Raw genomic sequence first — 144,179 nt, 5'->3', positions numbered from 1 at the left:
GCACGAGCCTGGCAGTGGTTGACTTAAAAACGTAGGATGACTCACGCAGTGAAGTTCAACACATATCCGAATGCGTCTGCGGCTGCGCCCGCAATAGTGTCGGCTCAAGGGTACCTCACTAGTGGACATGAAGGTGACCCGCTGCTCTTGTGATCCGAAACCTAGAAAGGAGGCCAGACGTGGCCTCGCTGTGCCGACCCAGACATTGCACACGTGCGACCTGTCTCGAGCGCGCTGTTTCTTGGAGAGCTCGCACCTGTGCCGGCAACATCAAGTAGCAATCCAAGAGGTCTCTGTTTGGATTATGGTAGGCGAAACTTGAGGACCACAATCCATGCGTCGGACGCAGAGGGTCGGCAGGAAGGACCGTCTCAACAGCGATGCCACCGTATCGTTTTTTCAACCCTAACAGAAAATGAGACATATGTACCAGGATTCTTAAGGTGGTCCACTATTCTCGAAAATTGTAAATGGCACAGCCTGCACGATCTTAAACGAGGTTACCTACAACAAAACTACGTATTGCCCTCTCATACAGCAGCGTGGGTAAAGGTTCATGTTAAAGGCCATACCTACAGATAGAAAATACTAGTTCATTCCATCGTGACGTCATGTGATCGTTGACAGGAGCATCCCTATTGAAGAAGGGCGTGGTGACGTTTTGATCAAATTTAGGGTGACATTTAATTTATTTAGAAGTCGAAGTCCTTAAGCATCACTCGTCAGACAGGCAGGATGTCAGGGAAGGGACCGCTGTCAATTTTTGGTGGAACGTTTTTTGATCCAATTGAAGACTCCTCTTGTGCCAAGCCTACGGTAAAGTAATTTCAGGATCGAAAACTTTCACTTCAAACTTCAAGCCTTATCTCAGTTGGCGTCTTAAAAAATTTGAAAAACAATTTATTGCAGTATCAGTATTTCTGTATTTGTATTTCTGCCCTTCCTAAAATGTATTCCAGTATTTGTATTTCCAAAGACTTTTGCCTGTATTTAAGATGTATTTCCGATAAGTATCGCGAAACATTTTTACAGATATATTTTAGTATCAGTATTTTAGCTACTATATTAATGTGTCAAAGTATTTGTGTTTCCAAATACATTTTTGAGTATTTCTTCCCAACCCTGATATAAGGTCCCCAGTCCTATAGAGCGTAGTACGGCTTCAGGCGCACGACGTGGACATTAGGTCAAGCTTGGCGGCGTGACGAAGTTCTTTTTCCGTCGGGCATCCCCTCGCAGTTCAGATCTACAAGTCGACGAAGTACCTTTTAGCGTCCGAAATATCGTTTTAGGAGTTTCTCGCTGAGACCACGGCGGCGAATCAGTGCCCAGACCGACAGCCTGTCTCCGGGCTGGAAGTGGATGTACCGACGACGAAGGTTGTAGCGGCCAGTATCGACACGTTATTGGGCTTTAATCTGGAGTCTGAGGAGCTCACGTACTTCATCTGCCCGTTGGGCACCCACCTGGATGTGGTCGCTTAGGTCGACAGCCGGTTTGTTGGGTAAATCGCGTCCAGCATTGTCGTTGCTTTACTATCATGAAACAGTTGAAAGGGTGTCACCCCGCTTGTCTCTTGCACGGCCGAGTTGTAGTTGGGTGGTACGCCGTTGTCAGGCGGGCCATTAACGATGATCCACGGTCTGATATCACAACTTCTGGAGCGCTGTGCCGTAGAACGATGGACTGGATGAAAAACTTGGCGTCTTCAACAGCAATCTCTGAAGGATGGGGTTTTGTTTCGGCGTACTACGTGAGATAATGTGTGGCGACAATTATGCAGCGGTTTCTCGACGTTGACGGTGGAAAGGGGCCAAGTAGATCCATTTTGATCTACTGAAAGGGTGCAGTTGGTGAAAGAATCGGCTACAGGAGGCCGGCCGGCCTCGTTTGAGATTTCTTGCGTCGTTGGCACTGGTGGTATGATCATGTGTATAGGTGTGCGATTTTTGGAGCTTGGGCCAGTGACACCTTTCCCAAGTACAGGACAGCGTCCGGCTGTAACCAAGGAGTCCGGACGTCGGACCGTCGTGGCAGGCTTGAAAGATCTCCTCTCGAAAGTCGGCCGGGATTACCAACAGCCACGGCGAGTTGTTGTCCCCAAAGTTCTCTTTGTAGAGTACACCTTGTCGAAAGGCGAAGGTAGGCAGGGCCGATAAGAAAACACGTGGCATGGTACTCCCGCGCCCTTCCAGGTACTCTATTAGTTCGCGCAACTCAAGATCCACGATCATCTTTTTGATGTCGTCAATGTTCACTGCGGCTAGAAATCACTCGTCGTCTTCGTCGTCGTTGCTGCCGGAAGGTGTTTTGACGATGGCTCTGGACAGGCAGTCGGCGTAGCTGTGTTTGCGGACTGACTTGTAAACCACAGTCGTGTTGAACTCTTGTAGTCGGAGACTTCATCGACCGAGGCGTTCTGACGCATCCTTAAGGTTCGCTAGCCAGCAGAGCGAGTGAGAGTCTGAGACTGCACAAAACAGGCTCCACTAGAAGTACGGACAAAACTTCGTGGTTACCCAGACGACCGCAAGACATGCTCTTTCAGCCGTGGAGTAATTTCTCTCCGCCTTGGATCCCGTCCGACTTGAGTAGGCGATAACTCGCTCGGTGTCTTCTTGCACTTGAACTTGTACCACGCCAAGTCCAGCGCTACTTGCGTCCGTGTGAAGCTATGTTTCCGCATCCTGATCAAAATGTCCAAGAACAGGAGGAGTCTGGAGACGTCGCTTCAGCTCATGAAATGCCTGCTGCTGCTCCTCTGACCATTCAAACTTCTCGGCCTCCTCCGTGAAGTTTGTGAGCGGTTCGGAAATCCTCGCGAAATCCCGAACAAAGCGCCGATAGTAGGCACATAGACCAATGAAGCTTCTCGCGGCCTTCTTGTCTGTCGGTCCTGCAAATTCTGCCGCGGCGCGAGTCTTCTTTGGGTCTGGGCGAACGCCATCCTTACTAACCCCGTGAGCTAGGAACTTCAGTTCGTCATAGGGAAGCCGACACTTTGACGGCTCGAGGGTGAGTACGACGTGCGTATGGCTTGGAGAACAGTTCGAAGTCGTCGCAAGTGCTCGTCGAAGTCACCGGAAAATACTACGATGTCGTCGAGGCAGACGGGACAGCTCTGCCATTTCACTTTTTCTTGTACGTTGTCCATGACACACTGGAAGATTGCTGGCGCCGTGCATAGTCCAAAGGGCATCCCCTTAAACTCGAAGAGCGCATCCGGGGTGACGAAAATTGTCTTCTCTTCAACATTGGAATACTTGTACTCTTGAATATTGGAAGCCCATCGTGCCTAGTAATAAGCACTTGCCGAGCAGAGTTTCCCGTTTTGATACAACGAGCGTTTGCGTGTCTTCGGTCACACGCTTGTTGGCTATCGGAATTTTTTTTTCTTTATTTGTTTTATGGGTTTGCCGCGTAGGGGACAAAATTAAAGGCGTGCTGACTGACAAAGCCTCTGCCCCCTAAAGTCCAGCAGCTCAAAGTAGTTACATAATAACAGATTCTATAAAACATTATACGGTTAAAATAAAACAAAAGAAACAAGTCAAAGAAACAAGCAAAATATACACTACATTCATTTGCTAAAAAACACTATAACGAGTGTTGGTCATGAGAAACCGAAAACAGTAACAACAAACAATAACAAAAAAAAAACTAGAATGCAATATTTTGTTCCTCCGACATATCAGCATCACAAGCAAGTTCACATGAAGGAATACAATGAAAACATAATTTTTAAAAATTAGCTATGCCTAGTGATTGTATTCTTTGAGAAATACACTATCCAAATAAGATTACGATTTCACTGCCAACCAGGAAACTTCTGCCATCCCTTTTAAAACCGGGAAACGTGTTGTTAAAGTTAATGTAGAAGTCTGTTCTATTTAGAGTTTTAGTTGTTTGAAAAATTAAGGTTTGTTGACCATAGTTGGTTCTTATGGCCGGCATCCTTCGCTCTGGATTTCTGATCGGATATGCACTTAGGCTGTTCGCTGATGTGGTGTAAAGTCTATTTTTATGTATCCATAGTAAAAGTTTGAAGTAATATATTTGATCTGCCTTAAGCATATTATATTTGACAAAGAGTGGTTGTGTTCTTAAATTTCTGGGCATCCCCTTTATAATTTCACACATTCGTAAGATTTTTTTTTTTTTTTCAAAAAGAATAATTTTATTATAATTCGCCGCCGTTGTCGTTCCCCAGACCAGAATACCATAACACATTTTAGAGTAGAATAAGTGATAATACAATGTGTGTTTTAACCAGGTCGGTATCAAATTTTGTAGTCGATAAATGCATCCTGTTACCCGGGATAAATCAGCCTTTGGTTTGTTTACATGGTAATCCTATGATAGATCATCAGCAAACCAGACGCCCAAAAATTTTTGTTCTGCTATCTGCTCTAATTTTGTGCCGCCGTATTTTACGTTAATGGAACTATAGTCTTGCTTATTTGCTGGATTAAAAGTAATATACTTAGTTTTTTATTTAATTGTAGACGATATATTTGCAACCATATTGATAATTTCGAAATATATTCATTAGCCAACTTCTCGACGAACTTTTTCGTCGCACCAGCGAAGAATATATTTGTGTCGTCTGCATACATCATTAGTTCAGGGGAACCTGGTATTGCCGTAATGTCAATAATGTACACGAGGAAATAATAGAGGGCCTAAAATGGAGCCTTGATTAACACCATGTCGTATTTTCAATTTATTAGATGAATGATCATTTATAGATATATATTGATAACGACCTGAAGGATACATTTTATTAGACTTAGCGGAACTCCTCGTACACCGTAGATTTCAAGTTTTTCAAAAGAATATTGTGCTGCACAGTATCAAACGCATTTGCTGTAGGTAATCAATCTTGGCAAGTAAGTTTCAGCAGACCTGTAATGAGGAAATAAAAAGGCACCTTCATCATTAAGTTTTTTAAAGCACTTAAAACCAAGCTAAGGCGATTCGCGAAGTCTCCCTTCTCTCTGTGCCTCGGTATTGCATAATACCTGAAAACGGTCACAAGTCGCCTCGAGGAACCTTGTTAAAACATCTACCAATGCGAGTCAAAAAACAACGTTGTGAGGCACCACGCCTTTACATTTCCATAGTTGAGTAGTTATACGTATAATTACACGAATTCAGTCGTGAATGTATCTAGGGATATTTTTTTATGATTTTAGAGGCGATTATGTAGCCAGCTCCGCGCGTCTCGTGATGATTACGCTGATTCGACAATAGGTACAGTGACATTGTCCTGATAAGTCTAGTTATCTGTAAGATTGAGGCATTGGAGTGTTAATAACGCAGGTGTGAAGTATCGTAACGAAAAGGTTAGCTCAAAAACAGGCACCTTGAGACCAAAGCGTTGCCAGCCCAGATAATAAGGTCAGCGCTGCAGCCTATTTAACCCCGTCACTTAATAAGAAAAACAAAAAATGAAAAGTTTCCGAAATCGTCGTAGCTAATAATTCGTTTTGATTTTCATAAATCGTTGTCACATCTCATAGGCACGAGCTGTAAGCAAATCAGTTATCGCTTGTCATGAACAGCAATTTTGTCCCTAAGAAAGTATTAAGCGAACTCTCACTGTCAGCACACACTCAATCACAGAGCACACACTCATTGACGTGGGGGGAATGCTTTTTATATCTAACTGATTTCCATATAAATATTAAACTGTCAATGAGCCAGGACCACCATCGCCACCACTGCTACAAAATGCAAAGGAGCCTCCGACTGGCGTTCCCATTTTTGGCAGAGACGGAAGCAATAGCTTACAAGACTGGTGAAAAAAGTTCTACAGAAGCAAGTGTTTCAATATATCCGCGGTGCTTTTTAAAACCAAGAAGAGAAGAGGTAGACATAAAACATAATCTAGCATATTTCATTAAACATTTTGAGCAAATAAGGGCTAAGATCTCCAGACTATAAGTGGCCATTATTAGCATAGAAAACGTTGCATGTTAGGGAAAAAAATGCTTTAATCTCAATAAGGCAAGCCGAGCACAAGAAACATTTGGTGTTTGAGCTATTCAAGCAATACTCCAGAAACATTAATATTTCCGCGTGCATGACAGAAGGAGAACGACCTCTCCGCACATCTAAAAGATTCGCGTTTACTCCTACATTGAGTGTAAAAGATAACGAGGCGAGAATTGACTGATGGGTCTCGCCATTGCTCAAATCCAAATATACTCGGCCAAATATTTCAGGTACCGAGTGTAGCGGATGAAAAGATGACCATGGCCGTGCAGACTGACTCTCTCGACGATGACACAGCCTTCCGCCAGTGCTCAAGTCTGCGTTTCCACCGACCCCGGCGCCCGAGATGCTCTGCGGTTTTCTTTATCTATCCCTCTTGGTTGTTCGTTTATTTTTTTTTTCACTATTTCACACCATTAATCGTTCCTTTTAGTTATATCTTCATTGTTTCGTCGCCTTCATTCGTGATATTTCTGGTAGATGTGCGGAGTACCTCCTTCCAATAACAAGAAGGGTAATACATTGACGCCGCCGGCTTCGACCCCCCCCCCCCCCCCCCCCCCCCCCCCCGTCGTTGATATGCCCGTCACACGCAAGACGCCTGCTTCCTTCCATAAATACGTCTACGAAGATATAGAGGATTGAATCAACCAGTATGAGCGAGTGGCCAGACAGAATGGTTGGACGCCTGCAAAGAACCTTCAGAACTCCTACGTGGCCCTCGAGGGCACCGCGCGACACTGGTTAGAGGATAGTTAAATCTTGATTACGTCATGTGACGAGCTGTGAAAAGAGCTCCGAGAGACGTTTTCCAGTCAGCACCGTCGGTAAGGATTCGAGATGTTCTTTCGAAAGAGGACGCAAGGCCCCAATTAGTCCTTCACCAGCTACATTGAAAGCGTAATAATGTACAGGGGGAACAGCACACCCGCAGAACAGTCACTCAAGCCCACACACACAAAAGGAAGAGAGACTCACGCAGCGCTGACTAACAACTCTCTGGTATTATTACACTTTTTTCTTCGTCTTCTTTTCGTATTATGAACTAGGGCCAGGGACGAAGCAAAAGTATAATAATACTAGAGAGAGGTTAGTCAGCGTTGCTTAAGTGGAAACCCCACCCTTGGTTACTGTGATTCTGAACCAACAGGTGGCGGTGGGATCGCCTTCGAGGCCTGTACATCAAGGCGAGAAATCGGGTGTGGTGGCGCTTCGATACAGTGGGATATTTTTCTATATCCTGAATTTGACATCCCTCGTCTCTTGCTTGTTTTTCTCTGCACGAGCTTTCTTTGGAACGCGCACGGCTGTGCCAGTTCTCGTGCAAGGGGGCCAGTTGCCTACGCTCCGAGCTCACGTCTCCAGCAAATGTGGGCAGAACAAAACGCGAAAATAGTTATGAGCCAAATGGCGAGACACACGCACAACAAAACCCCCGACGCGTTAAAATATATAAAATTGCATGTGCGCTGATATCGGAGATTTCAGAGGTCAGTTACAAATATTTCAATGTGGTTAGATCTATATTGACACGAATGAAGGTGACGGAGGACGAACAGTGAACTGAAAAATAAAGATTTAATCGGCCAACTTGTGCCCAACAAAAAAAAAAGTAGAGAAAGAGCGTCGAGGAAGCAGAAGAGCAGGCGGCGATTCGGCAACGTAACAGAGAGTGAGAACGAGACTGACTCCATAAGGTCGCTGGCAGCTGCTTATCATTGTACAGTGCGTCACCATCTCGAAAGTTCGCTAAAGAAGGTTCGAGCGTCACGCGCTCGGAGCGAGGATGAACTGACACTTTCGAGAACAAGAAAGCAGGGCGACAGTTACGTCTGGTAGAAGAATGAACGCGAATCATTTAGAATTCCGTGACCGAGCGTTGCTTTTTTGGCTCTGCTGGCGGCAATATGACGGGCCGGCCCTTTTGTCGTGCATGTGTTTGACTCTTTGTGGATTTGCAGGAAGGCGTGATAGACTTGGGTTTCCAAAATTCTAGCTTGAAAAATTAACTACCTAAAAAAATAAAGAAATATATATCTTTTTTCGGGGGGGGGGGGGGAGGGGGGTGGTCAGGTGTCCTATTTAGCTGGCTGGGTGTTTATTTTGACCGAAACCACGAGACTGAAAAACACAAAAAATGTCACTCAGGTTTAGATGTTGAGTTTGGTAAACCCAAAGTAGGACTGGAGCGGGAGTCATAATAAAGAAATGCCGAGGTTAAAAATTAACTCACAGTAATATCCCAGGCAGCACATTACGACCGGCTCAAGCTTGAGCCAGACTGGGTAGCCGGGGAAGTTTCACTGGGCCTAGATTGTTTTGCCCCATGGCGCTAGGCAGCCCCATCCTGGTATGCCAGTCTGGCGACCACCGGCAGTTCCCTGTGTAGCCATGGACTGGCTCACCGCTGGAATTACGGCATGGGCCAGGCGGGAAGCTCAGTGGTACCCCAAGCTTGGCTCTTTATTGTATATACAGCATGGGCCAGGTTAGTGGCCGGGTGGCCAGCCAAGCTTGGCTAAACAATAGAAATTCACCATGCAGTTAAACCAGCTTAACTGGTCATATTGACAACACACGTCGCAAATCAATAAAATAAAATTTATTTCCACAAAAGAAAGTACATACTGCAGGCCACGAAAATAAGCATAAAGACATATGTACAATGCAAAAAAAATTGTCATGATATTATTGATGTGTCCCAGGCGGTTGGCGAGATTCTCCACATCTTCTGGAGTGTCGGGGTTCCGGTGGTGGCTAACGTAGTACCCCAAGGCATCTGAAATAATAATAAACATCAGTAATTAGAACAGTGGCAGATTTATTTTCAGCCGTCTGTTCTAAAACGGTATGTAACTAATGCCACGAACAAGAAATATGCACTACCATAAACAGTATGAGAGAGAATACGGAAGCGTGTGCTAATTGCACATGTGGTGCCAGTCTCGCGGCAATTAAGTGTAAACCGCATCTAAGCGCTTTGACGAGCGATGACGATCCGCTTCGTTGTCGTTCGGTCACTCGTGCGACGCGGCCAACCGCATGAAAGCAACGGGAGCAAGCGACCAAGGCGATGAGCGACGATTTCTAGAAATCCAAAAACCGAGCAACGCGACGAGCGATTGCGGGGAATCTCTGCCGCTCGTCGCTCGCTTGATCGCTTACATGCGGTTCAGCCTTTACGCAAAACAACGCCTAGGAATGAAAAGATGCTGCTGTTGTTACCCCCCTCCTGCCTACCCAGTCCGTCGTCCGCCATGCAACTCGCAATCGCAAGTTGCTTAGCGGACGAAAGACTGGGAAGGCAGGAAGGGGGTAACAACAGCCGGATGCTCTACCACAGTGGTTAACCACTGTGGTACAAGGATCTCTGAAGCTGAATGTATACACTGGAGGTTGCATTACTAGCATACTTGTTTCAAATTGGGTTACAAACAGCTTCAGTTTCACATGCACCTGATTACAAAAATGAATCCAAATGGTCGAGCCTGCTTACCTGGCTCGCTGGCGCGGAGACAAGAGACAGCCATTGCCCGCGCTGCAATCAGGACGGAGCGAATTCCGAACACGCCGTTCTGGGATGCAGCCATTGCGCCCACGAGCGAGTGGAACTCAGGCGGAGGACGTCATCAGCCACAGGAATCATCGGCAGAGGGTGCACTCAAGGCACCGGCAAACTATCACAAACACAGCAGCTTCTAACCTCCCCAAGCAGAACAGCAGCGGGCACTGGCGGAACAAAGACCCAAATTCGCGCCACGCAGATCCGTTTTCTTTTTTTTTTTTCTTTCTTTCTTTCTTGTTTTTTTTTTTTTGGTACTGCGCCGCCGCCGACTCAAACGGGCGCTTCGAGCGGACGCGAAGGCCGCGCTGATTGGCCCGCGCGCTCCCTGTCCTGGCACGTGAGCAGCTCTCCAAGTTTCAGGCATCCGCGCTGCGCGTGGGGACACAGCATGATCTCCGGTCCCGGGGCACTGGCACATTCCAGGCGCGTGATTCACTTGGGGGTGCGGGAGTTTTCCCGCGCTTTTCCAACATCACGTGGGAGGCTCCCCGCCTCGGGCACTTGCGCTGGAAGCGGCTTGTCCGTGCAAGCCAGGATAAATAAAGGCCGCGGTAATAAGCGCGAAAGTTATAAAGTTCGAGTCCGACCAATTTAGACAGTTTGATTTTTGGTTTGTCTGGTACAATTCCACTACAACCAGTTCATTTCGGGTTTGGCCTCTTCATATCCAAAATGTTTTCAAATATTTTTTTTTCTTTTTCAATGGGGAAAACGTGTTATTTTTTACGTCTCCAACTAAAACAGACATCTCGCACCTAAACGTCGCTTTCTACTGCGAGGGCTCGTGCCACAAAGCACCAAAAATATGTTAAGAGAACGCTCATACGAATTAAAAAAAGAAAGGGGAAAAAGTTAAACCAACTATAAAGTAACAGTGGCTTTCAGCGGGCATTCTGGGTCCAATAAAATACGAGCTTGAGCCACGGAACAGTGCATAGCGGCAATTCCCTGCTATTCCTTGGCTCACCCTATCTCCGATCTGGCAACATGCCCGAATACTGGCTGTTGCTTTTATTGAGTGGACCAGGGAATTCCTACAAAACACCATGGAACCTCAAAGCTTGGCAGAGGCATTGCTACCTTGGCCATCTCTGACCGAGGAAAATCAATAGACAGCCAGGGTACATAAATAATGGCAGCGGCCTGTTTACACTGGCCATCAATGACCAAGGAAATTGACTGGTCAACCAGGAAAGACGTTCCTTGGCAGTTCCGTGGCTTTCTGGTGCAAGGAAAGACTGTGAAACGCCAGGCTGGCATACAGACGTAAATGGCTGGGCAGTCGTGGCCAAGCTATGACAACTAAATGCCAATTCTGGCCCCAGCTAAACCAGGCAAGTGTGCTACCTGGGATACGATACGAATTAATTTTAATACGAATTCAGTGATAAATGCAACGACTGGCCAGGCAAAGATTCTGGGTCTGTGGATAGCCTTTGCACATAGCTTAAGTCATGTACTGGGTGTCACAAAACAACAAATTACAGGGTTTTTTTTTCCCGCAAGATAAATTTGGTATCGCCGAACGCTCATTCCCCGCCCACTGTAGTGCTAGACGTCACAACCAGATGTCAAAGTTTCAGCCCGATCCGATACCTTATTCAAAAGTTATGAGTGATTTTCTGAAAAGTTCAATGGGAAAATGGCGGCTGACTGAGTTTTCGAATACATGGAATTCTATGGCGCCAGAAACCGAAAACGCGCAAAAATGGGCTCTATTTTCCCAATGAAATTTTCAGGAAATCACATAACTTTTGAATAATGTGTCCGTTCGGGATGAAACTTTTGCATCTGGTTGCGACCTAGTGCTACCTTTGGGCGGAGAATGAGCGTTAGGCGATACGCAGTTTATTTTTGCGGTAAAAACAAACAAACAAAAAAAAAACATGTGCTTTTTTTTGCGGCACCCTGTACCAGTCTTAATTTGGTGATTTATGCGCGCAAGTAGTAGTGTGCAAAAATGAAAAAAAAATGCAAGCAAGTAGAGTTTGACGTTGTATAAAATATAGTGTAAGCACGCACATGGTACGCTGATTAAGAATAAAACAGCTCTACATTTCACACTAGCGGTGAGGGTGTCGAAAGTTAAGGGTGCACCAAAAGCTAAAGCATGTACACATATATACTCCTCAGTCCATTATGTTTCAATGCTCATAGCACTTTATTACCCTCAGATTTGGTCTAAGTTGTCTCCTGACTGCTTACAACAGAAAGAAGGAAGCATTCTAACTCTGGGCTGATAGAAAATCTCCACCTGCTGGCAGCTACCAATCATCTTGGCACGGATTATGAGTATTCACTGCATGCCAACGGTCGCGTGCTTAGAACGAGTTTTTCCCACGTGATTTCATACAATCACAATTGTTCTTGACAAACAACAGTGTTTACTCAGACAAGCGGTCAGATGTGAAGCTTAGAATATTTTTTATTGATTGTGGCACACATGGCAAGTTGCATAGGTTTTGTTTACAATCCGCGAAGTAGAATGCTCCTGAATTACCTTGGTCTCTAGTGCATGTAGCACACAGAAGAGCACGAACTCAATCGCAGTGGGAAACGAAAACAATAATGATAAACAAGCATTTAATCACGCAAAAAATGAGGGCACTGCTTATAAACAGAAGGTAAGCTTTGTTTCACTAAATACATTACCAGTAAAGCATCTCGTTCTATCCTGCGAGTGAAGCGGAACATACAAGTACGAGCGTAGTGCCCTGAACTACACTTCCAGTGAACAAGCGCATCATCCAAAGCATCGAGCTCGCTTTTATAGACGCTTTGCAGCAACTGTGCATGGACGCCGCCTTAACTGACCTTCAATTTTTGTTTCCTCTTATTCCGTTTATTTCACTTCATCAGTGTAGGAAGCATTACGCATCAGCCAGCATGGAGATTCGAACGAATGATCTTTTATTCCACGCGCTCCGCGCTCGTGCTCAAAACGCGGCACCGCTGGGAGACGTGGCGCCATCTATCGCTAGTTACTACATCTCTTTTCTCTGGAAAAGTCAGCGTAGAGCGTCACCATCAACATGGTTGGGGTATCGTTGTTGTGGCCTTCTTTTCCTTGTTCCACTTCGCGGCCGCGGTCTCGGGTGAGGCTGACTCTGGTTAAAGTCACTGGGACTCTCTTCCGTGCAGGCTGTGTCTTTCCCCGTGGAGGTCAGCTCTCGTCTAGAATCCGTCGCCGTTCGTAAGTGTTCACGGGTTCTTCGGTGGACCCGACCCCCTGGGGTTAAAATGTCGTAGGACCTCGGCACTGAATGTCCCACGACTATGGCAGGTGACCATGTGCGCCGCAGGGTGTTGTAGACGGTGACTGTAGAACCCGTGTCAATGTCTGGCAGTGTTCTTGAGCTTCTATCGTAGTTCGCCTTTTGTTGCCGCCTTATTTCTGTGAGACGACGTGTGACAGCCTTGGGTGGCACAACAGTCGGCAGGTAATGTTCCGATCGCGCAGGTAACAGTGTTCTTGTGTGTCGGCTCATCAGTCTCTGTACTGGCGATTGGAGGACATCGTCTCGTGGAGTGTTGCGCCACTCAAGGAGGGAGCAGTAAAACTCTTCAGTGTTGGCACTCTTTCGCAAGAGTTGTTTGGCCTGTCTCACGGCTCGTTCAGCCATGCCATTTGATCGAGCGTGGTAAGGGCTTGATGTAACTTGTTCTATCTTCAGGTTTTCCAAGAACTGCTTGAACTCCTGGCTGCCAAATGGTGGGCCATTGTCGCTTATAAGTTTCAACGGCAGTCCATGTGTTGCGAATACTTTAAGGCAGAACTCTTTGACTTTGGAAGCTGTGGTACTTTTCATTTCTTTACCTCAAAATAAAATGAGTAAAAATCCACCAGGATTATGTAGTCTTTTCCTTCATGAGTGAAGAAATCGGTCCCGACCAACTGCCAAGGAAGCGTTGGCAGTGAGTGGCTGAGGAGTGGCATCTTGGTGTTTCTTGATTTGTACTTCTCGCATTTGCTGCATTTGCCATGTTCGCGGTCAATGTCAGCGTTGATTCCGGGCCAGAACAAAATTTCTCGGGCTCTTCTCTTCATTTTGTCTTTGCCCGCGTGTGCCGTGTGGAGCAAGTTGAGAATCTTGGATCTGATGGCCGTTGGAATTATTATCTTGTTTGACCGCAGCACAAGGCCGTCTTCCTCGTGGATCTCCTCTCTGTAGGACCAGAATGGCCTTCTGAGCTGAGGAACTTGCTCTTTCTGCTCGGGCCATGACGTCTGTGCATACTCGCGCAGTAGACGCACCTGGACATCGGCTGCAGTTGCGTCTCTTATTTCATTTAGCCGATCTTGTGTGACAGATATGTGCTCCAGTGAATTGACTTGAAATTTCTCTTCTTCTTCTTGCATTGTTTCCTTCGTGGGAAACCGTGACAGTGCGTCCGCTAACTGCAAGTCTTTTCCAGGTATGAATTTTACTTCCAATGAGTATCTTTGGAGAGCCATCTTCATCCGCTGCAGTCTCATCGGGCACTGATGCAACGGTTTCATGAAAACAGCCTGTAACGGCCTGTGGTCGGATTCTACTGTTACGTTTGGTTGGCCGAATATGTAATGGTGGAACTTGCTGCAACCATGAACAATGGCCAGCATCTCTTTCTCGATCTGCGCATATTTCATTTGTGCGGCTGTCAAAGATCTCGATGAGTACGCTATTGGTCTTCCGTCTTGGGTGATAACGGCCCCTACTCCGTATTGGCTTGCGTCGACTGACAGCGTAATCGGCTTTTCTGCAGTGTAGTAAGCCAGCACTGGTGCCTTCGTCAAAGCGTCTCGCAGGTCTTCGAAACTTCTTTGTTGATCTACCGTCCATACCCATGCAATCTCTTTTTTCAGCAGTTCTCGTAGTGGTGCCGCACGCTCGGAAAGTCGTGGTATGAAGCTCGACAAGTAGGTGATCATTCCGAGAAATGTTCGAAGTTCCTTGCGATCTTTTGGTTCATTGACCTCCAGTATGGCTTTGATTCTCTCTTGGTCAACAGCAACTCCATCTCCAGTCAGCACTTGTCCGAGGTAGCGCACTTCTGTCTTCGCGAGTTGGATCTTCTTTGGGTTAAGTCGTAGATTCACTTCACGGCAGCGTTGGAGCAAGTGTCGCAGATTCTCGCCATGTTCCTGGCGAGTCTTTCCCCACACCAATATGTCGTCCATCACGACTGCTGTTCCGGTGAGTCCATCTAGTACTTCGTTCATGACACGCTGAAAAACTTCAGGTGCTGTGCTTATTCCATTCTCTTAAACCTGTACCTTCCATACGGAGTACTCATGGTGCACAACTTTGAACTCTCTTCATCAAGTTCGATCTGCCAGAATCCCGAGGATGCGTCTAGCGCAGAGAACACTTTCGCTCCCGCGATTCGAACGGCAATGTCGTCCATTGTCGTCATCAGGTAGTGTTCTCTCCTCAGGGCTCGATTCAAGTCAACTGGGTCCATGCAGATGCGCACTTTGTCCTTCTTTGCGACAACTACCATGAAACTGGCCCATTCTGTCGGTTCTTTCACTTTTGTCAGAACTCCCTGGTTTTCCATTCTTTGAAGTTCGCACTTGACCTTTTCTTGCAGTGCCACAGGCACCTTCCTGGCTGGGCGAACGACGCCTTGTGAACCTGGCTTCACCTTCATGTTGTACACAAATCCCTTGACCTTTCCCAGTCCGCTGAAAACGTCTGCGTATGGTCCGGCAGGGTCACAAAGATTTGTATCTGCTGCATTTGTGTCTTCGTGTTCTCTTGACACAGAAGCCAGACGCTTGATCATTCCAAGGTTTTCACTCAGTTCTCCTCCCAACGTCACCGGTACCTCTTCCTTGACCACAAAGAACTCCTCCTGGACAGCTCTGGCTCCATTCGACACTGTCAGTGTTGTTCTTCCACATGCTTTTTTCTTGTGGCCAAAGAACGATGATAGTGTGGTATCGCACTTCCGGACTTTTTTGTTTGATATTAGACGGACCAGTCTTTCTGGGATGACTGAGCAATTAGCCCCGGTGTCGAGCTTGCAGCGTACGCTATCTTTTTCTATTGTGACTGTCTCGCTCCATCGGTCTTCTTTCTCTATCTTATCTACGGTTAAATGGCACAGCAGATAACCTTCATCGCTGTTGTCCGTATCCTCGCGCTCTACTTGTCGTACTTTGGGATCAAATTTTCGTCCTTTTTTCGACTGGTGTCGGTGACGGCTGTCTGGTGTGTGGGTCTCGCTCTTGCAGCATTTTGCAAAGTGGCCTAGCTCGCCACAACTAAGGCACTGTTTTCCAGTAGCTGGGCACGTGCTCGCGCGATGAACAAAGCCGCAACGGTGGCAGGTGACTTGGTCTGATCTTCTAAGCACCTTTACTGTCAGTGGGTCCTCGTGTCGCTCGTCCTTTCCGTGGATTTCGTTGAACCGTTCTTCAGTTCGTTCCCTTGTTCGGCATATCTCCAGGACTTTGTCAAAGGTAGGATTGTCGTTAATCAGTTTCTGCTGCAACTGTCGGTCTTTAGTTCCGAGTATTATTCGGCTTCTTAGCATACGTTCTTCGACGTCGCCGTACTCGCAGTTGCGTACAAGCACCCTCAGTTCCGTCAACCACTCATCAAACTTCTCACCTTCCTTTTGGTCTCTTTTCCCAAAGATGAATTCGTGGTACGTGAGGTTGATCGCTGGCTTCATGTGCGCCGCGAACTTATTCTTCAGGACCTCGAGTTTCTCTCTGTCTTCCTCGTTATCGAATGTGAAGGTAGTGTAAATTCGCCTACCTTCTTCTCCGATGCAGACGAGAAGTGTTGCTGCTTGCACTTTGTCAGGTTGGTCCATCAGGTGCGTTGCTACCGCAAACAGCTCGAATTCCATTAGCCACTTCTTCCATGCGTTCCAGGGTTCGCTTGCCATGTCTAGCGGTTTCGGCGGCGGTAGTAGGCTTGTCATGGTGGTCGCCGTTCGCTCACTTTGGCGTTCTTCGCGGTCGCCACCTTCTCCGGGCCTACTGTCCAGCGTTGTTTCGTTTCTTTGAACCGCTACGAACTAATTTGGCTTAAATCGCTGCCACCATGTAGGAAGCATTACGCATCAGCCAGCATGGAGATTCGAACGAATGATCTTTTATTCCACGCGCTCCGCGCTCGTGCTCAAAACGCGGCACCGCTGGGAGACGTGGCGCCATCTATCGCTAGTTACTACAATCAGTACCACAGCAGGCCTGGTTTTTGCCATATTAGATTAAACTGTGTCATTTTCTAAAGCATCGGCCTTTGTAGAGGATCGTCAACTACCGTTTCAGTTGCTCGGCATCTCGGTAAGACAAGAGAAGGTCAGCAATGGCGGCTGTAATTTGGCGCGTGTGTAAAGCGTCTATAGCTTTTGGTGCGCTCAAACCTTTCAAGACACAATTATGATCAATTCTATTATTTCAATTATTTTATTAGGTGCGCCTGTGTGTGTGTGTGTGTGTGTGTGTGCGTGTGTGTTTTGCGTCCACATGCACTTTCTTAGTTATATAATATTTTTTCAGAAGTCCGACAACTATAGTCTGTTTCATCATAAGTAAGAACCGCATAATCAAAGATGCAGACAAAAAAAAAAAAAAACGCGAACACGCGAACCTACATTAAAAATGCAATGTAACGGCGCATTCAAAATTAGTCGTTAGTTTCTTAGAGAGCAGCAGTTTCGTTGGGCGACATTGTTACCCGTTAAAGGTTATAAAAAGCGCAGTACAACTGTTAGCTTGAGGTCTTCAACGTCCATTACGCAGTATGTGTGGTACACGATCCCAGGACGGTAGGATGCAGAAGGCCTACTGAACCCTGGGTCCTTGCTAAAGCCCCTTGATAAAGGCGTTTTTTATGAGTACCGCCAACCATTGTTGTGGAAACGCGCGAGACACGTGCCGCGAGCGGGTACTCCGCCGCCATTGACTTTTAAGGACCAGTCATTTTAGTGCTGCGCCGCCATTTGCCTCCAAGGGCCGCTCGAGATATGGGACTGGCACCGTTGAGGTTATTTGAAAAACCAACGCAAACACATCGAGGGGATTTAGTCCCTACAGGTTCTGCAGCGTGAGCTCCGTGCTTTGAACGGAGCTCGCGCTCGAGCATTTCTCCACGTGCTCTGATCTGTGGTGCCACAACACACTCGGCCAACGATCCCTCACCGCACTTGGTTTAGCCTATGAGCTAAACTAAATGAGCTACGCTTAGAGTCTCGGCGTTTTCCTCCCGATATTGTTGTGGGCGCCGCCATCTTGCTGGTTAGTAACAAATCAAACGCAACTGCCGATCGTCATGATTGAAATGTGCGACTTCCTCAGCAATAGTTTCCGTGTCAGGAAACTCACGTAATATTGCTTTGCTTTGTCGCGAACTGTTTAAACATTTGTGGAGGACGGAAAAGCGTTTCATGTGATTTCAGATAAAGCTTCAGATAACTGACAACCATCATTTTAAGCACCGAGATGTGTATGAAGCGTAGCTTATTAAGTGGCTCTAGTTTAGCCCGACCGCATAGGCACAGAAAGAGATACGAACAGCTTGACTTCGCGCTCTTGGCGCTGCTTCAGTGGTTTCATCAGCCCGTAGCGTTGGCTGTGTTCCCAACTAAGGTAAAGCGAAGCAAATACTCAGATCTTAGGGTTTCGCAAGCCAACCCAACAAAAATCACTTAACGCGCCCCTCCCCCCCCCCCCCCCCAAAAAAAAAAAATAAATAAAATTTGCGGGTTTATTTTTACTAATTGGAGATCTTTTAACGTGCAACCGAAATCTCAGATTGGCCTCCGTCGGATTGCGGGCATCTCGGCGGATAAGCCCGACAAATATGAATTCAAGGGCCAGCGCGTTGGCTCAGAGACACTGAGACGATTTAATGTTTTGTGTTTGGTTTTAATATTATTGCCACTTAAAAAGCCACTTTGGTGGTTTTTAAACAGAATATAGTCGAACCATTCTGACAAGCATAGTTTGATTGCGGGAATGATTTTCGGAAGTGATAAAAAAATTAAAATGTTTTCGCATACGTGGCGGAATCTGAAATTGCAGAATGCATTTCATGGCGCCCATTTCATTTGGATCGCGTCGGGTGTGTGTACCGGCGCACAGCAGAACGCGCGCAAAAGTAGCTGGGGTGCACCCGCAGCCTCGCGCTTGTTGTTGTGACATCTCTGGCTCGCTCACTCCGGGCATCCAGGCATCTGACACCCCGACATCTGGCGCTTTTTCTGTGTTTCACGTGGCGTTCCAAGCGGCACATGACGGAAAATGCACATCAAGCTGTTCTTGAACTCGTGTCGCCATCTGTACTTTATGTTAAGAAACTACAATTTGTCGTAACTGAATGGGAAAAGTTTGAGGTCTTATAACATTCTTAACGTGTAATATATCAATATGGAAGTTCTGGAAAATGTAATATCGAAGCATGCTTCATAATTTAATGTCTCGTTATTTTAATTAGTTGACGTGATTCCGTGTTTATAGCGCCATAAAATAATACCATTTTAGGCTTTATTTTTTATTTTAAAATATACATTATCAGTACAGTTTGTTGCTTATTTTTTAGTTTATTACATTCAACCAAACACTCACCTAAAATATCGTGGACGATGGGACGTTATAACTTGAGAAATAATTTTTTCAGTATTAGAGACTGTGGTCTATTAAAAGGTGAATAATTAACTAACAACTAAAAATAATTGTGGTATCGAGACATTAATGTATTGTTGAAAAACACCTCTTTAATTTGACATTAACTTTATAATTGTAAGATATATGGAAACAATGTTATAAGCCGTCAAAAAAGCACCAAAACGTCATGCACGGTGGGGTTGCACCTTAAGTGTATTTTTTTTGTGTCTGTACAACTGAGTGACTGTTTTGCGGGTGCGCTGTTACCCTGAACATCATGAGGAATCAACTTGCCCGAACCTCCGTATTAACAATTTGAAGGTGTCCTACGCCTGAGAGCACGCGCCGACCCTCACGGGACAGAGGAAAAGGAATGCAAGGTTCTCATGCGCGACGTAAAGGAGGACATCTGATCAAACGCGCCCTCCATGCGGGAGCCTGTTACTACCAGCGACTTTCCAGCGTCACTGGCCGCACGCCGTCCGTCTGCGACATCGGCCCCAGCACCCCATAATTCGTGAGATTATCTGCGACCTCTTGCGGGACAAGCACAAGAAGCTGCTCCCTACAACTGAACGTCCGGCCTCGGTCTCGATCGCCGAGGTCATCCGAGACAAACTGCATCGAGCCTTCCAGTCGTAGCTCCCGTCGACGTGCCAGTGCCCAACAAACGCTGTCCCACAATGTAATAGCCCCCGACCACCTACATCTGCACGCCTTTATGTGACGCCTCCACGCCATGAGCCTCTAGCACCGCAGCACTCCCGACGTCGTGAAGAACGGGCCCAGTGCGTCCGCCCGAAAAAACCTGCACCCAAAAAGACCGACGTAAGGAGAACAGCCGACTGACGCCGCTGTGCTACCGCTGCTGTGAAGCCGACCATACCTACCGCCGATGCCTTTTTCGCAAACGCGGACTGCGCGGATTCCCCCCCAACGACCCCCACCCACGCTACGCCCAGGCAGGACACTTGCTTGGGCTAGCTGGGGCCAGGATTGGGCCTTGACTGTAGTAGAGTGGACCGGGACCGCCCAGGGAATTCGGTGAACTGCCAGCATGGCGTCTCAACGTATTTCCCGGGCACCGGTATGCCACGGAACTGCCAGGGAAGTGATTTCTGTACCGTATGTAAGTCTGGACACCATGGGCACCGGCTATATATATAGTGACGTGGACCAATAAAAGTCAGTCCTGCTGCTGGAGCCAGACTGAGCGATCATGTCTTGTCTCGTCTGATGCATGGCGCACTCGACATCGAACGCCGAGGGTTCGCGCAGACCAGACTCCAGCGAAACCGGCTCTTGCTCTGCGTGGAAGATGAACAGCCTCAAGCCGCCAGCGGAGCTGCGTCTCACTGGGAATCTCGAAGAGAATTGGCGCAGATTCAAGCAAAGGCTGGACATTTACTTGAAGGCCACGGGATACGCACTGAAGCCCGATGACGAAAAGGCAGCTCTGTTTCTGCACGTCGCGGGAGAGGAAGCGCTGGAGATCTACAACACCTTTGAATTTGCTGAAGACGAAGAAAGGGAAGCGTACGACACGCTGGTGCAGAAATTTGAACAATACTGCATCCCAAGAAAGAACGAGACGTTCGAAAGATATGTCTTCCGGACGCGACAACAAACCGAAGGTGAGCCGTTTGAGCAATTTCTGCGCGACGTGAAAACTAAGGCTCAATCCTGCAATTTCGGAGCGGTCATGGACTCAATGATCAGAGACCAGATTGTCTATGGAATCCTTGACAAGAAACTTCGTGCAAGACTGCTACGGGAAGTCGACTTGACGCTAGAGAAGGCAGGTCAGATCTGCAAGGCAGCAGAAGTGGCTCAGCATCAAAACAGGACCTGGGAAGGGAATCAAAAAAGCGCAACCGTGGACGCAATGGAAAAAACGAAGTTGCGCGAGTCGACATCATCGTCAAAATGCGCGCGCTGCAATCTGAAGCACGCGACCCGATCGTGTCCTGCGTATGGTAAGGTATGCCTGCGATGTGGAAGAAAGAACCACTTTGCCGTCCGCTGCCCTTTGAAAGCCACTTCGCAGGATCAGCGCAATTGTTGCGTTCACCAGCAACAAGAACGAAGTAAAGAACAAGATACAAATTCCCCTCACCAGGGCAGGAAGCAGTCTGGAGCCGCGTTGCGAGCTCTTCGAAACGAAGAACAGCAAAACGTCGCCCCGCTGAACCTTGGTAGCGACTCCTCTGACGACTTCGACATCCTGGATATAAGCGTCTGTTCAGCAGACACCCGCCGAGACTGGATAATCACCACATCCGTGGTTCAAGGCACTGGACCTCGCACCACGATCGAGCTCAAGGTGGACACCGGCTCGCAAGCAAACCTGATCCCGTTCTCGGTCTTCCGAAAGGTGGGCCAAACGTCTAGCCTTCGCCCCAGTGGCTCAACACTCAGGAACTACGATGGAGGTGTGATGAAGCACTTGGGCATTGCGACGTTGCGACTGAGGCTTCATGGCATGGAAAGATCAGAAATTTTCTTTGTTGTAAAAAATGGACGCCAAGCAATCCTAGGGCTACAAGCATCGGAGATGTTCGGTCTTGTCACGCGCGTTGGATCTGTAGGCATTGAGAGGAGCGTGCCTCAGGAGTTTGCAAGCGTCTTTTCGGGAACGGGTTGCGTCAGTCGTCGTTACCACATGGTTCTCCAAGAACACGCCCAGCCAAGTGTTCAGCCGGCCCGGCGCGTGCCTCTAGCTCTACGCGAACCTCTGAAGAACGAGCTGCAACGGATGGTAAAGCATGGCATCATCGAGAAAGTCGACGCACCCACAGACTGGGTAAGTCCGTTGGTAATTGTAAAAAAGAAAGACGGGACTCTAAGGGTGTGCCTAGACCCTAGACGCATTAATTCACAATTGAAAAGAGAGCATTACCAGTTGCCTCGGCGGGAGGATATTGAAGCCGAGCTGTCAGGAGCTCAATTTTTTACAACGCTGGATGCAAAAGCTGGTTTTCACCAGATTCCGTTGGATGAGGATACATCGAAAATATGTACGTTTGGAACGCCCTTTGGAAGATACAAATTTCTTAGACTTCCCTTTGGCATTTCTTCTGCGCCAGAGGTTTTTCAGAAGACTCTAAATGAAATTTTTGAAGGAGTACCGGGTGTGCGAATCTACATAGACGATATTCTCATTTGGGGACGTACTAGACAGGAGCACGATGAGCGTTTGCGAATAACCTTGCAGAAAGCTGCAAGTGCGGGTTTAACATTCAACGCGGAGAAGTGCAAATTTGCCTTGCGAGAAATTACATTTCTAGGAGACATTATTAGCAGCAATGGTATCAAGCCCAATCCCAGTTTGATCAGCGGTCTGTCATCGATGACTGTGCCTGAAAACAAAAAAGCATTAAACGTTTGCTGGGAGTAATCAACTACTTCGGCAAATACCTTCCTCACCTAGCGCACAAGACAATGTGTCTCAGAAGCCTAATAAGGAAAGATGTAATTTTCGAATGGTTACCAGCCCATCAAAAAGAGTTCGATGATTTGAAGACGCTGCTTGCAAAACCACCACTCTTGGCAATATTTGACCCGCAGAAACCCACAAAACTCTCGTCAGACACATCCTCTACAGGACACATCCTCTACAGGACTGGGAGCAGTACTCTTGCAGCAGAATCAGAATAATTGGCGACCCGTGGCCTATGTGTCAAGGGTATTAACAGATGTTGAATCGCGCTATTCTCAAATAGAGAAGGAGGCACTAGGGATAGTAATGGGCTGTGAAAATTTTCACCAGTTTGTCTACGGAATGCACATAACAATTGAAACTGATCATCAGCCACTTATCTCCATTTGCAAGAAATCCATAGGTGACATGCCCCCGCGTCTTCAGAGATTCTTTATTCGTTTGCTCAAGTACGATTACACGATGCACTTCGTTCCCGGAAAGAACCTGCTAGTGGCTGACATTCTCTCAAGAGCACCAGTCAATGACGGCTCCCAAGAGTCAACTGCCGACGTTGAGATTCACGCAACTGGTGTCCTGTGGGACTTGGTGTCTGCAGCTACCCTGACACGGTTGACAGCAGAAACTGCAAAAGATCTAGTACTACAACAGGTAATCAACGCAATTACCTCTAGCACACCTGTCGAAGGGGTCTTCAAGTCTTTTGAGTCGGACTTAACGGTAATAGAAGGAATTCTCTTCAAAGGAAGCAGGGTTGTACTGCCTCAAAGTATGCGTAAAGAAATGTTATTGCGTCTGCATGACGGACATCAAGGAATGAACAAATGTAAGGCTAAAGCACGCAGGCTTATTTTTTGGCCCGGTTTAAACGAAGAAATAACATCGATGATAAACAGCTGCTCCGTCTGCAAGCGCTATGCCTACGCACTGCCATCTGAACCTTTTCTAATGCGTGAAACACCGAAACTTCCATGGAGTCGGGTAGGAACGGATATATTTGAGTTTGCCGGGAAATAGTATTTAGTTGTCTTCGATGCATTCTCTAATTACCCTGAAGTTGAAAAGCTAGACGACCTGACAACCACGACAGTGATCGAGAAACTGAAAGCCATATTCGCAAGGCACGGTGTACCGATGGTTGTCACTTCGGACAATGGCCCACAGTTTTCGTCTCACGAATTCAAAGCGTTTGCTACGTCGTATGACTTCGAACATCTAACGTCCAGTCCCAGGTTCCCACGCTCGAACGGCCTAGCGGAAAAAGGAGTTCAGATTGTAAAACGAATTTTTAAGAAAACCAATGCGGTTGGTGAAGACAAATGGTTGGGACTCCTAAATTATAGATCGACTCCGCTTGAAGGGGGCCTTTCGCCGAGCGAGTTGCTCATGAAAAGAATTTTAAGGTGTAGGTTGCCCAACTTTACAAGCAGAGAAAAAAACAGCGTAAAGAAACACCAGCAGCAACACAAAGGAACTAATCTCGACGAACTTCACCCTGGCGATGTTGTAAGAATCAGGAATGCTGGGTCATGGGAACCAAAAGCGAAAGTAATTCGCAAGGTTGCACCGCGGTCTTTCCAGGTATTAACGGAGGACCATCGTTCCTTTCGCAGGAATAGGCAGCACCTACAAAAGACACAAGAACAGTTCCATCTGGAGGAGGCCGACGGTACTGGCAGTGAATCGGAAGAATCTTTGTACTCGAACGACAATGAAGAACCACCAACAGTGTGCCAGCCCGCCGTAGCCACAGCTCCAAGTACGCCTGAAAACCGCCTCGACGCAACTAGAGCTGGGAGCACAACAGCTGGGGGTACCTCCCTTCAACAAGGGACCCAGCCTCGAAGATCAACCAGGCAGCGCAAGCCTCGGGCTGCACTAACATATGACGAAAACTTTCATCAAATAGTCTGATTCGTTTTTTTTTTCTGGGTTTTTTTTGTTTAGTTTGTCATGAAGTTTTTTTTTGTCCATATTTTACTTCGTTCATTTTTATATATGACTTCTTCTTAGTGTTTATATTGTTTGTTTGTTTTTTTAAAGAAAGGAAGATGTACCGTATGTAAGTCTGGACACCATGGGCACCGGCTATATATATAGTGACGTGGACCAATAAAAGTCAGTCCTGCTGCTGGAGCCAGACTGAGCGATCATGTCTTGTCTCGTCTGATACAATTTCCTTGGCGTTCCTTGTCTTTTCTTGGTCCGAGCAGACCAGTGTAGACAGGCGGCCGCCAACATTGGCGCTTCAGTGTGTTGATTGGCCCCGGGATTCCATGTAACTGCCAGGGAAGTGATTTCCTTGGCGTTCCTTGTATTGTCTTGGTCCGAGCCGACCAGGGTAGACAGGCGGCTACCAACATTTAAGGGTTTTGTGGCGCTTCATTGTATTCACTGGCCCCAAGATTCTACGGAACTGCCGGGGAGTGGTTTCGGGTGTCGTTTATCTTTGCAAGATTCAGCGCTCCAAGGAACGACGATCAATTAACGCCGTTCATTATTTTTTGGCTGGAGCTTGCTTTTCATCGGACCCTGAGGTACTCGATACGGCCACTTTTACTTACATAAACTTAAAATGTGCTTTTAGCTTGCGATTAAGGCTGCGGTCCCATGGCAGCCATCTTGAACAAGGCGTTAGTTCAACCAATAGATGGCGACACGCACCCGTGGGGTGGCCGAAACATTGCTTCACAGTGGGATGGCTCGAGCACCATCACGTTCCCCTCGTGGCCTTGCTCGCGCCGCTGCCAGCTGTGCTCAGCTAGCTCAAGTAGCCTGACCCAGCAAACGGATGTATGCGAGAATGTCAGGCTGGGTATAAATTGTTGTCTGATATAGGGAGATGCGGTCGGCGGTTGTAACGTGCTTTCGCAATAAATCTTACCAAGAAGGAATCAAATGTTGATTGACGTGTCAATATTCTATCAATGAAAATTTCCTCTGCAGGAATGCACGCTCAGTAGACTCAACCAGTGGAAGCGGACGTCGAGTAAACTGCTTCGCGATTTACGGTACTTACCTCATCACTTTAATGACGACTAAAATAACGTCACGAAATATTGTGTTTCACGGGGTCCGGAAGATGTTGTAAAGGTTGTTACATTATAGTTGCCGGAAAACAAACGCCGTTGCAATATTTTCGGAGGTACCGACACACATTATGTTGTAAGTACAGCTTAGGGAAACCATCAGAAGAAATAGGAAGACGTTTATTTGCAATGAAGACGCTATGAATGAACGGCGTTTAGCGACGGCAAGTTATGAGCGTTCGGGAATTTATAAGTTGACGTGATTGCTAACCATGGACATGCGGACAGTGAAGACCAGTTTTGTCGGGAGATGGTGTTGTGGTGATGACCGGATATCGGACGACTCATGGCAGACGAACAAGCAAGTTTCTTCTCAGCGATTGGTAAGTGTCCCGTTTCAAGCACAACACGTGGCTACCGACGTTGTCGACGTTTCGAACACTTACCGCTTTCGACAAAAGTCCTGGCACCTGGGCTAACTTTGTGGAAAGACTCGAACAGTAACTGAAAACGATCCACTATTCAGTCGGTGGGTGGCGAAACGTATCCACATCTGCGGAGTCATGTACGATGCGTACTCTAAGTGGTTGGAAGTTTACACGATGTCTGCCACGACGTCCAAACACGTCATTGACGTTCTACGGTCTCTTTTACCTACTTTTGCCCTACCGAAAATACTTTTCTCTGATAACGCGCCAAATCTTGCTTCAAATAAAATAAACAAGTTTTTGAAGAAAAAAAAACAAAAAAAAAACGGCTTCAGGCATCACATTAGTGCACCATACCATCCTGCAACTAACGGACAAGCAGAACAGATGGTGTGCGAAACGAAAAAAAAAATCCCTTTTGAAGCTTACGGAAGAAGCAGTTCAGTGAAGAATCGCCAGGTTCTTGTTCCGGCAGCACGCGTCGGTCTCATCTTACACGGAAAAAAACCCGCCGAAGCAATATTCGGCGGAAGAATAGCCACACCCCTCGATCTCATGATACTATCGCTTACGAACAAAGATCGAGAGATACCCACATCGGGAGTAATGGCAGTTTATTCGGTCGGACAACTCGTCTACGTGAGGAATTTCAGCGGAAGTCTGGCCTTCCACGTAAAACTTGAGTAGAAAAGGCTCTATGTTGGTTGACCAGGAGGTGTCATCTCTATGAATAGGTTGGATATCAATGCCCTTAAGTGTAAATATAACTAAATCACAAACCTTTCTTTGTGTATTGTATAACTGCCCTTGTATTTGATAGTAGAAGCTACGGTGGTGATCTGGACCTTTCACACCAGACTCCTTTTTCTTATTTATCGCCTCATACTCCTTTGCGGTTTAAGTGTGCTTCAAGAATCTTTTGGAGCGGGGACACTTTACGTCAACGAGGCCATTTGTTCCAAGTAGTCAATCAGGGAATGCTGCTAGAAATCCGTCCCTCATATTAACGAATAAGCCGCGCTTCTGCACAGTGCAGTTTTCCTGTTCCACGTACAGTTGTAAAGCAACATCCTCATTGATTCTACCATATACTGTTGCGGGTGAAGAAAGTCTTTGGGTACACGATACTTGAAACAAGTCTGACACTGTACGTTGTGGTTCAACACCCATTAATGTCGTCGTCCTTATAGAGCCTCATCATTTAATCATTACCTCGTCACCTCATATTGCTCTTCATCAACAGTAAGTACAATAGGCTACCGCCACATTACAATCCAAGAATTTAAAAATTAAGTCGTTCAGTCCTTCAACCAGTTTATAATTTATATAATGTTATTACGTTACATTACCTCGAGACGATCGACGTCCATCGTCGATCTTCAAATACTTATACCTGTATATAAATTAGACGCACAAGGGGGGGTTGGTTGCCAAGTGCATGGTCTAGCGCACACCAGCTCGGAGCACTGGAAGCGAAAGCTCGCGCTGCAGAACCCACCCCGCCCCTGCCCGTTTCGATCTGGAAGAGCATCGTACCGGCGTGCGGTCGTGCATCACTACTGCGTGGCGCACGTTGAAGACCCCAGGTTTTCGGTTGTACCGCACTGGCTAAATTGCTCATCTACAGCTGAGACACCAGACGCCCACTAAGGCAGACTAACTTCCGGCTGAATAAACATACACACAACAATTTGCAATTAGACGCATAATAACAAAGAACGCAGTGTGCCGCCTCTTTTCTTTGGATGCCTTTTTTTCTAAACCAGCGCAAGCTCGTGCGTTCTCTCTTTTGAGACGGTTAGAACGGTCGCGTATAAAACCCGCGTTTCTCCTACCCGCCCGCTTCCTCCTCTCATTATGTGTATTTGGTTATGACTAAATAAGCTATAATAATGGTGTATTATTCATATTTACTATCAGTTTCAGTCAGGGAAAAGGAGTTTTGCGGCAACTAGAGCCAATAAATGAGCTGCGCTTAGAGTATCGGCACTCTCTTCCCCGACAGTGTTGTGAACGCCGCCATTTTGGTGCTTGTGCAGAGCAGGCGCAACTGCCGATCGTCATGATTCAAAAGTGCGACATCGTCAGCATTAGATTCGGTGTTAGGAAGCTCATGTAATGTTGCTTTGCTTTGTCGCAAACTGTTTAAAGTGGGGGACGGAAAAGCGTTTCTTGTGATTTCAGATAAAGCTTCAAATAACTGGCAACCATAATTTTAAGCCATACTAAGGCCAAGCGTGGCTACTCTGAAGCGTAGCTTATTTAATAACACTATTCATGCTCTTGTTCAAGAGGCTTGTAATACCTAGGGTGCCTCAATGTCCTTCTGTTTAGGGTGATGCCACCCTCTGTAGTACCCGATGCCGACAGCACGCGCTCACGGGGAAAATATAAAGAAATCGACGAAAACAAAATGTCGCCATAGCACAATCAGCGCCACGAGCGCGTGCAGGGACACGCTCTTTCACGCGCTTCTGAACAAAAAATAAAAATAAAAGAGGGGAACAAAATGGCCAGATGTCGTGCTCTACCCTAAGCAAAGGGCACATGAAGTGCTCCACCCAGTAATACCTGGAGGGGCCATATCGTAAGCCCCGTGGATTTCACAAGCCACTACCTTTTGACACCTGCCTCTTCTTCATTGTTCCCGCTTGTGCCAGTAAATTAGCTACGGTTCAGAGTAACGACACTTGGCCATATTGTGGCTTAAAATCATGGTTGCCAGTTATCTGAAGCTTTATCTAAAATCACAGGAAACGCTTTTCCCTCCCTCACAAATGTTTAAACAACCCGCGACAGAGCATTGCAATATTGCATCAGCTTCCTAGCACCGCATCTAATGCTGAGGAAGTCGTACTTTTAGATCACGATGATCGGCAGTTGCGTTTGCTCTGAGCAAGACCCAAAATGGCGGCGCCCAAAACAATTTTGGGGAACGGAGTGCCGATACTTTAAAGCCCATTTAGTGACTCTAGGCATAAAGTGAACTCGGGTGTATTCTTTTCCTCTTCGTCTTCATTGGTTATTGATTTCAATCATATCGAATAATGAACACATTATATCACGCTACGCGTGTGTAAATATTGGTCTTAGATTTATTAGCCTGACCCAGTACTTAAACCATTCAGTTATCGATAGTAAATCTTGCAATATATTTTTTAAATGTGAAGGTAAAAAGACACGGAGATTGATGATGATACAGACGCCAACGCCGCCCTCGGAAATTTTTTGAACATTAGAAATCAGCAGTTTGTCTGCCATCCGCCAGGTAGCGCAACAAAACACCCAAACAGTTTTTAATTGTTTTTAAAATTAGCTAAGCTCTACACCTATTAAGAAACCAAAGCAATATCACTGTGAAAATTTAATACATCGCAATGTATATCTATTCCAAACTATAAATGTTATTAAATGCCAATAAATCTGTTTGATGTCAAAAACAGATATGCGTCAAAAACAGGTAAGTTTGAAGGGCTCCTGGAGCGTTATGACTTTGAAAATGAAAAAAAGCCATCGTCCACCTCTTGGGCAACCATTGTAGCTCTAAATGTTATAAAAGATTTTATTATAGTTTGATTATTTCTTCAGCGGCATTTGAACTACCATGACACGAAGCACAAAAAAGTGCTACGTTTGATATAAAATATCTAAACAAAAAAAATTTACACAACATTAAATTTTTTTCTGCATATTACCAATTATAAGCAGTACATCTGTAGCTAATTTCATTGCCCTAGCTCTTGTCATTAAAAACATATTTGTGCGGAAAAATGTCAATTTTAGGGCAATATTTGGAGGGATGAAAAAAACAAAGTAGTGCAAATATAAAAAAAGTAGATCGTTAGATTCTGCTCCGACATCATCTTAACAAAACTGCTATATTGGAGCCGTGCTATCTTTAATGGATCGTTCATAAAACATGAACTAGCGGAGCAAGTGAGGGTCCGCGCCATCATATTCGCAACGCTACAAATGCGCATGAACAGTAAAAACCAATACATACATAATATCAAATGAAAGAAGATTGCATTGCCTTTCAAATGACATCAATCCCACAAAACAGTATTTAAAAGGAGATGAGTAATGGCCTGCCGAAAAGTACCTAAACTGCCACATTCAGTGGGACCGTGGCCTAAAATTCATTTAATTTAATTTCATTCATTATCACATAGACCCTGACATAGCTTCGTCTACGAGTTCTGCGCTTAGACCTTTGGCCAGGACCTGTTTCCTCCTTTTCTTTTTAAGAATATCGCGCTTGTCGGCGTGACGCGATCGTCGGGCTTTATTGACACGGCCGTGCCGACAGTACATCGCAACCGCAAGCAGGGTCCGCAAAACAGCACCATGTCTGATTTCACAAAAACGCCAGAAACAAGAAACTGTTGCACTGCATGTGTAAATTAGAAAAGACAATACCACACATTTAATCAGATTCCAGAGGCCGGTGTTTATCCCAGAACGAAGTAACTAATCGCAAATCAGTCGGCGCTCCAAGAAAAATAACGTAAAAAAATGTTGCTCAATAAATCTGCATACCTTGCAGGGGTGTTCAATTATGCGTTCGCTCAGACACCGCGTTTTTTTTTTCAGACTAAAAAAAAAAATGACCGGGTGCTTGAGTCAATCTCACCGTTCCAACTTTAAATAAATAACAAAAATCAGTTTTACATGCTATGTAATTGCAGCCTGGTGGTGCGTTTTATTCGCAAAAGCGAACTTGCCTCAAAAGCTTGAAGCAAAAAATGCTTTCTAAAACCGACATGTGCTAAGCCTTGCGACACGCAAAACTTCGACACGAGAAAGGCTTGGATGTTGGCTGGTATTTCTAAGTTCAAGAAAAGGCAAGACTGCTCTTGCTGCACCTACGTCAAAACTTAGTGTCGCAGTATGAGAAACTGATTTTTAGATTTATTTAAAGTGGGAACGATCCATCTGCCTCACCTGACACCACCGACACACGTGGAATGCGGTCCGCACGAACCGCACCACAAAGTTACGAAAGCCTTGGCCACGCGTGGCGTAAAGCAAAACCTTTCTATGTGCGGGTGGCGCTAGTGATGAAGTACAGAAAAAAAGAAGTTTATTCCATGGAAAATCGCATTCACTGATCAGTGATCGCATTAAAAAGGGGTCATGAAACGCGTTTCCAACTTTTTCTTGTTTAGCTTTCCTCCTCAACTCATAAATTGCGCATTCCACCAAACAGTTCAAAAAGACGAAAAGAGGGGAGGGCTCTGTTGCTCGGAATTTGGTTCGTGTACCCGGGCAGAGCCATTCTCCCCCTAGAAGATTAGCCCGTCGCTCAAAATTCAGACAAAAGTTGCTTTTCCCAACCAGTTCACCCCGAAGCTGACAGTGCTATGGAAGCTACATGCTCGTTGGGCCGGCCACACTTTTGTCACGTGATCACGCTCCTTCGCACACACCCACGCGCAGAGAATGAGGTCAGGTGATGAGAGGGAGGCAACTGATTGGTCCGGTAAGCGCGTAGCTTCCACCACTCTGTCAGCTTAGGGGTGAAGGGAATAAGTGAGGTCCGGTTTCGTGTGACGTGCGTTTGGACCCGATGACGCTTTTCTTTTTTTTTTGACCGCGGATGTATCACAGTGAAAAGGATGAGAGCTTACGAAGGGGAGGAGGTACGCAATAGTCCGCTGTGTTTTCAAATTTTCGCACTGAAAGTCAGGCTTTTGACTTTCTACCTTTTTTCTTTCGGCCCACTGAACGATGTCCTGTTAGTAAAATCCCAATCTAAAATGATTTATTCCAACCCAAAATACGTTTCATGGGCCCTTTAATGTCACTGATGCGTACAAGGCAAGGAATCGAAACAAAATAATGAATACCCCGAATGTAAATATTTATTTACATTTTTATTTTCATCTCAAAATTAAGCAAGCCGTACTTTAATTCGCGTTTGGATAAGTTCCACGATAGGCTTAGCTTAGGCAGTCAAAACATAGATTTACCCTGCCATCTAATACACAACAGAAAATATGTGGCAATCATGTCTTTGTTCTATGACTCTTTATTCTCTCTTTCACCACAAATGCGAGCGAAGGAGAGCTCGTGACGGTGTCAACATCGATCTCACATTGCTTTCGCTCGCACTGAGCGTGAAACGAAGTGCAGGACATGTGGGACACGTTTCGGCCGTGCACGCGTCGACGTGTTTTGAACTAATTTGTTCTACGTCGTCAAGGTTAGCGTAACTTCTGCAGAGCTCCAATTTTGTCAAAGCTGGGGTGAGCACGTGCAAATTAGAGGCAACACAAAGCCTCGTGAGCGTCTCTTGTTAGTTGTCTGAATGCGGTGATCGCGTGCGCCGAAAACAGCCTATAGTAATGGCTCCAGAGAAGAAATGGGGTGTGTGTATGTTTATACAGCCTAGACCTTGGTCTGCCTCAACGGCCGACGAGTCCCGCAGCTGTAGATGAAAAATTTAGCCAATGCAGTTCAACCGATAGCGCGGGGTCTTTAACGTGCATCACGCAGTAATGATACACGACGGGTCCATATCATATGAGCGAATGACATTTTAGCGAACAGCGACACTTGAGCGAATCGACGTTTTAGCGAATAACGGGGGCGCGCGTTAACCCATCCGCCGCGCTGCGCTTTACACCGCTTCGCCGGCGACAGTCTGCGGCGGCTTATTACAAAAATGTGAACCCATTTGGCCCACCCAAAAACGCCGCTCGGCGTCCGACTATTCGCTAAAGTGTCATTCGATGAAACGTGGGCGTTCGTTAAAACGTCATTCGATCCAGTGAGTGCCTCCCATACACGACAGCGCGCCGGTAGGATGTTCATCCAGATCAAAATGGGCAGAGGTGCGGATTGAACCCACGATCCCTGGGTTCTGTAGCGTGAGCTTTCGCTCCACGTGCTACGAGCTAGTGTGTTCTATAGAAGCTATTCACTGGACGCCATATTTGAGGGCGATGTTTAAAGCGCATGCTCAGAACCAGCTCACATTAATAGCCCGCTAATACCGGCAACCTTGACGGTGCTAAATGCACGCTCCAAAAGGACTGCGGAAGCTCGCCGTCAGCACGCGCTCAGCAGCAGCGCACATGGATATGGCCGCCAGTGAATACTATGTACCGCAGGAAAGGCTAGAAGCACGAGCTCCTTGCTCTAGAGCACATCTCGGTGGCACAAGCTCTCGTGCGTTAAGAGTAGCTCCCGAGTCCCGACGCTATGAGCTCACGCTTCTAGCCTTGTCTGCGGTGCAACATAAGGTGAAACACTCTGCCGCCGACCCCGCTCCTGAGGGAAGCATGTCTTCTGTTTAGACAAGCACAGAACGTTAGCAACTGGATTAAACCGCTGTACGCAGGCACGTAGCCAGGATTTTGTATTGAAGGGGGGGGGGGGGGACAGGCCCCATGTCCCCCCTCCCCCCCCCCCCCCCTGGCTACGTGCCTGGCTGTATGCACTGCGAGCTGTAGCGATTCGGAAAATCCACGAAAATCCACTGAAAGAGATGGGAGGAGCTGCTTCATCTCAAAACTGAAAGTCATGCTCAGCAAATTCCATGTGAAGCACAAAATGCACGTCTCCTTCGATTTGTGTGTATGTTTATGAGGCAAAAAACGCGGTGCCTCTTCTCTTATGCCCATTTAGCGACGCAGCCAGGAATATTTTCCAGGAGGGGGGAGGGGGGGAGGGGGCGTCTCTGAAAGCTTCTCCCGCCTCCCCTCTACTTACATCACTGGTATAATGTCGGCTGAACGTGATCTTGAATTTCTCAAAACAACCTGATTTACTGAGCCACAAAACAGGGCATGTAAATCAGACCAAAAAAAAAAAACATAAAAAATATGTATATTTTTTAGCAAAAAATAAAAACTTAAAATAAATATCCAGTGAATGATTAAGCAGTTACATGTCTTCACAAATAAGAAATCAAGATGAATTAAGATATTGAACACCGTATGTATGAAGGACGAGATGGACATTAGTTGATCTAGATTTCAATCAGCAAAGGTTATCAAGCAACGTATAACATTAGAAGAAGCTGCGAAATTATGTCTGCTCGCCTTTGATTGACTTCAAAGTTCGTACAGAGCACGATAACTGCGGTAATGTCCACAGTAGTTACACCGGCCCCCGAAAATATGAACTGTGATAGAGTAGGGTTGAAACCGAAACTATTGAGTCGTATTTCAATCCTTGGCTTCCTTGGCTTCGTGCCAATCCAAAGCCACAAGAAGCTTCCGGATCCTTGTTCGCCGGAGAGGAGGCGGAGACAAAGGGGCCTGTTTCTGTGAGTGCGTCGGTCGATCCGAGTTTAGGTAAGTTTTGCCGATTTCATATTCATAATGCATGCTAGAAGAATATCCAGTTACGCTAGATTATCCTCTGAGCAACGTAGCTCACGTTGCCACGGTAGTTCGGATGATTTTTCACTTGTTTCGACGATTTGAGTCGAAAAAAGTGAAATCGTCTTAGCACTGACCGGCGGCGGCGGCGCCGCTATTTTGAGAGTCCCGTGAATGCTTTGCGACACCGGAGCACTGGAGAGACGCTTATTAGATAGTTTCTAAAGTACGCGTTGCTATCGGTGAACTGTTCTGTGTTGTCAAACGCCTGAATACGGATGTTGGAACGAACGCCATGTGCGTGCTCGGGAGGGCGACACTCGTGAAGGATTGGGTGGTTTTTACTTTCGAGTGTCGTCTCGTCCTTTCTCACGCTAGCGACAGCGTTGAGTTGTGCCCAGTATTTTGAAACTCCCGACCTGCGCGCTCTGGCTTTTCGCGCCGCGTCCAGCGGGATGGCGCGGTTCGAGTACTGGTGTGGCGCTCGCATTCGCGGGTTGTTAGGTCACGCTCCTAGCTGGGCGTCGTCGTTAACGCTCGTGTACGGCGTGTGCCCCGCGCCAGCCTGCGGTGCGTGGCGTTGGGTTTGAGGTGCGCGGGCCCAGAGTTTCTTAAAAGTGTGGACCGAACCCTGTTATCTCATCTTTCTTGTTGTTTTCTCCCTTGTTGCCTGTTCGTTATTTTAGTCATCGTGCTCTGGTTGATTGGCTAGCAGACGATCGTGCGCACGCGCCCCTGCATATATGTCTAGCCTTGCGAGCCAACCAGAGTTCTACTGTCGCTAATAAAGATTATTATTGCTTGCCTCAGCAACGTGTTAATTTACCCCGGCTACATTCGTGACTTGTAGAACTCGTGGGTGCGCAAATAGTTTACATGGATGAGGAACGAGATTGAAGGATTTGATTAAATTGCTCTGATCAGGTATAGAACGTTTAGTGGTACAGAGGTTGCAATCGAAACTCACACATCTGGCAGGCGCTCTAACATATACTGCGGAGACGCGTACAAATCAAGGAGATCCAGTTTTCAATGTGATGGCTTCCTACTTCCTACAACTTTTAAATACCTTAGGCTCTGGTAAAGTTGAAGGGAGTCTCTTAAAACATTTGTGGAAAGACCTAAAGCTGTATACAATTTTAGTCTAAAAGCTGGTCCACACTGTTGCAACCGACTAGGACTGACTCCGACAAAACCAGTCTTTAAGCCTCTTGTGACGGCTTATTACCACGCCGTCCAGCAGTAATGACAGTCGTAAGCGGCTTAAAACCCGGTTTTGTTCAACTCGGTCATAGTCAGTTGCATCAGTGTGAACCAGATTTAACGCCTCTTGGGTGCATGCACAAACAGTAGCTTCAGAATAAACTTGCACATTGCACTGCCCCAAGGGATTTCGATCACATCCCCAGTGTTTTTGATCTGTATCCCTGCACCGCAGAACACGTCAAGAGGGCTGTTGATTGCTGTGCATGTGTCTATCAAGCGAGCTGTGCTATTTCTAAGTGGTGTTTAATTTGTTTATAGCTTCCCGGGATTTCTTAAGGCGTATCTAAGCTCTACATGCACACTGTTCTTAACAGGCACTTAGCCAGGATTTTGTTTCGGAGGGAGGGGCACCTATGACAAAGTGTTGTATTAGGGGGAGGGGAAGAGGAGGGCCCAGTAAAATGGAAGATTTCAAAAAGGGGAAGGGGGCATGCCCCCCCCCCCCCCCCGGCTACGTGCCTGGTTCTTAATGCAATTACGTCATGAAGCTCATTTTCCTTATTTGGTTCAGTTTAATGGTGGTGCCAACATGGTCTTTGCACTGTTGACAACAAGAGAAGCCTAATGTTGGCACTTGTTATTTTGTTGATCTGTGAAGCAAGTTTTGGTGTTTTTTTTTTGTTCCAGAATGTCAGTCTTGTTTGTATTCATGGTATTGAGGAAGTCTGTATCATCAAGAAAAAACTGCAGGTGGCTGGAAGCTGCCGATCAGCTGCCAGTCTGTATAGTAGCCATCAACTCAGCAAAGGCCTACAGGCGAATCAGCCCCATCCGTTTCTCTGCTGCCATTTGAGACAGGATACTTTGTAAAAGGTGAAACGGGGCCCATGCACTGCTTCTGCAGAGCCCTACTGGTATTTATCAGACATTTTGTTTTTCTAAACAAAAAGCACCATTACAAACTATAATATACTGAGCAAGCACCCACTCTAAATTGGGGATGATCATGGAGAGCTGGGGGATAGGGTAGGTAATAACGCAAAGTTGTACATGGTCGGGTGGTCTCTTGGTCTGACCACGGAATTAGGAATAGCTGCCATTTGCAAAGCTAGTTGACTGTGCAAACACGTACAAACAACGTGTCTGTTTTTTTTTCTTTTTTGATTACAAAGTAACATTCTAAAAAATGGTTGCTTACGCATTTGCTTGTTTTTGTTATAAAGCCTTAAAATTAATTTTCCCAGTTATAATAAAGATGCAACCCATCTTTTTTTGGGCACAACTTTCTTTGGCAATGACGGACAAGCTAGGGAGGGAGGAGGCAGGCAGTGCTAATGGCTCTGTGTTTGCGCACCAAATAGTTTTTTTTTTTGGCGCGCAACTAACATTTATTAAAAACAAAATTTCTTATATAGCTGTGAAAAACGTCAGTCATGACTACAACTGATGTAACCTTCTATCAAGAAACTCATCCTTTTGCCGATAAGGTTATGGATATGCCACATGTACACCTGGTGTCTTTGGCTTTAATCTCAAATGCCTGGTGTAGCTCTTTAGATTCTCTATCTGGGTATCTGACCACAATTTGGTGTCATTAAATGACTGGGAGCAAAAGCAGCGTCTGCAGTGTGTGGCCAGATGTCCTGATGGAGGTTGCTCGTGTTGCCACCTCGTGTTCGCGGGCGCAATCATTAATACATAGGCCTGTCTGACCTGTGTACACAGAACCATATGCCATTGGGATTTCGTACACAACTTTGGTTGTGCATTCTGTGACTTTTTTACAGTGTTTAATTTTGCATTTGTCTTTTCCAAGGGCTGCAGGTGCAGCGACCACGCACATCAGCTGCTGCCCTTGCTTCCCGTCATTTAATGACACCAAATTTTTGGCCAGATACCCAGATAAAGTATCTAGAAAGCTACACGAGTTGTTTGAGATTATAGCCAAAGGCGCGAGTTGTACAAGTGACACATCCATAACCTTTTCAGCAAAAGAATATGAATTTTATGATACACGTCTACACCGGTTGTAAACATGGCTGACATTTTTCACGGCAATGTCAGAGATTATTTTTTCCAATAAATGTTAGTTGCGGGTGCGCCAATGTTTATGTCAACTTCTTGACCTTCTTCATTTTTTCGGCGCTTGTTTATGATCATGAACTAACTGAGCCCGATTGCCACATGAACGAATTTCATGAGTGCTGCGGCGTTTTAAGGTCAGTTATCTGTAAACTCATTTGGTGCTGAAAAGTTATTTTGCGGGCGGAATATACTAAAATAGAAGCACGCACACACTTCGACGCAAAGTCGCATTCCATTTGAATCTCATTCAGTTATGGCTGGCCCTAGGGGGTCGCTGGCACACCACATTTCAGAAAATGTGTAGCGAGGATTGCGCTGCAGAACGCAGGGGTCCTGAGCTCGATCCCCACCCCTGCTCACTCACACCAGTGAGCTTGCTAGCCAACCGGTATACGGAAACAACTAGGAGTCCCGGTTCCAACTGTCCCACTTGTCATACACGTTGCACACCACTTGCTTGCTTCGTTTGTTGTAAGATTTCTTGATTGCCAAACTTCGTAAAACTCTTGCACGTCAAACAAAGGGTTTAGCTCTCAGAGTGTACCAACAATACACCGCACTGATGATGCCCAAAGATGCACATGATAAAGATGCCATCTTAATTTTGCAGGGAGCTAGAAAACCTAGGGTGAACTTAAACCAAGAAGACACAAAATAGCTAAAAAGGAAATGCTATAGGTTTGGCACATCCTGGCTAATGTTATGCTAACATTCTAAAGTCAAACAATTTTACATATTTTTTTAATTGGTTAAGTTCCACCCAGCAAATTATTATGGTTGAACTATATTCAGTTATGCAGTGAAACGGTGTACTTTGGCTCTCTCGCTTTAGCTCCATTGCCACGGAACGTTGTCCCCAAGTATATCACTTTCTAACTCTCTTCGACTCTGTACCCCTCGTACTCCTCCCCTGCTTTGCCGTTCTACTCGCTCTATCCCCATGCTGGCAGGGTGCTTGATGTCTCTTTCATATATTTTTTCTAACTTGCTTAAAATAGGGAAATAGGCTTTAATATGTCCTTAGATGAGTTGATATGTTTCAAAAGTAGGGGTTGAGTGCTTACTCCGCCATGGGTGCATGCTCAGTGTTTTACGGTAGTATTATGGTGTTGTGTGTTACTAGAATAAATTGGGCTTTAGCATAGTTACCGCATATGTGTACAGGTAATTCATGCAGTTGTTAATGACCGATAGTACCCAACTCAACCCTGTGCGGGGTGTCTATGAACTGAATAATTGGTATTGTTGAGGAATTTGGCAATTGGAAAAGTCTGAAGATTTCCACCCTAATCAGCATCGATCAGGGAAATTCAGCCTTTTTTTCTCTGAATGTAAACAAAAGACTCGTGTGGTGTGACACATGCACCTTTTTACTGAGCAACTCGGCCGGCCTGCTAACGTAAATCTTTGCTGGAAACTAGAGTCTTGGTAGAATCCAGAGATACAACCTCATTTCGAAGTGTATTTACAAGGCAAGCTTCTATACTCTCATTGAACTGCTGCTGCTTATGGCAGATTTGTGGAATGGCTTCATAGTGCAAGAGCTTGTCTCTATAGCTACCCCAGTTGCTCCTGAATAGACTTCTAGGGGATCTTTTCTGGGCTGTGAACATCATGGCAGTTGAGGTAGTTTCTGCTGGAAAAAGGAGGGGAAGGGGAACGTTATCCCTCAGCTTGACAGTTCATGGAAGCTTTGTCAGCCAGGAGTTTGAATGTTGCGAGGACAATGACGGTTGTGTTAGCTTATATATGTTTTGCCGGAAGTTTTACGACCAACTGCCAGGATTGCAACATCCGACAGCATGACATGCCGGCTCCTGTGGTGTCATTTAATTTTGTCGCTTAGAGACCACTTTTGGTACATGGGTGGTATAGAACGCTAAACGCACCAGTAGGAGGCGCATTCTAGGCACCATACCGTAGCATCTGCTGCTGAGATGTTCTTATTGCAGTTATAATTTCCGATTCTGTTTTTGTTTTTCAGTGGGAGCTCATGAAGGTGGCACGGTGCGTGGAGGGACAGACTGGCTGACAGTGAGCTGCCCAAGCAAGCTGCTGGCTCTTGTGACTGTCACGAAAGCCTCTGGATGGGCTAAATCACAGACGTGCCTGGACATTTATAAATGGTAAATGCAAATTAGACTACCTTTGAATTATGGCTTGGTCTAACAGATGTAGCTTGGATGTTAAGTTTGGCTGCTAGAATTGAACTGCATAGTATTAAGCGGTACATGTCACCAAGTAGGCACACGCTGGGACACTTATTTACAAACTCGGCTTCCCAGTCCACGAGCCACCAAAGACCCAGCCAAAGAGATCCCGAGTCATCCATGATTTCGTGTTTCATACGTATGTGATGGTTTTACTGCAAAAGTTCTTCATACTATTTGGCATTCTAAACTTTCCCACCAATAAGGATACAGTTTTTTGGTTCCGTCCGTGTTGGTTTTCAAAACCAGTGTAATCTGGGCCTTGTTCTCTTAGCTGCCATGAGAACTGTGAATCGCTTGCCAAGGATGCTTTCGCCACTGCAGGCACATTTCCGAGGCAAGGCATTGAACTATTTCTGGCTTCATACTTGGTTTCACTTGATTGTTAAGCCATTGACTCTCTTTCGACGCTGGCACTGCCACCACAATAGTCCCATCACAATCACTGGCACTACTGCCCGTTACAAAAGGTACAGCCGTTTGCATCCATCTATCCATCCCTTAGATGGTCTTATTTCCTATGCCATGGTGGCCCTCATTGTAATCTAGCTATCCACTTGCAGTGAAGTTCTTCACATAAAGTTAAAAGGAATCTTTCACATTCTTTTAAAAGATTCTTCACTTCAAGAGTAAAAGGAGTTTTTCACATTCCTTTAGAAGATTGGTCCCAATATAGGAATGTCGCTTGCCCCCATCTCTAAACCACCTCTGTAGTGTTTTCACGATGTCTTAATATGCCGTGCATCAGAATGTGTTTTGTCGTGCTTCTATGTCACACCGTTTCTTGAGTAGTTTACCCAAAGTGGTTTCAGAGATCTTGTGGGCTCCAGTGACACAAAACTTTTTGTCTCCTTCTCCACATGCCTTATTATTTCAAGTTTTGTTGGAAATGTCAACTTTACCCTTTAGACATTCAAAGCCATGACAACTCTCACGGAATTCAACGGTTTTTGTTCTGTTTTTTCTGGTTTTCAATCTGAGCAAAATGCGCGAGCGCCAAAAGCACAAGCTCGGAGGATGGAACAAACAGAAAGAAGGTGGAACCCACGCTCGGTGTGATTGTGGTGGAAAGCGAAGCAAGGCGTCGGCGCTATGGCCAGTGGAACGGCAAGCAAGGCTTCGGGGGTTTGGGTGGTTGAACCTCAAGCAAGGCTTCGTCAAGACTGTTGGTGGGCCCCGAGCAAGTCTTCGACAATGTGCGTGTGCTTGTGAGTGAGCGCTGTGTGGCACTGTAGGCACCGAAGCCACCACCGACACCTTGGGACCATAATTGGACTCTCCTCCTCCTTCGAACTCTATGGCATCTTTGATTTGGCTTCTGTTCCTTTTGTTATGCTTTCGAACCTTTTGTGTTTTTCTTTCCGCGGTTATGAAGAGTGGAACGCTTGCAAGATATATTCTTTTCCTTTATTTATTTCTTTTTTTACGACTGTGTGTGCGTCCTGTGCACCTTTTCTTTACTTCTGAATTTCATAACTATTAAATGGTGTTCTGTAATGCCACGCACGACTCACTCTCAATTCCTACCGCTTCTCAGGAAGTCCATCGCCTAGGTGTGGCCCTAGCACCTGGACAGCGGTCCAATTGAAATTACAGTCGACTCTCATTAATTCAAACTCGAGGGGTGCCGAAAATTTGTTTCAATAAAGCAAAGTTTGAATTATCAGGAGTTTCTTCCCATAGAGACGCATAGGATAGGACCTGCACATTAGTTTGAATTATCAGAAAGTTTGAATTAAGAGATTTTGAATTAACGAGAGTCGACTGTACACGTTTGTGTTTATGGGATCTTTTCCAACCGAACCTGTGACTAACTTGCGGCAGGTTCAAGTCCTGTCGTGAATACCAGATTGTGACAGGTTCGGTTGGAAAAGATACCATGAAGAGACAAACTTGTAGTTTGAATTGGACCACTGTCCAGGTGCTAGGGTCAAGCCTAGATGATGGACTTCTTTAGAGGCGGTAGGAATGGAGAGCGAGTCGTACCTGGTGTTACGGAACACTATTTATTAGTAATGAAATCCAAAAGTAAAGAAAAGGTGCACAGGACGCACACACGGTTGTAAAAAAAAAATAGTAAAGGAAAATAACATATCTTGCAAGCATTCCGCTCTTCGTAACCGCGGCACGAAAATCACAAAAGCATAGAAAGTGTAACAAAGGGAACAGAAGCCAAATCAAAGACTCCACACATTTCGGATGAGGAAAGTCGAATCATGGTTTCAAGATGTCGGTGGTGGTCCGGTCTCTTGCTCCGCCAGTCGGAGCCGAGAAGTCGTGGTGGCTTGGGTGCTTATAGTGCCAAACTGCGCTCACTCACAAGCACACGCACATCGTCGAAGCTTGCTCACGACCCACCAACCATCTTGACGAAGCCTTGCTTGTTGTTCCAACCCCCAAAGCCTAGCTCTGCGCAACTTCCGCCTTCCTTCTTTGTTTCTTTTTCTTCCCTTCTGAGCTCATGTTTTCGGCACTCGTCCATCTTACTCAAAACGGAAACCAACAAAGAACAAGAATCGTTGGAAATCTGTGACACCATGTAGGCCTATTTGTTGGTTCATTCTAATGTCAAATATCCATAATTGTCCACATTGGATATCATTTGCCTGTGGGGTGTTCTGCAGCCACAAACATCTGCCATGCCACCACTATGCATTGGCGTTCGGTGGAGAAGCCTGCTACGTGGCTTCAGAGCATGGAGTCATTAATTTCAACGCTAGGGAATTTGTCAGTGATGTCTCATGAAAATGGACACCTCCGTTCCTACCCAAAAGCGTCCATAATGTGAGCTGTGCATAATAACATAACAAAATGCAGGTATTTACCTGGTTGGTCCCCAAAAATGTTTTGGCATATTATTCAGTGATGAATAACCAACTGCCCAACTTGGCATCTTAAGCCCCAAGACCATGCAGCATGCATACAAAGATATCTTTTGGCAGGCTTGTTTTCACTTGTGCTTACTTCATGAGCCCCGAAAAATGGCAAGCCTGCCACAGATATCTTCGTGTGCATGCTGAATGTATTGAAGTCTGGTCGGGGTTTAGTAGGACTCCAGCATTATATGTCTGATTCCATTTTACATTGACATTTTAAAATACATTTTCACAAGAATATGGCTAGAATTCTTTGTATTTATTGATTCAATATACCTAAGTCAGACTGAATGTTTTTCTGATCTGATTTTTTGTTGTTGCGTTTTAATTACTGGGGAATTCGGTTTTTGTGGTTTTATAGCTTCAGGGCTGTCAGTGGAAGTTGGCACCACTTCATATTGTAATTTTATAGGTATGCAACATAAATATCAAAAAGCACTTATATGCATCCTAAAAGAAAGCATAGAAAATATTGTCTTTATAGTGAAGTGTGCATATGGCTCGGTTTTGCTATCTAGAAAAACAAACAAATTTTACCTTGCGGCAATTCAAAATTTGCTTTCAGATGATCTGAGGAACCTTCCACAGTACTGCATGTTATCGGTGGTGTTCACACTGAGGTGCTCTGTCTGGCTTTTATTTTACATGTAGTGGCATTAGTAGACTACATAGACGGAAACTGTGCTTGTCACTGTCGACTTCTGTAGTTCCTCCGTTATGTAGTCTCCTGCAATAAGAAAGCCCCTATGGGAGCGCCTCGCCGAGGCAGTGGCTGGTAGGGGCGCTTTGTGCGCTCTGGGAGATTCCAATCTACCCAAGGTGAGGACTCACTCGGAGCTCAGCTGAAGTGCAACATACGCTTATTAGTTTTCGGTTTCACGGTGGAGAGCAGTTCATCAGCGTAATGTCATGGCCACTGATTCAGAAACTACTGTCTGAGAGAGACTGGCCAGAGTCAAGGCAATGATTTTGACCGTTAAAGTGCAAGGTCCGTGCCATCCGTCTAATTAATGAGTGCGCTCTTCACCACACGTTTTTTTTCAAACATGAGACTCGGACGTAACTTTAACATTTGTTTATTTGTCTGTGCCTGTTCTAAAATTTTACACCAGAAACAACTGATAACAAAAACAGTGATTAGCATTGCTTGCTTTGAGCCTTCGTGACCATATCTCTGGGCGTGATGCCGATGAAGCACACTCTTTGGCTAAACCAAAAACTGTTCGCAAGTTCAGAACCAGCTGAGCCTTGAGTGAGAGTCCTTCCCTCGAGGCAGAACTGAATCACACGGAGCGCAAATACCTCTTCCGACCACTGCCATCTCAGCCACGCACTTTCAGTAGGTCTTTTATATTGAGGGAGACTGAAAATACCACCAAAACCATTTGGGTAGCCTTTCTGTTGTGTTTTAATTTAATTAGGAGCATGATTTATAATTCATGTAAAACATATTTACTAAACATGCATCACTGTTTATCCTGTTCGTTCTCCAGGTGCTGCTATCCAGCTCTACGTCACAGCCATGAAGTGGCCATGGGGTGAACTATCGACTCGGATTGGCAGAGCCACCTGCTAGCTGTGAAGCCCAGTTACCAGGCAGCACACACTCGACCAGCTGCCTGCCTTATCCAGCATCCAGCCTTTGTCGCTCTAGTGAGACTCAGACATTATGTCTAAGTCTTACTAGCGCTACAAACAGAAACAAACGACACGGATGAGCCTCCAACTCATGCAACATGCCCTTGATGATACCTCTGGCAGGCGTTCATTCTTTTGGTGCTCACGAAATAAGCACGAGTGCTTGTAAGCCTGCCAAAGATACCCTCGCGTGCATGATGTTTGTGTTTAAGCATAGTCCGTTTATTCTACAAAGCCTGTCGAATCGCAAACGACTAAAGCGCCGTTCACACATATGCAACCGAGTAAGACCGAGAGAGACCAGACCAAGTTTTAAGCTTCTTCCGACGTCTTAGAATCAGCTCCGCTGCAGCGCATCCGGTCCTAAGACGTCGCAAGAGGCGTAAAAATTGGTCTGGTCCCTCTCGGTCTTACCCAAGTAGCACAACTCGCCGGTTTGGGACTGGGGCGGTACCGGTCTGCCGGTAAGATCCTACTGGGGCGACGCTGGAAACGCACCGCGGGGCGACAACGGGCCAGTGAGATTGCCAGTCACTGGCCAGTGACTGGGACTGACTGGGACGCCCGGCACTGGGCGTCCCAGCGAGTTCCCGGGATGCTGCCAGCACAAATCCCCAGCGTAGTACCAGTAACGCGGTAAGATACCAGCAAGACCCCAGGCTAGCGGCCTCAAGCCATACAGTCCCCGGGCTTGTTTTGTCCCAGTGAGTTCCCGGGCTGCTGCCAGCACAAATCCCCAGCGTAGTACCAGAAACGCGGCAAGATACCAGCAAGACCCCAGGCTAGCGGCCTCAAGCCATACAGTTCCCGGGCTTGTTTTGTCCCAGCGAGTTCCCGGGCTGCTGCCAGCACAAATCCCCGGTGCACTACCAGCAGTACCGCAAGATACCAGCAAGACCCCAGGCTAGCGGGCTAAAATCGTACAGTTCCCGGTCTTGTCATACAGCCTAACATGTGGTTTTGTGTGCAATTTACACCTGAATAGAAATGATGTAGTTCATAAGAAGAATAATTTTAACAACAAATGAGTGTAAACAATTATGTTGCACTGTACATGAAAGTAAATTTCTGGCATAGGTATACACCTTATTGGTAAAGCGGCTGCCACAGCCATCTGTCGCTCATACACATGATAGCAAATAAAACATACAAAATTGTTACCGTAATTGTTTATTGTCAGCTCCAGTGAAGCTACAGCTTGGCTGGTCATCATGGGCTTGTCGCTAGAGGAGTGCGCTGGATGAAAGAGGCTGCATGTCACGGGCCTAGGAAATGTTCTTCACACTTTGCATGCAGCTTGTGATGCAAGTCGACCATGCACCCAGGAAGGGGAGTCCTTCATTAGAGCACCTGCAAAGAGAATCAACAGCACAGTAAAATGACAGGGTAAATCAATACCAGCTGCACATGATAATCCAGAAATTCCAAACTGGGCAAGCGCTTAAAAGGTTAAAACAGCGCAAAGGACGACGGACAGGGTAAAGGACACGGACAGAGCGCTGACTCGAAACCAAATTTTCATTGAACTCAACGGCGCAATATATACACACTATTGAGAACAAAAAAAAGAAAATCAGCCTGAAAAACACCCAAAACAAAAGCACAAAAACTAAGTAAGTATCACCTCTAAAAAGATAAACCAAGCTAATCAAGTGGCCAGAAAACCAGAGGCATGAGACAAGAAGCCCATGTAAAAGAAAAACTTTTTGTAACCAATGTGTTAATTGTCTTCATTTCATTTTCAATCTGGAAACTATATCAAAACAAAAATACTTTGATTGCCCTAAGGGACACCTGTTACAACACACTGGATAACCAAGCGGCAAAAATGGCCCAGTTATCTCATAATCAAGGTTAGCTATTTGCATGAAGGCCCACTTCAAAGAAAGGCTCGTGGAAATCATCTACTTTAATTCAAAAGGGCATGTCGAGAGACGGGCAAACTCGCCGGAGTAGTTGGCATGTAGTTTAACATTGCCGTTCGTCCCGATAGGTGCGAGAGATCCAGCATTTTTAGGTAAATATAGCGATTCATTAGTCTTACTGAGACAATGACAAATCATATCCTTGACATATTCGCGACCCTAGCAAAACGGACAGCACCAAGCGGGAAAACCGGGAACCAGCCAGAACAGGTCGCTCTGAGCCTCTCCACGTCTCTGGCGGCTTTCGCGGACGCGTGTTGTCGACGCGGTGGCAAACAATGTAATTTGATGAAGGTCTGAATATTTCTCAAGTTTGCCTGAGTGTTCATCAGTGTGATGAAGCCTCAGTAAATTGTTTTTTTCTATCACGTGTTTGAAAGCCTGTTTACTCCACAACACACAATCGCGTGCTTTCAATTTCTTGGATGGGGAGGAATCAAGGAAAAACGTTTTGATATCTTCTCTGTCTCGAATGACATTCAAAGTGACGACTACTCGGTAACTGATAAGTGGTATGTAAAACAGACGAGGTGTTTCACTGGAGGGAACCCCAATGCTGCAGTCAAGTGAATGGGAAGGTTCAATAGCTGCTTTTCTTGAATTTGGCTGTGTTTGATTAGCGTCAAGATTGAGCCACCCACGCTGGTCGGTGCATTGGCTATTCATCTTGGCAGCTTTTCACCGAAAAAGCCTCTGGACCACACCAAAAAAGTTGGGCTGATTTCGCATCTACTTGATTCTCGAAAACCTCCTCGCTGCATACGATTAATGAGGGATATTGTCTGCTTTCAAAAAATGGGGGACGCGTCTCGTAAAGTTAGAAGCGGTCAAAACATTATGATCTATTGCGCCTCCAATATTTATAATATACCCTCGTTGAAGCCAGCAGCAATATCCGTCTACATTGCTCAGGTTGTCCGGCCACAAAAGATACTCTCTTTCTCCATTCAGGATTTGAAGTCAAGTTTAATGCAGAGGGGTTCTGCGTGAATCTCCAATGAAGACTATCTTCAAATTTGTCCGCAATCATCTCCGTGCTGCCGGCTAGAACCATATGGCTGAGTTTAGGTAGTATCTCTCCGTCTGTCAAATATACTTTGATTCAGCAGTTCACCTAATAGCTTGTCAAGTAAGCTCATATTTCAGCCCAAATAATATACTAATATCCCTTTAGTGGGACATGGTACGTAATATAATACATAACCCGCACATTCGTCAAAATGACTTCGATTGTCACTAAAACCTGAGTTGAAATAAGAGTATCAGCTGCTTAGTGGGGCTCAAGAAGCTCAAGCTTGGCTCAAGAAGCGCTTGCTTAATTTTAGTAATTTTCCTGCAGCCTGTGTTGCTGATCGAGCAGACGACTGGAGCTGTTTCTTAATACGCACAAAAGCTCGATTTCGCCGACAGATAAGTCGTATGGTCGAGTGATGCGAGTTAGTTGAAAATTACTGTCGGTGGAACAATTCTGTAGTCATCGCTGCTTTCCTTACCTGATCAAAACTGATTAGAATCTATTACCGTCTCTCCGGAGCCCATAGTTTCGGTAATGAACGAAACCTCCGAAACAAAAGTTTGACATGAAAAGAACAAAAAGCACCGGGAAAACAAAACTATGCTCTGCAAGTTTATCTGCACCGGCTACACTTAACCGTCGCAGTTGAAATACCTATAAAATAGGGCATTAAACAAAAGAAAATCTGTTAAATTGAATGCGCTACCCGTTCAGGCGGCCCGGCCGAGCCGACGCGACCTGTTCCCAGCCGCCATGTTTGTTTGGTGGTGGCGCCCCCTATAGATCGTTGGAGTCGCGAATACAGCTCATTGTTGTACACATACTAATGAGATTGGGTAGACACATGTAAACATATGATATATTGCAGAGTATGGCCCCTGTGTTCCCACATAATGGCAACCTGACTAAAACTCATCTGCAGACTTCACCAAATAAAAAATAGCGACTTACCCAGAAACTAGTATATATTATTAGCGTCTACCATAAACTCACATTGAGTGTTTACCATCGGCATGCCCCATAGCCCTTGAAAACGCCCGCAAGCCTCACTTACTTTAAGCATATGACATCATATGACAACAAACATTCCCTCGTGATCATCATTAATATCTACAGGTGCGAACAGTTCAGGCAAATCAATAGAAAGATAACAAATCAGTAGTGAGGTGGTGTACAGTGGCTGGTAGGTGCAGGTTAATATGTATGGGACATCTATTTTCTGAGTAATATTGCTTATCTGGTCAATTTTCTTCACAGACCCATCACATACTGAGACAAGGTTCTCAATACAGTGAAAAACAGGAAGGAGGAGTGAGTTCCAGATTTAGCTTTGCACAAGCTATGTGGCAACTGACTTCATCCTCTTAGAATTTATTGGAGTGGATCTGGGTATGATTATGTCTAGCCCAACAATACTGCTAGGAGCACCTTCAAAACCTTCAGAAAGGGGTAGAGGAAGTTTGAATCATAATTTCCGTATTGCGATGAGAGCTGCTCATACTGAGAATTGATGTGAGTCAATGTCGGCCATCCTTCTGCCTGAAATATCTATGTGTCAGCCACCCCCTATCAGAAAAAGTTTTAGCTGAGCGCTTTTTACGGGCCGCTCCGCTCAGCCACTGAGCAGGAAAGTAACCAGGCACGCACGTAACGCTCAGTCGGCATCTGCGCTCCAACTGGTCGTTGCTGACTGAGCGTTGTGAGTATGCAGGTGCTTTCCTTTTGAGTGGAGCGGGTCGTAACAATGCTCAGATAAAACTATCTAATGTCTATGTTGCAGCCTCAACAGCCAAACGAGCAGTCTTCTTCCTCGCTTGCACAATAGACCAAAATTGCACTGCATACTGCTTTAGAGGCTTGTTGGCATGTTTCACACTTACTCTCTGCAGACAGCTAGGACTGTCGGTAAGCGAGGAAAAAAAAAAGTGTGAACACATATCATGCACGCCAAAAGAAAACATCAATGGAACTACACGAGACTGCATTAAAGTTGCCAATTGGGCGCGTTTTATACCGCACAGTTACTGTGTGTGCACAAGTAAACTAGCTCTACATATACCGCTCAGCACACCACAGCTAGGCTGAATCACATAAGTGTCACACTTGCCGAGCTTGAAGTACAGTCGTGATCTCTACGAGTGTGAACAAGCGATCGTCGACTGCTCAGTACTGGGAGCATCATGCACCAGCGAACTTGCTCTCCTTTTAAAATGCCTTGCAAACCAAGCATGGTAAGTCATCTGATAAGGAGAGAACGTCACCAGGGACAGCACTGAGCAGTTGATAATCGCCTGCTTACCTTCATATGTATCAAGTCTCTACCTGGCCGAAGTAGGCAGTATGTGTGCAGCAGAAACGGCTGTACTGAAATCTCAAAAGGATGAAAGATCAGAACAGGCTTGGTAAGCTTTCACGTTGCAAGTATGCCCATGCGAATTTCACTTTCTAAAACATAAACACGCATTTCAAATTGTCATCCAGGACAAGCTGCTATTACACAGCTGTATATATAAGGCAGCTTACCATCAACAACCTTTGCAGACTGCCATGGACCTGATCCTCAGGTCGGCTGGTGATGCAGGAACGAATTGGCCTAGTCGATGCTAGCTTCCGTTCGGCAAGGGCTGCACTGAGTATAAAGGTGAAAAAAGTGTTGTAGATAATGTGAAACAAACAAAAGCAATCCTAGCATCCACAATTCGCTAGAGGCACTGAAAACAAAAATCAGAGGTTGGGTCAATTATGTTAATGCAATATACTTCGGACACATACCATGACTGCAGGTAAGATATTTGCTGCCTTCAATCTAGATCTGCTTGAAAATTTACAAGCCAAATAACAAATATTTTATAAGCTGAAATATATTTCGATGGAACTACAAAATCTGAAGACTATCTCTGCAAATATGGTGCTATCTAGTACACCAGGGATGAGTAGAATTGGATTACAGCATCCCCCTTACAAAGATTGAAGCAAAACTAGTAGAGAGTCTGCCGTGCCACTACAGTAAAACCTCGTTAATTTGGATCTCATGGGACCGGCAAAAATGTCTGAATTATCCGAAGGTCGAAATATCGAAAGAACAAAGAAAGCTGCGCGAAAACGTTTCCTTTATTTTGAGAAGAAATCTGTTATTACCGCCTGCTTTCTGGACGACACTTGGGCGGAGACGGCAACTTTCCTTAGCGCGGTCGAGTGCTCCACCGCACTCGCACTGTCGGAGCTACGCATCCCGTGCGCTGACAATGTAGTACAGCAAGGCCTCTTCTAGTTTCGGGTGCACCACCTTCCAAGGCCGCTTTCTTTTCGTGTTGAACTTCTCGCTCTCGAAAGCCTGTAGAATATCGGCCACAATTTTTACATATGTGGCCAGTGCTTCTCTTGACGTCGCAACCTTCCATAACTTGTCGAGAGACGCCGCCCTCCAAGGCCGTCAGTATTTCCACTTTCGTCGCTAAATTCTTAGCCTAGTACAGCTGCAACGGAAAACGAGTAGCAAAACTGACCAGTAATCGGAGCGGCGAAATCGCGACAGCCGGCGCTATTTTCCCTGAGCGCCGATAGCGAGAGTGCCAGTCACGTTGCAATTTACAATGCGGGGGTGGCCGACGAAAAATTGAGGGATAGGATAGTTGTTAAAATGGCGGGCTTTAGGATCCCCGCGTTGAGGCATAAAACGTGACTGTCACTCTCGCTATTGGCACGCTCGGGAACAATAGCCCCGCGTGTCGCGATTTTGCCGTTCCGGTCGTCGGTCACTTGTGCTACCCTTTTTCCGTTGCAGCAATGCTTCTGCTGCTTTCATGCCAGGAGAGTAACGAGCTGAAGCACGGCGATCCAGAGCAAAACTGGTGCGAAACATTGAGAACCGAAAGAGCGAAGAACCATTGGAAAACCGGAAAAACCACGTGCGCACTTAGGATGGATAGCGGTCATACCCTTTGGAACAGACGGTAGCTAGCACCACCTGCCGAATTTGTCCGAATAAACCACAGTGCGCCGCGTTCCCTCCGAATTAATGAGCGTTTGCTGCCATTGACTAATACATATGTTTGACGGGACCGGATCGACAGTTCAAATTATCCGAATTAGCGGGGGTTGAATTAACGAGGTTTTACTGTACAACAGAAACGACTCTACTGTGATCTCGTGGATATCAGAGTTCGGAACAGGCATGAAGGATTTGGCACGAGAAATATGCCAATGTCATTATTCATTTTTGCAACATTAAAATTACTCTGAAAGTGCGACCAGCTGCAGGGTGCATTCACGCAAATCTTGCGAGTGCTGAATTGTAGGCACAGTGCCCTGGTTGTGTTCATGTGCGATATATGACCAAATACCATAGAGACCAATACTGCAAACCTCTCCGAAAACCAATGTGTGCGGTGGCGAACGGCGTGAGTGGCGCTGTTCACCTCTCTTGCTGTCCATTTGTGTTTGCGTGTTGCCACTTCCAATGGGAAGGCTGCAGCCATTATTGGGAATATTAAACAAACAAATAAAAATACAAATACAACACACACAGCAATACTGGCAGCAAGTTGAGACGCACTTCTGTTGTAAACTCAGCATTCCGCTTACGAATGGGATGCGGAATTCCCCTAGAGTGTTTCATTCCACGTGAGTGGCATCGGAACTGCTAAAGGCCAGTCCATAAACACAGTCTGCGTTAAAAACAATCCTATCAGCAATAAGTTGCTATTATATTGCTCAATATATAGAGCACCTTACCATGAACAGCCTTGGCAGTCTTCCATCAAGCCTGGCCTTCAGCAGAGGATGCTGTCATTCTGTGTCGCCTCAGGACACTCACATCAGGATGGTGAAAGTGAATGCCAACTTCTACTTGGTAAGGACTGCAGCAAGTATAAAGATCAAAACACAGATTAGAATATACGATAAAAAATATCATGGACCAACATGAAAAAAGTGCACAAAAAGACAAGGACAAAAGGATAGGAACACAGAGGACGCAGACTGGTGCACACTCACAACTTGATCTATTGAGCATAAAAGAAAAAAGAAAAAGAATCGGAGAAATCAGAAAGGCTGTGTTCGGAGAACGTGAGCTTCAGAAACCGGGGCGGGAGCAAAAGATGTCAGGTAGATTGTTTTACAGACACTTTGGAATTAACAACAGCCTTTCCATGTAATAAGGTGTGAGTTCATTCTGATTGAACATCCTGAAAAATAACAGACAAAAAACAAGGAATAAAGGAGAGGAATACATACACTACATACGAGTGTAGACTCCCAACTCACAAATTGGAGAGGAAAAAAAATAAAGAATGCGGAAGGAGCTTTAGCAAAAGTTCGAACAGGTCCAAGTGGAACGTGCTGACTCCCACCCATATGCATAAGACTGTAAACACGATTTTCTTGGCAGCTCAGGTAACAGACGGATGTGCGAACACATTGGTGGCCCATACTATGAATAACAAAGGCCTAAAATAATTCCCTTGTATGTTTTTCACAGTATCTGCTAATTATTCACGTTTTCTCTAAAAGCCTCGTCCCACTAGAGTGACAAACACCGATTTTTGTCCGACGACACCACAAAGTTCCGTGTCGCTGATGATGTCCCACTGCAACGGCCAACACCCGCGACAATCGCCGACAAACCATCGACGACGGACGAGTTCTTGTCTGTTGTTAGACTTGAAGCGCAGCAAGCAGTCCCACCGAGGAACATCTGTCGGATACAAACTTATCTTCCTCGCCCGCTTGTGCCCTCTGTTGCCTTTCTTTCCACCCTTCCACCCTTCCTCCCGTGGCTTGCTCCACTGCTCGACCTTCAGAGAAGCCCTTGGCGGCCTCTCCCCGTTCCCGCAGTTCCAATCCCTCGATTGCTCATAGTGGTCGCGGGCGCGGCTTGCCTGCTGGCGCTGGGCAGTCATGTTGCAAAAGGCTTGTCTGTGGCTGGTTTTGCTCGCAAAAACTTGGTGCGCGATTTGGTGCTTCAAGACGCCGAGGTCTACGCCCCTAAATCAGGATGGATACACCCATGTTCGAGGACTGACCAAAGACCGCTCACCATGAAGTAGGACACGACGTTCCGCGGCAAGCCATTCCGGCAGACGAGACTTGTCATCACGTTCTGTGATGATCGGGATGCCGTATTGTCCCCCATAAAACGCCTGCCCTCGATCATTCGGATATGAAGTTTTAAACATCCTCAAAATCAGGGTGAAATTCCTTGGTGCTAACTTAGAATTCCTCGAACGACCCACCCCCCCAAAAAAGGAACGATTCGGGTATTCTAGTTCAGAAAAAGTTTGGTGTCAATTGTCACGACTGTTTGTGGAAAGTCGCCTACGGCAAATGAAGAGAAGCGGAAGCTTTAATCAAGAAACAAAGTAATTGTCTCCACTTTCACCGTGTTTGTCGGCGCATTTAATGCCCAAAGAGCAAAATATGAAAACCGCATCGCCAGACTGTTTATCTGTGTATTTTGAAGTGTTTTGTTGACAACTCCAATCCCACTAGGAAAGAAGTTTCCTCGTCCCCGTGTCCTGCGTCGTGTCCGCCAGGTGGGACAGCGTGCGTCGTGTGTCGCTCGTCGTGTGTCGCTGTCGTTTGTTGCTGTCTGTCGCTCTAGTGGGACGAGGCTATAAGGATGACACACGAGCAGTGTAAATAGTGCATAAGTAGGTGACAATTCATCGTAGACTTTAGAGAGAGATTAAGCTGTCTTTATGTATTGGCCATCAATCTGTTGCCTTAACAGACAAGGAAATTATGGTTTTAAAATCTGCTCTTGCTAATGGGTGAATCGGCGCATTCCACTTGGGCCTGTGCTTGAGCTCCTTCCGCGTTCTTTATTTCTTCCTTCTCTGTTCATGCGAGTCGAGAGTCTGCGCTTGCGTATGGTTTACACGTAACTCTGCTTGTCTCCTTGCCTTTTGTGGTGAACTGTTTTTCAAGGTGTTCAATTAGTAAAGCTCACCACCTTACTACAATCATGCAACAACTAAAAACAATTACAACCTACACCATTCGCTCAAGGCAGTACCAAACGAAAAAATACAGGGATTGGGTGAGGCATGTCTAACACTATATACTTACACTGAACTAAATATACCTCTCATAAACTGGCGAGACACTACCTTAATCCAGGACATGCTTGTAAATTTCCCCAGAAGCGGCATCAAAAAATTATTTCGTGGGCACAAAGTTTTGCGATCAGGAGCGGTATGCTATGCAAATCATCATGGGATGAATTATCGCGGCACCAATTTTTGACAATTCTTTTCTGATAACGAGTCACGAAAATAAAGCCGTTTGCAGACGACTGCGCGGCGGAAGCTACGGACTTGCTCAATCCTCCTCTGCCTTTTGCCTGGCTCAGCTCTCCGGTCGCAAATACGCACACGAAATCCACCCGTAGTGTCTAACCTAGAGCTTAGACGATGGAGGGGCACCGCGCTGAGTTAAGTGCTTTATTTTTTTTTTTTTTTTTTTTTTTTGGGGGGGGGGGCATTGCGTTCTTCCAGACATCCTAGTTTACCAGTGAACAATACGGTGGAGGGAGGCAATCAACCTTCCCCCCCTCCCCCTCCCCTTTCCGCCTCCACCCGCCGGCTGGCCGGCTGGCCGGCCGGCCGGCCGCCCGCACGCCGGCCGCCGCCGCCGCCGCCGCCGCCGTCCCCCCCCCCCCCCCCCCCCCCATCTCCCAAAAAGTTCCGCCGCTATTGATGGACCTGGACCGAGTACACAGCCTATTTGTGAACGAAGCAAAACAGCCTCGCATAGCACCATTCGCGCACAATTAGTAATACTGGTAAAAGCAAGCGATCTAGACAATAACAAGCATTTTGAACGGAAAAAAGAATAATCTAGCCCTAACGGGCAAAGAAAGGAACTTACTTTGAAACGACCGTGCCATGATCTTGGCTGTTGAGCAGATTCGACGTAGTTCCACGGCTCACAGTCGCTTCCTTCTTTTTCGGACACATTTGAAACTAAGTTAAACTCCACGCATCACGACTAATCGGTAAATTGACCTCAAGACAGAGACGTGAAACACACACGGCCATCACGTCCGGCAAAACAAGGCTGCGGATTGGATTGGATCGCGTTCGTTGGCTATTATGTTTGTCTAACGACTTTACGGAATATATGTGCGCGTATCTTCCACACGCTTGCAATAAAACGATCAGCAAAGCGCATTAAAAAACTATTAAAAGACACAGTAATAATAAATCATTGAGTATGCAAAAATTGCCACAATATTAGAAATACGTCCTGAACACGTAACAAAAAATTACATACGAAACTAACCGTACAATGTATTCAAACGAACTCAGCAGACATATAAACTACTAAAAACAACGCGTTTACCATTTGGCGATTTGGTCTTGGTGGTTAACGCGCGATGCGGGTGATCGTATGGTCGGTGGTTCGAATCCCGGGAGCGCGAGGTTTTTTATTGTTTTTTTTACTACGTTTTTTATTTCTTTTTAATATTTTTTTTAATGTTTTTTGCAGTTGTCGGCCCCTTACTTTAGGGTAAAAATCACGCAAAATGTGGAAATAAGAAGTGCGAGCCCAAATTTAAATTGATGCAATGCACAGCCGTGGTCCTCTTGTTTTGCCGGGATAATTCGCTCCCTCCGTGCTAATTTCTGGGTCAGTGTAGTAGGCAAACGGCGCAAGTCCTTTCAACGAAGTAAAGAAGGTAATAATAATGGGAATATTGAGAGCAAAATGAGAAAATGAGTAAGTGGTCAAACTGCCACAGTGATGCAGCCGAAGTTTGTCTGAAGGTGGTCAACTTTACCCACTGTTAAAACAGAAATACCGCTATTTTAAGACAGTTACTTAGCTGAGCTCACAGCGCGGTACGTATTAAGCACATCTCTTATTTTTCTGACTTACGGAAAGTAGTTCTTAATTTTCTTCTGGTACATCAGTGATATTTCCCTCGCCTGCCGCCTGATTGTACTTATCGAGGTTGCGCTCCGCAGTTTTACTTTTTTATTAGGCCTAGACATGTTTTTATTCCTGAGATCCAAGAACAGTGCGGATAATTAAACTAGCTTTCAGAGACGGCATCGTTCGGTATTAGAACATTTATGTTTCGCAGCGTCAAGGGGTCACATTCACGACCCGGCAGTGTAAACATCCACAACGCATTATCGTGTTAAAAAAAAAATGTTTTTATATTTGTTTTTTTTTGTTTTTGGTGCGGTATGTCGTATATAACATAAGCTACCGGGGGACAGATCGTCTGGCTATGTCAAAATTTGAAATATTTCTGTTAGATGATCGTAACTACCACAGAAAACAGCCGATTCTTGACTGAAATAGCATATTTTCACACTCAATTAAAATCACCAATAACACGATCTCAGGAGAGTTGTGTACCTCTCGTAGCGTCATAAGCAATACACACATCTCTTTCTTGTCCAGATTCTGCAATGCAATGCAAATTATAGTTTTTGTAACTCAAAGCGCGTGCTCAATCATGCCACGTGTTTGTTAATTGTGGTTGTTGCTCTTCGTTCGGATTCTCCGCTATACCGTTTTTATTTTAATTTTCTTATCAGAGCCAAATACGTGCGTATACCACCGACCTTAAGTATAGTGCATCAAATTAAACTAGCTTCCTGAAAAGGTATCGTTCAGCGTTGTGTAATTTATTCTTCATGGCGTCGGTGGTCAGATTCTCGAATCCTGAACTGCAAATGTTCCTCGCCGCATTGTTTTTTTCTCGCGTTTTCGCAATAAAACACGTCAGCCTTGCCATGCTGGGATCAAATACACCAGCGTCGGCAGTTATTTGCGAAGGATTGATCTATGCGAATATTTCCACTCGCTATTCATGAATTGCCACAGTTCGTCAGAATCTGAATGACTTGACTGCATAGTAAAAACGGCAAAAAAAAAAAAAAAAAGATAAAACGATGTCGTTTAGTAAACGAAACTTCCATGGCGGGGCTCGCCAGCCTAAACAGCAAAGCGCCGATGCCGGCCAGTCGCTGAACTTCCGTGTAAATACTGGCCACCAGAGACAGCAAAGTGCCGATGTCGGCCAGTTACTGAACTTCCATGTAAATACTGGCCATCAAAGACAGCAAAATACCAATGCCGGCCAGTTACTGGAACCTCCATGGAAAGACTGGCCAGCAAAGACAGCAAAAACCCGATGCCGGCCAGTCACTGTAACTTCTTCGGCTGAACTGGCCAGTGAGCAAGACGAAACCCCGACGCCGGCCGGGGCCGGTAGCTCACCGGCGCCAATGGCCGGGCGCAGCCATCCTGTTACCAGGACCGGCCGGCGTAGTCCCGATACCGGCCGACGCGGTGTGCTACCTGGGTAGTCGGCTGCATATGTGTGAACGGCAGTTCAGGTTTGAGGCTTGTCGCTGTCGTTTGTTTCTGTTCGTTGCTGTAGTGGGACTTGGGGCATAAGCCAGCACCATGTACTGAACATTAAATAAAAAACGACTGTATCGAACTTGATTCAATTTAGCAGCTTCATTTGCATGCCGACCACACAATAAATACAACAGCTCGCACAAAAATTACTGAGCAGCTTTATTATTCGTGAGGCACTAAATCCCAAACAAAGTAGCAACGAGTTTTTTTCTGCACACAGCACCGAAAATTGGAGATGTTGCTGGGCTATATGCCACAAAAACAACCTTTGAATGACAACATAGGCTTCCTTGGGAGTAGTCTGTAAATTCCCCGTATAGCCAAGATTGAATGACCAGAGAACTCCCACCCTGGTCCACACTGCATTTACACCGTTTTGCCAAGCTTGACTGACCACTGAGCTGCCAGCATGGCCCAGGCTGCATTTAGACCGTTTTGCCAAGCTTGGCTGACCATGGAACTGCCAGCCTGGCCCAGGCCGTAATTCCAGCAGTGAGCCAGTCCATGGCTATACAGGGAACTGCCGGTGGTCGCCAGACTGGTATGCCAGGATGGGGCTACCTAGCGCCATGGGGCCAAACAATCTAGGCCCAGTGAAACTTCCCCGGCTGCCCAGTCTGCTCAAGCTTGAGCCGGTCATAATGTGCTGCTTGGGCGGAGAGCAGCCACAAGCTCTTCAAGATCTCCTTCGTCGTTCACTGTCTTCGATGCCAATTTCGGTCCCAAGATCTTGCTACCCTCCCCACAACCTACGGCCTCTCCTCTACGTAGGTCCCGTCGTGAGTGCCTTTCGCTTTTACACTACCCGGAAAGGAAAGAGCGGCAATTCCTGGAGGTGGAAGGGCGGGAAATGACCGAAGCGAACATCCTTCAAAATTCTTTGAGGGCTCCCAGACTAGCCACGGAACATATCGGGGTGACGCTTCTGCGATGGTGTCGAATAACCTCGACGTTAACATCGAAGGCCAGGACGCGACGGCACTCATCGACACCAGAACAGACAAATCTGTTTTCAATGGGAAGCTCTCTCGCCACCTTCGGGAAGTGATGACGCTGTGGCGTGGCCGTACAACATTATTCGCCACCTTGGGGACTTGAACTAAGAGGTGCTCCCCGACGGAACCCGACAAATAGGATGCCACCATCCGCGACCCGAAGTAGTGCACGCCTTTCGTCTCAAGCTGTACTATTCTCGATAGGAGTGAGGACTATTCATGGTTCACGCAACCACGCTGTTCTTCGGTTCAGCATTGTGTTAATTCATTAACAGTTGCGTTGGGGCGATGCACTATTAAAGGGGGAGTAATACTGCGTGCATTACTGAGAAGGAACGCTTCTACCTAAACCTAGTAGCTTTGTGTTTACTGTTACCCCGAGCCTAAAAGATAAGGAGGCCGGAATGACATTGCCTCGTCAATCTCGCCCTTGCTCATTCCCGGTCATTCTAGGTCAAATGTTCGAGATACCTAGCGCAGTAGATTAAGAGCACAGTTTCATCAACGCTCGAGTCTGCGTTTCCGCCGACCCCGACGCTCGCGACGCTCTGTAGTTATCGTTATGTATCCCTTCTGGTTCCTTTATTCTGGCACAAGTTCGCCCCATTAAACGTGTATTTCAGTTCATTATTCACTGTCTCGTCGCCTTCATCCATGACACCTTTGAGGTTAAAATTGCTCCTTCAGAACAAAAAGAAAAAAATATGCCCATAATCTGCAGAATATTAGGGAATGAATTCAGTAAAAAAACGCTACAATCAATATTGGTAAATACGAGTATCATAGGGGGTATTAGCGTTTAGTTTATTGTCATAACTGGTCATTATTTCTCAATGTAGCTGTAACTGAAGAACTGAAAAACTGCGAATGAAGCGGTTCTCATCCTCTGCTGTAAGCCACGCTACACGTGATTAGTGTACGTCAACGAAATCTTGGGTCCGAAACTGTAAAAGGTGCTTGGCATGAAAGCCCTGCTTAAAAATAAACTGAAACAAAGAAGTGGCTGAACCCGACGTAGAAATACATACTGGGAAAAACGGGTAAGTCAAGGGCAATAAATTGTAAAAAGCATGAGCCACCAAGCCATAAATTAAAATTATCAAAGCCACCACCCCGCCAACCTCATATAATTTCATTTTAACCGTTTCGCAGATTGATCAATTTTTGCCTTTTTCTTAAAGCCACCCGGGCCCAAATTTGTTTCCGTCTTAAAAATAATTTAATAAAACAACTTAACACTAATTCTTTTGTATAAAATAGTTTAATTAATTATCTTTAAAAACAAGAACTCTTAATTTTCATAAATAACAATATAACTTTTTGTTTAAAGGTTACCGGGAAAACAAACCCTAATATTTCTTGCGAAAATGTCAAAGCTGAAAAATTAACTAGGTGATAAGGATTCCCAATGCGAGGCATCTTTCTCACTTAGAACTATTTTACGCCATTTACCGCTCTATTTAATGCTTATATCATTTCCGGTACACTACTTTGTCTAATCACTAAATCAAGGGAATCGCCAGCGATGTATAAATGATGCTGGGTGTGCCAATATAAATGTAACTAACAAAATATTCATAAAGCTCATCAGTAGAATGAAGGGACAATAACACATTCCAATCTGTTCCACACTCAGAGCACTCTGTTTTCTCTTCTCTACTTTTCGTACCCAATTGCTCTCTGTTTTAATATGTTGTCTTATACCAACTAGCTCAACTCACCACGTTAAAGTCTCTTTTTTTACAGTCAGGAAGTTTGTAGTTTTTTGTTTTTTTTCCAGAAGAAAGCAGGAGTTACAATGATCCTAATGATTGTGTTCGTTCGGCGAACAATACAAGAACCTTTTGAGCCTCGTGATGAAGGGATGTGGAGTGAGAAATATCTTCTACTAGATGCCGGGGAGTAATTTGTAACTTAGAACTCATCAGTAAGGCGTTATAGATGTTGAAAGTTGAATTTAATGGACTTATCGTTTTCGGTATAAAATTCGCTAACGTTAAAACATTTTATGAATTCCATAGTTTGAATTGAAAACCTGTGGTTTCTTAAATATTAAAGATGATTTTGATGTACGTCTTCAAAATGACATCAAGGGCTGCTATCATGAGGCTTATTTCTATTTAGCTTAATTAAAACACATAAGAACGCAATCAAGAGTCACATATGTTCGGCATAACATGCACATATAACAGAAGAGTGCACATCTATTTTCTTATCCTGACTCATGTTTCCTGCAAACAATGGGTTCGCGCGTTTGTATCTCTAGGCTTAATAACGCACAATTCAGTTCATCAAAAACGACATTGCTTTTCCGTTTTAATTTGGTAGCTTCAGCTAAATGTTTTTTTTTTTCGCCGTTCTGAGTTGGACACAGAAGGAGAGCTATAGAATGCTATTTGTGTCAATGCTTTCATTTATTGCAAATCTGACACTGGATTTCTTTATTAATTTTTGAAATATTTTTGTGTCTTAGAATTCGAAGCAAACCATGTTCTTGAGCACCCCCACTAATCAGAGAGAGAAATCGATAGCTAATATCAATAATTGGCTTTTTTTTTTGTTCAAGAGAGAAGTTTGCTTTAGTTTTAATTACACTGAGTATGGTTAAAAACTTAATATTATAACTACGGCATACACATTTTATGCGGCTATTTATTTGTGAGCGCTCTTGAGCTTTCTGCAGCTGGTTGTTTGTCCCTTTTAGCTTAAAGTTGTGCTATTCTTAGTTGAGCATTGTCTATTGCGAATTCAACACGGCTATGCTAGACTTGGTTCCTGTGTAAAGTAAGCTTTTCCAATCTTCTTTCTTTTTTTTTTTAAATGACAACTCCGGCCAAAACTCAAAATGAAATAAATTACTGGTATCGCTGTAATGACACACTGTGATACGTATCGAGGATGAGAGTGACTTGAACCACATCCGCTGAGATGACCTCGTGCAACTCATTTACAGATTGGGACAGGTACGCCAAAAATTTACTAGTTGAGGACGGAATAGAAGGCAGCCGGCAGATTCTCCATCTCATTCAAATCAATGTTAGAAACCTTAAAAAACACTGGGGCGAACTAAATGTATACCTGAGGGATACACTCATAGATATAGATGTACTAATACTAACCGAAATAAATATCGAGGCGACAGAGCCTTTGTCTTTTGATTTTGATGAATTTCACGCATTTTCAGCACGCCGCCAAGGCAGAAAAGGAGGAGGAATTCTTGTATACGTAAAAAATACCTGGCTAACTGATCGTATTGAGCTGTCTTTGAAACACGCAGAAGTTCTTGTGATTACTATTCATAAAGCAGAACTATCATTTACAATTTGTTCTGTGTATAGACCGCCCAGAAATAATTTAGAATTGTTCTATGAAGAATTCTCGAAATTCCTAAATAGGTTTAATAACAATGATCAACTCGTATTAGCAGGTGACTTTAATATAGATACCATGTGCCATCAGAAAACGGGAGTTACGGAATATCTCGACATATTGTCTAACTACGGTTTATATAATTTAATTAACGATTACACAAGGGAAGAGTACCTAGGGCATACAATTACCAGATCGTGCATTGATCATGTGATAGTAAGGTTGAGTAACTTAAAATTTCTAGGGGGAACTATTAAACAAAAGGTAGCAGATCATTATTTTGTTGCGCTTAGGATAATAAACGAAGAGCATACGACCGTGAGAGGGAAAAATGAACGTAAACAAATCATTGACAATAAGAAAGTAGATGACATTATTCAAAGATATAACTGGAATGCTTTGCTTCATCTGGATCACATCACTCTCTATGAGGCGTTAGTTGAAACATTTAAAAATATATACAAACAGTCTACTAGAACAATAAAGCTAAAGCCGAGAAAACCTGGAAATCATTGGATCGATAAAGAAATACTAGAAATGAGTGTTGAAAAAAACAAATTATGGAATAGGTGTAAGCAAAATCCACATGACATAAAATTAAAAGAAGAATTCAGACGAGTACGAAACAACCTCACTGCGAAAATTAGACTTGCTAAAAAGAGATTTCATATGACGCAACTCCAGCAGTGCGGGAAGAACTTAAGAGAAACATGGAATATCGTAAATCAAATAATTGGCAGACCCCCTAAAGATAATATAGATGCATGTATAAAAAAAACTTTCGGTGCAGCTGACTTTGATAAGCTTAGCAATGAGTTTAATAACACCTTCATCACAAAGATACAAGACTTGCGTAACCAAGTAAACAGCATGGTAGGAACAGCTAAGCTATTAGGGAATTCAACTGTTTCGGCGTACTTGCCCCAAATGACAGAATCAGATCTAGAATACATAGTTAACAATATGTCTATAACAAAGCCAGCGGGATTTGATGAAATAAGATTTAGAGATATAAAACATAACATAGACTGCTTAAAACGCGTTCTGCTTGCTATAATAAATGGTATCTTGTCTACAGGAAATATACCCAGTAAGTTAAAAGTTTCAATAGTACGGCCAATTTATAAGAAAGGAAACAAGAAAGATATTGCTAATTACAGGCCCATCGCGTTGTTGCCGGCAATTTCTCAGATAATGGAAAAATTTGTTTTACAAGTCATGACTTCGTTTTGTGACAAATTCTCACTAATAAGCAACTGCCAGTATGGATTCCGGCAACAAAGAGGCACGATACTTCTACTGGAGGAGATGACAGACTTAATTAATGAACAAATTGATAATAACAAAATAGTACTTACGCTGTTTTTAGACCTGACAAAGGCCTTTGATACAATAGATCACTCACTTTTACTTGAGAAACTAGATAAAATTGGTTTCAGAGGGCATTTCCGTACATTTTTTAAAGGTTACTTCACTGAAAGAACCCAACGAGTTCGAATAGGAAATAGCACAAGTTCTACTCTGCACCTGAACTCTGGTGTGCCTCAGGGTTCGGTATTGGGCCCCATGCTGTTTAACATATATGTGAACGATCTATCTTTGCTTCCTTTGAAATCAAAAATGTATCAATACGCGGATGACACAGCCTTGGTTATTACACACGAAGATTATAATACTGCCGTTTCAATTTTACAGGATGACATTAAACAAATCATGAGTTGGTTTTCAAAAAACTATATTTTTGTGAACAATGATAAATCGAACCTCGAGTGCTTTCGAACTCACCAGAAACGAATTAACCTTAATCAACCCATCTTTTTGCATTCATCGGAATGTAGAAAATGTTCTTGCTTACCACTACCTTACGCCAGCGAAACTAGGTACCTTGGTATACACTTTGATGAGTATTTATCTTGGAATCATCATATTGACTACCTACTCAAACACCTGCGAATAATTTCTTCATACCTCTATAAACTCCGAAGTTCTGCAAGTATTAATCTAAGGCGATTGATTTATCAGATGTTAGGTGAATCAAAACTAAGATATGGTATCCACATATATGCACTTTCATCCAAATACAAACTACAGAAAATAAATAACCTAATTAAAAAAATGATACAAAACATGACGTATGGTACACACTTAGAAAGTCTTTCGTTTCAAGAACAGCTGTCAGAACTCCAATTGCTAACAGTGAATGACCTGCATAAATTCATGGTCCTCACAAAATATTATTTCACACACGATTTCAAAATACCATCCGCTAAAGAAAAACAACTAAGGCACACAGAGAGATTTCACATACCAAGAATATACACTAATTATGGGAAAAGGTTGAGGGAGTATTATGTACCAACATATTTTAATAATCTTCCCGATGGTTTACTTAATTTGCAATCATTAGCACAGGTGAGAAAAGAAATGCGTAAATGGTGCAGTACGCCAGGAGAAGAATAGAGAGCTCCCAGACCCATGCCTTTTTTCTTTTTTTCTTTCTTCACGTCCCTAATGTATTTTCGCATTCCTTTTGCACGCCTGAATTCACTGTTGTTCTATTCGCGACTGTTTGTATTGCCATGATTTTAAAAGCTAGAGTTTATTATTCTGTGTCATTTGTGGTATTTTAAAGTCTATGTAAATCATTACTAATATTGTATAAAAATAGGTAATTTCGTTTCATGCTTACTGGCCTAAAAGTTTGTGCTTGTATACTGTTAAGGCGATGAACCATTTGTTTTCTTTCACTTATGTTGAGTTCCGCATAAAAAGGACTCCAATCAGTGTATCAATTTAGTTTTACATACTTCCGATTTGGTAAATTCATCCCATGCTGGACTGTAAGTACTCACGCACAAGCACGCAAGTGCTTTTGTGAGACTAAGTATATTATATGTATGCTTTCTTTGTGAATAAACTTATTATTATTATTATTATTATTATTATTAATACGACCCCCGCCAAAATATTACGTCCGGGAGACGCCGCATTCTCAACTAATGCCGATAATAAAAATGCGACCCGCCGCGAGCCGCTTCTTCTTAGCGGGCGGCCAGCGGGTTTCCGATCGCTAAAGCAACATCTGGCCGTGACGTCAGCATACAGTTCTCTTTTTTTCCTCCGGTCTGGGCGTTGCGCGGAGTGCGCTTCTTTGAGCCGCTACCACCGCTACTTCGGCTTGTGATTGGCGTCTTTAGCCGTTGCTTTTATCTGTTGCCCGTGTAGCTTCGGTATAGCCTTTTGTTTATTTGCTTGTGAGGACTCCAAGACTCGTTTTAGCGAGCAACTCGGTGCGCCCAAAACTGCCCAGCTGTTCCTCCAAAGACGCCGAGTACAACTTGTAGCCCTGTGGGCTGCTGAAACAACCCGCTGCGCAACCAGGAAGTGGTTTTTCACAAGTTTCCAACAGACCGGAAATTGGATACGTGTGGGTGAACGATATTCGACGAGTGGACTTTGCACTTCGACTTTTGCGCGCCCGAAAAAACAAGAACGAAAAAAAAAAAAAAAAACAGACGTGTACAACCCAGCACACGTGTGTTCGGGCGCCGCGGCTCACGCCGGAAAGCCTCAAAGCTCCGTGTCTGGGACTTATCCGCAGCGCGAAACCGAGAAAGCCCCCGTTACTGTACGGCACTGGCAGCGCGGCGTACAACAACGCCGCTCCATACACGGAGCCCCGATGACAATTTAGGCCTAGTGACGAGTACGGAAGACTACACGCGCGGCGACAGCCGCCGAAAAGGGCAACGAATGAGCTCACTCGTTTTCCAGTCGCTAGCTTTTGGGTATACAAGCGACGAGTACGGCATGGCGCACGCACGGCGGCGGCCGCCGAGTACGGCACCTAGTGAGTTCACGGGTTTTCCAGTCGCTAGCTTTTGGGTATACGCACTAACTCTTGGTGCATATGCGGGATAACTACCACGAATACTGAATTAAAACAAAATCAGCTTACCTCCTATCTTTAGACGGCTAGCGCACGAGAAGTAGGTGGCGCTCGGCCTGTGTACTCGTTGAACGAGGACGATCCTGACGTCACGTTCACACAGCGGCTGATTTCCAGTGTTGCCGGGGCCTCGAACGGCTGGTTTTCGTTTTGTGGGCCGCGCCCCAAACAAAACTTTGAGGCGTCGATATCTTTAAAACTACGCACAATAACGAGAAAAACAATTACTACTTAGAATTCAGGGACGCCGACTTCACTAAAAACAGTCATAATCTCAAAATCAAAAGTATGGACCGGAGTTGCCCTTTATATAGTGAGAAAGGTTTTTTTCTATTGTTCCTTATTAAAAAAAAAAGCAAGAATTTTTTTTTTTAGCAAAACCCTCAGACCGAGGTGCGCGGGCGGATAAGCCCGCACATTTCCCGCAAAAAAGTAGCGGAAAATTTGACGACACGTGACCCGTACACCTATTCAGCCTTCACGCTAAACATTGTGAGGAAATTGATGTCACCAGACGTCCAGCTTCGGCTCTAAATATAGCGGGACAATTCATGTCACGTGACCTATACACATTTTATGCAGTCTTCACGCGAAAGTTTGTGAAAAAGTTGATGTCTTAAGGCTTTCAGCGTTTTCTCTAAATATAGCGGGAATTTTGACGTAACCTGGCCTATACACCAAATCATTTTCGCCGTTAAATTTAAAAGAAAAATGGAATATGTCACGTGACGTCACGTCACGTGGCATATAGGTCAGTCTAGTTTTTCCGCTAAATTAAGCCGGCAAATCGACGTCACGTTACCTGTGCGCCAAGTCAGTTTCCTCTCTAACTTTGGCAGAGCAAATTATATATATATAAAAAATGAAAGATATTTACAACTCTCTGTAATGCCGAATTAGAGCGCAGCTCTTGAGGAGGAGGAGGAAGGGGTAGGAAGGGGAGGGTACGCCCCTCCTCCTCATCCGTACCCTCTCCTCCTCTCCTCTTCTCATCCCGTGCTCCTCCTCCTCCCCTTCTTTCCTCCACCTCCTCTTTTGAGGTATTTCGGTTTTGCGATATACCGTGCTAAACAAACCAAGAAGATGTATATATATATATATAGAGAGAGAGAGAGAAGGAAAGAACCCTTAGTGAAAACAGCAACAATGGACGATTTAATCTTCGACGTTTCGGCCGGAGTCCGGTCTTCGTCAGGAAGAACTTTTACAGATGAACGCGGCTGGTATTTATACAGTGCTACGGTCGAGTCCAAATTTCGGCGGGGTGACGGTTGGAGCTTTCGTGAGAGAGAAGCCTAGGGCAGTTCTTATCCGGGTGAAGGAGCTTGACGGTCGGGGCCAAGTTTCAAGGACGGCGGGTGACGGTTTTAGCTTCTTGAGGGGGCGCAGGGTCACTTTTTGTCCGGGCGGGCAGGGGTGACCTGGACGATAGCGTACAATAGATGAAAGTTACACGCGCAAACTAAAATGCTGTCTCCAAAAAAAAAAAAAAACACGGCATGGTCATTTGTAGTTTGCGCGTGTAACTTTCATCTATTGTACGCTATCGTTCAGGTCACCCGTGCCCGCCCGGACAGAAAGTGACTCTGCGCAACCTCTTAAGAAGCTACAACCGTCACCCCGCCGTCCTTGAAACTTGGCCCCGACCGTCAAGCTTCTTCACCCGGATAAGAACTGCCCTATGCTTCTCTCTCACGAAAGCTCCCAACCGTCACCCCGCCGAAATTTGGACTCGACCGTAGCATTGTATAAATACCTCCCGCGTTCATCTGTAAAAATTCTTCCTGACGAAGGCCGGACTCCGGCCGAAATGTCGAAGATTAAATCGTCCGTTGTTGCTGTTTTCACTAAGGGTTCTTTTCTTCTTCTATACCCACGCCTTCGGCCCCCCGCCACCATGCCCGTTATATATATATATATATATATATATATATATATATATATATATATATATATATATATATATATATATATATATATATATATATATATATATATATATATATATATATTGACAAGTGAGCCGTCGTAATATTGTGAACTAAATTCAATAATAACCTTCTGCCCTCTACGTCCACAATATTACTACCGCTGCACTTGTAAATTTTCACTCATTTCCATTATATATACGGTGCAGCCTGTCCCTTTGTAGGGGTTCTTCCCGAGATATCTTGCAAGACGGGCCCTTTCCGCCATTTGCAAGCTGAAATTACGTGCCACGTCACTGCCGCAATTTGAAAATAGCACGGGGCTTAAATCAGCAACGGCTGTCGGCTACCCAGCTAAGCGAACTCGGAACTAACAGTACACAGAGAGCTGGTCAAAAATTGAGTCCGCCGAAACAAGAAGCCGGGCGGGTGTAATCGCTCAAAGCGGCGCCCCGGACGGCGAAGTTTGCGGGCTCAATTCCCGCTCCTAGCCCAATTTTTCGACAGTTCTCGTTCCCTTTCCATTTCCCTAACTTTAATGGAATAAATTAAACAATCACCTTCTCTCCACTTCGTTCACTATATATGTATTGACATGTGCAGCCAGTAATATTGTGAACTAAGTTCAAGAATAACCTTTTGCTCTCTTCGTTCACAATATTACTACGGCTGCTCTTGTCCATCTTCACTCATTCCCATTATATATAAATATGTATAACGGGCATGGTGGCGGGGGGACGAAGGCGTGGGTTTAAGACTCTTAGCGAAAACAGCGGGCCGAAACGTGTGTGTATATATATATATATATATATATATATATATATATATATATATATATATATAGATATATAGATATATATACATATTCTGGTATTCCTGCTCACCGCTCGGCCGGAGAAAGGAAATATAGTTCTCACGTCTGGTAGCACCACTCTCTCTAAGTTCTGGCGGTACCACGAAACAAGACAGCAGGAGCAAGGCGGGAGAACGAAACAGCGTTGAAGTCAACACTTTGGCGACGCACGTGATAATCTCGATGTCATCCTACTTGCTGTCGGCTTTGTCGAAGACTGCTCGGCGGTTTTGATTTCCTCAGCATTAGTCTTGAACGTGCTCCCCCGAGATGGCACAGGAGAACAGCGAGTGCACGTCCCTAGGGCCCAATGGGATATTTTCCTGCATGACAGGTATGAAGTTCTTCTTTGTCTGGCACGAAATATTTGGTGAGTGCCGTAGGCGAGAGATACAGAGCTACCACGAGCAAGCCGTTGTCGACCTTGGCGGCACACAATTTACCAACTTCGTCTGACGTGCCACAGAGTTCGATGGGTACAGACCCGTAATCACATAGAGGGCAACTTGGATAACGAGTACGCCACGTTTTCATAGGTGCCTCTCTGTGACTTATCAATGGTGATATCACTTGCCTGCAGAAGGGCAGCTGGCACCTCCCCTCTTCCTCCTCCTCCTACTCCTCCTCCTCCTCCACTCCCCCACCTCCTCCCCTCCTCCCTCCTCGTCTTCCCTCCTCCTTTTCCATCCTCCTCTTCGTCCCTCCTCCTCCCTCCTCCTCTCCTCCTCCCCCTCCTCCCCCTCCTCCCCCTCCCTCCTCCTCCTCCTCCTTCATAACAACCTCAATAACGTCTGCAATTTCTCGGCGGAAAGCTGCTTCAAATTAGTTATTGCAAGAGACTTAATAAGCACCTGGACCGGGAAAATTCCACATTGCATTTCATGGGTTTCTTTGAAGGGCATTTTCGAAAAACAAAATGTAGTTTTTCAGACAGTGATGATCAAACAGCAGCGCAGAGCTCAAGGATTGCAGGCTGATACTAATAAAATAAATAAGTAATAAAAACTTTCGAGTAGCTTCAAAGTTCAGGAGGATAAAACCCAGCGCACCTGCAGCTTTAAAGGTTATATTACGGAACATAGCATAAATATGTTTCACACATCCGCAGTCGTGAGTCGTTCTCAACTATCATCGCAGATTATCTAAGAGCCATGAAAGTGGATAGCAGAATATTGATCCTTGCCTCAACAATCCTTTTGGTCGTTTGTGGTATGTAAAATATCACTTAACTCGTGTAAACAAAAACTTCAGTGCTCTTGCCTTGAAAGTACTAAAATGCTTTGCAATTGATATTTGCTTTTTGAAATTTCATAAAGTGTTTCATCTCCCCGGTAATCTTAAATCTGGTATTAAGACTGCTTCTATTATTTTCTGGAAAGGAAAAAATGAAGAATAAAGTGTGCTATAATTACAATAGTGATAAAAATAAATTAAAACTGTATACAACTACGGTAATGAAAACTTTTAACTAAGTTTGTGTATGTAAATTTTGAATATCCTTTTTTTTAACTGAAGGCCAAAGCTTAACCAAAACTGCGATCTAAAAAAAAAAAAATTGAGCCGTAAAAACAAACCGCAACCTTACAGCGTTCGTCGTCTATTTGTCGCTTGCTCTCTCCGGCCAAAAAAACCAAGTCATGTCGGCTCTGTGACTTTGTTTCGGTTTGTTAGTACGGGTATTCGGCACGTACGCCTTCTATACCTTGACTTCGCTCTGACCTAAACGAAACCTTAATTCTATACTATATTTATTACATATTAAAGAGTATTTCTTTCCTTGCGTAGTATAAAATTTACTAACAGTTAATCCACAATAGTGTTTGATATTAAATGGTGTGAGCATCTCCTAAGCACTAAGAATAGTAGGAGATCGGGTTTATATTTTTCCCCAAATTAGATTTGTAAACATTTTCATTGTTCCCTTTGTTGTATTTGAACATGTTTCAGTTTACGGATCTTGGCGCCTTGATTTATAAAGGTTAAATTCCATTTTTACAAGAACTACGTTAAAACGCCGATCCTTTATGACATTTTTTTTAAAGTTGTATGTTCTTAAAAGATGCACCGGTCAGCTTGATATACACTTAATGGGGTTAAGACATGCTATAAATAAAATATAAGAGAGCAATACTGCTAGGACCCATTCTCTGTTTCCAAAATCCCGTTTTTTTTGTTTTTTTTTTTAATGAGTCAAAAGATTTGTGTGTAAATCGATTTATGTGCGGGACCCCCGGATCCGCTCCAGTCGTAAATTCTGCTGTGTTTGTTTGGTCGGTGATATACGCCGCCCATTGCGTGGCGTCCCCCCCCCCCCCCTTTCACGCACTCGCAGACATGGCTCTTTCGGCGTTTCGCGAGTCACCTTCCACGCTTACCTTCCACGTTTAGGGCACGCGCTTCCGATGTGATGCCATATACGTCATCAGTGGCTGTTAAAACACTGATGACTTGTAAGTCATCAGTGGCTTCGTGGGAGTCTTCAACACGTATCGCAGCAGCGATAAGATTGATGTTCTCAGAAGATTTATGGGTAGTGTTGCTGGCCAGTTTGTTCTCTAGCTTTCCCGAGTTTCCGCGCTGCATCACAGATTGCTGAGATCGAGCCCGCCTCGAAGCGGACGAGCAACTCGGACAACTTGGAGACATGTGAAGCGGCAGCAGTCAACCAGAAATGCAATATTTTCACATGATACCCTTGTGGTGATGATAATGACAACTAAATACTCGGTTCTGGTTCGAAGTATAACGTTTTTAGGAAGGCATCGTTTCAGAAACATAAGTTAGTATTATCTAAGCCTTTTAGAGTTGTATAAACGTGTTCATAACCCGTAACTGTGTCTAAATAGCGCAAACAGATTAAAATGCAATGACCATTATGTATATAATAGCAATTCTCGACCAGTTCCAGCAATGACGATGAGATCGTAAGGGACGAACTCGCCGTCCCCCACGACGATCGCGCACGTGAATGCGGGGTGGAAGATCAAAGGGCAAGGGGACGAGAGCAAGTTTATACGTTGGAGTAGCCGAGTAGCGTGAGTGTACGATCGCCCTTGGCACGGCGAGCTCGGCCAGCATGGGGCGCCTTTACTGGTTAAGCGTTCAACTAAAAATCACGATCACGTGGTTTATGGGCACCGGGTGTAACTGGCTTGGGCAGTGTTCCCTGTTCCCGAAACGTAAATGCTCTACATTCGAAAATTAACTATGGCAATTACTGAACTCTAAAAATTGCGAAACTTGGTATATATATCAAGTAACTTTCAAGCATTCGATTTCAAGAACAATATGCTTGTTTAATTTCATGTCGTAACCCCTTTGGCGGTAATAATAATCCTAGACCCAGCCACGTTAATTGCAGTCTCGCGTCTTGGTACACTTGAGGCGTTAGGCTCAATCACGACTCAATTATTTAATGCACCAACAGCCCGTAATTATCACATAGTGAGATAGCAGATAAGGGGAAGTGCTGGCATTACCCGCTCTATCAGTGGTGGTCATTTATGATAGACGTCGTATACGCTTTTACCTAGATGTTGTCGTTTCCTGTGCCATTAAACTAGTGTCTCTGAGAAATCAAATTTTATCCTTTTTTTTATTCAGATGATGATAGCGGTGATGGAACAACAAAGGACCCATTTTGGACGAACGTGTGCAAAAATGGTATGCTTTTGCGGTGAAGGCGTTTCATCATGTTTGCCTCTTAATAGGATAGCGATGTGTAGAGCACGGTGTAAAGACTAGGGTCACGAACCGGTCATTAGGGAGTTTCAGAATAGTGGGCGGGGCCCCAAAATTTTGGTGCCTCTAAGAAATTAGGGGACCCTAACGGAAAAGGGTTCGCTCCGGATACTTATATAATAGGGTTTTCGCTGCGCAGCACGGCGCTCTTTCGTTTGCCGCTTGCAGACCCGATGCGGTACACAGCCTAATACGTAATAATAATAATAATAGTGTTAGACACACGTAAAGCATATGCGCTTAACAAATACTTTTTGCTTGCAAATAACAGTTAAAACCAAGTCCTCCCGGTTAAAAGAGGAGACAATCTAAAATCAGCATAAATATTGTTAGCCATTTTCAGCCAAAACAATCCAATCCGTAGCGCCCTAATCTGGTCCTCAGTCTCGGATAGTTTTAGGCATTCCTTGCCGCGTTGACCATGTGTCGACGATTATTCAAGCCTTCAACAAAGCTGAAACTGAGACGAACACGAGCCAGCATACTCTGCGAACAGCTGCTTTATTTAGATCTGCGCTAGAACTACTTGGAAGCCTTGGAAGACTCGGTTTTACGCTGCAGGTAACTTGTCACGAACGCTCGGCCTATTGAGCCAAGGAAATCCATTCGGAGTCTCGTAAGTAGCGAGACGTTGCCATGTCAACGGTTAGCGCGTTTCTTTAGGCTTAGGAACGGCCAGAATCAGAAGACGATCTTTGAAGTTGGCCGAGCTCAGCGCTCATTCCCCATGATTTGGGCAAGAGAAAGCGAAGCGAAAGCCTACTGCAACATTCACTGGCGATGAACGTGGCTAGTATGGCGCCGGCCATGACGAATTTGCTCTGAAGTGAGCGGAAAGGGTGCCACCATGTTTGCCCACGCAACCCGGCCTGAAGCAAATAGCGGTCCCACGCTATTTTTAGAATTTTTTTGGGGGCGAGCGCCAACCCAAGTCCCAAAATGCACTTTGGGCTTGGCGCATGCCCAATGGTGAGCCCTATTTCTCAGGAGACCCCAAGCTTTGGGGGCTTCCTATTCTTAAACTCTCTACTATTGCTGTTTAGTTTGGGTTCGGCTTCAGTAACTTTTCATTTTCTTCCGGTCCGGTTCCGGTTCTGTGATGCATTCCAAATCTTGATTCGGTTACCGATTTAAACAAGCGCAAGCAGGTTGAAACCGGTTTATAAATCTACCTTAGACCAAGGCAACCGTAAATTTCCTGCGCAAGACAAACAAGAACTTCACAGCTTCCAGTGGCTAAGAAAACAAAATTGCGGTAATCTCAGCGTCATCTGCATTGAGACTACAACGAAAAAGTGGTCGAGAGGTACAGTGCCGTGAGCCATAGAGTTATTATAATGTACGCCAGAGGTTCAACTGGCGCTAGTGTCTATGCGACTTCCGTGACGCAAATTGAAGCAGACAGCAACCAGTCTACTTTTGCGGTGCTCCTGTGCATTCCTATGGGAAAAAGCGCGTGCATTTTGTCTCTTCGCCGGAAAATAACATGGAACACTTTGGTTTTTTCGGTCGTACCGAATGATATGTGTCTTAATTAACATTGTAAAAGTGTAATTGGTTTGGTTAGCGCATTTTTCTTCATCAGTGAGCGATGTTTAACTTCGCTGCATTTCAGTTCCAAACGTGTGTTTCGCAGCAGGTGTGTAAAAACAAGCGAAGATTTAAAGCAAAATTACGATCGAAACGAATATAGAGTGTGTTCAAGGCTCGTTAGCATTCCGGTGACGCTTGTATATGGATAATATGCCAGTCCTGTCACCATATGAAAATCATCCCGTCGTGCATGAGCGGATAAAAACCTTCAGCGTAGAAAATAAAGTCCGTGGGATATGAAAGGTGTCTCTTCGTATTGTTTTCTCTGCCGCGCATATTTTATCGTGCATTTGTTCTCAAAGATGTCTAGCGCGCGGGTGATATTTTGAACGTAGAACACGCAGCTTTGCTGAGGACAGAAAAAATAAAGCGGTACTCACTTATTTAAAATCGGAACAGATCACGTGGCCTTCAATTTATTTTGGTCGTACATGCACTGCGAGTTACTGATCCGGTGTTGCTGCGTAGTTCTTGGCGCCGCTCTTGATTTTCCAGATGTCCTTCGTTCGTTTGGCATGTATATCCCCCATGCTGGAAATCGCCGACGCCGCGTTCGCGCCAACAGTGTCCGACAGTGCACATAAATACACGTACGAAGTCGTTTTAGCACCGTTTTTAGTGCGATGAATTTGAGAGAAAAACGCCGTGACCGACCAATTCTTTCATCGGCCTGACTACCTCACGAAAGCTCCAACCGTCACCCCGCCGAAATTTGGACTCGACCGGAGCACTGTATAAATACCACCCGCGTTCATCTGTAAAAGTTCTTCCTGACGAAGGCCGGAATCCGGCCGAAACGTCGAAGATTAAATCGTCCGTTGTTGCTGTTTCCAGTAAGGGTTTTTTCTTCTCAGTTATATACCCACGCCTTCGACCTCCCGCCACCATGCCCGTTATATATACATATATATAGATATTTCTTTGGCAGCATTTATAGCTCCAGTTCACTCGAACGAAATGTGTTAAAGGTATGCTAGGAAACATCCTCGTTTGCGAAGTTCGTGAAGAAAATTATTGAAGACCGTTGGGCATTCGGCATCTGAAACAGGATTAACTCCATTGTTAGTCAAATGTATTGAGCGCGATAATCCGATAGGAGAAATCAGTCGCCAAAGCATTTTGGGATTCTTCTTTAACATTGAAGGTAGGCCGAAACTATAGAATTTATCCTTGAAGAAATGGAAGCGTTCCATAGAGTGTTTTGCTCAAGTTGTATATTTTCCACAAGCAGTTTCAGAATTGCACCTCTTCGCTAACTTAAAAATTCTTTTTTTTTTTGTTATCCGTAGTTTTCAAGATTTTAGTATAGCATGGTTGATTGCTATTGCAGCGAATCAGAACACGTGGAACAAAAGCAACAACAAGCACCCGTAACGTTTTTTTTTTTTTTTTTAAATACACCCAGTTTTCGTGAAACGTGCGATCAATAAAGGTCCATCACGTAAATTTCACAAAATAATGAAAGTTTCACTCTAAGTTTGTTATAATTTGTATTCTGATAGTATAGTATAAACTTAGACGTAGCGACATTTGGTGCAGACGAAAGTGACTCGGTAATATGAGTCAACATGTGATCGCTAAATCTGCGAATGAAGAATGCAGATGTGGCAATGTCGGAGTCAGATGCAAGACAGATGTCAAGAACATTGTTTAGGCGCGTTGGTTGATCAATAATTCGAACGAAATTAAAATCGGCAAGTTAAAAAACACTATGCTTTTTAAGATGATGAACTTAAGGTTGACTAATCAACATTAGGGAAATTAAAATTTCCGAAAAGCAAAATGTTCCAGTTGGGAAAACCACTTCTAATACAGCTAACACCATCTGGAATTCGCCACAAATTTTTTCGTCACAATCAGGAGGCATGCAGCATACGGCAAATGAATACTATTTGAGTTTGATAATAAATCGATCCATAGGTCTTCTAAAAGGCTATTTACGTGAAAAACGTGTAAACACACGACTAAGTTTGTAGCGATTAACACCCCCCTTCCTTCTATCTAGGCGGTATCAACGATTGATAACAAAGTTAGAGATGGGGTCAAGTATTTCATTATCAGAATGTTTAAATTTTTGCTGCTTCTGAGTCAGCACCAGAACCTCTCTCGGGCTATTGGTTGAGAAAGCATTGATTTCCTCACGTTTGGGAAGAACGCTGTGTATGGTAGTGAAAGACGAAAACAGTATGTTCACGCTATGTGTTACTAGAAAATGAAGGCGGCGTAAGGTGCGTCTTATCCATCTTATATCTGAGCTTTTCAATTTCACCCATTCACTAAAGTAATGTGCGGTATAATGTTATTTGTGATTTCGTGCTTGAGAGATGAAAAAAATATATTAGAAATTCAACGAGTGCAGGACCACTGCTAGCCGGGCGGCACTAACGTGCATCACGCACTAGTGCTACATGACCGCACTCTGGTAGGATGCTCGTAGAGATCAAAGCGGACATGGGTGGGGATGGAGTCCAGGATCATTTGGTCTGATAAATTTATCGCATGCCAGCCAGCGCACATGTGATGGTGCGCATAGTGGTTTTCCTGAAAGATGTTTAAGAGTTATGGAACTATCCGCAGAGATAGCTTCGATGTGGTTATTGAAGGAAAGGTCCGATGTTAGTCTGACGCCCAGATATCTATACAAAAGAACGGAATCAATCAAATTATAATCGAAGCAGTACTGATAGGATAGGATGAATTTTTTCTAGTGAACTAGATTAGCTTAAATTTAGATATATTTTACGGCATCAGCCACCTCTTTAAATCATTTGTTAATTTTTGTCAAGTCCTCCTGAAGATTAACGTTATCGTGCACACATGTGGCCTTATTAGAGACGACGCAGTCATCTGCAAATATATTAAAGGGAATGGATGCACAAAAGGTCGTTTATGAAGGCCCCAGAACGGACCCCAGAGGAACACTAAGTCGCGATACTTGATATGGCAGATTCGTGATCATTTGTAACCAAGTACTTAACGCGGAAAGAAGGAAAGTCACGTGTCCACGAAAAACCAATGGTTCAAGACGAAGGGATGCAAGTTTAGAGAGTAGACAATCATGAGGTACCCAAACAAAAGCTTAAAAAATCTAAGAGAGCGGTGTCCGTCAGAGCAGGACACACAAAGTTAGTATGTAGGTGATTAATGAAGTGACAAATTTGCGTATCAAAGGAAAGACCCTTTATAAATATATGTTGCTGTTCAAAAAAATATATTGGTTGTTAGGTGAGCCATGATATAAGAGTAGAGTTTATGCTCAAGAAGTTTAGATGAGACGTAAGTTAAGGATATCGGATGATAGTTGGAGATAGATGAGAGACTTCCCTACTTGAAGACTGGGATGACCTTGCAAACCTTCCAGTCAGAAGAGAGGCAGCTCGCGAAGACAGAGTGACTTTAGTTTTATTTCAAGAGCTCGCCAGAAATGATGAGAGTATTTTTTTTTACAATTATTGAGGTGATGTTTTCGGGGCCAGCGGACAATGATAGTTTCAGTTTAAAAATGAGTGTCTGAATACCGGGTGCGTTTATACTGATGGGAGACATGAGTTCGTAAGGCAGCTCGGGGAGAGTGAGAACAGTGTCCAAGCACTCGTTAATAAAATTAAAGAAAATATTCGTTAAAACTGGAGAGCAGTCACTTTCTGCTATCTGATCACTATTGTCGCGGCTTGGTTGGATGGCAGGGTCAATTCTTTTTGGTAACACAAAGTTACAACCTTCCTCTGGTTACTCTTTAAGATGAACACTAAGTCATGAAAGAATATTAATTATAAGCCAATTTCAGGTTTTTTGTAGCTTTTAAGGGCAAAGTTATTTGCATCCAATGCTTAAGAGGTGTTGCCATGTTTAGCCTTTGAAAAACGTTTCTTTGTCTTGTTACGCAAAAAGAGCAGCGTTTTGCTGAACCATGAACTACTTGGATCGTTCAGTACACAGGCTGTCGAAAGAAACATATTTACGTGATCGTTCATATAAGTTTTATACAATGACCAGTTTTCCTCTGCTCATCTAAAATGAAAATTTGCAACGTATGTTCAAAAACGATTGCCAAATCATGTTCTATTGATTTTTAAACAGCCTCATTATAATCATAAATTATTTTGGGAATAGAATGTTTGACGAAAACGGGGTATGACAGGTTCTCATGTAGTAGCCTATAATCACTTAGTACGTCGCTAATTGACTTGACAAGGGCCGGTGCCGTAGATAGTATTAGATCAATGATGTTATGAGGACGAGTCAGTTGATTAACTAGCTGTGTGTGGTTAAACATAAGACACATATTTTGAAACTGTGCAAAAGTGGTTGAGTCTTTGGTTGATAGATGCTTCCAGTAGATTACAGGAAAATTTAAATCGCCAAATAGTAACATGTCAGCTCCAGGAAAAGAACCTTCATAGCAGCTAGAACAGATGACTGCTCAGTATGAAATAACGAAGTAGAATTTGGTGGCCTATAACACACGCCTATTACAACCTTATTCGGTGACGCAGAAACACATATGTCATTAAATTTCAACCCATGATATGCTAAACAGATATGAAAAGAAGATATAAATCTCTTTACTGCGATGAACCAACCCCTGCCCCTCTGGTCTTGTGGGTTATGCCGAAAAACGTTATAATATGAATTGCTCAGAAAAAGCATCTTATCTTCAATATCAGGTTTCACCCTAAGCTTCTGTGAGGATAACTGAGCCTGATTAACTCTTCTCAAGTATGCTATAAAACTCGTAAAGTTTTGGCGTGAAGAGGGTGGAAATAACTTGATTTTTACCGCGCACAGCAGTAGCTTGAGAGCATGGCGGTAATACTTTGTTTTTATTACATGCACGTAGCTATGACACTTCAACTACAGTTTCAGACACCGAGTGAAAGACGAAACGTTTGTTTCGTCTTTGACCCGGTGTCTGAAACATAAGGTTTCTTGAAACAAACCTTAAACGGTTCGTTCATACTCTTTCAGTACCCAAAACGTTTGCTGCGGGCAAGTGATACAAACGCAAAAAATTCCTCGCGCACGGCATAAGGTGTGTCTAAGTTTCAAACCGGGCACTAAATTGCTTTGTTTGTTTTTGAAACGGGCCAATTTTGCGATGATTGGCCTAGGTTTCTCCGGCTGGAATTTCCCTAGGCGGTGCAATCTTTCCAGTTTAGAAGGGTCAAGCTGTACTGCTAGGTTTTGAACTCAAAACTTGATAACTTTATCTTCTGATTGCCCCACGTTTTTATGCGATTATCTAAGCAGTCCAAAAATGAACAATTAGACCGTCTAGGCCTATATTCATTGCAATGGCACTGTTTTGTATTATTTGCTAAGTCGACTTGCATATTTTAATCAGATGGGGTCACAACTGTAATATTCATCCCGGCCAACCTTCTTTCCACAGCACCTATCCTGGAAAACAACTGTTGAACCGATGCGTCAGTAGCATTTTGATTGTTCTCTAAGGACACGAATTCGCTAGCATGTCTGACTGCGCAGCCTCCATTCGTTGGAGAGCAGCCAGAATAAATGAAAATTTCTTTACTGTCGGTTAGAGGCCCCGGGTTCGTTTCCACGTCTCCAGACATAAACAAAATAAACCTAAACACGTAAGAGAAACACAAACAGTAAGAACGTAGCCATTTCTGCAAACGCAGGTCGTAGGGGCACGACATCGCAATCAAACTCAATTCACTTCTTTAGTAACTAATAGGTGTTCATTCAGAATAGGTGTTTCATCGACATTTGTCTAGCGACCCCGGGCCCCAACTGGCCGTCATCATGCTTCGCTTTTGTAGCCATCTTTTGATGCAAGTAGAATGTGATCTTACGGAGCTTGAATGTCGCCATATGCTGATGTGGACGGTCCCTGCTGGGTATAGTGGGTGGCGATAACACTCATGTTTTTCCGTGACACCCTCGGCGACTATAGGTGACTTGTCCAAAGGCACGAGATAACCGTGCGGCAGATTTCCATGTGCGATCGTGAAAGAGCAGCGGTCAGCAGCGCCTGAGGAAAGGAGAAGGGTTATCTCCCTGCTTGTCTAGCGACGTCGTGCCTCCTTATTTTCAGGATGAATTATAAAAATCCATTTTCAAATATTGCTTATGTTGTGGCAAGTAATAAAAATAAAAGCATACATGAGAGACAAAACGTGACATTATGTGGACAGTACTGATAATGGATAGGACTTTATAGCCGAGACATTATCTACACGTTTACAGTTCAATCATTCAATATATATAGTGCGATGTCCCGGCGTTAATAACGCAGACTGTTCACAAGTCATCCCCGCTGTAACCACGTTAAAATCAGCGCATATGAACCGGGCACGGCTTTTAATGGATTCTGCAGTCACAATATACGACTAAGCTGTAGTGCGGTGTGAGATGTGGCACAACGTGAACTATTTGGTTAGTGTGTCTTCTGCTTAATGCTTATTAGTAGAACATTCCGTCTTATACAACTCGTGATATGTGTTTTGTGATATGGACGCGCACCTACGAGGCTGCGGAGTATGTGTTTACAGGAAATTCTCAGAACACTCGATATGTTTACGCAAAGTACTGCAAATACCTCAATAATACTAACTATTGTAGAAAAGGCAATAACTAAAAGCCACGCCACTAAGAGCAAAACACACGAACGGCTAACCCAGGTAGCCATCATTGACTAAGTTAACTACTTCCATTGAGATTCTAAATCAGAATCCACGTGATTTCCCATCTGTATCTTGAGTTGGGGAGGAGAGTTAACTCGGGTTATATTTCCCTCTTATTAAGACGTCAATTCTCTGAAACAAAAACAAATTCTACTTAAAGGTTCAATGAACGCTGACGGTTAGTCACATTAGCTATTTTGAAACATCTCAAAACTCATTCTATGGCCCCTTGAATTTATTCTTCGGAAGTCTTGTTGCACATAAACGCATTTTAAATCTGTTCTTCGTGTGCATTTCAATTTGAAGGCAACACTTTAAACACGTCAACGAAAAATAATATAGCCTTTAATTAAAGGTAAATTACCATAACCTACTAGAAAAAATGCAGCAGGAAGAGATAATTAATTAGCTGTAAGACATTGTAAAAATAATTGTACGCAATATTGCAATTTTTCTCAAAGCTTGTTTACTCTTTCCTTACTTTCAAAACTCATGAGTCAGAGCCCACTTTATATCACTTTAAGTTTTGCGACATTTTTAACATTCCTGATTTTCAGCGCATCACCACCACATGGGAATTACCATCGTAGCCGATTCGTTATTTCAAGAAGTACAAGCTGAAACTGGTTTCGATCAGCATTTGTATTTACAAACATTTATTGAAACGGTAAGTCGCACGTGAGAAACTGATGAAATATTCCATAGTGGTTTGCTACCTAACACCAACTTAAGTGATAATCAAAGTGTTCTTGAACTTATACTGAACCCAGAGGCCTGATGCTTGAACACGAACCTGTGCGCAAGGTAAATAAAGCACGGCATATCCAATAACATTAAGCACGGAACGTCACAAAAAGGCAAATTTTATGACGATTTAAAGTCAAGAACGCGCTGTCTCAACTTCTTTAACGTTTCACTCGTCGGATTTTGATTCATCTTTGAAGCTATAAACGTGCAGCGTCGATGTTTGGCCCAAAGACAGTTTATCTCGCGTCTCCTTTATAAGCGAGATAGGCTATGGTGTGTTGACGGTAAAACCGCAGTCGAGAATATAGGGATTTGGTATTGTTCACAAATACCGGCAATACTTCAGTACAAATATAAGTCGCGTTTTGATATTAATTCCTTCGCTGTCACGTAACATACCGACATCACTCCAAATAAAAACCTTTATCGTCCCCACTATTATGCAAGCAATCTTTACATAGACTGGCGTCAGAAGCTAACCTGGATGATAGGAGAGACAATGTAATAGTCCTCGGTTGTCAGAATAAAACTGTTACGGGTATTTGGTTTTCGTTGAGGCGACATAATTTGGAGGCGTGGCTTTGTTCTATTCTAACAAAGCTTTGGTCGTTAGGTGATTTCATGAAAACTTATATATGCTTTGGTGTCGTGCGTATAACACACTCAAGTACTTATGCTCGCAGATGACGTGAAGTTGTTTCAGCAGGTCACCTCAATCACTGACTGCACTTCGCTGCAGAACGATCTTCGTTCAGTGGTACAATGGTGCAGTTTTAACAATCTTCTCTCAAATCCCCCAAAACAAAAAGTTACCTTGCTGTGTAGAAAGCGTAACAATGTATTCTATGTATATGTTCTGGAAAATAAAACTATCTGTCAGACCGCGCAGTTGCGAGATCTGGGTGTTGTTGTGGACGACCACCTATGTTTTTTTTTTCTTATGCAAACTCCATTATAAGCCAGTCGTTACGTAAGCTGGGTATAATGTCTCGCTTAGCTAGACCATTTATAACGCATCGCTCTCTTTTGAAATTATACACTACCCATGTGTGTCCGAAACTAAAATTTGCATCTGTTGTGTGGATCTCCATCTCTATAACAACAAGTTAAAGTATAGAATATGAGCAGAAGCGAATTGTGCGCATCATTTAAGACATATATTTTGGAAGAAAGTGTTTCTATGACAATAATTCAATTTGAGCAAAATTAACATCGTGCACCTCATATAAAAGTAGGTCTCTCCGGGTTGTTCAGTTTTCACATAGGCTAATTCATAATTTAAATAGACTGCCCTACTCTCCTCAGGCCTGTTCAATTTTGCATTCCATTTAGAACAAACTCTAGAAATCCAAAAGTATTTTACCCAGACCTCATTCGAAACACATCACCGGTTTCACGTGTCCAACATGTTTTAAACACGCAATTAACTGATGTCGATATATTTAGTATTAACCTGTCTTTTGGAGAACAATAATTTTGATGCATGTGTTTTTACTTGGCATATAGACATGCTTGTGCGCTTGCATATTTTTTACACAACTTTCTATTTTGTGTGTATTTCAAGTGTGCGTGTTTTTACCCCAGTAGGCCTTTGAGCTGTTGGTTACCACAAGGAAAAAAATAAACATTAGTTTGATTTGCTTTGATTTCATTAGGTGGACGTGTGCTACATTGCTGCCCGTATTGATTATGACATTCGGCAATCTGTTTTGATGTCCTAGCATATATCTTTGCTTTCTTTATTTACTGAGTTCATGAGAAAAAACATCGACATTTATCTTTATCCGATAAATTGGTGTTCAGGGGTAGTTTTTGATGATGTAATTATAATATCAGTGAAGGCGACCTGTTTTAGTTTCGTTGTCAATTTTTATGGATTTAGACATCATATTTGGGTCACATAACAAAACTAAAAGCTTGTGACTTAACTTTTTAACTGCACAATGTTATTACAAATGTCTGTTCAAGGCGATTTCCAACAGGTTTGATTTGTTTTTCTCTTTCCTGATTTGAAGACAACTGTGTGGTTACTTAATTGGTGTGAATATTATTTATTCTTAAAGTGCAAAATGTTTCGCTTCTTTCTGAAAACTAAAAATAAACGTTTATATATTTTTGCTAAAGAATTCCAATTTTATTATAAATCGAAACCTCTATACAACGGCCCGCTTATTTAGTTCTCTCAGAAGCATCCATATCAGAAGAAGTCTACTGGAAAAAGCAAACAACTATTCTTATAAGTATTAATCCATGCCTAAAATAATATAAAATTGAAACACTCTAACGAGAAACAGTAAAACAATGAAAATGGAGACGTGCTTCAAAAATGTGGATATCAAAAACATCTTACATGTTGGCTATCCCTCCGACTACTTTATGTACACTGTGTATGTTGGTGACCGATCTGTGACAGAACAGACTTTACACTTGCATTTTAAGGAAGGCAGGTGATTTTATATATTACATGTGTTATTTTAGAAACGCTTGGGATCTTGGTCTTGTATTACTGAAGTTGTTGGTTTCTGCGTGTACGGTGCTTTGGGAAGCGTGTAGTATTTTTTCTTTTACTTTATAGGTATTGTGTGTTTTCTTTTGTATATATATGTACCTTTATTGCAGCTGCTTATTTGCTAATTAGGCGGCATGTTCAAAAACGTCTTCTTTTTTGTTTTTAGCCTTATGTCCTTTTTGACTTCGGCAACACCTCCAAGAGAAGTAAGAGTATTAATATGTAAATGAATAAATAGATATAAGAAACATATAGATTTTTGACGCGAGTTTTCTAGTGGTCGCTGCCTTAGCGTCTATGAGCATATTGGATGGCTTAGGTCATGGGGCGTGATTTCGACTTTGGTCCAAATAACCGTAATCTGGAAACAAGTTATACATATATCTTATTAGAGGCGTTTGATTTCATTTTCCAATATCCGGGAATGATATCTCGTAAAACATTAAGTTTCATTTGCTCAAGAAGAAACATTATAATGCATGTCTTGAACCATTGCTATTCTGTTTCATAAAATATGGAAGCGTGTATGAAGTCAGTAAGAGATATACATGGTCTTGCCGTAACAAGTGTTTAGCTTCAGACATGTCAAAAAAGGTTAAAATGAATACCTCTGGAGATTTGGATGTTTATGCAACCGCATTCATGAGGAGGAAACTAACGGTTTGCTTCCGTGAGAAGGTAGGCGCTTGTACAACTTATCTGCTCTCATCCTTAGGTAGAACAAACTATATTTGTATAGTGCCGATACTGAGTGGGTGACTAATTGCATATCTATATAAGGGGTTTTGAAGATGCTCTAGTAAACTAGGGGGCATCCCTGTCGTCGATTTATTTAATTTTGTGTTTCTTTTATTTCATTCTCAAAAGCGTATGTACGGCTTTACACAAGGAGGGGCATTACGTAACATAAATAAAAGACAAATAAGAACAATATACAAATATAACTAACATAAATACTATGACATACATGAACAAAAATATTTTAACACAGTTCAATTTATGGTGTGCAAGCAGTGCGCTCACAAATATTGTCCCGATCAGACATAGCCAATTTTAATTAAGAAACTTCAACCGGATAATGCATTGAAGTAAGCAGTTGAGTTCTTAGTGAGTGGTCTGTGGGAGTATAGATATCGAAAGGCAAAAAAATATAAATATTCCGTTCATATAAATGGTATATTTTGTGTAGACAGACATCATATTTTCGATTGTGTTTAAAATATGGAGGTTTAGGTCAGCGTTCTTTGCATTGATTTTAGTATGAAGGATGAAAATCAGGAACGATTAACCGAAAGGCCCGGTTTTGAGAAGCTTACAGTTTTCTGTCGAATACACAACTGATGTGTATTGGAGCTGAGACCGGGCAAGGCTCGTGTATGCCAGTGTCCAGAAGGCTGTGGGTCGTGACCCCAAAGGCGTTCACTGCAGACTTAGTGAGGATAACGAAGCGTCTCGCGAACTTGAAAAATACAAACTTGATTTTCTTACGGTGGTGTCGATAAAAGCAAAACACAGATCGCCCCTAAGCACTGAACCGTGGCCTGAATGTTGACGTATCTCTGTTTAAACTCAGCCCTCCGTTTAAGAAACTATGCTCTAGAAACGTACTTTAGTCATTAAAAACCAATGTAACCTATTTAGCCCTTTTCCCGCTAAATTTAGCGGTTTTCTTTTTTGTCTAGCGAAAGTAATGTTGTTTTGCGGTTGCCAAAATGTTTAGGGGTCTTGAAATAAACTTAGCGGTTTTTTTTTCTTCAGGACGTCTAAGTTTTTCTCCAGTTTACCTCTATCAATCATAAAAATCTTAACTTCAGCAGTAAGTTAAAGCCATGGGGTCGTCATCTTTGGTTCTTTTCAATGAAATCTTTTCAAGCGAGAATGACGCTCGCGACGCCATTCAGGTATTACTTTGGACAACATTCAACGTGCTTTGAAGTGGCTTGGCGTCAATGTATAAATTATTGTTTAACTCTGCCATATTACTTGGGCCCAGTGATCTATGCACAAAATTTAAAAAAAGGCGGGCTATATGCTGCTAAATGCTTGAGACGTGTTGCTGGAAGTCCCAAGCGATGTCAGAAGAATCGGATACATTATGTGAAAAAAAGAAACATGTTTCTCCAAAAAAAGTGAATTTAGCTGCTGAAGTTCTGAAGAGCCACCATATATGGCACAAAGAACTATAAATAAAGAGACCACGTCGGCAGGTATGACCAGACAGCACACTCCGTAACATCTGGTATCAGTAAGGTAATGGTATGAATATTGTTCTAGGGACTGAAACACTCTGAGTGAAACAGAAGAGCACCTTTTCAAGGGTGTATTTAATATGCAGTTTTGAAACTAATTATAGGAGAGTAAACTTTCACTGTTATTGATATCCGTCCTAAATTTAAAGGTTTCTTAATGGTTTCTTGAGATTTCTTAAATTTTTTTTTAGTTGGCAACCCTATCAGAAAGAGTCATCACAACGGTCATTTATGTTACGTGGTAATTTATACCGAAGCACATTCACATCTTGTGTGTTACAGCTTATGCAGTGAAATCAAGAAGTTGCGGCATCTGGAAAAAGCAGGTGGGGGAGGGGTTACGACGCGATATTTTATCCCTATGGTGGGCCACAGGCCAGCAGTGTTAGGTAAGCTAAACTCAGCGTGCGTGCAATTCGTTTAGCTTTCTGCGTGTCCTTGCTGAGACGGCGGTTTGAAAATTCAAAAATTCGGCTATTTCTTGCAGAGATGTCTGTGATACGAGTTTCCAAATATAAGTTTTTATTATTAAAGCCTATGCCTAGATATTCACTAATAAAAATAGAATTTCGATATATTCATTATTATCCACGTTTATACTGATATACATGCGTACCACTTTTAGTCCTGAGGTTGATAATTGTCTTTACGTTTATTTAGATATCCCAATGTCTACAAAAAAATTCAACAGGAAAAAAAATCTTGTTGCTAACCGGTACAATCGAATACATTTGTTATTTAACTTTAAATTGCATAGTTTCTGCAATTAAGCAATTAGTCGAGTTAAGCTATTGATGGTCAATCATGCAGGCTAAAATAATAGCGTACCAGCACTGTTTCCGCGGAAGTTTTGATTTAGCGATTGTTTTTGTAGAGCAATCGTCATTTTATAATATTATGAGTTGAGCTTGTAGAAACGGTTTGAATTCAGTATATTAGTTTCTTCTTTCTAAGAGAATAAACTACAAAAACTCTAAACTAAGTCAATTTTGGTTGAAATACAGAGCACCTATGGGGTGTGCTGTTTCCTAACGGTTTTATTCTGAAATCGGTAATATTACATGAGAAATTATAATGTAAATGTGGCTGTGGTACAGGGCTCAATGATGGTCCGATAAGCACACATTCTATCTCAGTTTCGCTTTCCCTAAATTAGATTTAAAAAAAAAAACTCGTCAATGTTGTATTTAGTAGTTTCTTCTTCAGAGCTGGCTCCACTCATGAACCGTTTCCAAAAGATGAATGGCTTCGATGAGCAAGTCGCTTGCCATCAACATAAAGAAAGAAAGCAGCACGCGTCGGTCTCAGGTGAGACCGGCGCGATCCTGTCGTCGCTTGCCAGAACTCTAACGGAGTGGTTGTGTTTTTCCTTTGCTCTCGAGGAACCCAGCCAGGGCGAACTCGGGGCACTTAGCATCTTTGGCCTGGCAATGGCGCCAGTTTCGTAATTAGGGTCGTGTGTAAAGCTTCTTGTGAATGTTGTCAGCTAACAGGTTGCAGTTCCACAGTAAGTCACCGGCACCTCCGCCTATTTGGTATTTCCACAATGTCCATAGGCTTTGTAGTTCACAGATACCCACGCACTCTGTAACATAACATAGGCCCGCGTAGGCGGGATAGAACGTTAAGATCATAACTGATATTTGTCCTTGTCGAGTGTCAGGATTTTATAATATGGCGGGAAAACGGAACTTTCTTGCGGGAATGGTTACATATTATTGCTTTCCTAGAGGAAAACAAAATTATATGAATGTTCTCAATAAACATATAGAAATATATAGTATGAAATAAAAAACTTATATGCAACTGTCATTTGTATAAATTATGTATGTTTATTGCAAAAATATAAAAATTGTGTGGTTTATTTTCAGTACGTTATGACGCACATTTAGGAGTGTTTGGCTTCTCCGTACATGAACATTGAAATACCGCTATAAGCAATCTTATTCTGGTGTCTATCGTTAATGGGAAGGGTACCGAATAATCAGACTTGAGTATTCGATTGTTGGATGCTGTGTTTTATTTTTTTCGGCACCATCTTACCTACACCTGTTTGGAAGCAGACGTGCAAGGTGACGTCAAAATAGTCATGCCTATGCTCACCAAGCAGCCTACCTGGGCTTTTGCTGACGTCGGTCACGATCTTTCGAGTCCGTTTATTGGACATATTCGCGCCAACTGTTCAGCTTATTCAGCTATGGAAAATGTTTATTCAAATCGTGCATTAAAAAATAGTGAAGGATTTTTTTTATTTGAAATCTTTATGTTGTTTCATTCAGTCAAAGTGTTGCTGAAAGTTTACCGGTCGTTATCGTAAAAGGTTGTAATTTTGTTTTACATTCCTAAAGGATTTTAATGTTATTTCCAGTGTCTATTTATACTCTTCCCAAGAACGTCTGTTGTAGCAACAATGAAGAATGACATGCCCCAAATAGCGCAGTTTTTTTTTTTTTTACAACATATGGTTTTCGGTCTGGCAATATAGGGCTCTGAAAAAAAAAACAAGAAAAAAAACGCCAAGGGATAGCGAAACTTCATATTCTTTGACCAGAGTCTTGGTATTTTGACTTTAAAATGCCAGAAACGTTCCACACTTAGGCTTCACAGCTTGGTTGTTTGGCTTCTTTGTGCTTCCGCTTCGGGGCCAAATGTTAAAATTATGCTGCACTTCTGGTTGTCCGGTTTTCACATTGAATCTTTGAGCCTCTGTCGTTGAACAAGCGAAAGAGTTAATATTCACTTCTCTGTTTTTGGATGTCATCGGGTACCATTGTGCGTTACTTCCAGAGCAAATGCCAGCATTATGATTTAATGATGTCTGGGTTGTCTTTGGCTCATGTCTGCAATTTTGGCAACGATGTGATGAGCGCGAGAATATTCAGACATGACATTTACCAGTCTTTATGCTCTCAAAACAAAGAAAATAGTTTTAAATGTTTAAACAGTTCCGGATATACACTTCCTGACTCACGTCACCGTGGAACTGAAATAAGTGGTGGCCTGCTGATATTTTTTTTTAATGTTGACCGTTGGCAAGTTTTTGTTAGATAAATTTGCCCGTTTTGGACTACTGTGATAAGACAGGAGGTTGCCGGGCACTGGAGCATGGCCAGTGCCGGTATACTGGCTTCGGGACGCAGCCGAGGTTCAACCGTCTCGTTCAGAATAAAGAGCCTCCCCACGCAACACAGCCTTCGAATCTCTAGTACTTTTCCTTCTTAACTTTCTCCTTTCAGCCGGTCTTTTGTTTCATCTTCTTGTTTGCAACTCGTACACTGCCCCGCAGTCTAAAGAAGTTTGTCTTGTGAGCTCTCTCCTCGTCTTCCAATGGTGACATCGGTTCTCTGCAGCATCTTATAACTCGAACAGCACGAACATCTCCGTTTAAATACGCATATACTTGCGCACATCACCAGCAACCCTTACTTTGTAATTATTTAGTCCAAACACTTTGCACGTCTATGGGGACGTAAAGAAGGTAACAGTGTTATTAAACTAAAGCTAGGAGGACACACATATACGGAAACATAACCACCTGCTTGAATTTCATCCATATAGGTCTTTATCTTGAGCTACAACCTTGCTACATGGAGCTCACATTATATGAGCCTGCATTTTCGCTCCATTCAATATATTATCCATGGAAGCGGTAACCATGCATTTCTATGCTCTATAGCATCAAGCGTCTATTGTTAAGTTTACACTTGTTTAAAAACTCTAGAGGCTGAGGGTCAGCCTGCCCCCGAAGTTGGTACCACGTAAACACATTCTAAACCTGATGCATTAATTTACTTTACGGGTTACGGGGGGTGACGGTTCCTTAATGGCCGAGCACCTAAGTTATAGCTGAGGTTGAAGACGTCTCCGTTCTGGAGAAAGAAGGACAGGACCCGTAGTTAAACGCAAAGGGGCGAGCTGTGCCCAGCCTCGTAACAACACTTTCAGAGACAAGAACGCCAATTTCTGCTCACTGCCCCTCTCGACATTGTTTCAGGCTTCTTCCTGTGCGTGGGTGGGGATACTTATTTGCAAACTCCGGTCAATGCTAAGAACGCCCTGGCATGTCGTTTGGTCCTCTGTCTTCACACTTGCTGGATTCTCGTTGAAACCTCTTGTTTTTTTAGCTACTTCTTCTAATCACAATTCGTTCCCTCGAAAGCTCATATTAGGGAATACAGTTTGGCACTTTTTTAGCTTCCCCGTAATGCCGGAATCGTGCATCCTCTCGAAGACTGTCCTCCAAGTGTTCACACGCCCCTCGCATGAGTCGGTAATTACATGTACGCCATCTATGTAGTGAGGCGCATCTAGTATCCCATCCAGCATAACCCCGCATAAACATTCTCAATGTTTATGTTTTAAAACCAAATGGCACGAATTTTAGATGGTAGATTTTGCTTGCCGGTGATTCTCTTTCAATTCTTCAATAGAGGAAATGTGCCGGAATTCGTTCGCCAAGCCTCTATTTGAGAAGAATCGTTGGCGCCCCACCTTTGGAACCGTGACGACCGCCTGCGGTGTGGACTGTGCATCTGCTACCAAGCAATGATTTAGCCGCCCGAAGTCAATGCGAAATTGGTTTCAGTTTCGAACCTTCCGTTTTCTTCACCACTACTACGGACGCGTTTGATAATGATGACGCCAATTTTTCAATAGCTTTCATCCACGAGATATCCGCGATTATTTCCATCATCTCGCACACATTTAGATATTGAGGGTACCGCCCTTAGCGAAAAGTCGTTCAAAATCTGTACACTCCAAGTGTACTGAAGTATACTTTCAGTGCGGTCTTTGTACTGATTGTAGACTTTAAGTGTACTTAAAGTATACTTCCAGTAAAAATGTCGTTGGACTGAAAGTATACTCGTCCGTACAAAACTGGCACGTGTAGTAGAATTGTAGTGCCCGCGGTAAAAAGTAGTTCAATATCAGTATACAGAAAGTGCACTTAAGTATACTAAAGGTCTACTTTCAGTGCTTGCAGTCGGTGTACTCAAATTATAATAAAGGGTATATATATATATATATACGGAAGAAAACGCATCTGAGACGGTTGTCGGAGTTTTTAAAACATATTATTGGAAAAGTTAGTCGACTTTTCGGCCTGAGTCAGACCTTTTTCGAGACTGGCACATCTCGAAAAAAATCTGACTCAGGCCGAAACGTCTACCAACTTTACCAATAATATGTTTTAAAAACTCCAACAACCGTCTCAGGTGCGTTTTCTTCCGTATATACTTTTCGTAATCCTGCGCTTTGTGTTTCTCTCTCTCTCTCTCTTGCTATATATATATATATGATAAAAATCGCACTATATATATATATAGTGTGATTTTTAACATCAAAACACTAAAAACGCGATAGATAGCCGATGCCGTTTTCACAGAATATTTGTGGAGCTCGGCGGACATTAGATGAGTAAATAAACGTCACAGTACGTTGTCTAATTAGCTTTTTTAATTGACAGTATAATTGACCATGTTGAATTTTCAATTTTAGAAGGGCTATGAATAAACTCTGGCCCAACTGAAACAATTTGCGAAAAGGTGACGAGTTTTTAGTTATTCATAGCTAAAACTCTGCCTTTCGTCGCCTGATTAAAAAACAGCGCGCTGGACAGAATGCAGGATGTTATGCTTACGAAGTCGCTTCGGACGCACCGTTGGAGGTGTGATGCTGGAGCATCCACCAAAGGCACGCTGTCAAAAGGGTGCAAGTTTGTTCATGCTGAATGCGACAGCACTTTATGAGGGTTGTAACTTCACTAGAAAATTAAATAATGCAGAGAACTCCAGTATGAGAAGTTCTCGCTAACACAAACAAACACGCCATCACCGATACGCCATGTCAAAACCACTCCACTTTGCCCGCCCCTGCCGCGCGTAGTTCTTGAATCGAGGGAAAAAAAGTGCGAAATTTGATAAATAGATATCTGAAAGCCCCTTGGCTGTTTCGTGAATTGTTTTGATTGTGTTAGGCCCTAATAACGACTGCCTCTAAAACAGCAATAATAAAAAAAGTAAATTAACGGATTTTATAATTACTTAAAAAAAATGTTGCCACGGTTATTCACCCATGTAATGTCCGCCGAGTCGCACGACACACATGAAGAGTGCATCAACCTGACGGTGAGCCCCCAATTTTCCTGAAACCAGTTGATTAAAAATATCACCGGGTATAGCTGACATAATGTGACAAAAGGATGCTTCATTTCTCATTTCACTGCAGACCACGTGGTCCAAAAGTTCCCCGGGAAACGACCGACAATGTCAGAGCATACTTACGTCGCAAATGCAACATGGACTTACGCCTAAAAAAAAGCACAAATTGAAAAATTAGCTACATTGCAGGCCACGGAAATTAGCGTTATCTAACTTGTCAATAATTATTTTAGCTAGTCATTTCTATAAATTTAGCAATTGAAAAGTCTACTTTTATTGCAAAGATAGCTTTTATTATCCCTGAGCTGTGTTTGTTACCTTTATTGAAGAATAAAAGTTTACTGTAAAAAAACGGTTAGCACTATTCAGAAGCTAGGCGATCGAGGGCAATCGCACCAAGTGTTTAATGCTGCTGATAAAAAAGCATGCACATGACTTTGTTTTCAAAGTGCACCGCCACTTGCGTGCTGCCTCATAGGCTAGTAGACAAATTACGTTTGCAGGATAATGCGGTGTTTTTGTAATGCAGGTCTCAGCGCACTATACGCTGGTTCAGATATCTGCATCCACAGCAATCAAAAAGACAGGAGGCAAAAGAAACCACGGCTAATAATGGGGACATAAGATGCTCCACCTTTCATAGTCGCATGCAGCGCAAATCAACTTCTGAACCGCGTAAGCGAAGGGGTGTTATGAATGGAAGCTCGCTTTGAAATTGGCTGGAGAAATCGGCGCCTTCATTTAACAACCTCAAGCTTTCACCGAAAGTGTTTCATGGTGTAGATTTATCTTGCAAAACTCTAAAACATCTCAATTCAAGTGAAAAGAGATTGACAATTGCAACAATGAACAACACCGTCGATCGAGAGTTCCACGAAAATCGACGTAAATTTAACGTGTCTTCCCCTCGTCAAAAAAAAGACGGGCACGCTCATTGTTATAAAACACGAGGTTGCCCTCATTATCTATGTGCCGCGAGAGCCGATCCTTCCAGAAAAGCCGAAATCCCAGCGGTGCAAGCATGCGCGAAGCAAAATAGCCTTGGCGACAAGGGAGAAATTGCTTGAGATAGTTTGGGTTTTACACTGAAAAAGAAAACCGAAAGTTTAGATAAAACCTAAGATAGACTAAAGGTTTTGATAATTTTTTACGAATATAATAAAGTGACATTATTATTATTAATATATTGATTTGCTTAGTTTTGTCTTCAAAAAAAAAACAAAGATCAAAAAGAAGAGACTTGAAAACTGCGCAAGACCATCGCTATTGCAATCAGCTTCTGTTTGGCCGCCGCATGGAGTTCCGCCGGGTTCGAGCATCGCTTCCTTTTTACGTGTTAGCCGTTTTAGCGGATATTTTAGATAGCTTGCTTACGAATACCGTGTTCAATAATAGCAAGCGATTACTGAGAGCTGTGAGGCGCAGCGTCGCAAGTGGTGGACAGTCATGGCCGACTGGTGCAAGCGAAGGTGAGGAAGTTTCTTTTGTTCCTCCGAAGTGCGCCGCTGTTTCAAACTTTGTCTTGTACCGTGTGCTTGCTAAGCTATGCTTGACTGTCACTACGCTCTACCCGGTTTTATTTCGTTTTTTTGAGAAGAGCGTATTTTCAAAATTTATGGCTCTCCGCAGAGTGAGAAAGATTCGCGTGCGGCGGAACCGACGGCCAGCCGAGGGCCTGTCCTGGGCGCCGTCCCTACGACGGTCGCCCGACGACGCTTTTGCGGAGCGCTCAAGTACAGTCTGACGGCAGTTCAAGCAATCACAAGTCATGCTAGTTCTCCCGTGTGGTAACCAACAGTCTCTCGCCAACGATTTGTTTCATAAAGCGGGAGCGAGAAAAACGTTACAAGAGCGAGCAGCATGATTTCTTGCCCGTGCTGATGCCTGTGCCGTACGTAGAAACGGGCGATCTCTTTGCGTATGCCGAAGCGGTTCGCTTTCCAAGTTTGCGATTGTGTGTTGTGAATAAAGTGAGTTTGGATGTCACGTTTTTTAGTGGCGGCGAAAGCCCCTACAAAAGGCAGAGCAGTTAGAAAAAGCAAAAGCATGAAAAAAGGTTAAAAAGGACCTGAATATTCGATGGAGTTGAAAGACTACCAACGTACCAACTCGCCCAGTTATTCTTTGTCAAAGAATAATAGCCAATACTAATAAATTAAATAAATGCCAACTTTTAATTGGTTAGAAATTTATAATTGATGCAGTACACCCCTACCCTGCTCTAGTGCTTTTATGATGTCAGATAATGTGTAAATAGATAGGATAATTCATAGCAACTATTTATGTCCGACCCATTATATTGAATCTTTTTTCTAAAAGCTCGAAGTTATATGAAAAAAAGTGCTTATCATAAATTAAGCCCCACCACTGAATGTGTAATAGCGTATGACTTGTATGTGTGTTCTCAGCAAAAGAAAAGGAGGCATTAAAAAAAGGCCAATCTTTTTGTTTGCTCTGTGTTAGAGCTTCTTTCAGGTACACGCAAACTGTGGGTGTCTACATCTAAAAAAGTGTAATTGACATTCCCCGCAGGGCTGCAGGCCTGACTCAGTTGAGCTAGCAAGTTGCAACCTATGGGAACCTGCAGGGACCTGCATCACAAAAGTAAAAGTGACGTCCGCCCACTCATCTCTATTATGGGTGGCTGGATGACGCATCGAGCAGACAGGTATTAAGCCACCGTAAGTAAGCGGCCTGTCCCGATAGCGAGCGCTTGACAGGCTTTTCAAGCCTATCCAGTGCTGGTTCGAACAGCATTCAGGGCGCTGGGTTTTTTCTTGTCATCCCAATAGAGCCTGCTTGTTGCGGAGTAACAGTGCATCCGGACCCGAAAAGTCTCCTGGGAAGCCATTCGACGTGAACATTTTTAGATTCTATTTTATCAAAAAGTGTGCATGTCCCCCTATTTTTGGGATTTCATCCAGAGCTAATTTCTGCAGCGCACTGGCACATGCGGAGAAGCGCACTGAACAAAGCAAATCTATCGCAATGGTGACTCTGCGAGCGCTTTGAAAAGTTTGAATGGCATAAACGACTTTCTTGCGCGAGCTCAATATTTCATTCATTTTATGAAGTGTTAGTGTTGAGAATACTTTCCAGGTACAAAATTTCGCAATCAGGAGTGATGTTCAATGCATTCGTATCCATGGAGTTATTTTTTTGCATGACCAATTTTGAGCAATTTCGATAAACTCGCAAAAACTAAGCCTTCGCGAAAATTAGGTCGTTTACAGTAGTACAATTAATCTTGAAACCAATATCAAATACCGTATTATACTAAACTTCTAAAATACAATTTTATTATTAGCACACACAGCCCTGAAATTGGCCATTCTCAGATGTTTTCGTTGTGCCTTCATCAATCCATGTGCTTAAAATGTAGAAGCTGCAACCTTGAATCTTTTCTTCTTTTTTTTTTCTTTATGGTGCCTAAGATTTGAGGTAATAAATGTTGTGCCCTGCAATGAACACCATTACCTGTAGCATAGCCCTGGGCATGAAAAGAAGGCACACCACCAATGTCTGACATATCAGGCTTTCAGAAACGATATTGTCCGATTTTCCTCACCCTTTTGTCAGGATGAAGTTGTTACTATCTTGCCTTCCTCACATAGTGGTCCTTTGAGCGAATTATGTGATGTTATATCATAGAGTAGCATACTGTAATTTTCTCTTCTCTTTTTACGCAGGATGTAATGGCATACCATCATCACAAAGGAGAGTGTACAGTGAGGCAGGCTTGGAAACTTGAATAAAGTGATAAGTAGGATTTTAATTTCTGTCTTATCAATTACGCAAAGAACACTGATCATAATGTTTGTATGCTACACGTACATACTTTCAGTTGAAAAATGCAATGCACCTCTTCTTTATGGCTTTTCTCACACAGTTTCAGAAGACGCCGGTACGTCATTCTCACGAGGAATAGAGCTGCCAAAGATTTCCTCGTTAATTTCCCGACTCATTTTTAAGAGTGCATCTCCCGATGGTGGCGCCTCTGCATTATCATCATCAGTTGAGTTTTCAACGGCGTTTCTTAACATTTCACGAGAATGAAGCTCTATGATATGAAATTTCACAGGTTGGAATACAGCCGTTCAAAGAAGCACCTTTGAAAAGTCAGCTTTTTAAATGCAGGCGCCGATTTGTCTGGCCAATTTGAGACCGTTCTTTCCATTCAGAACGCCCGACATACCCCCAGATAACTTGCACCATACTTAAAAAAACACTGGAGGGCTCTGCAGGAGTGAAATCAACTGTCGTTAGCAAGCGTATTGAGAAAGTGCACAGATTTTTTTAATGCGCCTGGTTATGTAAATAACTAGGATTAATGAGCTAACCTTTCAAATATTCTTTTGAGGGCCAAGATGTCAATTGTAAAGTTGCAGGGCGCATTGAGAAACACCCAATTCAAGTGTTTCCAACACTTGAATTGGGTGTTTGAAGGCTGGGAAAAAGGAGCATGCTAAGTGCACCTTGTTGAAAATGGTTTAATTGGGTGTTTCTTAATGAGCTCTACAACTTTCCATTTCACACCTCGGCTTTTAAACGAAGATTTCAAAAGTTAGCTTGTTACTCTTAATTAAATAAATAGGCGCATTAAAGCAATTTCGTGCACTTTCGCAAGAGACTTTTTCACAGCGTACAGTTGGTTTCACTCCCGCAGAACGCTCCGTTTTTTTTAAAGTTTGGTGCAAGTTATCTGGGACACTCCGCATATATGTACTGGTAGTGTACATTTAGTACACTAAAAGCATACATGTAGTGTACTGAACGTGCACTTATAGTATACTAAAAGTACGCTCGAGGTGCACTTATGGTATACTACATATATACTTGGGGTGTACTAAAGGCATACTATTTTGTTTCATAAAAGTGTGAAACTAGTACGATTTCAGTACATAGCCCAAGTTCACTATTAGTATACTTTCAGTATACTGATTTTGAATGACTTTTCGCTAAGGGCGGCGTAGTCACGGTTAGCTTGAGACCGCACTCGATTTGGTCTGTCTTCCCTGGAAGATCTGAAAAGATTAATGCGCAGTCTGAAATCAAAATCCAACTTTTAGTCTGTTTTCTGTGTCCAAGGTTATGGTGCTAGTTCGCCACCATGAGGAGAGAAAAAAAAAAAAGAAAAACTGGGTGACGCGTTTGTTTGAATAAGCGTGCTAATAAAACGAGGCTCTTGATGTCGTCAAAATAAAAATAAAAATTGAACAGTCCTTTGTTAATTCACAATACGGCCACAGCAACAGCTGCATCCCGTCGCGGCGAAGTGGAAGTTGCGAAGTGGCGTGAATGAACCAAAGCGTTCATGATAAAGTAGACATACGTTTTGTTCCGAACACTTTTATTTGTTTGTTCTTGTTCCGGAGCGCGCGAAAGCCTGGAGCGCTTGAAAGACTCGGCATTGACAGTGCTACGACGAAACTTTGTTATAGGCTCTTTTTTTTTTTTCTAGAGCGCGCGTAGTGCGCACTGGGTACTGCCACAGTCTCCTCTTTACTTACAAAGCCTGGAGGTTTCACTACGGAGCCATGGAGTGCCCGGTCGCAGATTTTGACCGCGAGGATTTGGAAGCACAGAGCATTTCTCGGGGAACCTGGGCCTCAGCGCAGATTGTGCAGCGGTTAGGATCCAAAACGTGGTTTTCAAGTCCGACGACAAAGGAAGGCAGCGCGAGGAAAGCGAGGAACACGAGCGGACAATCCATCGCTTGGGAAAAGTGTGTTTCGGTGTCTCGCCGCAGCAAGGGCCGTCACGTGGCTCTCCTCTCATTCGTTGTCGGCCGTTCTAACTTTTCCATTTCGGCGGCCGCTTCTCGTGGCGATCTGCCAGGCTTCGTCAGTATAGAGGATGCTATGGTACTGCAAAACGAATAAGTCTGAAGTGGGTTATTAATGCTTTGACGTAGCTCAACAGTAAAAACAAAAGCTGTGGCTTAGCTCACTGGTAAGGCTACCGCTCGCAATCAGCGGATCCAGGTTCGATTCCCGCGGGCGACGGGCGACCTTTTCCAAGAATTTGCCAACATCAACGCCGGACGCTTTACATCGCCAACTACAACATCAACAACTAAAATATGAAGTATTGCATCACCAATAACGAACGTTTTTCCAGTGCTGGGTAGAGCCCTCAACATATATCGCTGTAAAACTTGACGACGCAAGTAGTTTGACAAGCCGGTGTCAAAGCCCCACACAACTTGAAGCGGACGAAATGAAAAAGGTCATCTAGCCTCATTGTCTTCCTTTTTGGTTTCTTGAAAATAAGTACTTGATTCACTACATATTTAACAATGCGTCTTTTTTTTAGATTGTTTCTCTGGGATTAATAACAAAAGAATTTATCGCGATTAAATCACATTTTTTCACCACACTTGCACAGTGCCATTCTCACTCAAGTTGGCTAAGTTGTTCTTAGACGAGTGAAAATGTTTAATCCTGCCAGTGTAAAAAATAGAATTAAGCTAGACACAACTACGGTAGTTGTTAAGGTATGGTTCAATCAAAACATATACATGCCATGGGCGGTAGGTTGTATTTTACATAAGAATCCTGACACCATTGAGCATGTCTTTATTCTTTTTAGAGCGCAGCTCTTAGGCGCCCGTTTCTGGCTTGAGCGGCGTCGCCGTCGCCGTCGCCGTTGGTGTCGCCGACGAATGAGGTGAAGAATGAGGGGAAGAGGAGAAGGAGAAGGAGGAATCTACCCTCCCCTCAGTACCCTTCCCTCCTCCTCCTCAAGAGCTGCGCTCCAATTCGGCGTTACAGGGACTTGTAAACGGCTTTCACTTTTTTAGACATTCTTTTTTGGGAGCTTGTACTCGAATTACTTTAAAAAAGAAACTCGTTGTTACCCAGCCTAGAATACGGGGAAAGGACGTCCTGGATGAGTCTAAGAGTAGAGACGCCTTCCATGACCGCAGACAGGGGCCGCGCCGGGCCGAAAAGAAGGTCCAGGGCCGGGGGGTGCCCGTCAAGGCTGTCCAACGGTTGGAGGAGAGGAACACAGGCCTCTGGCAGATTGAAAGCCACTGGCAATGGGCTGTAGTCAGGAAAGCTACTTCTTGACCTCCTTGGGCGAGGCGGGCTGAAGAGCCTGATGGTTCGGCTTCAAAATCAAAAGTTATCTAGGTTCATTTTGGATCTCAGCCACCTCAACCCATGATCTTCCGAGTCCGCGTTTTCGTTTGCCTTCGTAACCGGTCACCCTGCAGGTCCGCCCTTTGCCTAAAGCAACTTTTTTTCACAAAGGTGGACCTGCAGGACGCCTTATACCACTTAAGTTTTGCAAGGGCTGCCCGTCACTTGACCTCCTTCCGGCTGGACGGTATATACTACCGCTACACCGTCCTGCCGTTCAGGGACTTTCTTCATGTAGTCCCTTGCTTCAGAGCTCTTTCGGGAGGCTCGGGAAAGGGGGCTTTGGTGCATGTCACACTTGAAAAACTTTTTATTTTCTTACCCGGACCCCGCTTTTCTTGTGCAACAAACCCGACAATTCTGCGACGACCTGTTTCCTTGAGGTCTTCGACCCAACCCGTCCGACTCCGCACTCCAGCCTGCGCGGACGATCCCCTTTCTTGAAAAAAAAGAGTTAGGGCGCAGGCGAGCTGGTGTAAGTTTACCATTTTTTACCACCTGAGACTGGGTGGAAGAAAGACGACGACGTCTCAAACACAGCTAACCACTTTATTCAGTTCTCCCTCCCTTTCTTGACTTTCATTTGGACTCCACGGCTAACACTAGCGCCCATACCCCGGGGCATCGTCGCAACCTCGTCGCCACCTTGACTGTTCTGGAATCCCCTCAAACTATCAAGACGTACCAACGCATTGCGGGGCTTTTGACTTTTTATTTTTCTCCCTACACCGGACACTACCACATGCTACGACCGCTGCGCACGGTGGCCCTTACAGGGCAACTCCCGAGTCTCGCCTCTCTCCGGATCGCTGCACATGCCTATGACAATTGGTCCCGTGGAATATCACGACCGCGCGTCATGGCATGGACAGCTGCTTTGTTGTCGGTGTAGACTAGAATGCGAGGTGGCTCGAGGGGGGTGGCCAGGAGAACCGCCCAGAACTCTCTGTGGCAGATAGTCGGTGGCTGGGGTGACACAACGGCAACGTTGCCAAGTGATAGACAGATACCGAGTCCAGTAGTATGGTGCCTGGAACGCGTCTCCGACTGGTGTGTTTACCGCCTTCAAAAAAGTGGTCCCTCGATTTCCACCTGCTGACGTCATAAAAGTGTCATGCTGTCGCCGATCGCGATCCTGGCGGCGTCTTAACAGTTGTGGTGTATATCGCATACGCCTGTTCTGCTGTAGGTCGCTCTCCACTGTTTCAGTCAACGGAAGTTAAAGCAGCCGGAAGTTGCGACGCCTGGGACGCCGTGACGACAGCGACACTCGCGTTCGCTCGTGCTTTTCGCCAGCATTTCTACGGCCAACCGCCAGGATCGCGACAGGCAACAGCCTGACACTCCGGCTTCTGCGACTTCATTTTTTGCCACTTTAGGATCACTTTTGATGTGTGGGCGGCATAGGACGCTAAACACACCAGTTGAAGACGCACTCCAGGCACCATACCAGTAGTACTGGTGTCCGCGTAGAATGTCGTGATTGTAGTTGTTTTATTGAAAGGGACCGATCTCGGGAGATTGTCATAGACTTATGTAAAAAGTCGGACCCCTGGGTACGAGAGGGGTCCGGCGACAGTGGGTCACTCCTATATAAAGCTTCAAGCGGGTCAAAGGGTAGTTGGAGTATTGAGAACTGATCGCTCACGCAAAGGTTTAAAACTTTTCGATTTGAAACCTGAAGGAGGCTGGGGACACGGCACCTCACGTGGTTTAGTCGTGGGTATAAATGCGCCTAATTAAGCATTTCGTTTCAGTATCACGTGCGTGCACTGTTGTTTTTCCTGTAGCAGTTGAGTGTTTTTACGGTTTCGAGTGTACGCTCTTCCTCAGAACACTCCAGAATTGTTGACCAAATCACAGGCACGGGTGTGCAAAGGCAGCTTATTACACCTATACAGTATGTGATTTCAGATTTATCAGAAAATAAACTCGGTTTCTCATGGCATTTAGGTAGCTTGCTGCATGACTGCTCAGTTGAAGCAGCATCTTAATTTTGGATCGACGACCATTCATCATCATTTGCCAAAACTAATCAGCCACAATTATGTTAAAACAAAATATCTATATTTTTATTCCAGGTAAATCTGTATTTCTGGGAACTCAGATGCTCCAACGTGAAGCTCGTTTTAAAAGAAGTTGTGAATTCTACTGTAAGTATAAACAAACTCAGTCCTCGTTGCATTACCATTTATAGTACTACTAACCTTAGTACCGTCTTGATATTTCAATCCCAATGGTTAAAACGGCTTTCTGGTCACAAATTTTGCGGAGTGCAGTTTAATAAAAACCTTCGTTTGACGTTGTATGCAAGTCGATTGAAACGTAGTATCGCATATTCTATAGGCATGCTGAATAAAGTTTGAACATTACTTCTTATGTAGCTAAAACATCAGATTTATTTCGCTACTGTCTATTTGCGACTACGATATTGTTTACATGTCTGGCGGCTACATCTAAATCTAATATTAGAAGTATATATGTACCGGATGCATAAAAACGGGTTGTGCTTGATTTAAAACTTATCGAGTTTCGATCATTTTTCGTCCTATTTTGAATCGAATGGTATCCTGAACATTGAGGCCTTGTAAAACCAGTGATTGTCTTAAGTAATATTATCAAAATTAAAAACCGGCCACGAATAATTTTTTCTACAGATACAAGTTCTGATACGCACAACAATTTTATACATAGACGTCTTGTAAAACTATACTTAAAACTAACTATGGTACACAACTAATGAATTGGAAAATTCCAAACCGCCTGAGCATTTGCCCCCGACTGAATTCATATATTCGAACACCCTTCCACTTCGCAGACCTTCAATAAACAATCGAAGATGTATTTTCTAAATCTTGTTTAATGAATTTAATCTGGTTTAATAGCTTTAATTTCTTTTCAAATTTTGTTGTTGCGTTGTATGTTTTGTAGATACTAGCATATTCACAATTTTTATGTTGCATTTGTGTTGCTCTCTTGTAGCTTTGCTTGTGTTGCATGTGTATTCCGGTGCCGGGGCACAGTCACGGGACATTTGCGGTAGCCTTTTGCGTGAGCTCCAATGAAAGTTTGTATTGTAGAAAGTTTGAAGTAAAAAAAACGTAGCATGCAAAGTGCTTCAATTAAAATAAAAACATGAGTGCGAACCTTCAAAAGACCAAGTTCGTAAGAGCTCATATTTTATTTTGTCAGTCGGTTTTCCAATTTATCTTTAGATACCGCTGTTGTAAAATTACTATTACAATCACTAATAAGTATAGAAGACATTATGATTTGATTTGATTTGTTATGGCATACCTACAGCGCTGTGCCAAAAGGATGGCGGTGTTTTCGTATTGCATGTGTGATTTATCAAGCGTTCTCTCAAATTAACGCGCAACAGCCCTACTGAAAAAAAACTAGCATAAGCTGGTCCCAGCCTTAAGCTGGGTTATTGCCCCAGCATGCGCAGTTCGGTATGCTGGTCATGGTGGTTAAAATGGTCATGCTGGTGGACTTTCCAAACAGTTTAACCTGTTTATATTAATGCACAGGATAAAAAAGTCAAGCTCTTCAGAAAAGTCAACTCGGCATCTAATTTATTATTTTTGTACTTGCGGCCTGCTCACATGAACTGAGATGCTAGATATCCTCGGTGCTGACACAGGGCTAACAGACGCTCAGACAATGGTTCTTATGGTGTGAAACAAACATTGTTATTAAAACCAGATTGCTTATCTCTCAACACAAAAATACTAGACACACGCCAAAAACAGGCAATAGCTATAGAAAATGCTACACGGATGAGAGAAACGAATCTGGGTCCCGCCAATAATGGGGCGAAGCGGCCACTTGCCTATTCGGCAGAGGCGAGGAAATCCGCTTGGTTTGGATGGTATTGGCGATACTCATCGCCACCACCGTCATTCACGAACACTCACGTCTTCGAAGATATGAAGATATATCATTATCAGTCAGGACGTCCGACCTCTTCCCGCACTGAACGGACAGCCGCTTGCTGTCTCCTTGAATCCCGCTTCGCTTGCACCGTTGTTCAAGTAGTCTCCAAACAACGCGCACACAGCCGTTCCTTCGCAAGTATGCCCAAGCTTGCAAACGTGTCCCAAATTTTCCGCTTCTACCACTTTCTCTCCTTTTTCTCGCGCACAAAGGCAGCTCGCAGCGCGCCTGAAGCGCACAGTCGTCTACCAAAAACGAGAGGACAAAGAACAGGACATGGCCTCGTCCCAGCCTAAGCCGACCATAGCGCGCCAGCTCCCAGCAATGCTAGTGTGACCATCTCTAGCCGACCTAGACGTGCGCGCTCCAAGAAAGACCAGCTTGACCACCACGGTTATGAGTTTGACCAGCTTCACCAGCTTGTCTCCCAGCTTGACCACATTGGCTCAATAGAAAATCATTTTGACCAGTTTGACCAGTTAGGACCAGACTGGCTCCCAGCTAAACCAGATTGAACCTAAAACCGGAAATGTTTAACAGGTTCCCATAAGCCACGAAAATCACTCATATGGCCATATCTCGAGCGGATAGCCGTACTTCTGGAAAATAAAGGAGCGAATGAGGGAGAATGTTGGGGTCACCTTATCGCAGAAGAGTTGAGAAGGAGGAGAACTGGCCTGGCTCCCTTTCCTGTCCGCGCAATCGCGGAGCCAAAGCGAAAAGAGGAAGAAATGAGAATCGCGAGGTCACGCGTCTTTTCAGCTTTGTGTGAGCGCGCTCTTTTACAAACATACGACGATCCGTTGGAGATACCGCTTCATTAGTGGCATTTTGGGAATTGTAGCGTCCGCCTATCGGTTCTGCGTTGTTTTCTGAAAGTCGATTTTCGGTTCAGCATCTCTTTAAGAGTCACGCATGAGCAGATGTGGCTGCCTATATTATATAGGGAACCACACATGCTTATGCGTGACACTTAAAGGGATGTAGGGAACCACACCTGCTCATGCGTGACTCTTAAAGAGATGCTGAACCGAAAATTGAATTTCAGAAAACAAAGCAGAATCGATAAGTTGGACGTTACAAATCCCAAAACGTCCGTCATAATGCGGGCTATATACCAGTCGCACCCTGCAATCTTTTTTGACTGTGATATTTTTTTACTTCGTACTTTAAAATAATTACGTTTAAGCCAAGAGAACGTGACGTATAATCCGAAGCTTTTCCTGCCCTCTTCCTATGCATTTCAAACCATTATTAGTCTTATATGTAGCATTCTACATAACCCTAAGTGGTTACTATGTTTTATAGGTACTTATAAATAGTACGCCTCTAGAACGTAGTTCAACGAAAAACACTCACGAGTGATATCTAACATAGCACCGAGTTTGCGTGCAGTCACTAAGCAAATCGATACCTCTGCAGGCCGTTACAAGTAGTCAGAATGAACCGGACCTGGCAAAATGCTATATTATTTCCATATCAGAAGAAATAGGATTCTTGTAAAAACAAAGGCAGTTGTCATCAGTTATCAATTAACCTTAAAAGTCGAAACCTCAAAGGACGAGATAACCGTGATATGAAAACTCTTTGAAGCAACAAGACGAAGAAGCCATTAAAAAAACCTGAGCTTTGAAAACCTTTATAGCAGACTATGACTACTGCTCCTGTTATTTTTTATAACTTTTTAATTGAGGCCAATATTGAAAAGCCTCTTCTCTAAAACCCAGTATTGGCAAAGAGCAGCTGCCACTACTCTCTACTGAGGCCGATAGCCTACCAAGCCAGGTATAATTCCTGGTAGGTGACCTATAGAGAATAAATACTTTAAACCGGGTGCTCGCAGAACCTATGTAAATTATGAATAGGGCGGGCTAATTTCTTGAACGTGTTAAACGCCAGCAGAGATTGCATGTAGAACAGCGTGGGAAATCGGCAAAGTGCGTACGGGATGGACATGGTTACAACCCAAACGCTTGTTGCGTATGTGTTTTACAGCGACAGCTGTTAGTAGAAACATCCTAGGGAATTGCGTAGTCATCCTTAAATAAAAATTTCTGGTGCCTTGAGCGGGCGCGCGTAGCCAGAGCACGCGTCGAAAAGCAACGAGTGAGCCCTAGAGGCCAGGCGTTTGATCAATAATCGCTTGCGGTCGATCTGAAAATACTGAACAGTGGCGTGCGCAACTTACACCAACAAGCTGCTACGTCTCTAACTGATGTAGTACTCACTTGCAAGAATCTGTATACAAATGATTGACCTGATGATAATGCAGTTAATGCAAAGTTGCAAGCGAGCTGGACAACAATGACGATAATAATCCCAGCGGAAGGGAAACAAGGGGGACAAAGGACTTGCCACTTTTGTGGTACGTTTTTTGCAGATTACTGTCCAGTATTTTCAAATAGACAATAAGAGGGCATAATCTTTGGAAGGGATCCATACTCCGTTCCCCCTAAGGCTGAGACTGCAGTCAAAGCTACAAGCTCAGGTTAAACTGTGCTCCTAGCACTGAGACGCGCATTTCTAGCGCGAGCACTCGCTTAGTAAAAAACTTTTCGAACCAGCGAACTCCGGCTTTCGTGCTTGTGCCATTCGCTGCAGTCTTAGCTTAAAGGAGCATTGACACCCCCAAAAACTTTTGTTTTCATTTGTGACAGCCGATTCAATATGGTGTCAGAAGACTAGTCAATTAATATTTTGCTACAGAGTCACGTACATTTTAATAAAGCCAAAAAACACAACTGCTCGAAAACCGAAACCGAAATGTGCGCACGAAGGTCGGAGAAGTACAGAGAAGGAGAGTGTGTCAGCAGTCACGTGGCTACACCCGACTGTGCGCTTTTTGCCGCGTGAGCCATACTGGCCGAGGTTAGGCAGTTTCGCATGGCTCGCATAATGAGCCTTGCTCCGTGCTGCGCATGCGCGAGGAGCAGTGACGTCACACGGCGCACGTTGGCGCGCCGGAGCCGCCGCCGCCGCGCGCTCCGCCTCCGACGCGCCCGCCTCGCCGGTCTGCGCCTTCCAGAGGAGTGACGTCATAGCCGCGGCAGACGCACTGGAGCCGCCGCGTGCCCAGCTGTGCGCCTCCGTTGGGCAGTAGCCAAGTCTGACGCTGCACCGGAGCCGCTTGATAGCGCCTCTCATTTTGTGCGCATAAGCTCACGCTACGTATACCCTGGCATAGCCGAGCTAAGCCACCGCAATTGTTTTTTCTTGGCCGCGAGGAGCAGACGATTTGCGATGCGAGAGCCGTTCACCGTGCGATTCGGTCGAAGTTATGTTTGTTCCGCTCTCTGTTCTGCACTTCAAGATGCGCTGTTTTGTACATTAAAGGGTGGGAAATGAGTAGTGAGTGCCCTTGGTGAGCGCCTGTGATCGGCTCCGAAAAGAATGCCCCCAAGATGTTGCGTAAAGAGCTGCCTCACAGGTGTGTCAGCTCCGAAAGTGGCTTTGTGCTGCAGAGTCTGTTAAAGTTTCGGAAAGATCAACGGGATCGGTATTAATGGCTGGCTGCGATTGCCGCAGAAAAGTTACGGGCACATCGTAAACCAAATGCTACCCGATTTTTCTGCTTCTTGAATTTTGTGGAAAGTGACCACATTGAGTTCGCAGGTGTCAAAAAGGAAATCCCATACTATTTAGTTCAGTGGCGTTCCGTCCAAAACACTTGTTGTGTTCAGTGATAACTGTAAAAAAAGAAATCTCTAAAGAACAGCACGACCACATTCTGAATCGAATCCGGGTCTGCTGTGTGTGAAGCGGGCATTGTTTTACTGAGCTACTGGGGAAAAATTTCCGTTCGTGATAATGCAGCCGGTCGACTGTAGGTCGAAAATTTTGCTGCCGATTTCCCTCCAGCAAAGGCACTCCCTAGGCTCGAGGTCGGGCAGCACAGAGCATTGGCCATGTTCACACCTGGCAAAGGAATCGTACACGTGCATATTCAAATCGAAGTACGCACGTCGTGCTTGACGTTTGCGCAAGCGATGTCTTCCGCCACGAGAAAGGGCGACGGCTTGGCGACGTCGCCCCTTCTCGCCCGGCCGCCAAACTGAAAAATCAGTTTGGTGGCCGGGCGTGTCGTACCGAATGAATACCAATTCTTTTGATCAGCCAAAAAATTATCTTTTGATGTAAGAGAGATTCGCCGGTACCACGAACGACAGTTCAGAGGTAGAGGTCCCACGCCCGTTGCCTGCTGCCATAGCCGTCCAGCCTGCGAGTCCCACGATACGCGATACGACGCCATGTAAAGAATTAGGGAGTGAACGTACGGAATGCTTCCGGTTCTCTGTGCAACCTTTTCTTTAATTAACATAATTGTACCTTTTTAGAAGACAAAAAAAAAAATGGATTTCATATTTTTTGTCTACTTTTAATATTGAATGTGTGGCTCCAATGACCCACGACTTGGATTAAATTTGGTGGCTGCGTCTAAATTTTAGAAAACGACCCGGTACCATGGAGAAGAAAGCGAGCGCGACTCAAACCGGCCATTTTTGATCGGAGGTTTTTGGTCGGAAAAAGCCGAATTTCTAGCCATAAGTTCTGTTCTTGGTAGTTGGGACCGCATATGGCATGTAAAACCGAAAACATGGACGAGCATCAATACCCTGTCAGTGTCCCCTTAAGGGTGAGCGGAGTATACAGGAAGTACGCAATGGTGGACATATCTGTGTGCGCGACTGCTGAGCGCTTGCTGACGGCGAGCTTTCACAGTTATTCTGCAACGAGCATTCCGTCCAATCAAGAGAACCAGTCTTAGCAGCCTAGTAATGTGAGCTCGTTCTGAGCATGAGCACTAAACCTCGCCCTCAAATATGGTGTGCCGTGAATACTCTTCATAGACGACACGCCGCTGTGTCCGTGCATGCGCATGACAATCTGAGGAGGCACACATGCACGCCGTATGCATGCCAAGACCTCGGAAAGTTCTCAGTGGGTTCGAAGAGCGAGAATTTCAGTTGCGGCACGCCGAGGAGGCTCGTCGTAAATAAAATGCAAATTGTACGAAAGTTGAAAGCTGCTCTAGTTGTTGTAGGCTATGCAAAATGTAGGTAGAACAGCGCAGAATGACAGAGAGAAGAACGAAGGCCCGTGTAGAGCTATTGTTGCTGAGGGAGGGACTTGCCAGCGCCAGATATCGGTTTACCCTCAGGGGCACTTGTCTTCATTGTGTACTACCCTCTCACGAGGACCCCTCGTTTGTCAGCGCAAGAGAGAGAGAGAGAGGGAGGGGTTGACGTTTGCTAGCGTCGTCGCTTGGGACCGGTTGGAGCGTCCCACCCTGTTACCCTCTCCCCCTCCTTCCCTTTCTGTCCCCAGCGCTGACAAACGAGACACCTCCGGGTTTTCGTCAGAAAGAGCGTTCTAAAGCTAAATAATTAAAAAGGAATACCCATGTGCCGATAGAGACAGTGACGTGTCACTTATAGACTTGTCATCCTTTGCGTTGATTTCAAAAACTTCATGTAGGTCTCTAGGAATCTCATCTGGGTACTTAGCCAAAAACGTACTGTCGCTAAATGACGGGGAGTGTGGGCAACAGCTGCAGTGAGCGGCAGGCTTTCTCGACAAGGTAGCTTGAGTGCCCGCGGCATGCTCGCGCGCAAGATAATTGAAGCCCCTGTCTGTCTGCCCGATATAAGAAGAACCATATAATAAGGGTATTTTCATACGGTTTTTTACTTACACTTAGTATCAAAAATATGTATAGCTATAGGCTATCCACAAGGCGTAAAAAATAATTGCAACATAACACCTCTTTCTTGGTAACATTGTCAAATTTACAAAAACATGTTTTAACATATCAAACTCGTAACCCCGATTATTGGCAAATTCCAACGTGTCGATTGAATGTTGGCAAAGAAATGTTAGCCTACCGAGTCCCAAGACTTCTCAATTCACTAATTTTACACAATATTGATATAGATAAATTGAGTTTAAATGAATTACGTACTGTCATGTATACCTTTGATGTAGTCTACTGATATTTGGTTTTGTATATCTTCGATGTTGTATCTCTATGTTCGCGGTTGGTTGTTAATAATTCATTCTCTTGTCCATGTATTTGTATTTATTATGTAAACGTAGATTTTGTATATTGATATGCTTTGAAGATTAATAAGGCAATTAATATCCGTTAAATGTGCTTATTCTTTGATTGAATGCCTTTGTATTTTATTTTGTTCCCTCTGACTGCTGCTGAATGTGACTGGGGCCGAGAGCTTGTCAAGCCGTTTATCGCGGCTCTTATTCTCGGCCCCATCATTACCTGTAATGGGAAATGAAAAATAAAGCTTATTATTATTATTATTATTATTATACACTACTCCCTTGGTGCCCTCTGTGTATTTGGTGCGGTGCCTGGTTTGGCAAGATTCCGTAGAATCACTATGATTGATGATTCTACTTCACAACCACGACACCTCGTTGGGTGCAGTTAAAGCCCACGGGTGCATCTTAGCGAGCGGCCACTTAAAAAAACCCGCCTAGCCGCATTTCTGTCGCGAGGTGGCCTGTGTATCCCTTTAATTTTCCTTACCGAATTTTCTGCCACCTGAACAAAAGTGCGCTGAGGAAAACCCGCTGTCTTCCTCCGCACTACCTGCTTTTCAAAACTTTCTTGGGCAGTGTGACTGCAAGACTCGAGAGCTGCCTCTAGACACATAAAGGCAATGCGTCTTGTTACTATTTTTGTAAGGGCGGAGGTAAACGGGCTTATAGCTTTCTGTGACCTGGGTCATACATCCTGCAAATATGGTCCCTCCGTAGACCTAGCTTGAGGTGCAGGAACTGCGATGGTTGTTTTCTTGGCTCCTCATACGTGAATTTTAAGTCACCACAACATGATCCTAATAACTCCAATACCTTCTTCTCGTCAGTGGTCGTTATGTCACCCTGTTTATTCAGAATGAGAAAAGGAACCACATATCTGAAGACTGAACGTGCTAGAGTAAAGCAGTTTCTTTAAGATGGCTCTTCCGCAGAAACTTTGAAAAATGTTGCGCAGAACAGGTGGCACACAAGAACCAATGCAGATGCATTTCTTAAAAAAAAAAAAAAATCCCCTTAAAAATAAGTAAATGTGTGCTTTAAGTAAAATGTCAAAAACTCCAAACGATGTTTGACGTAAATACAACAGGAGCTCTGGAACGGAAGATTACTGTTATGTTCAATGCTCTCTCTGGCTGAAAAAAACGGGCGTTCATGAGGCACTAAAAAAAGGTTTTCAACGTCGACGGAGAATTCACTTCGAATTCCCTGTGCACCTTCTCTAAAAAAAATCGATGATGCATTCGGAGTTTTGAACAATGAACGGATCGCACAACTCAAGAAAAGTCAAATGCTTGCACAGGATGCTAGCCACGTGAAACTGCCAAAGATTCCTCTCGGTAAAGATACTCAGGAGTGGACCCCGATTTTAGGGTTTTTTGCGGTGAATAAAATGTCGTTGACTTTTCTTTTTGACTTCAATACTTCTAACGTTATCTGTTGACGTTGGAGACCTTCTTTTTTTTTACTTTGTGCCGTGCAAACCACTGTTTTTTATGTGTCAATGAGCTAATTGTACATAATATTTTTCTTCTGCTCCAGAGCTCTTCTGGTATTAATGTCTAAGATTTTCTGGAACATTTGAGATTTCATCTAAATCAAATCTACCTCCTTTGAAGAATATCTCTTTCTTCATATGAAGAACATCTGCATCGGCAGTTGTTTAGTGCCTGTTTTGTGCAACATTTTTCTAAGCGTCTGCGAAGAGCCATTTTAGAGAAACTGCGGGACTCAAACACGTTCAAAGAATTCAGATGTTTATGATTTCCTCATTCCGACTAATCAGGTTAACGCACTAACCAGCGACGTGAAGGAGGTGTTGGCGGTGTTCGGGTTATGATGCCGTGGCTTAAAATCCACGCATGCGGAGACAAGAGAAGGATGGTTGCAATTCCTGGACCTCAGGTTAAGTCTATTCAAGAACCATACTTGCTGAATTTGTGAGCCACATTCACAGAAAGGTATACTTTCGTTAAACTTCAACCATTCAAAGATAGTAAAAAGACGTATTGCATATATCTGTCTAGAGGCGACTCTCAAGAAGTGTGGCAGGCACAGTGCAGAAGAAATTTCCGAGGAGCAGGTAGCGCGCTGGAGAAAGCGGGCTTTTTCAGGGCACTTTGGTTCAGGTGGCAGAAAGCTTGCACAGGGAATTCACTTCGAATTCCCTGTGCACCTTCTCTAAAAAAAATCGATGATGCATTCGGAGTTTTGAACAATGAACGGATCGCACAACTCAAGAAAAGTCAAATGCTTGCACAGGATGCTAGCCACGTGAAACTGCCAAAGATTCCTCTCGGTAAAGATACTCAGGAGTGGACCCCGATTTTAGGGTTTTTTGCGGTGAATAAAATGTCGTTGACTTTTCTTTTTGACTTCAATACTTCTAACGTTATCTGTTGACGTTGGAGACCTTCTTTTTTTTTTACTTTGTGCCGTGCAAACCACTGTTTTTTTATGTGTCAATGAGCTAATTGTACATAATATTTTTCTTCTGCTCCAGAGCTCTTCTGGTATTAATGTCAAAGATTTTCTGGAACATTTGAGATTTCATCTAAATCAAATCTACCTCCTTTGAATAATATCTCTTTCTTCATAAGAAGAACATCTGCATCGGCAGTTGTTTGGTGCCTGTTTTGTGCAACATTTTTCTAAGCGTCTGCGAAGAGCCATTTTAGAGAAACTGCGGGACTCAAACACGTTCAAAGAATTCAGATGTTTATGATTTCCTCATTCCGACTAATCAGGTTAACGCACTAACCAGCGACGTGAAGGAGGTGTTGGCGGTGTTCGGGTTATGATGCCGTGGCTTAAAATCCACGCATGCGGAGACAAGAGAAGGATGGTTGCAATTCCTGGACCTCAGGTTAAGTCTATTCAAGAACCATACTTGCTGAATTTGTGAGCCACATTCACAGAAAGGTATACTTTCGTTAAACTTCAACCATTCAAAGATAGTAAAAAGACGTATTGCATATATCTGTCTAGAGGCGACTCTCAAGAAGTGTGGCAGGCACAGTGCAGAAGAAATTTCCGAGGAGCAGGTAGCGCGCTGGAGAAGGCGGGCTTTTTCAGGGCACTTTGGTTCAGGTGGCAGAAAGCTTGTTAAATAATTCATAGGATACAAAGGCAACTCCGCGACAGAAATGCTGTGAGGCCGGCTTTAACTTCGTATATAAATACCGTCATGAATAATCTTAGGAAATAGCCGCTCGGTACGATGTACCTGTGTTTTTTCACCGCACAAAATAAGTTGTCGCGGTTGTGTTGTAGGATCAACGATTCCAGTGATTCTACACATCTTTGCAAACCCAGACACCGCACCAAATATAGAGTGCACCACGGGAGAAGTGTATGAAATTCTTTTGTCATGCGTCTTTTCTTATATCGCTCAGACAGGCAGGTGCTTCAGTGATCGTGCGCGCCAGCATGTCGCGGCCACGCAAGCTACCCCGTCGGGACGCCTTGCCACTCCCTGCAGTCGTTACCCCTGCTCCCCGCCATTTAGCGAGAGCAGGTTTTTTGCTAGGTACCAAGCTAATGTTCCTAGAGAGCTACATGAAGCTTTCGAAATCACAGCAAAGGATAATTAGAGTATAAGTGACACGTCACTATCTTTACCTGCACATGAGTATTCTTTTGTTGCGGGGGTTACATTGCAATTAGCCGTGGCTGTTTTTCCACGGAAACATATATGAGTACTTTATTTTTAATAGATGTTAGTGGCGAGTGCACCCTTGTATCTGTGTTTATACTTTCTTGTATCTGTGTTTTTGGCGCTCACCCGCGTGATCTCGATTATAGCCATAAATAACGCCGCACTCTGTCTGGTCTTTCTGCTAGTGTAAAACTCTAACAGTACTCACACTTTTTGCAATATACCCTGTATTCGTAGTCTGCTCTGATTGCTAAGTTAGTTTTGTTGGATGCGCTTTTCACCGTGCTCTTCTGTACTGCAGTCAAGCGACAACTGCGAAGTAATCATCGAAATTTTGCCTATCTTGCTTCGGCGGAGCTAACCCGTGTGCTGAAGAAAAATAACTTCCGAAAAGCCTGTCATTAAACAGGCTTGTGTCGGTTTTATTAGAAAAGATAACTTAGTGAGTTCTAATGTTACTAGCACTCACTCTAGTCAATAACTAAAGAGTTATTGACGTAACTGCTGCTATTATATTTGATAGTCTGTAATATTCTGGCAATATATTTCCGAAATTGGAGATTTAGCAAAATTACACGCAAGAATATGAATATAAACTTCTCTAATAGCCCTTGTTATTTCTACTTTTTTTTAGTTGTCACTTTTAGACAGTTATTGTTGGTTCGAGGTACAGCCATCGGCAAATTTAAAACTAAAATAGGTGAGGCAGTGAAAGGAAACATATAGAAATGATCTTAACGAGTTTTTCTGATTCTTTACGGCATGCTTATCTTCTACGTGCAGATCGTTTTTATCATAAAATTCTACATGCAAGATGTAATTGAGATCCATGATTAAATGACAAATGATTTTAGATATAAACTTTGGATCATAAATTTATTTTATTAAAGTTAGAAATTTACTGAAACATCAATTTATGTGCTCAAAATCATTCGAACATTATTTCAGTGGAATGCACTATATCGGTTACACTTTATATCGTACCACCCACCACAATATTTTTTTTTTTTATGTCGCGGGATGATGATGCGATTTTGCCTGCGCACATGGCTGCAGACCGTCGCCAACGTACTCAGCAGCTCCGCCCACCGCCACGTTATCGTTCGCTATCGCATCGCTGACTGCCGCCACTGCCACACTGCCTCAAACAAAAAGCGCGGATGCCTCGGCGTGTTGCTCTTAGGGGCGAAGCTCCTTAGGGTCTAGCCTTGTCCGTCCGTCCGTCCGTCCGTTCGGCGTCCGTGCTCACATAAAAAGAACTAATGTTTGCGCAGTCGACAGCATTCGAACCTGTCCGGGGAGACCCCAATGGATTTCTAGTACATCGCCTCAACCACTCAGCCACGACTGCGGGCCGAGTAGGGGGCTCTGGGATGTGGTAGTAACTCAAGAGCTGGGGTTTCTGTCATGAATGAAACGTTGCACGTAGCCGCTCAACGTCTATACAGGAGAGGGCGCTGTGGTCAAATGCGCGTATAATCGCGTTAAACTTTGCATGCATTGGCTCAACGTTTATAGACGAGAGGGCGCAGCGGTCAAATGCTCAAATGCGTATAGTATAACCACGTTCCGTACCACACATTCTCTTTCTGGCATGGACCGTTGACTTATGGGGTGGAGATGCGTTCCCACAGCTTCTAGCGGATCCAAGCTGATCCGCTAGACGAACCACTGGCTCTGTATTTTACCGACCATAAAGCAGTAATAATGAAGTCGAAACGCAACCCGGAAGTCAGCACTGCCTATGAGCAATAAAAAACGATCAGCACCATCAGCACCACCAGAGCTTTGCCCCAATCAACATCATTCACCGCGTGGAGATGCGGTCATTTTGCTTTTTTCTTTCTCTATTTCGGTGGCGCGCCGCCGGCAGTGCCCCGCAGAACGATAAACAGACGCGACCAGCCAAAAAAAAAAACGAACGCGCCTGCGCCGCGCCCGCACCTCCTTTGCCCCTGCTCCTGAGCCCCCCCCCCCCCCCCCGGTAATGTCCGCCCGTCAGAAATTCCTGGGGAGAACCCTGAGCGTACCTAAAATAACCATTCACAGCAGGCCATACATTACATCATTAATCACCATATTGTTTCCATGCTAAACGCTTCTACATGCAACTAAAGGCCTAGTTTATTTTTGACGCAATCAAACCTGCCGAGCAATGAATGCTAACAGAAGGTGGCACAGAACTGTGAGGCAGTTTTTTTTTTTTTTTTTTGTTTGGATAGCCCAATACACATATCTCAATATTTCTTTTTTTTCTTTTTTTTTTAACTTGACAGATTTGTTTAAAAAAACGGTGAACGTTACATATGTCTATTTTATAGACGCTCGTTAAAAAGAGCATTTGCCGCCAGAAATACATACATACATACATACGTACACTTGTGCGGTTTCTGCGGGTGCGTTATACGGCCAGAGGCACATGTTGTGGGAGGCTAATGGTAACGATCAGTCGGCTAATTAACTAAAATTTGCTAATTAACTTTTTAATTAATAAAAATAGACGTATGGTTTGAATTAGAAACTTGTGGGCGGCATTGAAAAACACTGAATCAGAATTTTCAGAAAGTCTTTGATCGCGTGAGAAGCGTAGTAGTGCGCCAAATTTACAACTGGTGGAGCAGGTACAAGGCTAGCGGTTGCGGTAAGGCGCCCGCGCGACCTTTCCGTCTCTTATTTAGCCCCAGCCTTGTACCTGCACCACGAGTGGTAAATTTAGTACAATACTATGCTTCTCAAGGGCACAAAGTTTTTCTGAAAATTACTAATTTAGTGGTTTTCGATGACGCTGAGCAAGTTTGTAATTGGAACTATATGTCTACTCTTATTAAACAAAAAGTTAATTAACAAACATTTAATTAATTAGCCTACTGATTGTTACTATTAGCCCCCTATACTATGTCCAGTGATGTGATTGCTGCGCCAATTGCGCCAAACTGCGCCAAGGGGCTAACCCTGCTACATCCTGCTACATTTCGCCAAAATATGGCTAATCTGCGCCAAGCCTGCGCCAAAGGACCGATTTTGGTCGCCTTTCAAAAACGAAACTAAACTGAAAACCGTAATTGAGCATGCGTGAGCTTGGTGGCACAAAAGACGCCGCCGGACACAAAGTACCCTACATCAGTCGCTATTCGGTCTTGCATGATTTTTCCCGTCGTCTCGCGTTTCGCGCTCTCGTCGTCTCGAAAATCTCATCTCGCGACTTTTTTTTTTTAATTTTTTCGCGATAGACGCGTGCGTGTGCACACCCTCCGATGTTAGTGTGCCGAGTGCCAAACATGCCGCGGCGAGAGTTACTTCGTGAGCTGAAGCGCTCGCGCGACCACAGTCGCCGTGGTCGCGCGACGTCGTATGTGTCCGTCCCCACGTCGCTGCAGATATGGCGCTTTCTAAACTGAAACGCATCGACATGCCTGCTCTTGTTTAAATCATACGCTGCTAAAAAAATCCCTTCTTAACTCAATGACTGCTTGGCGAAGTTTTGATTACCTAGGTTTCTCTCGATAAGCTTTCTTTCGAAAGGGACCAAAGTACGTGAGAAATCTGCCGCGAAAGAAAGTTGATGACGAGAAGTGAGCTAAAGCAAAGAAGGCAATGTCTGCACGCTGAACCCGCACACCGCGCTTGTTTGTCTCGAGTTCAGTCGTTGCACAAATTTAAGCGCTCCAAGTACTTTTTCACCCTGATTCGATCGCAATGTCTTGCATCGATACGCTCAGGTTCTTTTTTTCTGTGTGTTTAGCCTGTACCTCGCCTGCCGGCCTGGCAAGCACGCGCCGCTGGACTGTTTATTGTCGTATGCGGGACAGTTACATTTTGCATACTATTTTGGGAACCAGTTGGCGACGGAGCGGAGTGGCATGGTTTCGGTTTCGGTCGAACAGTCGTTGTCTCCGCTCGCGTGAGGAAGCACGTGTAACTGCAAGCCTGCCAAAGTTGCCCTCACGAGCAGTTGAACATGATTGCACGAGAGGCACCAGCCGGGACGCTTGCAATCCATTGTTTTACATTTGCTTACTTTTTATAAAAATCTGCCACGTCTGGAAACAGTAAAACAATAGCAAGTGTTTTTTTTTTTCGGAATTGCTCGGCAACGCCTACAGCATTGTATACTTGTGAGATGTCTCAGCAGCAAACACACAGGCAGCGAGTTCCGCCCCAACACGTCACATCACAACACAACACGTAGTGCCCTTCGTTTGTCCAGCACTTAAAACAAATATTTATTTTTCTAAGAATATATTCTCCAAAAGTCACTTTTTTAGCTTTGAAACACTGTTTTGGCTGCTCCAAAAAACACTTTTGCTGCTCCAGAACTCTGTCTTGGCTGCTCCAAAGGCCACATTTGCTGCTCCAAAACACTGTTTTGTCTGCTCCAAAAGGTGCTCCAAAATGGCTTAGGCCAATCACATCACTGCATTATGTCTCCCTGGCCCTGCAACTCACCTGCCCAAACCGCATAGGTGTGACTTTCACGTGTTTTTTTAAACAAGTCCGTCAATTAAAAAATAAAACACTCAATATTCGCACTGGTATGAATAAAAATGAAGTGTGTGCCTTTGCTCCAAGAGTACCTTTTGCTGCTCCATGATGGCATTTTGGCTGTTCTAAAGAATGCTACAAAATGTATCGGCCAATCACATAATTCAACTTATTGCGAAACTTTGAGAAAAAAAAAGGCACTTCGTCACTACACGGCTGCCATGATGCACGCTGTAAAATTTACAGGGGCTGTTTCGGTCCATGACATATACATCATAAAATATAATCAGTCGATAGAAACGGGGTATTCAAAGCTTGTGCTTTAATAAGCACAAGCTTGCTTTCTTGCAAGATAAACTGAAAATAACCCAGATATTTGCAGAAGATTAGAGCTTTTTGGCACATCTCTTTGCTCAGAAATTATTTTGAATGGACCATTTGTGCCGGGACTAGAGAAATGGTATAAATGCAACTGACCAACTACACCCGCTTAAGGTCTTACTTTTCCACTAAAACTACACAGTTACGCCTTTTAGTTGTGAAAAATAAGACCACAAAGCAAAAGCCAGTATTTTTGAATTTTTATTGTTTTATGACAAACATATAATAATTCAGTCTGAAACATTTTATATATAAGCTTAATCAAAACCTCGCTTGTTAGCAAGTTTACATCGGCAACTAAATCAACGCTTGTATCTACATTTATTACAAGTTTTACGGTTGTAACGTTTAAATATAAAACTTAATATAATAATTTTATATTCATTTCTATGTATTCATTCTTATAAATCATCTTTCTTTCATTTTTATTGATAGACTGACGACGAAATGAAATTCGAGGCATTTAAAAACACAACGAGAAGCACCGGAAGGTCTCTGGATGCACATCTCACGCTCGGACTGCTCAGGGAATGGGCTACAAATCAAAGTTTCTTTAAAGATAGTGATGTAGTTTATTTGATAACAGGGTATGTGTGAGTATGTGTTTGTTCATGTACAGACGCGCAATAAGGGGCCCTATTACTTCCAGTCACACAGTCTTCGACTTTGTCTTGGCGTACCGACTGACGATGAAAGGTAAGGCTTGATTTTTTAAAAGAAGGCATATACAGAGTCACATAAATATTGTGAACAGATTATCTTTTTTCATATTTTGCTTTAACAGTTGTACTGTTTTACGTTAATTTCAAAGGATATTTACAAAGTGGGTCACGAAATTCAAAAAACCGAAGCGGGACATGAATACGATCACCGCTCATCTGTTCCTAATTATTTTCTCTGGGTTGTGAACATGTAGCGGCTGTGATCTCTCATATACACTAAGCCTAGATCTAATACTACCTTTGTTTAGTTATTTCACCGCCATAACTTATATGTTTTCGACATATTTTTTTCCTACCATAGCGAATAAGCGACTTTCTTGCCAGGGTTATTTCTACGCCAGCTAATTAATATTCTTGTTGCGAGCCAACGTAACCACTTTTATTGTAATTTCAAATTCCCACCCTCGTCTGAAGTGTTTCTGACCTCATGATGTATTAAATAAATGAATATGTAAAACATAAATAAATATTAGATCACAAGAATTTTAAAATTTGTGAAGTTATATTGGAACTTAGTTTTAGGCAGAGCAAAATTATTAGTCATCAAACGCTCGTGCCGCTAACTGGTCTCACCAATGCTTCAGGAAATAAAAATCTCTATAGTACAGTGCGTAATCTTTTTCTCCGCGCCTGCGTGGACACGCAATTTCGCCGCGTGATCACGGCATGAATAATGGTTTAAATTTCTAAGTGGTGAACAGAACAAACAAAAAATAACCTCCGTTTTTCAATGCCTCAACGAAACGCTAGTCGCAGCGAGCCAAGCGGTGCTACTCCCTGCTCAAAAAATAGTCTCTCGTTACCGGCAATCTGGACAAGATTAGAATAACCATGTCCTTTGAAGGTAAGAACGTAATATTCATCCAATTCACCCCGAAGAAAATAACGGTGGACGTCACATAATACAGAGGCGCCAAAAAAACTCATCTTCCAAAAAAAACTGAGAAGGTTGCATTTGTAATCATCTTTGACGAGTATATATCGGCTAGTCGGGCCGAACCTTTTTAGAATATTTCTTCACAATAACAAATTCGAACTGCTCTCACGCTCCCTACACCCCCTACCTTGGCCCACTTTTTTATGGATTTCTTTCACCGTGAAAGACATTTCGTCATAACCGAGTGTTTTCAACGTGTTTTGCTGTTGCGTCAGGAAACTTCCCAGTTGGTTCCACAGGTCCTAAAAGAATATTGGCAGCCACCATACCTTCGTGGAGTTGATGTTGAAAAAAGTATAGATCTACGCGGTGACCATGAAAAAGTGACAGAGATTCTGTGAAAAAACAGTAAGGGCGCAGGCGAGCTGGTGTGAGTTTACCATTTTTTAGACCACCTGAGACTGGGTGGAAGAAACACGACGACGACTCAAACACAGCTAACCACTTTATTCAGTTCTCCCTCTTTCTATACACCCTGAACCCAAAATCGTCACCATAAAAAACACTCCAAACAAAGGAACCAAGGGGACACGTCTTGACTTCGCAGCCACAATGAGGTTAAAAAAACGAATCACTTTGAACTAAGAAAAACTTCTGTGTTTATTTGCGCATGCATTTTTGCTAATAACTTAAGATACATTAAAGCTATCCTAAGTTATTACCCGCGTAAATTTTTATCGTTTCAAAATACACGTAATTTTAAAGAGCGAAAATAACTGAGCCTAGAGAAACAAATAAATTTAACAAAATTGTGTGTAACAATTTTCGTTCGTAGAATTATGAGATAACCAAAACCGATACTAACCTGCTACTCTAATAGTCCTCCTTTTTGTTCTGACTTCAAATGCTTTGTAAACATCAGCACCTGGGCAGCTCGATCCTGTTTCGCCCAGCGTCAAAAGCACTCATAAGGCTATCGCGATCGTCTCTTCGAGACAATAGACTAAGATTCATCAATTTTGTATTAGTTCAACAATGAGCACAAAATGTTTTAAAATATTCAGCAGAAGATTTCAGACCATTTGCCGTTCACATTCAACTCGCTGGCATCCCCTTTCAAGGGGGTTTGCATTCGCGACCAGCATACATGTGGACCCAGATGCTGCTTCGCATCAGAAGGGCATGGATGTTTTTATTTTCTAGCAAGGTGATAACTGTTTTCTAGCAAGACCCAGCGCTCGCGTTGAGCAGCTGGACTAATTTCTGTCGCAGAAACTTATCGGACGGAAACAAATAAGATGTCAAACTGCTGCATTTCTTCCTGGGGTTATTTCACCCCACAGCCCATCACCGATTCTCCCACCCTCCATCGCATTCCACAAACAGTGTAAACCAGAGGTTATCGGCAGAATGAGACGCTGACTATCACTACAACGCACAACGCCGTGGAGTAGAGAGCGTGTTCTTCTCTTTGATGTATTTGACGTCACGTGTGCCCCTTACCCTTCTTGCCAATAGAGCTGCGGCATGAGATTTGGAGGTTTACGCGACTATCTCAAAATTAATCTTCTTGAAAAAGAACTAACATTTTGGTTAACTATTTCCTAGACATACACACAGGTGGATATTTTTGTACACGGTGAAAATTTATCGAAATTAATGACCATTAATATTTTGCCGGAGCTTCCCGCAGCAAGGCAATAAACGGTTTAGAACTCATTCACCATGGCCAAGCTCGAGCTCACTTTGCCGCATGCAAACATATAAAGTACGCCCGGAGCGGGCTGGATCAGTGTTTTACACATCCGTAACCTCCCTGGGGCTTATAAACAAGCCCCTTAGGTGAAATAAATTACATCTGTGACAAAGAGGAACTCCCAACCACTTAGAAACTTCCCTCCTGAAACATATAACCGAAATTCGGCAAGCCACCACATGGTCTCGTGAATTTAAAACCCCTCTCGCTAACATCATGTTTGTTGTTTTTAAAACCATGGAGTTATGGTGGAAGCAAGCCTTTGCTGGTTTTATAAAGACCGGCAGCTCCTCGCGCCGAAGCAGTACGGCTTCAGGTCAGGGTTATCCACACAACACGTCCTCTTGCGGCAAAAGTAGGACAATGTGAATCCGGCATCTCCACAACCCAGGATCGTGGTTGGCGTCGATACACTATACAGGCTCATTCTGAAAATGTGAGGCTCTGTACGGTCTTGAACAAGACAGGGTACGTCGTTCTACACGGTTTCACGGTGGCACATCCATGAAGGCAAAAATAAATAAAAATAAATATTTAACTCTTCATTGGCCACTGCATTATCGAGCGGAAGCCGTCAATCCGCATCCTAGGCATGGACATTAACGGGCACTGTACAACCCATGCCTGGTTTAATCGCACCCTCAGGACAATCAAGCAGATACTCCATAAACTACGGCTGTCAAATCGCACTTGGAGACTACAAAAACGCGAAATGGGTCAATTTGCTCAGTCTTTCTTTGTCTCCAGTTCCCCCTTCGCTCCTATGGTCTCCCCTTCCATCCAATCAGTCGTACACAAATGCGAACACTGGAACCACTTAACCACAAAACACGACGCGTAGTAACGGGTCTCCCACGCTACATCCGCAGAGACACGCTAAGAAGCTGCAGTACCCTGAATGACTATGATGAACTTCTTGATATACAGAAACACATTTAAAAAGCCCACCTATATTCCACCCCGGCAGATAGGCATGCAGAAGTATAGCTGAATCACGTCGTGAACAAACTACCACTGGTGCCATGGCTCTCTCCGCCTTGGGAATACACCCAATTAACCGAGCCTAAGTCGCTACTCAAAAAGATGAACTCCGAGCAAACTCCACGGCGTAAGTCACACATCAAGAAATACCTCAAGTGGATAAAGCCTATCATAACCAATGGTGACCACCGTATAATCAACACGGACACGGCATGCCCTCTGTAAAACTCAGGCTAGCCACAGCATGTTGCAGCGCCAATGAGGACCAACAGGGCAGGATGTTCCACGTGACGGACAGTCCCATTCACTGCACACAGGCAGGGACTATTGGCATCCTCGATTACGCCACGCATGCAAATGCGACGTGTTATGCCGGCCCGCCTGTGCGCCATCACGTCTTGAAAGATTCAGAGGCAGCACTCAGAGCCTGTACCATTGTAAACCAGGCATCCATTGCCATCAGCCAGCTCCGCCTGTAGGTTCATCAACTTTGAATGCCGGGACAGGACTTCACAATAGGGCGGGTTCCCTGGCACAATGGTGCAGCTGGCAAACGAGGACGCTCATTGCCTTGCACGAGCGCATTTATCCAACGTGCAATTTCAAGCATCCGTTCACCAACAATTCGACTAACAATCCGAAGACATCGAGACTAGCCCCCCTGCTATAGATCCTACACAAGCCGCCAGACATTTGCTACATGCACGTTCCACCGAGGATCACCAAGGTACTTGTAACTATTAACTCTTTCCAAAACATCACCATCATGATAGTAACGGTATATTAGTGGTTTCAGCTTGTGTGTGATGAGGATACAGACGAGTTTTCCTATATTAAGAATTTTTTGCCATTTCCGGCCCATTGGTGAATTTTGTGTAACAACCATCCGCAAACAAGCTAGCTTGCATCGTTATGTCCTTTATCAGATCATTTATAAAAATTAAAAAGAGTAGAGGCCTTAGAACCGAGCCGTCTGGTACCCTAGAATGAGCGGGAGAAAGGTCCGATTGGATATCTTCAAGCTTACCAACAGCATTATATCAAAAAGAAACGCCAAGATCCATCCTAAGATTGTTTGATTATTTAACATATGTCTTAGTTTGCACATTAATTTTCTATGGTTCACTTTATCAAAGGCTTTCTTAAAATATAAAAAAAAATTGACGTCGATATGTTACTTACTGCCTAGTATTTGAGAAGTGACATGTACGACTTCCGTTAGCTTCATAACAGTAGATAGTCCCTTTCGGAATACGTGTTGCCCCAGTTAAGTAAGCCATGTTCCACTAGAAATATATGAATATGCTTGGAGATGATGTGCTCTAATAATTTACAGCAAGTTGGCATTAGGGAAAGTTGTCGATAATTTGGGGCAAGGCACGGGTTGTTGTCCTTAAATATTGGAAGTACTCTACTCAGTCTCCAGTCATTTGGACCTGATCAGCTATCCAGCGACTTCGTAAAATCAAGAAACGGGTACTTCCACGAACTTACAGGACACATCTTCAAGAACGAAGTTGATATTTGGTACGGTCCTCCGGCTTTCGTTAAATCGACATCTAGAAGCAATGAAAATATTCCTTCCTCTGATAGTTTCACATCCTCAATTGGTGGTATTGTAGTGAATTTATCGAATTCGGGTTCCGCACCATCATCGCAAGAAAATAATGCGGGAATAAATTTATTAAACACCTAAGATATGATAAGGCTGGGATGAGTAAGTCGAGGCTGCAGCTGTGATGCCACCGTCAATCCCTTACCGAGTCAGTTGAAGAATTTCTTCAACGAGGCGGAGATGAAGCATGTCACGAGAATGTGGTAATGATGTCTAAATCTGCTCCGAAATGAGGACAAATCAAACAGTAATAGGAAAAAACACCTAAACATTTAGCAAAGTTCAATATCGAGGACTGGAGATTGCTGGCCCCACGCGGAAAGGGGTGTCTATTTTGCAGCCGGTAAAGGGCAATGTTTGGATTGCACGCTGATTAATTTGAGGCTCTGTAAGAAATATGCTCACCTCAGCCCCTGTGTCTAAAGGAACTTGGATCGGAGTTTTTTTATTCGATTATAATATTTTTGTGGAAATACGAGCTCACCGATTGGCCGAAAGCAGTGTCGCGCTCGCCTATTTACCGAAGTCGTGTACGAAGGGGGGGGGGGGGGGGGGGGGGGGGCATTTTTAAGTCTGTCTTTCGTGCTTCAACTGACACACGCGCCATCTGAGTGGATCAGTAGAAAAAATGAATGAAAGTGCCACCGTTAAAAGGGCAAAGAGCGTGGTTAAATTGTCAATGGAATGTCGGCAGCCTGAGCTGCAACTTGCACTCAGAGTCTGTTGATATTCTTATATACTGTTTGATTGGCCTAAAATGTGCTCTGTTCGTTGGATGAATTGGCGGTGCGTACTTGTTGACCACTGGGAGTGAGTGAGAAGCTGATGAAACGCCTACTTCGGTTATTGTGTCAGCGAGTTGCGCGAGAGCGTTAGGGACGACGTACGCTGTAGGTGGACGCACATTACAGACATAGTGCGGTAAGTGTTGTAAAATTATTTCTAGGAGATTTGCAGGGTTGCCTGTTAGGGCACTCTTGCCCAGCAGCTGTTGAAGCTGTCGGAGTAGCTCAGGTGGTTTTCGGTCTTCTAACTCTTCAACGGTAGGATTTTGTATTCTGCACTGCATCCAGGCGGAACTCCGCCTGATAACTTCCTCATTAAGTGTGTTGTATGGATCTTTTTTGTAATAAAACTACGGACACCCTTCGCCATATCAGGGCAGAGTGTCGCGATGATGTAATAACATTTAGGTAACTGTGCTGCATTTCGCGACATGGAACTCCGAGATCCCACTTGAGCGAACTAAAACTGATTTCTAGAACACCAGATGGCGGAGACGGCGAAAAACAGCTGCTACTTTTGCACTGCATGCTCTAGTGGCCATAATGTCTGAGCTACAATGGCGTTTTGTACAGGCAAGATAAACCGTGGGCGCTCAACGGCATCATCGGAAACAAGGCCATAGTAAATACGTCCGCCTTCGAAGGTCGCTCGTGTTCATGCAGATATATGTAGAAAACCGGAAAAAACGTGTTATTTTTTGGCACGTGCGTACGGGCTGGTCGCCTTGCGCCGTTCATCTTTTTTTTTTTCTTCTGGGGGGCGGGGGGGGGGGGGGGGGGCAGTGGGTAGGCGGAGATCCCCACACATTCAGAGTTCTATATTGTGTTGTTGAAATGAGGACAAATTATATATATTGCTTTCCTTTTTTATGGGCTGTAGACAACCGGACATCTTCCACACGATAGTAGTACCAACCGGTCTGCTACAATGTTGATTAAACAAAGAAGACTTTACTCTGTGCTGTTTTATTTGGATTTAGTAAATTGACTGAGCCGTATCTTTGTTTCGTAAGCTGACTCACAAGCATCGACGGTCGTGAAGGGAAGCTGGTAGTAGTAGACAAGCTTAACTTATTCTAAAAAGTGGTCACATCACACGATATATTTCATCATAATGTTCTTCCTATCCGTAAATTATAAAATGCACAGCTCCTTCCCATTTCTTATGCCATTACAGCAAGCACCAGGCTATCATGAAGTGATGTTTGGTCTTGGAGTGAGCAATGCAACGCAGCTTGTTATAGCAATGAGCATTGCTTTGTAATTACATTTTAAAGCGCAGCTCTTAGGCGCCCGTTTGCGGCTTGAACGGCGTCAGTGTCGGCGTCGCCATCGCGGTCGCCGTCGGCGTCGGCGTAACCGCGCGGTGCATTATGTGTAAATTTCTCCGCTAAATTTAGCAGAAAATTTTCGCCGCCACTAAATTTAGCGGGAAAAATTCCCCGCTAAATTAAGTGGAAAAACAATTCCCTGCTAGATTTAGTGGAAAACGTTCACCCGCTAAATTGAGCGTAAACTTTTCCCCGTTAAAGTTAGCGGAAATGTTTCCCCGCTAAATTTAGCGTAAAACTGTTCCCTAAATGGGAGGCGATCAGGAGAGGAAAAGGGGCATACCCTCTTCTCCGTACCCTCCCCTCCTCCTCAGAAGCTGCGCTCTAATTCGGCGTTAAAGGGACCATGAAATGACCTTTTTACTTTTTCCAGATAACTTTTACAATAAACTGTCAATGTTCACTGAATGCCGAACAGGCATCCGTTTTCGTCTCGGTTTATTAACTTCTACACAAAAAATTAATGAAATATCGACTTTTTCTTGACTGCAAAACAAGCCGTGACGTACGATGTTTCCGGAACCGGAAGTTCTCTCTGCAGTAGGAGATGGGAGCGTTAGCGAGTTGGGGTGCGCCGGTGGGTTTTACTGCGCCGATGTCACCGACGTATTTTCTGAATCGGCGCCTCTCATCACCGCATCGCAGCTGAGCGAAATTCAATGAGATACGTTGCGCTACAGCGACAGCATGGGACTAGTCCCATACGCCGGTATGCCTGTTGGGAAGTGCAGATGGGAACAATTTGCCGCGGCGTTTTTCGCGGTCTCGGAGATGCAGGAGCGAGCCGACGTTAAAAAAGATACGTTTGAACTGTCAGCAAGAGCCACGTAAATACCTGTTCACACTCGGAGCGGACGCGCGCGTTTGATGAAGTGCTGTATTCGCGCTGTTGGTAAGCGCTTCGGGACCGATCTTTTACAATTGCAACTCGATACTGACGCGACACTCGGCAAAGAAAGGTTGGACCGGTATTGCACGTATACCTCCCACGAACTGTTACGGCTCGACAGTGACGTGCAGTCTGTCAGAATAAAAATGGCATACCAATAACAAAGTGTACATACCGTGCTACGAAGGTAATCCATACAGCGTTTATTTCAGCTCTATATCACACAAAACAAGGAGAGGATCGACGAGGGTCCCTTTTCGACGAGTGTTCGTCAACACTGCCTCGGAAAACAAGAGGAAGAGATTGACCTCACCTCTTAACCTAAAATTGAGGTCAGCGATCAAACTATAATACGGAAGGGTCCACAAGGGTAGCGCGGGCATATTCCATTCAGTACGCCAGCCGGTCGTATGCAGACGGTCTTGCGACGAAGCAACGCTGCGCCGAGTCGGAGTGCCTGCTAGGCCTATATTCTGAGCTTCGTCGGAGCGGGATTCGCGGCTGTTGTCGCTCTTCTCGGGTGTTTGTGGATCCAGCGTTCTTGTTCGTCGTGGTTTGTTTTAAGTACATTTCTTTCTTGCTGCTTGAAGTCGGCACGCGCGAGATGAACACGTAGAAAAATAAACGTTCAGTCAGTCAGAGTTTTGAGAGGAAGGAAACCAAAGGAAATAACCGTTCTGAACTTGGCCCTGCCCTACTGCGCACGCGCAGTAGTTGCTTCGTTTACCACACGATAGATGGCGCTTGGCTCTCAGCATTATCAAATTTGGCAATTTCCGCCACACATCTCTAATTATGCTACAAAATGTGGATCTGAATATTATTTAACAAAACTTTTAGGAAACATTCGCCGGCTATTTATTGTTTACGATCGCGGTGCTGGTGAGGTAGGCTCTTACCCAATAGGCGATGTGGATTCGGCTGACGTGCACCGCTTCTGCGTATGCATCGTAGTGAAAAGGCAGAGCTTTCGAAGGAAAGAAGTCGCAAAAGAGTCCAGTTTTCTTTTAAAAGTTCTATAGCAAATAATTTTTTTTGGCTCCCTAGTCTTGTGTTTTTGTGTTCCTTTTCACACCTTTTACGACGTGCGGTGGATGAAATTCAATTTTAAAATCATTTCATGGTCCCTTTAAATGGGATTGTAAACGTCTTTCCTTTTTTAGGTATATTCGAGTTTAAGGTTCTGATTTTGTTGTGTGCTGTTTGTTTTATTTATTTACTGTTTGCTGTACTAGGGGCTGTGTACTAACAGTGCTCATGAAACGGGCACACGAATACTCGATCTTCATATGTTTATTGTAAGCATCTATTACACTACCTGAACCTGTTAAGCCCTTTTACCTATAAAATTAAAAATACAAACATAGATGTATAAAAATCTTCAGACGAGCCTAGAGTAAATCCTACAAATAAGCGGAACAGTTAATTCTTATAAATATAATCTTGTATTTAAACAAGAAATATGCCATCTTGAAATGCACCACACACACAACAAATGAGTAAGCTAACCTGAGTTATCTTGCAGTCCTTAAATCTTAATCGGTATATTAAAAATATATATTGGCCGTTGAAAGTAGTTATAAAATGCAGTTTCGTAATTTGCGTAGCAATCTAGAAAACGTTTTTAACCGTTGTCGTTTTTCTCAACACAAACGCCCTCAGAATAGTTCATTTCTGGTAACATAGTAAACTCTGTCTGGGATTTATTCGCGTACCTGTATACGATGTTCTGGCTTCTTTGGATTTCCGGCAGCCGCGTCCTACACCTTTGGCGTATGCTCGAGGTGGCGGGTGGCACTTAGCTCGGATGACGGCAAGACATTTTCAGGCGTTCCCGCTGCAGTTCAACAAATCGCTAACTTGTGAGTGGATATCGTTTTTACGAATTGTCTTTCTTATAGTGCTTTGCGGATGTGAAACAATCAGAACAATATTTTGGTTGTTTGTGGATAATGGGAAAGCCTATTATTATATGAGTATTATTCTAAGAAATATTTATTCACATGTCACTTCACTTTATTTGAAGTAATCAAAAGTATGCAGTTTACATAAAAATAACATAAATATACAGTTATATCAAAATATTTGCAAGTTTGTGCTTCAGTTATTGACATGAAAGATTTAAATAAAAATAATTACCATTAGGATCACTACGCGTTGTGACCCTTTCTTTTGACCTAAAAATTTTAACAGAAGGCTATTAGATATTTGAAAATAAAAATATAATTAATAATTGTAACAATAAGCCTGAGTTGACCCACCTAACATCATGAATTATTCACTTATGTGCTAAAGTTTCGTCAACGATTTCAACCGGCAAGCCTGAAATCTTTATTATTAAAAAAACTGTCTATTATTTTGAGCACATTGTCAAAGTGGCTACTTCCGACATTCATCGGGTTGAAATTATGTCATAATTACTGGTTCTTTTTAAATCCTAATTACTTCAGCGGGATTATTTTGTGTGCTCACTTTGTGCAATATTACATTTCATTCACAAGTTCAAACAGTAAAATCCTCACGAGCGTTGCTCGTAATTCAAACTTAACGTGTACCAATTTAAAAACGTCGCAGGAATGGTTAGTAATGTTTTACAATATAAAAAGTTTACAATATAGGCGCAATTTTTAGACGTCGGCGTGGTAAAATATATACTTGCGTGTTTTCTTTACAGGTTGGGAATTAAGTGGGACGATCAAGGGAATAAAATGGGGTGTGCTCCTAAAGATGGCCATGTGATGAGCAGAAATGGTGAACTCACCCGGTATCCCACCTTCTCAGAATGCAGCAAAAAGTCATGGGAGGAGCGGACTCTGAGGTCTCTTGGGTAGTAGTATAATTTTAATTGCAAACTTTTAAGACTTTAGTAACTAGCGTATATCCTTGACGTTAAAAATTTCTGTAGGTAAATAAAATAGACTTAAATTAAATTAGAACAAATTACTATAACTGTTTGAAAATTAACCGATTCAAATGACAAGACTTGTGTTATGCCGATCACATAAATCTCCGCATTCAGTCCTCATCATATCTTCTATCACTCACTCATAAGATAAAAACGTGTTTCAAGTTAAAACATATTATGTTGAATTGAACCTAGTACAGGTTTACGGCAAAGAAATCAATTTACTTTTAAAATATATCTTTTTTTACGCAATTTTCTATGAGCTGTCCTTTTTATAAATATCTTGTGTACTCTAAAGTTTAAATAAACAATTGACAACGCCAGAACAATATAGAATATAATTTCTCCTAGTGCCTCAGTTAGGCGTTTTTTTATTTTAATTGTAGCAGAGTTCGGAACCCACGCATTGGGCAAGCTGGAATTCAAGTGTAGATGCACTTATTGGCTCCCAGGTTTTACTAGATACCCACGCTCGCCTCTTAATCTCTTTGCGAAGCATTAAGTGCAATCAAGGAGAGAAATTTAAGGGAGACAAATTTAATAAAGGGAATGCATTTTGGACGCCCCATTTAGAGGGTTGAAGCCTTCAAAATATGCAAGTGGTCCTCTTGTTATCAGATGTTGTACCAGTATTTTACCTTGGCGAAACAAAGTCGCACAAGCAAGTATATCTCAAACCTTATTGTTGCTGTCTTCTATTTGCATAAGTTGTAACATGAGTGTGCTGTGTGATGAACTCATATGATTCAGACAATATCACAAATTACAATTTGAAACGAGAGATCAATATATTTATTACTATGCAAAATGTAATAACAAAAATTGAATTGTAATGTCAGAGTATTCGAAAAAGTATAAATGCCTACCACAATAACATAAAGCAGCATTCAATATAACTATCGCTTTTAAGTACATTGCACTTAAAAACAGGTTGGTAGAATGCTTCTTTGACCAAATAGAACAATTATTTATAGAGTTTTATATAGAATTCGATTTTTCTATATCCGCTTATCTAGCATTCATGCCCATGCGAAGCGGATTTTTAAAATTTAAGAGGCATATTGAAAGGAAGACTGTAGCAAATTGTATACTTACTGCTTCAAATTAAAAAAAAAGATATCAAATACATTTGAAATTTTTAAAGGCACTCGATTATCAGACAGTATTGTTACAAACATAATGGTTAAAATGTCATCTTCGTTTAACCTAATAAATAAGGCCATCGATCACCAAATCTTTTAATAACGTTAGGTGCAAAAAAGCCAACTGAGAAATTAAATCTGAAATAATTTGACGATTCATAAGGCAAATATTCTATTTGGATTAATACATATTTCAGTAGAACATACAATACTGGGTAAAGAGGTCAAAGACGTTGAAGGCATCCACATACGAGAATGTGGTTTCATTGCACTATACTGTCACGGGTGGTGACCAAAAGAGCAATAAATAAGCAGGAAGAAATAAACGTTTAATGTGGCGAACTTGTGCCAAAAATCAAAGGGTACAAAAGATAATAACAGTGCGTCGCGGGCGTCGAAGTCGGCGTAACAGCAGAGTCGAACGCTGGGGCGAGACTGACACCGGTTCACCACGCGGAGCGCCTTATGTACAGTGCTAATCACACTTGTCTGTAACGCGCGAGCGAGCGGCTTTCTCTGGGGAGCGCTGGACTGGTGGCATTCGCGGAAACTAAGCTAGTAACGTGGCGCAACATTGAACGGCCCCCTCGAGGGGGGGCCTTCCTGCCCACTCTACCAAATGGCGGCGAACGCGGAAGGCTGCTCGCACGCTTTTTACAAACATCATTGCGCGGACAATAAACACACTAAAGCATAAAGGCGTATCAACGATGTCGTCATCAAACAACAAAAATATATCATAAAGCACTTTACTTTTATCGCTTATCAAGCTGAGAGTGGGCAGGACACCCCTCGAGCGGGCTGTCCCATGTTACGAAACGTGACTAGCTTAGTTTCCACGAATGCCACCATTCCAGCGCTCCCCGGAGAAAGCCGCTCACTCGCGCGTTATAGACAAGTGTGATTAGCACGGTACATTCGGAAGCTTCTGGAATAATCGGCGTAGAATGTTGGACGCGTAGAACATTCGGACCTCGAACACGCCAACAGGATTCTCGAACTTACCAGAAAACTAAATTGCAGGAATAACAAAATGTGAGTCGCTCCCAGAAATCGAACCCTGGCTTTTCGCGTGGAGGGCAGGCACGATAACCGGTAGACCACGGGCGCGCTCCCTCCTCGGCCAGCTGCGCGCGAGGCAATATTCGACACTTTGAGGAATATCTTGTACATCTAAAATAATATTTCACTTAAGTAATTTGACACCCCGAAGTGTAGAAAAACCATGCTACAAAATGTCTTTTAATGTTTGCCTACTTCTGCAACAGTTGGCTCATACGAGACACAAATTATCCAGAAGTTCGAGGGCCAACGTTAATTGAAGTATGCAACTCTTCAGATAAATAAGGCATGCCCAGGTGTCCATCCATGCTTATATAATGAAAAGAAAATCAAGTGCGGGCGTTGCTTCATGATGTGCGAAAATTCAGAACTATTCAGAGTTTTTTACAGAGCACGACTGAAAACATAATACGACAGGAATTGGTGATTGCTGATTTCATATTCCTGATTGCCTTATTTTGATTACTGGTTGCCTAATAACTTTCGAAGTGCAATGGTTAAATTGTACTGTGGCGTATTTTGTCCTAATCTTCATACCTACTCACGTGCCGAACTCGTATTTTGTTTTTTTGATAGCAAAAAGTCATGCTATAAGTTAAAACTGCCGTCGACGGAGTCCCCTTCGGAGAGCATGACTCCATATACATTTTTTAACTGCATTGACCCATGCAAAAATATTACACAACGAAGTGAGAACAATGCATGCAACGTGGTAAGATTGTAATTTATGTTTCTTCACAATCTGACTTCGCATCATTTGTTTTGGTACATCTACACTTCACTGGGATGTATATGTTTAAAAGTTAGACCTAAATTCATAAGTATTGGTAATGTTCAAGTAGAATGAGGGTAAGAAACTAAACATTCTTAAATTTTCATTATAAGTGGTTTTAGTTTTGTTTGGTGAGAATCGAAAAAACATCTGTGTGTGTGTAGTTAGAACTATGGATGCGACTGCCTCTTAGAGGGATATAGATGCGGTTCCTTCCACGAATGGTATAAATGTGGTTCTTTCCGAGATTGATATGGCTAATCCCATCAAAGTACGACGACGAACGAAAGCTGAGGTAACGCATTCATTGAATTGAATTCAGACGGAATGAAAACCCATTTCCATCGATTTGAATCTCATTGATTGCCGAATTCGATGATTTTGTTCGCTTGCACTAGGTCAAGCCCTGGTTTCAGCTTTTCCTGCAACATGAAAGCAATACGTCTTGACTACTTCATGGTACTTTGGGCACCTATAGCATGACCATGAGGTGGTGGGTGGTGTATTTCACTTGACACAAACCTTAGAACACTTCATTGTATTAGCTAGCCGCTCGAAAGAGCTGTTTTTTTTCTTAACTTTTCAACCCGCAGAACGGTTCACAATTTTCTAAATTATGGCGAAATTACCTCCATCTTAAGCGCATGTGCGTGTCAAGACGAGGGGCAACGGGAAGAAAAGAACAGGGGACCAGTTGAAAAAAATAATTTAACCAAAACTGGTCGTTATATGTGCTTCATCCTCAACAAGCTCTCCGATTGCGCAACACCAAAAGTTCAGAAAAATCCCCGCCGGGAATTTTTTCGAACGTTCCGCCGTCCTCTACTACAAAAAGTCGATCTCAATGGTATCTGCGTCACCGGACACATGAAGGTGAATCTTTCAGCAGAAGTTATTTTGTTGTATGAAATAGCAGGATGTACTGCCGACAGTGCTTTGTAGTAATCTTTTGGGGGTGGTTCACTGCGATGACTCAATTCGGTGACACCAGTCTCAAACTTCCACTTTTTTGACATACCTTCTATGTCGATTGTATCCATCTGCTTGCTTTAGCAGTCGTGTTTATTGATAAGAATCATAATCAATCCTATGCTGGTAAATGATGCACTTACGGAGCCGTCTTGTTCCTTGATTGATTATTACCCTTACATGATCTGGCAAGATGGTTGGGCCTGCCGCAATATATGCAGTTTTTGTCTATTGCTGAGCATCATTCATAGCGATGCTACAGCTCACATCTCTGACTCACTAGTTCCTTTGTCTCTTCCACCAATGCACTTACTTTCACAGCGAAGCTGTTTATGGCTAGGGTCCCGTGGATTTTTGTGTGCGAGTCATATGGCCTGCTATGAGTATAGAGGAGGCTATGGCAGTGACTAAAATGCTATGCTCGCTGCGCCACACGCCCCCCTCGTGCATGCCTTCCAAGTATAAAAGATTCAAAGTAAATAACCAAAATAAAGCGTTGACGAACGCGCGTGCTAGTTGCCGTTTGTTTTAGGCTGTTTGCTTTGGAACAGTTACTGCTGCGGACGCCGGCACGTGTGGCGCGTAGAACACTGTTCCCTGCATTCTCTTTGATGCCTGGGAAATTTAGCAAAAGGTCAGTTCAGTAGATTAGTTATCAATAGGCACTATTTTTAAGATCACTATACTCTCAGGCTCATAATAAAGGTGTCTCCAAAATTTTCCTCTGTGCGATCCGCGTCGGCCATGTCTACGCTCGCACCGCCCCCTCTTTGTCTTCGTTCCAAGCGTTTGCGCGCCTAGTTTCCTTTCCTTCCGCTCTCCCGGGGTGGCTGTCCCATTGCGTGTCTAGTTTCCTCCGGCTCCTCAGGGCGGGTCTGTGTCGTGTGCTAAACAGCTTCGCTGGTCATCCACCTTTAGAGAGTGGAATAGCTCATGATTTTTTCTTACTTCGATGCTCCTTGGATTTCTTGGCACTACTCTTTAAAGTGTTGGCGGACTTTGTATATTTAAACTGTTCTTCGTAGGAATCAGTTTCACCTGAAGTCTGAGGTGTCAATGCGTAGTTCTAAAATAGCGCATGCCAAAGATTTGTGTACGCAAAGAATAGCGTCGTCGCCACAGCGCATGCGCCGAACGCTAACTGCAGTTTGCCCTTTGTGCGCGCTTTTCTTTTTTTTAGCGTAGGCTATTTTTCTTAAATTTCACGCGTTCGTAAAGAGCATTTGCGCTCCTCCTAGAAGGATTCATGATCAGAAGTTGGCTATAGCTAGATAAAGCCAAGGCGAGCACATTTAAAAAAATGGCGGCTCCCAGGAACGCCACTGTGGCCGCTTTGGTGACATCGTAAGAGCGACGGCGGCGGCATCGACGCGACTGTGATTTTCAACACAGTACGACATTGCGCTCCTGTTGGAGGTGCACGTTAGAAAGGTTTGGAAGACCCTGAAAGATGGGCAACGATCGCCGGAAACTTGCGGCTTGCGACGCGCGAACGATTCTCGGTGAAGGTGAGACCTCTCTTCCCTAAGCGACGTAAGCGGACACGATCGGTCGACCGCTCCCGTTGCACTCTCATATTTAAACAAATTTTGAATGTTACTTTGAACAAAAAAAACTGATTTTCTACTCAAGTTACAGCATTTTGTGTGTGAAATAAAATTGTTACTGCATCTTGGTCGCTTTGCAAGCGCGAGATGCTCGGGCTTTTGCGACGCGGCAGAGAAAAACTATTCTAAAAGAGTTTTGCGTGGCGTGCGATAACATAAGCACTAAATTTTGCACTAGCGCGTGGTCTGAAAAACTATATGAGTGTGTGATCATGTTCTTGACGTCATAGCTCCCCACTTCGTCCGCAAACATGCTATAAGTGGTTCTAGCCCCTTCCCCTATAGTAATATTCAAAGTTGGTGCTTGAAACTTTTGTCTGCATTGCGAGGAGGATGTCCGTAGATATGTTCAAACTCGCTTTTGACAGACCTTACAGCTTTGCCAGGGGGGCATGCGCAAAGGCTTGGGGGATGGCAGTGGCGGCATCAAAAAACGTCCGGCGTGGCAACGCCATACGTACTCCTTACACCATCTATGTAAACGGTTCCGTGTCAAATGATGAAGGCATGGTTTATACAACGAAACAAAAATAATCTGTAGGCAGCATACGACCAGATGCAGGGAAGATTAAATGCTGCAAATGGCAGCGGATCACCCGGTACCTCGTGTACACGACAGCGCAAGTAAACGACTCGCTCTACATAGTTAATTGAACATATAACCTAAAGTTGTCAATTTACATTATTTATATCGCAATTCTTTCGCGATCCACGCAGCAAAACCTTTATTGTGTTAGCATCGATCCCAGCGCATCTCCCAGCGTCTTACAACGAGCGCGCCGCTACAAGAAGATGATTCCAAAACGGACGCGCGTCTGCCGCTTTACGACGACCCTCGTCGAATTTCGGTGTGTTTGCCGCTCGGGTAGTGTCGGGAATCCACTATCCATGACGTCATCAGCAGGCCTTACATTTTACGTGGTATTTGTCGAACCAGCTCAATCAAAAGTTTCTTCTCGATGATATTGATAAAAAATGCGTGTAACCCAGTTTCATCTTTTTTTTTTTCTCGTTTGATTCACAAAGCCACTAGACGGCACTGGAGATTGGAAGACCAATGATATATGTAAAACCAGTTGTTGCCCGGATTACGACAAACATTTTAATGGAAAGAAAACAGGAGCGCCGGATGGAATGCCTTGTGGACCGGCTCAGGTGGGCTAATTGTTTTTTCTTCTCAGTATTCCTTGCCAAGCTGCATAAAACTTTCCGTAACATCCAGGTGTTTATACAAAGCCATTAGAAAATTCCTGAATTTTGGGTTTGTAGAAAAATCTATTTTCGTAAACGAACCGCCAACCAAGGCAGAATTGCAACAACAAAAAACAAATTAGTTAGCTAAGCAATTACTTATAATGCACTAAACAAGTTTATAGGCAGTGAAAATAAGGATATAATCATAACTAGAAACTTGTTGAGCGTCACTGAAAACCCAAAGATCAGTCTCTTTTATGACGACTTGAAGCACGAGAGAGGCGCGGGGGCGCGAAAAAGTTACCACTCCTTCAGCAGGTGGAGGGGAGGCGATGCGCAAATGCTGTAATTGTCTTCTATCTTTCCTCTTTAGTGTCCGTAATATTCCTATAATTCGTGTGTCTTCATCGCCGGCTTTAAACCTGCTGCACGAGTGATACCTTTAGTGCACGCCCGCACTTTTCACGCGCTTAAAGTCCCAAATGGACTGATCTTGGGGATTTTAATGACACTCAGGAAGTTTGTAATCGGAAGCGTATGTTTATTTTCATTAATTGAAAAGTTAGTCATTCTTAAGCATTTATATTGCTAAATTATATATTATTTTGAAATCTGTGACGTTCGCCGTGGCTTCCAGTATGTTTCCGAAAATAGTTTCTTCTTTTCTAAAACGCCTTAGTATTAGGAATTTCTAACATAATTTCTAGTAAAACCCGGTACATGCGCGCACTGAATATAAGCTCCAAAAAGAGGTGAAAGAAACCCGAAGACAAAAAACGGCCTGGACTAAATATTTACTTTCAAAACAGCCGCATTGCAGCGTGCTGCCTACAGAAGTCAGAAATAAGTATTAATGTGTTAGCATTAGTACCCACACGACAGGATAAAGTTGGGGACGTCCGTCAGTTAACAAAACAGCGGAAGGGAAAGCGCGCTCCGTAGAGAAGATAAGAGTACAGTCTTGTAGTGATTGGTAAAGGCGAGAGGGAGGCGACGTCACGGGGCAGAAGCCAATGCGCGCGCGGATGCTGAGCGAGTCTGAACTTGGGGGTGTGCCGAGCGCGTATGCCTGGGTTTCTGCTTCAAAAAGGAGCGTGCACCAAGTACTAGCGCTGGTCTAAGTAGACGTCAAAAATTGTAGAAAGTTCTATGGTAGATTTCTAGGGAATGCCTTAGCATGACCCTTGGGAAACGCCACACAGGTCCCCCTTTGGGACGTGTGTGGCGTAAGATCCACCAATGAATCTTATTTTAAAGATTTGTTATAATTCATAATGTTACTTAAAATTTTAGGCAGGCTAACACTATATGCAAATACTGATACCGCATAAGCAAAGCCTGGTAATACCAAACAATACTAAAATTTAAGGTTTCAAGTTTATCGATGTTTTTTATACAGAAAAAATGAGGGGTGGGAAAAAACGGTACAAAGAATTTTGGACAAAGTCCCCTCCCCCCGCAAAGCCAACAGTAGCACAAACATTCATAAAAACAACATAACAAAGATAACAGAATCATAATCAAACGCAGGCAGATCATTGAAGACTTATAAAAAGGCAAATCATTCGCAAACATACATCACCAAATATTTTTTTAATCCATAATGGGGGGGGGGGGGGATGAACACAATGTTAAAATATTACAATGTTAAATATTAAAATTCTGAGAGCGGTACGAGAAAACAATAAGATCATGCGATGCGTGCACTCCACGTGTACGGAGCGCATGACGTGTGCCGCTGTCAGAGTTTTAATATTTTTTTAATACTTACTCTTGTCACGCGTTTTGCAATGTCCTTCTAGCGCCGCTGTTTCTTTCTTTATTAGCATTTATCTCTTTTGAAAGAGAAAGAAGAGCTTGTGCTCCTGCGGGCTACTGTGCGCGCATAGAAGTTATAGTAAACCTTTTGTTCTTAGTCAGCGTATATCCTGTGCCCTTCTACTTTGTGTCCTGTCCCTTCTCCGCTGTTTCTCATTATGCCGTGCAACCAACGAGCCCAGCAAGGTATCCTGTTACAGATCGAAACGGGCAGAGTTGGGGATTGAACCCGGGAACCCTGGGTTCTGAATCGCGAGGTTTCGCTAACCGCGCTCTGACCTATGGTGCGTTAGTATTCTCGACCACCAGTTCCCCCGTAAAAGAAAACGAATACTCAAGGCAAATGCAGAAAGTGCGAGGGAGAGCGTCAGACTCTACAGTAGCGGTAATCGCAGTTTAAAAAGGCTAGAAAGTGTTAATTAGAGAAAAGAGGAATTGTAGAGAGTGAATAAAGAAATTGAATTTGGAGGTATTAAAATGAAGGGAAATACCCAATTGAGAGAAGCGACAAATCTTATAAAACAACTACTTTTTTATGTGGAATACACCTCACTCTACTAATGAGTTTTAGACAGCACGCATACAGGGCCGAAGCCTCTTCTAGAAATGTGGACGCCCCGGGTTCCAAAGCGCATGTGCACCTCGCTCTCCGCACTTTCACATGGTGATTTCGACCTGCCAATACAAAGCTTTTGTTTGATTGGTTTGGTTATCAAGCTTGACGGTTCTGTGTATTTTTTTTATTCCTACAAGCTACAGCATCTTGTTTCTCATTACCACTACATCATATGTAAATAATTGTGAATATGTATTTACTTAATTGTTACTGCATCAAGAAAACTGTGTTCGTTTATGACCTTTAAATATTTCTTAAATACCCCCGTTTTGTCCGCATATTATAGATTTTGCAAAAAATGTATTGTTTGCATGATTACTGTATGTATACCTGAAATTCTTAGCAACAGCTTGTTACAATACTTCGATCAGTTTTATACGACCTCAAAATTAGAAATTTAATTAGGTGAACTTCCACAATTTTGTTTAGACGAAAAGTCAGTATAAAGGCACTCTTTCTTTATATTTTTTTTTGTAAATATGTATTTCGTTGTATTTTACATTCTTGGGTATTTTTTGGAAGCATAATATAACAAGCAAACACAATATTGTTTTCAAAAGCACAAATTCATAGAGCAAGCACTTCTACGCATAAACGATGCAATAACTCAAATAATTGAAGGAAACTTTTAGACAGGTTTATTACTAGACCTTACGAATGCCTTTCATACGATAAAGCATGATATTTTCTTGATTGAACAGAAATGTTATGGTGTCAGCGTCGATGAAATAAAACTTATTGGAAGTTATTTAAAGGCTCGTTATCAATACGTGCACATAAACAAAGTAGACACTGAAATGTTAGGAATACGAGACTCAGTACCCAAGGGTCCATACATGTACCTTTTTTATTCGTAGTCTATGTTAACGAAACGACAACCGTGCAAGATTCACAAGAAATAATCATGTACGTAGATAACACTAGCGCATTCTTTAAGGCACAATCTAAAATACACTAGAAACAATAGCAAAATATATCTGGGTTTACTATCTACCTGGTTAAAGCGCAACAAACTATAGCTTAATTAAACACAAACACGTAATGTATGATCGTTTGTCCGGTTAACAATCAAGATAAAACTGCCATACGCATTAAATTTGATGAAAGTTTTTTAGAAGAGGTGAAAGAGCAAACTTTTAAAGACGAAATGGCTTACTGCGACATATATACATACATTCTGCATTGAATTATATAAGATATATATATATATATATAAGCAAAATACTTGCTTAGGACGATGAAACGTTACTCTTTATGCTATTCAAGAATATGTTATGGCGTATTAGTTTGTGGTACAACACTAGGGTTCACTACAACAAAATTATAACCCTCCAGAAAAGATTATCTCGCATGTTGGATAACTTTTAGGAAGACTGCCGGTACTTACACAAAGATCCCCTTTTCAAAAAGTACACTCTTTAAAGGCTGACAAGATATATTACTTCTAATCTGTTGAAATACAAGGAGAAGCTGCACTTAAACCCGAAGAGTGGTAGCTCAGATTCAGCATTGGGAGAAAAGCGCTCGGAAAACACCCAAAACAAGAACCAACTACGCCAAGTAACGATTCAATTACCACGTTTTTTTTTCTTTATTAGAATTGTAGACCATATCAACTTTCAATACCTTTCTCCTATATTCAAGAAAAAGACCAGAGAATTCATTGGCGCTAGTGATATCGTTTCTAAATAATAAAAAAAAAACGATATTGGAGTGAGATAAACAAAAATAAATGGCGTCCTTATCCTTTTTGTTGTGCAAAGTTTTAAGCAGACGTAATTTCGCACAAGATAATTACTAATTTGAACTTTGCACTTTAATTTCCAAGATGTCCTGTTCCAATGGTCAACTTTAAGGCGAGGCAGGGGCCTCTTCAATCAGCGGCAGGAGCTTTTCCCTCTAACTGCCTCACCCTCTCTCTCTTTTTGTGAAATGTAAAAATTATAAGCTATGACGCATCCGCCGAATCATCTTCGGCACACATACAAGGAAAAAAAAAAGAACAGCCGATAGCTGAGTGATGCTCGATGACGGGCATCGCTTGTCAACCTTCTCAGTGGAAATGCGAAAATAACGAGACTTCGGCGCATCCAATCACTCGAATTATGTAAAGCCGGTACTTAATCAGGATTGTATTTTCGCGGAGTGAGATATATGCCAAGAGGAAGGTAGGGCATTTTTACATGACGTAGCCGTCTTCACTTGCCTAGTATAGCCTTTGAACTGGTGAACTGCAAATAGGTTGAAGTGTGCCTACTGCAGGAAATGCGAGAACAAATATGTTTTGAATTATCATTTGAACCTCAGCGACAACAGAAACACTACAGAATGCTTGGTTCTTGATGGCCCAATGAATGTGTGCATTCGTTCCACCCCTAAGCTTGTAGAGTTGGAGTCTCACGAAAAGGGGCAATGTACTGAGTCCTTTTCCACGAGGTTTTACGCCGATCATTTGTTATATACTGAGATAATATAAAACACCTCGACCTTTGTCCAGTCATTTTAGATAAACTGATTATCCATTTGCTCTTCCAAAGTTCCGTGGGCTGAGGTTGTGAAAGGGTTCTTATGTACTTTAAACTGTGAAACCTTATGTTCTGAGACGCCTATATTACATCTATATATCTTAATAACGAAGTAATTGCAAGATTTCCCCAGTGACACGTAAGAAGTTGATTTTTTCATGATCTCAATTTGTAAATATAGTTTAAAGGAGCTGCGTTTATGAAATGTGCCAAACCTTTTGTTTTCTGGCTTTCCAACAGGTATGTCTTCAGCAAGTCTGCGTCCAAGTGCCCGAAGGACGGAGCAAAATTAGCATAGTTCCAACGGATAGTGAGAAGTAAAGTCAACAATAAAATTCACTTTGACAGCTTAGACGCGCAACGTGCACCCTTTTCTACGCGCATTAAACTCTTCGCACACAGGATATTAATATGGGCAGTCCACGATCTGGGTAGGACTGGCCATGCTCAAACATGTGTGCACTCAGGCGCTCTTGTGTGCGCGTGTGTTTATGTGTATGTGGGCACGTATGTGTGAGTACGCATATTTTGCGTGCATTTATGTGTATGCGTTTTTGCATACGTGCGAGTGTGAGACTGTGTGAATGCATGGGCGTGAGTGCATGTGCGTGCGTACTTGTCTGCGTGGGTTTCTGCGTCTGTGCCAACGCGTGTACGTGCTTGCGTGCATGCTTGAGTGTGGGTGTGTGTGTGTTTGTGTGTGTGTGATATCTGCGTGTATGTGTGCGCGCGTGAGATGAAGCGTAATAAATTAAGGGCTTTTTTTTATTATCACAAAATTCAGGGGATGTTGTTCTTATCCTTATTTATATTGCCTCGTTAGTATCTTCTATTCGCACGTGTTCCTCTTATTGAGTCACGAGATGAAATCCCATTGCGTCTTTCTTTATTGGTGATCTTTCCTCGTTCGGGATTATTCTTGGGAGCTGAACTCGCTGGGACTCTGACGCCAAGCCAAGGCCGTGTGGAAGATGCAGTGACAAGTGAGCCATGCAGCTCCCACACTATTGCCAAATTTCCAAATTTCCCCCAACATCGCTAACAACAATTTTGTGAGAGCTTGTTTTCGAAGGAAAATTTTGTGCAGATCTGACTCAATCAAGTTTACTTGTTGTGAGCGTTTTATGCTCTCAGTCAAGCAGCTGGGGTCACGTAGGATTTGTCTAAATGGCCACGCCCTTGCTGATATGTTGTTGGCACGGGAGTCTTTGTCGCTGAGTAGTTTTACATGGAGTACTGTTAGTCCCAGGTTGGGTTGGAAGGATTGTGGCGGTCCCCCAGCATTCGACCTATAATAGTGAAAAATTAAGAATTCAACGGGAAATCCGCATCACAAACGATTTATACACGAACTCATCTCTGTTACGTCACGGTGCGGTGGTGGCGCGTCGGACGCACTTCCGGTTCGGGGCTGTGGGTGGAAGTGCCCATGTGAGACGTGTATTCCTGTGTTGTTTTGAAAGGAACCAGACAAAAACCTGCCTTCTTGTCAAAATGCTGCGACTGGGGCTGTACCAGGAAGGGTCGAGAAAGGTTTGAAGGTCAGTTTTCATGCGCTCGGTTCGTCCGAGAACGTTGATATGTGCCGTGAAAAGGGAAAACCAGACGCCGTCGGACCACGATTGCTTGGGCGGGAAGCATTTTGGGTTGAATTCACGGATACTTCTGGTCTAACAGATTTATTTCTTTTGTTCCAAAATGAACGCCGAAAAACCGTCAAGTTGTACGGGCCACCTGCGGACTACGTTCAGTGCGTCTTCAAGTTCAAACGGTCGCCTGATCGTTCGAACTGTCGTCTGCTCCTTCAAACGTTTCTGCTTGTCGTCTGCTCTTTTAGAGGACCCCGGCCCGGAGACCAAACGTGGGGCCGGTACTTGCGATAAGAAGTAAGTGCAGGCTTCAAAAGACTGAAGTTTGAAAGTTGGTAAGCAGGCTCGACGTAAACAGTAGATATACAAGGCGATGTTGATCATTGTTACCAGTGGCCATCACCGACTTGTTATGCCTGATTCACTTGGTTACATTCTGCTTGCGATTTTCAGTATCGACGTCGACCATCTCAGCTACGGTTCACGCTTTTGCAGTCCGAACAACGTCGCTACTGAAAACTGTGAGCGAAATCTCATCATGTGAATCAGGCTTTAGCGTACATTCTGCGGCGTCTACGCGGAATGAATCGCCGCATGTCAAATTATTCACGCGAAGTTTTGCGGGGTAACGAGCCTCCTTAATTTCGCTGGCGCCGCTCAAGTAGTCAGACATCGTAAGGAAGACGTAGAAGCAACAATTACAACGCGAAAAAGAGCGCGGGGACTCACACCGAGGCCGATAACATCGCATTTCAATGGTTTGTTGATGGGCGACGGCGAGCTTCTTGCCCGCACCCCCGTCGCTCATGCGCGGCGCCGGTGGCGTCCGCTAGGGGCGCTCCGGGCGCTCCGGTTTGTTTGTAAACATGAGTTGGTGTATATGATTCC

General features: G+C 43.7%; 2 protein-coding genes across 2 annotated transcripts; one reads left to right on the top strand and one right to left on the bottom strand.

Moving 5' to 3' along the window:
* Positions 1 to 13,367: 13,367 nt before the first annotated feature.
* LOC120850252 lies at positions 13,368 to 16,480 on the bottom strand. Its single transcript, XM_040222703.1, has 3 exons — positions 15,077 to 16,480; positions 14,224 to 14,687; positions 13,368 to 14,082 (listed from the first exon to the last, which is right to left on the bottom strand). The coding sequence occupies exons 1-3, from the start codon at positions 16,478 to 16,480 to the stop codon at positions 13,368 to 13,370; spliced, it is 2,583 nt and encodes an 860-aa protein (XP_040078637.1).
* A 53,480-nt stretch (positions 16,481 to 69,960) lies between these two features.
* LOC120850268 lies at positions 69,961 to 142,023 on the top strand. Its single transcript, XM_040222724.1, has 11 exons — positions 69,961 to 70,036; positions 72,431 to 72,490; positions 81,369 to 81,478; positions 101,704 to 101,775; positions 118,572 to 118,723; positions 118,786 to 118,832; positions 128,846 to 128,954; positions 129,767 to 129,919; positions 132,778 to 132,913; positions 136,576 to 136,704; positions 141,943 to 142,023. The coding sequence occupies exons 1-11, from the start codon at positions 69,979 to 69,981 to the stop codon at positions 142,021 to 142,023; spliced, it is 1,107 nt and encodes a 368-aa protein (XP_040078658.1). The 5' UTR covers positions 69,961 to 69,978.
* The last annotated feature ends 2,156 nt before the right edge of the window (positions 142,024 to 144,179 follow it).

Source organism: Ixodes scapularis, unplaced genomic scaffold, assembly GCF_016920785.2.
Source record: "Ixodes scapularis isolate PalLabHiFi unplaced genomic scaffold, ASM1692078v2 PGA_scaffold2__306_contigs__length_199485367, whole genome shotgun sequence".
In the NCBI taxonomy this organism is placed as follows: domain Eukaryota; kingdom Metazoa; phylum Arthropoda; class Arachnida; order Ixodida; family Ixodidae; genus Ixodes; species Ixodes scapularis.
Note: the sequence above shows the minus strand (reverse complement) of the source record. Positions and strands in the feature narration are given on the sequence as shown.

What these genes read in the sequence shown, in the direction of transcription:
- LOC120850268 (XM_040222724.1), top strand. Translation starts at nt 69,979, where the DNA reads ATGAAAGTGGATAGCAGAATATTGATCCTTGCCTCAACAATCCTTTTG. An exon ending in GTAGTTTATTTGATAACAGG is followed by an intron (nt 118,724 to 118,785) that starts GTATGTGTGAGT and finishes TATTACTTCCAG; the next exon opens with TCACACAGTCTTCGACTTTG. An exon ending in GTACCGACTGACGATGAAAG is followed by an intron (nt 118,833 to 128,845) that starts GTAAGGCTTGAT and finishes GATTTCCGGCAG; the next exon opens with CCGCGTCCTACACCTTTGGC.
- LOC120850252 (XM_040222703.1), bottom strand. Translation starts at nt 16,480, where the DNA reads ATGACAAGCCTACTACCGCCGCCGAAACCGCTAGACATGGCAAGCGAA. An exon ending in ACCAGGGAGTTCTGACAAAA is followed by an intron (nt 14,688 to 15,076) that starts GTGAAAGAACCG and finishes AAGACTCGCCAG; the next exon opens with GAACATGGCGAGAATCTGCG. An exon ending in CAAGACGGAAGACCAATAGC is followed by an intron (nt 14,083 to 14,223) that starts GTACTCATCGAG and finishes ATCCGACCACAG; the next exon opens with GCCGTTACAGGCTGTTTTCA.